We start from the raw sequence: 140,377 nt of genomic DNA, 5'->3' as shown, positions 1-140,377 counted from the left end.
AGCCTTCTGGAAATGGAGATGTCATAGTCCAGCAGTTTATTGAATCCTGATTGTTTTCTCCTTTAAAATCCCCAGACAGTTTGTTGATACAACCAGCCATCCATACCAGCGACCCTAGTGATTTATTATGGAAAGACTTGTTGGGTGGACCTACTTTTTACCATCATGGCAGTGGCAGTGGCTAAAGGAAGGAAGGCTGGATATTTAAGTTACTGCCCCTTCTCTGTTTACGACTCCTGAGAAGACACATTAAATGCACAAAAAGTTCTACTCTGCTTTGAACTCTGGCCAAGAACTCAAGCCTGCTGACCGGAGCAAGACCTCACGTGAGTCTGGGGGATACAGGGACAGAAGGGTACAGTATAGTGACAACAAAAGGGCTGAAAATCTAAAATTACTGTCAAGCAACAAAGAATAATGGGATCAGCATGACACCGAAAGGGAAAATAAGTTGAGACAATCGGGAAATACACAGGGGTGGTATAGAGTAACCAGTTTTTCCTGAGTTGTCTGTTCCACTCAGAGAAAGGCGAGGATGACTGATTGAGGCCACAGCTGTTCCCGGATAATAATACATTTTTCTTAAGCTTGATGGCACTTCCCTTTAAATGAGAGACACATCCTGTTTTCAACGACTGAAGGTGAGGAAGTGCAACAACTCATGACGGAAAACACGTCGACGACGTACAAATGAAACTGAAAGGCGTTTGATTAGGATTCCCACTTTGTGTTTTTTATATGCTTGAATTCTCTATCAGAGGTGTTTGAGATCTGTATCCAGTTCTGTTTCTTGACGTTGCTGCCACGCTGCTCTAATACAGGCTGTCATTCCATTATACGTAACAATCACCAGCAGCAAATGATGTTGAGCGAGTTTCATTAGATTGCTCTTCAAATAGATCAGATGCAATGTAGTGTTTCATATGGGAGCAACTCTCCACTGTTCACCTGCTGATTACTACGAGGCTGGTATTTGATTGGCAGCACACTAAAGTGAGAGGCCAGTATGTTTGCCAGTTGCCTTGTTTAGTTAACAGAGTAAATGATGAATGAGCTGAGTTCATTAGCTGATAGATTAAAAAGGAGCGATGTTATGATGAGACAGCGAATGGTCTTCAGAGATAAAGACACAATAAACACCGTGTTGTGCTCCTCATCACCTATGGACTCAATAAATGTCATGTAGACTTTAAAACCTCCGCACACAATGCGGGTTTATTAGTGCCTGCTGCTGCAAGGCGTTCTAGTGAGAACCGAGAGCATCTATTATTATTCGACGCGTTTATTTCTGTTTTCTCTTCCGCCAAAAGTTTGCCGCATAACTCCTCCCACAGTTTTCTAAGCAAAATGTCATAGTATAGTATATCATCCAAAATATGACAAAAAAGTCATAGTTTAGTATGTCGTCCAAAATGTGACAAAAATGTCATAGTTTAGTATGTCGTCCAAAATGTGACAAAAATTTCATAGTTTAGTATGTCGTCCAAAATGTGACAAAAATGTCATAGTTTAGTATGTCGTCCAAAATGTGACAAAAATGTCCTAGAAAAATGTCATAGTTTATAGTATGTCGTCCAAAATGTGACAAAAATGTCAAAGTTAAGTATGTCGTCCAAAATGTGACAAAAATGTCATAGTTTAGTATGTCGTCCAAAATGTGACAAAAATGTCATAGTTAAGTATGTCGTCCAAAATGTGACAAAAATGTCCTAGAAAAATGTCATAGTTTATAGTATGTCGTCCAAAATGTGACAAAAATGTCATAGTTAAGTATGTCGTCCAAAATGTGACAAAAATGTCATAGTTTAGTATGTCGTCCAAAATTTGACAAAAATGTCATAGTTTAGTGTGTCATCCAAAATTAGTTCTTCACTATGCTACTGTTGAAAGAATGTGTTGGGTTCAATCCCGGGTCTGAGATGTTTCTGTGAGGACCACATACTAAACTATGACTTTTTTGTCACATTTCAGACGACATACTAACGTATGACTTTTTGTCACATTTTGGATGACATACGTTAGTACATACTAACCTATGACTTTTTTGTCAAAATTTGGACACATACTAACCTATGATATTTTTGTCATATTTGGACGACATACTAAAGTATGACTTTTTTGTCAAAATTTGGACGACATACTAACCTATGACATATTTGTCATATTTGGACGACATACTAAAGTATGACTTTTTTTTCCAAATTTTGAACGACATACTATACTATGACTTTTTTTTCATATTTTGGACGACATACTAACCTATGACTTTTTTGTCACATTTTGGACGACATACTCTAGTATGACATTTTTGTAGAATTTTGGACAACATACTATAGCATGACTTTTTTTTCCAAATTTTGAACGACATACTCTAGTATGACCTTTTAGTCAAAATTTGGACTACATGCTTACTTATGATTTTTTGTCAAATTTGGACGACATACTAACCTATGACTTTTTTGTCAAGATTTGGACAACATACTCACCTATGACTTTTTTTTGTCATATTTTGGACGACATACTATACTATGACTTTTTTGACTAATTTTGGACGACATACTATACTATGACTTTTTTGTCACATTTGAGAAGACATACTAAAGTATGACTTTTTTGTCAAAATATGGACGACATACTAACCTATGACATTTTGTGTCAAATTTTGGACGACATACTATACTATGACTTTTTTGACTAATTTTGGACGACATACTATACTATGACTTTTTTGTCACATTTCAGAAGACATTCAATAGTATGACTTTTTTGTCAAAATTTGGACGACATACTATACTATGACTTTTTTGTCACATTTCGGACGACATACTATAGCATGCCATTTTTGTCAAATTTTGGACGACATACTATAGCATGACTTTTTTTTCCAAATTTTGAACGACATACTATACTATGACCTTTTTGTCATATTTTGGACGACATACTATAGCATGACTTTTTTTTCCAAATTTTGAACGACATACTATACTATGACCTTTTTGTCATATTTTGGACGACATACTAACCTATGACTTTTTTGACAAATTTTGGACGACATATTAACCTATGACTTTTTTGTCAAAATTTGGACGACATACTATAGTATGACTTTTTTGACTAATTTTGGACGACATACTATACTATGACTTTTTTGTCACATTTCAGAAGACATACTAAAGTATGACTTTTTTGTCAAAATATGGACGACATACTAACCTATGACATTTTGTGTCAGATTTTGGACGACATACTATACTATGACTTTTTTGACTAATTTTGGACGACATACTATACTATGACTTTTTTGTCACATTTCAGAAGACATTCAATAGTATGACTTTTTTGTCAAAATTTGGACGACATACTATACTAAGACTTTTTTGTCACATTTCGGACGACATACTATAGCATGCCATTTTTGTCAAATTTTGGACGACAAACTATAGCATGACTTTTTTTTTCCAAATTTTGAACGACATACTATACTATGACCTTTTTGTCATATTTTGGACGACATACTAACCTATGACTTTTTTGACAAATTTTGGACGACATATTAACCTATGACTTTTTTGTCAAAATTTGGACGACATACTATAGTATGACTTTTTTGACAGATTTTTAACGACATAATTTCGTATGGCACTTTTGACTGATTTTGGACGACATACTATACTATGACATTTTTGACCGATTTTGGACGACATACTATATAGTATGACTTTTTTGACCGATTTTGGACGACATACTAACCTATGACTTTTTTGTCAAAATTTGGACGACATACTATAGTATGACTTTTTTGACCGATTTACAACGACATAATTTCGTATGACTTTTTTGACCGACTTTGGACGACATACTATAGTATGATGTTTTAGTGTTATTTAAGACAAAATCCAAGAGAGCCAGTTAACAAGGTTGGTGTACTGGTCAAATTCTGGCCTTTGACACAACAGACCAGGGTTCAAGCCCTGTTCGGAACATATACCCTCTGCGGCATTGGTATGTATTGTTGTAATTTTTGACAATATACCATACTATTACTTTTTTGACCGATTTTGGACGACATACTATAGTATGACTTTTTTGACCGATTTTGGACGACATACTATACTATGACTTTTTTGACCGATTTTGGACGACATACTATAGTATGACTTTTTTGATTGATTTTGGACGACATACTATAGCATGACTTTTTTGACCGATTTTGCACGACATACTATACTATGGTGTTTTTGACTGATTTTGGACGACATACTATACTATGACTTTTTTGACCGATTTTGGACGACATACTATAACTATGACTTTTTTGACCGATTTTGGACGACATACTATACTATGGTGTTTTTGACTGATTTTGGACGACATACTAAACTATGACTTTTTTGACCGATTTTGGACGACATACTATAGTATGACTTTTTTGACGGATTTTTGACGACATAATATAGTATGACTTTTTTGACCGATTTTGGACGACATTCTATACTATGGCGTTTTTGACTGATTTTAGACAACATACTATACTACGACTTTTTTGACCAATTTTGGACGACATACTATACTATGACATTTTTGACCGATTTTGGACGACATACTATATAGTATGACTTTTTTGACCGATTTTGGACGACATACTAACCTATGACTTTTTTGTCAAAATTTGGACGACATACTATAGTATGACTTTTTTGACCGATTTACAACGACATAATTTCGTATGACTTTTTTGACCGACTTTGGACGACATACTATAGTATGATGTTTTAGTGTTATTTAAGACAAAATCCAAGAGAGCCAGTTAACAAGGTTGGTGTACTGGTCAAATTCTGGCCTTTGACACAACAGACCAGGGTTCAAGCCCTGTTCGGAACATATACCCTCTGCGGCATTGGTATGTATTGTTGTAATTTTTGACAATATACCATACTATTACTTTTTTGACCGATTTTGGACGACATACTATAGTATGACTTTTTTGACCGATTTTGGACGACATACTATACTATGACTTTTTTGACCGATTTTGGACGACATACTATAGTATGACTTTTTTGATTGATTTTGGACGACATACTATAGCATGACTTTTTTGACCGATTTTGCACGACATACTATACTATGGTGTTTTTGACTGATTTTGGACGACATACTATACTATGACTTTTTTGACCGATTTTGGACGACATACTATAACTATGACTTTTTTGACCGATTTTGGACGACATACTATACTATGGTGTTTTTGACTGATTTTGGACGACATACTAAACTATGACTTTTTTGACCGATTTTGGACGACATACTATAGTATGACTTTTTTGACGGATTTTTGACGACATAATATAGTATGACTTTTTTGACCGATTTTGGACGACATTCTATACTATGGCGTTTTTGACTGATTTTAGACAACATACTATACTACGACTTTTTTGACCAATTTTGGACGACATACTATACTATGACTTTTTTGACCGATTTTGGACGACATACTATAGTATGATGTTTTAGTGTGATTTAGGACAAAATCCAAGAGAGCCAGTTAACAAGGTTGGTGTACTGATAAAATTCTGGCCTTTGACACAACAGACCAGGGTTTAAGCCCTGTTTGGAACAAGTATCCTCTGCAGCATTGGGATGTATTGTTGTAATTTTTGACAATATACCATACTATGACTTTTTTGACCAATTTTGGACGACATACTTCACTATGACTTTTTTGATTGATTTTGGACGACATAGTATAGTATGACTTTTTTGACCGATTTTGGACGACATACTAAAGTATGACTTTTTTGTCACATTTCGGACGACATACTAAAGTATGACTTTTTTGTCACATTTCGGACGACATACTATAGCATGACTTTTTTGTCAAATTTTAGACGACATACTAAAGTATGACTTATTTGTCAAAATTTGGAAGACATACTAACCTATGACTTTTTTTGTCATATTTTGGACGACATACTAACCTATGACTTTTTTGACCAATTTTGGACGACATACTATACTATGGTGTTTTTGACTGATTTTGGACGACATACTAACCTATGACTTTTTTGTCATATTTTGGACGACATACTAACCTATGACTTTTTTTGTCATATTTTGGACGACATACTAACCTATGACATTTTTTGTCAGATTTTGTACGACATGCTATAGTATTATTTTATTTTTTTTTAAATTTGGAAGACATTCTATAGTATGACTTTTCTGTCAAAATTTGGACGACATACTAACCTATGACATTTTTGTCATATTTTGGACGACATACTATAGTATGACTTTTTTGTCAAAATTTGGAAGACATACTAACCTATGACATTTTTGTCATATTTGGACGACATACTATAGTATGACTCTTTTGTCATATTTTGGACGACATACTAACCTATGACTTTTTTTCTCATATTTTGGACGACATACTAACATATGACATTTTTTGTCAGATTTTGTACGACATGCTATAGTATTATTTTATTTTTTTTTAAATTTGGAAGACATTCTATAGTATGACTTTTTTGTCAAAATTTGGACGACATACTAACCTATGACTTTTTTTCTCATATTTTGGACGACATACTAACATATGACATTTTTTGTCAGATTTTGTACGACATGCTTTAGTATTATTTTATTTTTTTTTAAATTTGGAAGACATTCTATAGTATGACTTTTTTGTCAAAATTTGGACGACATACTAACCTATGACTTTTTTGTCACATTTCAGAAGACATACTAAAGTATGACTTTTTTGTCAAAATATGGACGACATACTAACCTATGACATTTTGTGTCAGATTTTGGACGACATACTATACTATGACTTTTTTGACTAATTTTGGACGACATACTATACTATGACTTTTTTGTCACATTTCAGAAGACATTCTATAGTATGACTTTTTTGTCAAAATTTGGACGACATACTATACTATGACTTTTTTGTCACATTTCGGACGACATACTATAGCATGCCATTTTTGTCAAATTTTGGACGACATACTATAGCATGACTTTTTTTTCCAAATTTTGAACGACATACTATACTATGACCTTTTTGTCATATTTTGGACGACATACTAACCTATGACTTTTTTGACAAATTTTGGACGACATACTATAGTATGACTTTTTTGTCAAAATTTGGACGACATATTAACCTATGACTTTTTTGTCAAAATTTGGACGACATACTATAGTATGACTTTTTTGACCGATTTTTAACGACATAATTTCGTATGGCGCTTTTGACTGATTTTGGACGACATACTATACTATGACATTTTTGACCGATTTTGGACGACATACTATATAGTATGACTTTTTTGACCGATTTTGGACGACATACTAACCTATGACTTTTTTGTCAAAATTTGGACGACATACTATAGTATGACTTTTTTGACCGATTTACAACGACATAATTTCGTATGACTTTTTTGACCGACTTTGGACGACATACTATAGTATGATGTTTTAGTGTTATTTAAGACAAAATCCAAGAGAGCCAGTTAACAAGGTTGGTGTACTGGTCAAATTCTGGCCTTTGACACAACAGACCAGGGTTCAAGCCCTGTTCGGAACATATAACCTCTGCGGCATTGGTATGTATTGTTGTAATTTTTGACAATATACCATACTATTACTTTTTTGACCGATTTTGGACGACATACTATAGTATGACTTTTTTGACCGATTTTGGACGACATACTATACTATGACTTTTTTGACCGATTTTGGACGACATACTATAGTATGACTTTTTCGATTGATTTTGGACGACATACTATAGCATGACTTTTTTGACTGATTTTGGACGACATACTATAACTATGACTTTTTTGACCGATTTTGGACGACATACTATACTATGGTGTTTTTGACTGATTTTGGACGACATACTAAACTATGACTTTTTTGATTGATTTTGGACGACATACTATAGCATAACTTTTTTGACCGATTTTGGACGACATACTATACTATGGTGTTTTTGACAGATTTTGGACGACATACTAAACTATGACTTTTTTGACAGATTTTGGACGACATACTATACTATGACTTTTTTGACCGATTTTGGACGACATATCATAGTATGACTTTTTTGACCGATTTTGGACGACATACTATAGTATGACATTTTTGTCATATTTTGGACGACATACTATAGTATGACTTTTTTGACGGATTTTTGACGACATAATATAGTATGACTTTTTTGACCGATTTTGGACGACATTCTATACTATGGCGTTTTTGACTGATTTTAGACAACATACTATACTACGACTTTTTTGACCAATTTTGGACGACATACTATACTATGACTTTTTTGACCGATTTTGGACGACATACTATAGTATGATGTTTTAGTGTTATTTAAGACAAAATCCAAGAGAGCCTGTTAACAAGGTTGGTGTACTGGTCAAATTCTGGCCTTTGACACAACAGACCAGGGTTCAAGCCCTGTTCGGAACATATACCCTCTGCGGCATTGGTATGTATTGTTGTAATTTTTGACAACATACCATACTATTACTTTTTTGACCGATTTTGGACGACATACTATAGTATGACTTTTTTGACCGATTTTGGACGACATACTATAGTATGACTTTTTTGACCGATTTTGCACGACATACTATACTATGGTGTTTTTGACTGATTTTGGACGACATACTATACTATGACTTTTTTGACTGATTTTGGATGACATACTATAACTATGACTTTTTTGACCGATTTTGGACGACATACTATACTATGGTGTTTTTGACTGATTTTGGACGACATACTAAACTATGACTTTTTTGACCAATTTTGGACGACATACTATACTATGACTTTTTTGACCGATTTTGGACGACATATCATAGTATGACTTTTTTGACCGATTTTGAACGACATACTATAGTATGACATTTTTGTCATATTTTGGACGACATACTATAGTATGACATTTTTGTCATATTTTGGACGACATACTATAGTATGACTTTTTTGACGGATTTTTGACGACATAATATAGTATGACTTTTTTGACCGATTTTGGACGACATTCTATACTATGGCGTTTTTGACTAATTTAGGCAACATACTATACTACGACTTTTTTGACCAATTTTGGACGACATACTATACTATGACTTTTTTGACCGATTTTGGACGACATACTATAGTATGATGTTTTAGTGTGATTTAGGACAAAATCCAAGAGAGCCAGTTAACAAGGTTGGTGTACTGATAAAATTCTGGCCTTTGACACAACAGACCAGGGTTCAAGCCCTGTTTGGAACAAGTATTCTCTGCAGCATTGGGATGTATTGTTGTAATTTTTGACAATATACCATACTATGACTTTTTTGACCAATTTTGGACGACATACTTCACTATGACTTTTTTGATTGATTTTGGACGACATAGTATAGTATGACTTTTTTGACCGATTTACAACGACATAATTTCGTATGACTTTTTTGACCGACTTTGGACGACATACTATAGTATGATGTTTTAGTGTTATTTAAGACAAAATCCAAGAGAGCCAGTTAACAAGGTTGGTGTACTGGTCAAATTCTGTATGACTTTTTTGTCAAAATTTGGACGACATACTATACTATGACTTTTTTGTCACATTTCGGACGACATACTATAGCATGCCATTTTTGTCAAATTTTGGACGACATACTATAGCATGACTTTTTTTTCCAAATTTTGAACGACATACTATACTATGACCTTTTTGTCATATTTTGGACGACATACTAACCTATGACTTTTTTGACAAATTTTGGACGACATACTATAGTATGACTTTTTTGTCAAAATTTGGACGACATATTAACCTATGACTTTTTTGTCAAAATTTGGACGACATACTATAGTATGACTTTTTTGACCGATTTTTAACGACATAATTTCGTATGGCGCTTTTGACTGATTTTGGACGACATACTATACTATGACATTTTTGACCGATTTTGGACGACATACTATATAGTATGACTTTTTTGACAGATTTTGGACGACATACTAACCTATGACTTTTTTGTCAAAATTTGGACGACATACTATAGTATGACTTTTTTGACCGATTTACAACGACATAATTTCGTATGACTTTTTTGACCGACTTTGGACGACATACTATAGTATGATGTTTTAGTGTTATTTAAGACAAAATCCAAGAGAGCCAGTTAACAAGGTTGGTGTACTGGTCAAATTCTGGCCTTTGACACAACAGACCAGGGTTCAAGCCCTGTTCGGAACATATAACCTCTGCGGCATTGGTATGTATTGTTGTAATTTTTGACAATATACCATACTATTACTTTTTTGACCGATTTTGGACGACATACTATAGTATGACTTTTTTGACCGATTTTGGACGACATACTATACTATGACTTTTTTGACCGATTTTGGACGACATACTATAGTATGACTTTTTCGATTGATTTTGGACGACATACTATAGCATGACTTTTTTGACTGATTTTGGACGACATACTATAACTATGACTTTTTTGACCGATTTTGGACGACATACTATACTATGGTGTTTTTGACTGATTTTGGACGACATACTAAACTATGACTTTTTTGATTGATTTTGGACGACATACTATAGCATAACTTTTTTGACCGATTTTGGACGACATACTATACTATGGTGTTTTTGACAGATTTTGGACGACATACTAAACTATGACTTTTTTGACAGATTTTGGACGACATACTATACTATGACTTTTTTGACCGATTTTGGACGACATATCATAGTATGACTTTTTTGACCGATTTTGGACGACATACTATAGTATGACATTTTTGTCATATTTTGGACGACATACTATAGTATGACTTTTTTGACGGATTTTTGACGACATAATATAGTATGACTTTTTTGACCGATTTTGGACGACATTCTATACTATGGCGTTTTTGACTGATTTTAGACAACATACTATACTACGACTTTTTTGACCAATTTTGGACGACATACTATACTATGACTTTTTTGACCGATTTTGGACGACATACTATAGTATGATGTTTTAGTGTTATTTAAGACAAAATCCAAGAGAGCCTGTTAACAAGGTTGGTGTACTGGTCAAATTCTGGCCTTTGACACAACAGACCAGGGTTCAAGCCCTGTTCGGAACATATACCCTCTGCGGCATTGGTATGTATTGTTGTAATTTTTGACAACATACCATACTATTACTTTTTTGACCGATTTTGGACGACATACTATAGTATGACTTTTTTGACCGATTTTGGACGACATACTATAGTATGACTTTTTTGACCGATTTTGCACGACATACTATACTATGGTGTTTTTGACTGATTTTGGACGACATACTATACTATGACTTTTTTGACTGATTTTGGATGACATACTATAACTATGACTTTTTTGACCGATTTTGGACGACATACTATACTATGGTGTTTTTGACTGATTTTGGACGACATACTAAACTATGACTTTTTTGACCAATTTTGGACGACATACTATACTATGACTTTTTTGACCGATTTTGGACGACATATCATAGTATGACTTTTTTGACCGATTTTGAACGACATACTATAGTATGACATTTTTGTCATATTTTGGACGACATACTATAGTATGACATTTTTGTCATATTTTGGACGACATACTATAGTATGACTTTTTTGACGGATTTTTGACGACATAATATAGTATGACTTTTTTGACCGATTTTGGACGACATTCTATACTATGGCGTTTTTGACTAATTTAGGCAACATACTATACTACGACTTTTTTGACCAATTTTGGACGACATACTATACTATGACTTTTTTGACCGATTTTGGACGACATACTATAGTATGATGTTTTAGTGTGATTTAGGACAAAATCCAAGAGAGCCAGTTAACAAGGTTGGTGTACTGATAAAATTCTGGCCTTTGACACAACAGACCAGGGTTCAAGCCCTGTTTGGAACAAGTATTCTCTGCAGCATTGGGATGTATTGTTGTAATTTTTGACAATATACCATACTATGACTTTTTTGACCAATTTTGGACGACATACTTCACTATGACTTTTTTGATTGATTTTGGACGACATAGTATAGTATGACTTTTTTGACCGATTTACAACGACATAATTTCGTATGACTTTTTTGACCGACTTTGGACGACATACTATAGTATGATGTTTTAGTGTTATTTAAGACAAAATCCAAGAGAGCCAGTTAACAAGGTTGGTGTACTGGTCAAATTCTGGCCTTTGACACAACAGACCAGGGTTCAAGCCCTGTTCGGAACATATAACCTCTGCGGCATTGGTATGTATTGTTGTAATTTTTGACAATATACCATACTATTACTTTTTTGACCGATTTTGGACGACATACTATAGTATGACTTTTTTGACCGATTTTGGACGACATACTATACTATGACTTTTTTGACCGATTTTGGACGACATACTATAGTATGACTTTTTTGATTGATTTTGGACGACATACTATAGCATGACTTTTTTGACTGATTTTGGACGACATACTATAACTATGACTTTTTTGACCGATTTTGGACGACATACTATACTATGGTGTTTTTGACTGATTTTGGACGACATACTAAACTATGACTTTTTTGACCGATTTTGGACGACATACTATACTATGACTTTTTTGACCGATTTTGGACGACATATCATAGTATGACTTTTTTGACCGATTTTGAACGACATACTATAGTATGACATTTTTGTCATATTTTGGACGACATACTATAGTATGACTTTTTTGACGGATTTTTGACGACATAATATAGTATGACTTTTTTGACCGATTTTGGACGACATTCTATACTATGGCGTTTTTGACTGATTTTAGACAACATACTATACTACGACTTTTTTGACCAATTTTGGACGACATACTATACTATGACTTTTTTGACCAATTTTGGACGACATACTATAGTATGATGTTTTAGTGTGATTTAGGACAAAATCCAAGAGAGCCAGTTAACAAGGTTGGTGTACTGGTTAAATTCTGGCCTTTGACACAACAGACCAGGGTTTAAGCCCACATATACCCTCTGCTGCATTGGTATGTATTGTTGTAATTTTTGACAATATACCATACTATTACTTTTTTGACCGATCTTGGACGACATACTATAGTATGACTTTTTTGACCGATTTTGGACGACATACTATACTATGACTTTTTTGACCGATTTTGGACGACATACTATAGTATGACTTTTTTGATTGATTTTGGACGACATACTATAGCATAACTTTTTTGACCGATTTTGGACGACATACTATACTATGGTGTTTTTGACAGATTTTGGACGACATACTAAACTATGACTTTTTTGACAGATTTTGGACGACATACTATACTATGACTTTTTTGACCGATTTTGGACGACATATCATAGTATGACTTTTTTGACCGATTTTGGACGACATACTATAGTATGACATTTTTGTCATATTTTGGACGACATACTATAGTATGACTTTTTTGACGGATTTTTGACGACATAATATAGTATGACTTTTTTGACCGATTTTGGACGACATTCTATACTATGGCGTTTTTGACTGATTTTAGACAACATACTATACTACGACTTTTTTGACCAATTTTGGACGACATACTATACTATGACTTTTTTGACCGATTTTGGACGACATACTATAGTATGATGTTTTAGTGTTATTTAAGACAAAATCCAAGAGAGCCTGTTAACAAGGTTGGTGTACTGGTCAAATTCTGGCCTTTGACACAACAGACCAGGGTTCATGCCCTGTTCGGAACATATACCCTCTGCGGCATTGGTATGTATTGTTGTAATTTTTGACAACATACCATACTATTACTTTTTTGACCGATTTTGGACGACATACTATAGTATGACTTTTTTGACCGATTTTGGACGACATACTATAGTATGACTTTTTTGACCGATTTTGCACGACATACTATACTATGGTGTTTTTGACTGATTTTGGACGACATACTATACTATGACTTTTTTGACTGATTTTGGACGACATACTATAACTATGACTTTTTTGACCGATTTTGGACGACATACTATACTATGGTGTTTTTGACTGATTTTGGACGACATACTAAACTATGACTTTTTTGACCAATTTTGGACGACATACTATACTTTGACTTTTTTGACCGATTTTGGACGACATATCATAGTATGACTTTTTTGACCGATTTTGAACGACATACTATAGTATGACATTTTTGTCATATTTTGGACGACATACTATAGTATGATTTTTTTGACGGATTTTTGACGACATAATATAGTATGACTTTTTTGACCGATTTTGGACGACATTCTATACTATGGCGTTTTTGACTGATTTTAGACAACATACTATACTACGACTTTTTTGACCAATTTTGGACGACATACTATACTATGACTTTTTTGACCGATTTTGGACGACACACTATAGTATGATGTTTTAGTGTGATTTAGGACAAAATCCAAGAGAGCCAGTTAACAAGGTTGGTGTACTGGTCAAATTCTGGCCTTTGACACAACAGACCAGGGTTTAAGCCCTGTTCGGAACATATACCCTCTGCGGCATTGGTATGTATTGTTGTAATTTTTGACAATATACCATACTATTACTTTTTTGACCGATCTTGGACGACATACTATAGTATGACTTTTTTGACCGATTTTGGACGACATACTATACTATGACTTTTTTGACCGATTTTGGACGACATACTATAGTATGACTTTTTTGATTGATTTTGGACGACATACTATAGCTTGACTTTTTTGACCGATTTTGCACGACATACTATACTATGGTGTTTTTGACTGATTTTGGACGACATACTATACTATGACTTTTTTGACCGATTTTGGACGACAAACTATAACTATGACTTTTTTGACCGATTTTGGACGACATACTATACTATGGTGTTTTTGACTGATTTTGGACGACATACTAAACTATGACTTTTTTGACCGATTTTGGACGACATACTATACTATGACTTTTTTGACCGATTTTGGACGACATATCATAGTATGACTTTTTTGACCGATTTTGGACGACATACTATAGTATGACATTTTTGTCATATTTTGGACGACATACTATAGTATGACTTTTTTGACGGATTTTTGACGACATAATATAGTATGACTTTTTTGACCGATTTTGGACGACATTCTATACTATGGCGTTTTTGACTAATTTAGGCAACATACTATACTACGACTTTTTTGACCAATTTTGGACGACATACTATACTATGACTTTTTTGACCGATTTTGGACGACATACTATAGTATGATGTTTTAGTGTGATTTAGGACAAAATCCAAGAGAGCCAGTTAACAAGGTTGGTGTACTGATAAAATTCTGGCCTTTGACACAACAGACCAGGGTTCAAGCCCTGTTTGGAACAAGTATTCTCTGCAGCATTGGGATCTATTGTTGTAATTTTTGACAATATACCATACTATGACTTTTTTGACCAATTTTGGACGACATACTTCACTATGACTTTTTTGATTGATTTTGGACGACATAGTATAGTATGACTTTTTTGACCGATTTTGGACGACATACTAACCTATGACTTATTTGTCAAAATTTGGACGACATACTATACTATGACTTTTTTGTCACATTTCGGACGACATACTATAGCATGACTTTTTTGTCAAATTTTAGACGACATACTAAAGTATGACTTATTTTTGTACGACATGCTATAGTATTATTTTATTTTTTTTAAATTTGGAAGACATTCTATAGTATGACTTTTTTGTCAAAATTTGGACGACATACTAACCTATGACATTTTTGTCATATTTTGGACGACATACTATAGTATGACTTTTTTGTCAAAATTTGGAAGACATACTATAGTATGACTTTTTTGTCATATTTTGGACAACATACTATAGTATGACTTTTTTGTCATATTTTGGACGACATACTAACCTATGACTTTTTTTCTCATATTTTGGACGACATACTAACATATGACATTTTTTGTCAGATTTTGTACGACATGCTATAGTATTATTTTATTTTTTTTTAAATTTGGAAGACATTCTATAGTATGACTTTTTTGTCAAAATTTGGACGACATACTAACCTATGACTTTTTTTCTCATATTTTGGACGACATACTAACATATGACATTTTTTGTCAGATTTTGTACGACATGCTATAGTATTATTTTATTTTTTTTTAAATTTGGAAGACATTCTATAGTATGACTTTTTTGTCAAAATTTGGACGACATACTAACCTATGACATTTTTGTCATATTTTGGACGACATACTATAGTATGACTTTTTTGTCAAAATTTGGACGACATACTAACCTATGACATTTTTGTTATATTTGGACGACATACTATAGTATGACTTTTTTGACGGATTTTTGACGACATAATATAGTATGACTTTTTTTACCGATTTTGGACGACATTCTATACTATGGCGTTTTTGACTGATTTTAGACAACATACTACACCACGACTTTTTTGACCAATTTTGGACGACATACTATACTATGACTTTTTTGACCGATTTTGGACGACATACTATAGTATGATGTTTTAGTGTGATTTAGGACAAAATCCAAGAGAGCCAGTTAACAAGGTTGGTGTACTGATAAAATTCTGGCCTTTGACACAACAGACCAGGGTTCAAGCCCTGTTTGGAACAAGTATCCTCTGCAGCATTGGGATGTATTGTTGTAATTTTTGACAATATACCATACTATGACTTTTTTGACCAATTTTGGACGACATACTTCACTATGACTTTTTTGATTGATTTTGGACGACATAGTATAGTATGACTTTTTTGACCGATTTTGGACGACATACTAACCTATGACTTATTTGTCAAAATTTGGACGACATACTATACTATGACTTTTTTGTCACATTTCGGACGACATACTATAGCATGACTTTTTTGTCAAATTTTGGACGACATACTAAAGTATGACTTATTTGTCAAATTTTGGACGACATACTAAAGTATGACTTTTTTGTCACATTTCGGACGACATACTATAGCATGACTTTTTTGTCAAATTTTAGACGACATACTAAAGTATGACTTATTTGTCAAAATTTGGACGACATACTATACTATGACTTTTTTGTCATATTTTGGACGACATACTAACCTATGACTTTTTTGTCATATTTTGGACGACATACTAACCTATGACTTTTTTTGTCATATTTTGGACGACATACTAACCTATGACATTTTTTGTCAGATTTTGTACGACATGCTATAGTATTATTTTATTTTTTTTAAATTTGGAAGACATTCTATAGTATGACTTTTTTGTCAAAATTTGGACGACATACTAACCTATGACATTTTTGTCATATTTTGGACGACATACTATAGTATGACTTTTTTGTCAAAATTTGGAAGACATACTAACCTATGACATTTTTGTCATATTTGGACGACATACTATAGTATGACTTTTTTGTCATATTTTCGACGACATACTAACCTATGACTTTTTTTCTCATATTTTGGACGACATACTAACATATGACATTTTTTGTCAGATTTTGTACGACATGCTATAGTGTTATTTTATTTTTTTTTAAATTTGGAAGACATTCTATAGTATGACTTTTTTGTCAAAATTTGGACGACATACTAACCTATGACATTTTTGTCATATTTTGGACGACATACTATAGTATGACTTTTTTGTCAAAATTTGGACGACATACTAACCTATGACATTTTTGTCATATTTTGGACGACATACTATAGTATGACTTTTTTGTCAAAATTTGGACGACATACTAACCTATGACATTTTTGTCATATTTGGACGACATACTATAGTATGACTTTTTTTTCCAAATTTTGAACGACATACCGTAGTATGACCTTTTTGACCGATTTTGGACGACATATCATAGTATGACTTTTTTGACCGATTTTGGACGACATACTATAGTATGACTTTTTTGTCAAAATTTGGACGACATACTAACCTATGACATTTTTGTCATATTTGGACGACATACTATAGTATGACTTTTTTTTCCAAATTTTGAACGACATACTATAGTATGACCTTTTTGACCGATTTTGGACGACATATCATAGTATGACTTTTTTGACCGATTTTGGACGACATACTATAGGATGACTTTTTTGATTGATTTTGGACGACATACTATAGTATGACATTTTTTGACTGATTTTGGACGACATACTATACTATGACTTTTTGACCGATTTTGGACGACATAGTAGAGTATGACTTTTTTGACTGATTTTGCACGACATACTATAGTATGACTTTTTTGACCCATTTTGGACAACATACTTTAGTATGACTTTTTTGACCAATTTTGGATGACATACTATACTATGACATTTTTGTCATATTTTGGACGACATAATATACTATGGTGTTTTTGACAGATTTTGGACGACATACTATACTATGACTTTTTTGTCACATTTCGGACGACATACTATAGCATGACTTTTTTGTCAAATTTTGGACGACATACTATACTATGGCGTTTTTGACTGATTTTGGACGACATAATTTCGAATTACTTTTTTTACATTACATACTTAACTTTGACATTTTTGTCACAATTTGGATGACATACTAAACTATGACATTTCTGTGACTTTTTGGACAACATACTAAACTATGACATTTTTGTTAAATTTTGGACGACATATAAACTATGACATTTTTGTCACATTTTGGACAACATACTAAACTATGACATTTTTGTGACTTTTTGGACGACATACTTAACTATGACATTTTGGTTAAATTTTGGATGACAAACTAAACTATGACATTTTGGTCAAATTTTGGATGACATATTAAACTATTATATTTTTGTCACATTTTAGACGACATGCTAAACTCTGACATTTTTGTCAAATTTTGGACGACATACTAAACTATTTATCAAAACATCTGGTTTCATCGAGAATGGCGGGCTATTACTTTTCTAAGCATTTTGAGCAACCATTGCGACAAAAATTGCAAAAAACTGCGAATAATTTCCACATACACATGAATGGGAGACGATCGACGAAATGATCACAACCCAGCCCAGTTTGGATCCTCACAGCTTAAAAGTCATTCTCTTTTAAAGGGTGATTCCACCAAAATACCACTTTGTCTAAATACTTCAAGTTTTAAAGGTTCAATCCACCCAAATGTTACTCCTTTACCAGAACAAGTCCTGCACCCGACGACATCGGCAGCAAGAACAGCAGGCACACTCGAAATTTTGCCGCAGAATTTTTTAGTTTTAAACTAGTCAGCGAGCTAATTAAGATGTAATTGAGTGTAGCAGAAAGGAGACACTTGTTTTTATCAGACAATGAGTAAATGAAGCAGAGATATGGCCTTCGCTGTTAGTCTATCATGGCTGAGATGAATGCAGCATGCAGAGCACGCAGTTGTCCTGTCATCTGCCTGATGTGAGACAGAAGCAACGGCTCTCCCTTGAGAGCGCTCCCCAAATGGTCCAGGCTAACAGCGCTCTACCAAGGAATTAGCTTGCTCAGCCACCATACACACTCACACACACACACACACACACTGAATTGTCACACTGGCTGAATGTTACATAACTGAGGTCAGTGCCTAGGCCGGGATCAAGGACACACATCACTGATTTGTTATTCTTGCTGAACTCACAAAAGACAGCGTGAGGTGTCTGAACCCATAAAAAAGACGGGGCTTGCCTGGTGCACTGTGAAATGATATCTCTCATATGACCTTTTTCCAAAGCCGTGAGATATTCATGTAGGCGGTAAATAATGTAAAACCATTTCTCTGATATTGTGACACGAGAGGACAGTAAAAACTGATACGATCAGTGGCAATGACTCTAACAGTGTTATATACAGTAGCTCCAGAGCAGTGTGGTTCTAGGAATGGCAATGTCGTTGAAGGGTTAGACGCTAGTTGGTCCAATACATTCACGAGTTATCTTTACTACTGACAGAGATTCACGATGATGTGATGTGACACGCACAGTGAAGACATTTCAGCAATGGGAATCACGGTCTTTGCTTTACAATGAGTATATCTCATGAGGTGCCTTCGCTATATTAACCACTAAATGCAAGTGCCACATACAGCTGATGCAGATTAGCTGATTAGACTGTTCACGGGTAAACACACAGTGACAGCAAATATTCAGCTAAATTAGGAGATTATTGATTATGAGTCACAAGTCTTTTTTTTTTACTCCCCCCCTCTTTAATATCCTCTCCTTCAGTGTGGTTGTTTTTGTGCTGCTGTGCTATATCTTGACTTCATTCATACTGCTGTATTTCATTATTGCCATTACAACGACAGCCCTAATAAATGTATTTAGATTTTTCCTACTTTCAGTCCTTCATTTGGCACTAATTTTCAACTACTTTCTGATCATTCAGACAGAAATAGAAACTGGAACTCATCTTCTCATCCATACCAGTTCTATGCAGCATGCCAGATTGGCTTCAGCTCAGGCAGAAGGCAGCAATCCCACAGCAATTTTTTTTCCCAGAAATTGCTTTCTCTAGTTGTTGTTATTTTTTTATTTTACTAACTTCTAATGACTGACAATATTGTCCTGCTATGTTTGACTGATGTATACATAACTTGAGGTACTGCTTGGTGCTGCTTTCTTTTTTCCAGCGGAAACTTTTAAATGCCTGATTTGGATTTTTGTGGTTACTCTCACGTAAACTTGAGCATCCACGTATGCAGACATTTCCTGTTTTGCTCTCTGATTCCACAGACATTGTACAGAGGCAGGAAACCAGTGAAATGCCTTCACAAGGATTTCATTCCCAAAGAATGTGACTCACCCTGTCTTCCAGAACTTCAAATGAGCTATTACATCAGTGCTGAATGGGGATTTCTTGACGCCATCTCACCCTTCCTCATTCAACTAATAGAGGAAATGAACTCGAATTCGTCACTGAAACAAGCAAAAAGCACAAAACATACCAAAGAGCCGAAATGTAACTCAATTCTTGGGTTATGGAGAATAGCTGTATTTTAAATGATGTGCAATTTAAGTGATGGCTATAAATTGGACATTTGTGAGACCAGGGAGTAAAACAAGCCATGAGAAGATGTGGATTTGCAAATGAAAGTGACAGTGAAACACAGTTTGAGCAAATGCCATGAGCTACCTGTAGGCAGGGAAACTGTGTTCTTTATTGAAATGTTACAAGTTAGTATGCTGTCAGTCATACAAGGAGTGTCAGTGTATCTTCACTGCTGTGCAAATGTGTTCAGTGGAATGGATAGAAACAAATGAGGACAACATTTAAGATTTACGAGTAGGCTTTTGCCTGATGCTTTTTTTTTTCTCCAAATCCCCTTAGCTGACATGTTTATATCATAGCTCATAATATGTATCTAATCAGGGTGTGTGATAATGCTGTTGTTTTCTGTTTGTATTTTGCATTAACATCAGGAGGAAACAGACAGATTCAACATGGGAGCAAATCACAGTTTAAGATCTGTTCAGTTGATAACAAAAATAGGAGAGTTTGCTGCGCAGTGCTAACATTTACTTAACTTTGGCTTAACTTCAAAAGATATATCTCTAGTATATCACAGAAAAAAAAAATGGTGCACATATTTTTCTCTTTTGGAGAATGCTCAGATACTGACTTTAGACTCGTAGGGTATTTGATCTGAAAGATCTGTGAAAAGCCTGGTAGTCTGGATTAGCACCACAGATCAAAACTGTGCCACTGAAAGTCAATTTAATGTGATCTAAGTGATAAGATACTTCCGGGAAGTCCCCAAAGAACCCTCTGTAGTCTGCAGCAGGCTGGCAAGTTCAAACACCAAAGGACTCCTGACGCAACCTTCCCCCTGCCACCAGTAACACACATCTGACAAAGGCATTAGTGGACTGCCACCTGATGGTTAACGCCAGCTGATGCAACTCACAGTTAGCACAAGGCCTGGCCTCAGCTGGTGAGGGACGACTTTGTAGAATAGCTCTGAATCTGCAAGATAATGCTGTGAATGATGAGAGCAGTCAGAGCAGTATCAGCCCCCCCCCCCCCCCCCCCCCCCCTCCCCCACCCAACCCTGACCAACTAGTAGGAAAAATTAGCCTTCAAGTAGCATCTCATTGTAACTGGGTTTTCTGGACAGGAACAGGATAGATATTCAGTGCAGGCTTAAAATGTGCTTGTTGCCTGCTGTTGTTACTTCACTCTCACACATTGAGAGTGCACAGGCTTTAGTCTCAGCAGCCTCATTGGTATCTCAAGGCCATCCATCTTACAGAGGGAAGATCATTATGCAGTCAACAGGCAGCTTTAGGCCAGGGGCAGGTGGGACTGTTTGTATTAGATGAACCATAGGCTGCTACTGTTCTTTACTAGACCTCCATAAAAACAAAACCAGCCCTTTTTTACTGCCGGCCAGTACATTAAAGCTTCAGCTTGTTCTATTCTTGGAATGCTTCTACAATTTGTTGCGTCCAAAGCTGCATTTCAAGGATCATGCTGGCGTTATTTTATCATCAAAGTCCATTAAACACCAAAAGCAGCCTTGGATTTATCCTGCTAACAAGTGTCTGTGCAGCCTCAGCCTGGAGCTTATGTCCCCGTGCCACAGAGCTTGTCGTCGTCATCTAATAACCATTAAAAACAGATAAAACAGCCCTGCTATTAATTGCTAATTTCAAGTTATTCTGACACAACTCTTCAGCAGCCTTTTTCTCGCTTTATGTGAGGCAGACATCACTGGGCATGCGGTGGTCTGCGGCTCCCTGCTCAGCTTGTTTTAAGAGCTATGAGGAGAGAGTCACTCTGCCCGTGTTTATTGTAATTAAAGAATATGTCACCCAGTCTGGCACTTTTCTAAGTGTCTTTAATAGTTTTTGGATGGGGATGTGTTCAGCAGCACACGGGCATATGCTGTGAATGGCTGTGGTTCCACAGACAACAGTTGTTAGCAGGATTGTTTGGTTTTGGCCTTATTCTTGGATTTGTTCATCATGATTATAATAGAAAAAAATAGACACACTATTCCAGCATCATCCCATGTTGGCAAAGCTGTGAGGAACAGCGCTCAAATAGAGAACCTATACAGAGATGCTCTCTAAGATAGTATGATGACACATACATAAAACAGTATTATCAGTACCAAACTTCTTGGTCTTGGCGCCCACTGGAAATGGATGCTGTGTTCTATATTCATGAGAACCACAAAAAGATACACAAAGAATAGATATTTATTTTGATTACTCCACTTTGTGTGATTATAAATACATTCTATGGACATGAACATATCTGTACAGTGACACTGAGATAACAGAGATTTATCATGTTGTATTTGGGCTCAAACACAATTGGTTTAAGTGATTTCAGTTCAGACCTCTGGTGGAGAATGTGTTATATTACCGTGGTTTGATGACACCAAAAAAGCTCCAGTTTGGAAAACTTTGTCTAATGCTCTGTTGGTACAAAAGAAAATCATCAGGAGTGCATTTTTCACATGGAAATAATAGTTTATTGATGTTCTGACAAAATGCAAAATGATTTCCCTTTGGAGAAAAACAGGCTATTTAAATTTAGTACAAGAGTTTTGGTTCAGTGACTGGTTCCACTCTGTCTCCCAATAAGTAATGTTCATTAGCTTCTTAGTCTGCAGAGAAACTCAGCAATTTGAGAAAATTAGACCTTTAATGATTGGAAATGAGCGAGTTGTGCAGATTATGGCACTTACAAAGTAGAAGAAGGAGATAACGATCAAGTTGTGTCTGTGTGAAACAGAGGTAGAGTTGCTCAGGCTGAATTTTGCGGGGGGGAAGGGGGGGAATAAGAAGGGGAAAGAGACGAATGTTACACAGGAAGAGAAAGAGGGATGAGGGTGAGAAAGAGAGTGAGAGGAAATGTAGGTAACAACATGCTCACTGCGGTAGAAATAAAATTCTCACTACACACACCTGCAGCACTCTCCCAGCGGGCGGTACTGTGTAATTTGGCACATCCATTTCCTAGGCTGAGTTTGTCTTCAGTGCTGTCGAGGCAGTCACAAGCCCCATCGGGGTATTCCAGCCAATTCTTCAATGATGTCACTTTCAAAACATACTCACTGAACTGCAAACAAATCTCGACTGAGCGAAAGTGTCTCACTCATAACTGTCCCATTTTTTGACTGGTGGTTATTCTTCCCTGCAGAAGTTTGAACACATTTTTTAAGACTTCAGGTGTCTGAGTGTGGAATTCTTTTTTTTTTTTTCTGATTATAGAAGATAGTCTGACCCTGTTTTCTCTCAGTGCACCACACCACTGCAGTTTCAATGGTCTATCCCTGTGGTCCGACACATAATTAAGTGGCTCTTCACAGGGTCGTGTATCCCAAACCTGGTCCCAGAGGCCACCAGGTCTACCCCTGCCAATACTCAGTGACATCTGCTCTGCTTTAACAGCATATGGGGAAATTACATGGCAAAAAATAGGTTGCCCTCCCATGACATTTCTTCCCTTTGATAGTTCACTCTCAACTCCACCACTCAATTTTTAGCCCTGTGCCACAGTGTGTGTGTGTGTGTGTGTGTGTATCGCAGCCAATGGAAACTAACCTCCAACCACTGCAGACGAATGAGACAAGGGACCAGTTGACTTTGATTATTTGATAATTTGGTCTAAAGGGACATTTGACCAGAACTCTTCAAGGTACATCAGGTGAACTCATTGCAAGAAAAAAACAACAACAACAAGTTGGCTATGAATCATAGCATTCAGTGGCAAACCAGCCATGCTCATAGTATTTATGAATCATTTCTGTGCATCTAATGCCTTAGAATTTATATTCAAAAATTATTATAGCAAACTGTTGCTTATTTACACATCACATTTCAAAATTAATTGAGCTCAGTTGCCAAAAACAGCTGCCTACTGGAGACTGGAGGTAACTTTATTAACTCTGTAGGGAACATTGCATTGTTTCTCAAATGAAAACATCATAGAAATTAAAAAATACTGTATATATATTTATGTTTCATCTTCTATGGAGGCATTGGGGACTTCTGCCCAGTAGTGCAGCCAACCAATAAAAGAGGTGATCCATGTGATATTTCTTCACTTTTGGGAGCTGTTACCCATGTAGAGTCAGTGGTTCCCTGTTACATACACATAGTCATTTGATCCATTTTTAATTTGAAAATAAATACTCCAAGACAGAGAGCAACGAGGACATGTTTTATCTTGATTATTATTTTTTTTTAAATGTCAAAATCCCATTTACTTTGACTGTATCAGGGTTGTTGCAGAAATCTCTTTTTGCTTTTTCAAAACCAAAACTTTCTGCTTGATTAGATTCAACAATATCCAGTAATTCACAAATTCGTTCGGATGAGTGTTGGAGTATGTTTTTCAGACTTTGGGAAACATAAACCAAAAAAAGAACGGTTCGCGTTCACTTTGCAGTCGAGTGTGAAAAATAGCTCATTAAAATACTACTCTCTTTCTGATGTCTGCTCATTGTCTGCCTGAAAACAAGGTTCTGCTGATATTAGTGACTCCTACATGAGCACAGTCACCGAGACATTATTAAAGGTTTTCTCTGTGTATGTGAAAGCTCTGGGTGGAAGTCAACTGTGTGTTTCTTTAGCGGCTGCGGCTCAGTCAAATGCTGATGAGCAAATACAGCATGACTCATATATAGTCTCCGAGCTATAGCATTTCCCTCAAATAACCCCATGGTTTTTGTCTGTCACTGGCAGGTTCAGTGATGAGCTGACCAGATTGTGGTTTTCACTCTGCTGTGTGTCAAATCATTAAATAGCGGGGGAAGGTGTAATGGGATGCTTCACAGAGATGGTGAGGTCTATGTGCATGAAGTGTCTAAGAATTTGCAACAGCGAGGATCACTGGACAGGTCACTTTACTGTGCTTCACTGTAACACCAGAGACTGCTATTCCAGGATGCTTCATGAAATAGTCAGTTCTTCTCAAAGCATCAATAACTCCAGCTTCTCCCAGAGAATAACACATAACAGGATGCAATGTGAGTACATCAAGGCAATCTTTCCACAATATCCCTTTTGCTGTGCCACTACTTTGCATGAATTACAGTAAGATCTGGTGTTATGCATGATGGGCCCCCAGCTGTTAGCCTGTTTTTCTCAAAGGTTTCAGCAAGAGAAATGAAGAGAGTCAGGAGGAGGAGGAGGAGAGAGAGAGAGAGAGAGGGAAGGTAAAGAGGAAGTCCTGGGGGGGAGGCTTGCACTTGCTGCAAGAATGTATCTGCGTAAAATCACTCAAATTGAAATAAAAAAAAATAAAAAAAACACACAAAAGGGAGTAAAATATCTTTGATAAAAAAAGAAAACAAAGTTTAGTGAAACTTTATATTTCATGTTTTTTTTTTTACAGATTTAATTTGGCACATGGCACAATCAGCATGTATGCATCTGGTATACATAAATAAATATTAAATATTTTATACATAAATATACATATAGAGCTCTTATAAAGACACCTAGAGCTGTCTAGGCTTGGGATGTTTCAAACAACAACAATTGGTTGAAAATATTTCTGTTGGTGCTTTTTTAATCTGAACAGTGTTTTTAATTGATTTGTAGGTGGGAGCAGTGTCTCCACAGAAGCCCTATACATATATGTATGTATGCCCATATTTATATATATATATAATTCAAAGAAATACAAGTGTGCACTGATGTAGGTTTATTCAGTGCAAACAGGCCCCTGTCTGCATCCGAAGAGGAACTCTTACAAAGTCAATGGAATCATGTCAGTTAGTTCAGTTGAATCTTTAGCTATTTTTTTTTTCTCTTACACATAAAATAATAGATTTATTCTGAAATCTTTAAGCAAAATTAGACATATATAACTTTGAAAATAACAAAAGAGCTATTTCGCAAAGACAGACACCCAGAGACGCAGCAGAAACACTACTGGTGATGAACCAAAATCAACATGAGAAAGTACCCTCCCACCCCCTCCCTCCCCAAAACCACATTATACAACTGACAAAAAAGAAAAGAAAAGGACACACACGCACATACACACACACACGCACACACATTGCTCTTGCATTCGCAAGTTACGACAATGTGTCTCGTTCTTGATCTCCGCCTGTAAACCTCACTTGCACGCAGGGAATGAGAAATCATTTTCACATGCACACAGACACACAGGTGCTCTAAGCAGCATGTGTATGTGCACACTTCGTGGAGATAATATCGGAATATCAGATAGCTTAACAGATAAGTTGGCTGTAAAAGATGCACTTTTTCTTAACAAAACAATCACAGTTAACATATTTATCTTTGCCTTCTCTCAGCAAGTGCTATCCCACACAAATCATTTCTATACGAGCTTAAAAAAAAGAATAAAAAGCACATTTTTGTGGCTGTTGCTGTGTTGGTATGCAACAGAAAGAAAGAAAAAAAGAAAAAGAGTTGCCCATAACAAGTTTAAAATCTCTACATCTGCATATCCTCAAGGTTCCCATCCTGGATTTAGTCTCTCATCTTTTGCGTCTCATCTGCTTGTAATGCAGTCCACTTGGAATAGTCTGAGGGAATAGAAATAATGACAAAACAGAACGAGCTTTGTAAGGCATTGAAACGTAAAACAAAAAAGAAGCAATTAAAAACATTTTGCAAATACTGACTTAGAGGCCATTGTTCTAGATGTGTCTCCCGCAGGAGGAAGGGGTGGAAAATAAAAAGCACTTTTCTTTATAACTGTAATGAATTCAAGAAAAAAAACAGTGTTGATATATCCACAGTCTGCTTAAAAAGGCTTTTAAAATGATTATTTTAGAAAAAAACACTGCAGAAAACCCCCTTCCCCCTTTCAGGAGAAGGGAAGCAGTTTGATTTTGGCAGCTCTGCACAACTTGACATCCACAGAGAGCTCTCAGCAACTCTCCTCATTGTAAAAGTCTAGTTAAATCTCTTCACATTTTAATCTGACTCCTGCCCTTCCCCTCCCCCTCCCTGTGATATTTATAAAACACAATCTTCTCCTCCATTTGTTCATCTGCCTGCTCGTCCTCCTCCACCTTCACATCCCCCTTCCCGCCTGCACCAGCTGCCCATGGCCTCCTAAAGCTATACACGGGTGGTTGAGTGGGAGTGCGGCAGGCCGGTGGAGTTGAAGCCGGTTGTGAAGGTGTTGTAGGGGTGCAGGTTGGGCATTCCCACCAGGGAATTGGGGATCATGGTGATCGTGTTGGGGGTCATGAGGGGGATGTCGTCAGGAGAGCGCCGCAGAGTAAGTGTGTAGTCGGGCAGCGAGGCCAAGCGAAGTGCCCCCTCGTTGCTATTCCCTGCCTCACACTCATGGTGCGTCTGGTTCATCTGCAGCGACATGATCTCCTCCTCGGGCGCGTGGTGGCCAATGTCATTGGAGGTGGTCTGGCGCTGTGGGCTGGGCTGCCCAAGGCCGGAGTCTTGCCGCCGTTTGTCCTTGCGGTAGTAGAGGGCTGCGAAGGCCAGCACGTTGAGGAACAGCAGTGAAGCTCCAACAGCGATGGTGACACTGAGCTCTGTGGAATAATCCCGTGGATTCTCCACCACCAGTGGGCCTGTCGAGTCTTCGTCCTCGCTGTTGTAGGCCGGGGACATAGGAGGCCGCTTGGTGTTGAATGGCCAGGAGGTTTTCCCGTTGGGCCTCTTGGTGGAGAGGGTGTTCTGCGTGGTCTCTGGCGGGGGCACTTTGGTTGTGGTGGACGTGTAGTGAAACATATCATGGAGGTTGTACAGGTGGGGCACTAGATGTTTCCAGAAAGCCACTTTGGTGGCACGGTAGTGGTCACGCACACGTGGCTTTAGGCCGATATGCAGGTACAGCTGGTCCTGGGGGTTGTACTTGGACCAGGCCACCTCTTCAAAGCGGTTGGCCTTGGTGTGAATGAACTTGGTGTCTTGGGGAACCGGTTTGTTGGGATCCCTGTAAAGAAGATAGACGTGATAGTGTTAAAATAGATTTTGAGAGTTTATTTAATTATTCATACTCTGGCATTCATATGGGGGAAAGAAAGCAAATACAAATACTAAAAAGACAAGACAGTCACAGTCACGGTTTATATTATGGTCTGAAAGGGGTTCTGCTGACACTAGAGAATTATTTGATCGTGCTTTGTGAAACCCACAACAGCAAATGCACAAACACTCAACACGCTGCAGTTAATAATTGATCCATGTGTGGTTTGTATCTCACTTCGTGTTGCTGCATCAAATGATGCTGATTTCCCTTGTTTAATTATTTCCTCAGCAATAAACATACTTACATCTCTATTTCTACTACACACGCTCACCAAGGCATGATCCAGTCTCTCTGTCCACTCAGGCTTCTGTGGGCATATTAACCCTGTCTGTCAAACACCCCCACCCCACCCCACCTGCTCTCCTTTTGCCCCAGATGTAGTCCTCTCATTCAGTTTTGATGCAGCCCACCCACAAAAAGACAGGGCAAAGGCTTTTAAAATATACACATATGAATAAGTCAGCAGGCTTTAGGGCTCACGTCAGGAGGCATCTTGTTGTGGATAATCCAACGCCGGTGGAGCCCTTCTGATAATTGCTCAGGGAAAGCAGCACAGTGGGCATTGGCAGCCAGTATACTGATGTAAAATTGACTATATTAATCAAGGCGGTAAGAGAGAACTACAGATCAGACTATGTGTGTTTGGGTAAAAGGATATTTTGTGTGTACAGGACTGAAAGAGAGAGAGAGGTGTGTGAGGTTGAGGGAGTAGTGAACGTTGACCTGGATGCAGTACCTCTCTTAATCCCTAGAGTTCACTGTTCCACTTTTCTGTTTTTGACACATGGCTTCAACGCCGGATGGCCACCCTTTTCAATTACAGAGAAGATATTGATTTATTGAATGAATTAACATATAGCAATCTCCCACAAACACACAACTCCTTGTAGTCTTATTGTGTACAATCTTCGGGAGTGGGAGTTGTGCAGCTCGTGGTATTGCTTTTAGTTCAGATGAAATGGTTTTCTGTGGAAGAACCTGAAGAACAGACTTGCTGTAGGCTTGAAAACAGTAATTGATGTTGGAGCTGAGATATTAAAGTTCTGTTACTGCAAGAAAGCAGGGATCTGCACGACATTTCTCTAAATGTCACGAAATATCCCTTTGCGGGTCTGACTCCAATGGCGGTGGCCAGCAAAGTCAAAATTTTGTTGGGGATTTTGGGATGAGGACATGTGGACATTGGGCTGAAAAAAACTCCAAACATGGCCAATAGAATTAAAAAGCCATGCCAGGAGAATTCACAATCCTCTCCCCTGTTAGTTTCTCTGCTGTCAATTTTTCTTTTTCAGGTCAGTGCTTCTGGGAGAGGTAAGGGGGGGGGGGGTAGGAGTGAGAGAAAGAGAGAGAGTGAGAGAGAGGTGAAGCAAATTGAGATGGCTGCAGCTGAATCCCTGAACCTGGGCTGGTGTCAGCAGAGCAGCCCGTAAATAACCCTTTTTATTAGGCCCGTAATGATCCCCAATGTGTATTGACAGCAAGACTATGATGACTTTGTAGCTGAATATCAGTAATTAAGTTTCAAAGGAGTGGGTGGTGGAGGTAAGGTCATATTGATCTCCCTGTGTGCAACATGCCAGAGAACAGGACGTCAATGAAGCAGCTTGAGACATGGTTGTCTGCAGTCTCCGTGCTTCATGAATTCCCAAAGCAGTCTGTTGCATGCTGCCCCCCCCCCCCCCCCCCCCCCATTGACAACAATGAGCAAGCTATAGAGACATCTGAGTTTATGGGAAATCCAGGCATTTACGTGACAATACAAATGCTCTCTATTCAGGAGGGTCAATTGGCTGAATAGTGGTAGCAAAAGTATTGAAAGGGTACATTAAATACATCTGACAAACAATCGAGTGTTTGCAGGAAGCAAAGGAGTTGTGGTGCAGAGGAGTTAGGAAAGCTCGTTGGTGGCTGGCTGGTTCAGTGCAAGTGAAGATGAATAATTTAGGGAACACAAAGAAATCAATGTGGCATCTTTAGTTAATTTGATTTGCCGCATTAGAGAACAACTGGCTGCCTTATCTAATTACATACACATATGCTTGGGTAATTGTTGCAAAGTCAATAGTAAACAGGGAACATTCCTTTGAACAATTTCTACCACTGCTGCTCAACTTTGGGCTGCACGCTGGCTTTGAAGTCCTGCCCTGAGCTGAAGAGTCACAGAGCGATCTGAGCTCACGTTCTGCTCCTCAGTGTGGTGAAGGCTACTAGGTTACTCCGCTCTATTTATACTGAGGCTCTCACTGGGTGCTGTGTAAAGAAATAGTCAGATCCACTTTATAATGTGCTATGCTGCTGTGTTTACCGCATGGCAAAATAGTACTCTAGTCTTCTGCATGGTTTTCTGCAGGTGGCAATCTCTCCCCGTTCAACAGACATTGTTGTTCACTGAGTAACACCTATGTACAATGTTATCTAATAGAATAGAATGGTAATGAATACTGCCAGAGAAACATGGATGATACACACAGAAACACTTAAGACTGACATTCACCTACTTATTATTTTAAGCAGTTAAGCAGCAATGGAGTGCATGCTAATTTCTCCATTTAGGATACAGAGTCAGAGAATTGCTATGACAGAATTGGGTTCCCCATTGCTCACCTCACCTATGACATTTACCGCTAGAATACTACAATATCGTGATGTTATCATAGCCACACCTTACTCCACACTGAACATGGACATACATCACGTCATCTTCAGCAAACATCCGAACATACATGGATGGATAATGGTGGTGAAACAGCTGCAGAAAGACACATAGTCAGTGATGATAGGGTGTTAAATAACCAGAAACCCTGACCCAAGTTGCACACTACACCATATAAAACCTCTCTTGTTAAAAAAAAAAGAAAAAACATGTCGAATGTACTCTATAGAACTAATGTGCAGGTTGAATTAAGAACTAAAACTGTGTACACTGAGAACAATGTGTGTGCAGACAGATTTGGTGTTGGCTGTGCGCTCTTAATAGTTTGAATGTGAAACAATTAAATGGTAATTAAGTTTGCAGAGACTAGTCACAGCTGAATACCTTAAATACACAAATAAAACAAAACAGAATTAGAAAGGGAGGCTTGACAAAGCTGACAACATATTATCAAACACCTGCTCCAAATACCTTTAGAAGTCACCTTAAAGTAAACAACTTTCATTGTTACAAAAAAGTGGAAAAAAACACTGAAAAAATGATTGTTTTTCCCGTTCGTTTGATGCGACTAAATAGCCTCAAGTCAAAAATGACACATTGTGCCCATCGTGTCATTTCACATTTAAATCTCTGATCAGTCTTGTGGCAAAGCTTGAGTGGTGCGTCACTGTCCAAAGACTTCCCATGCTCGCAGTGTGTGCACAAACACCTTGTTGTGACTCGCATGAATAGTGCTGGCATAATGTTGTGTTTGCGGTTCTGTCCCTCTGCGTTCGCTGATCGCTTTCCTCCTGTCCTGTCAGCCCTCCCACTTAATCTGGATGGTCACTGGAGCTGTAGCTGGACTCCCAGGCAGAGGAGAGGGATTATTACACCCATAAAAGCAGGCGTTTTAATGGCCTTTCAGATTTCCTCTGATGTGTTCATATGGCTGTGGTACTATAAACCACAGCCTTCATCTCCTCCTCTGTCCCTCATGATGACCCGCTGACCCCTGCTAACCTTGGCCTGTCATGTGTGTTTAAGTGCTCCGGCGTGTGTGTACTTGTGATTGATTGGGAGTGGGTGTGTGTGTGTGTTTGTATTTATGATGCATCATGGTGTAATGACCTCTGGGGCCGCACAAGTGCAGCACTCGAACGCAAGTCATGTCACATTTCACAAAGTCATACATGCCATGATGATAATGAGCCTCTTCAGACTGAAAAAACCCCCCCGTTCTTTTCTGCTCTTCTGTAAGATGCTGCACCTCTTGAAGACGCGCACGTTTCTCAGCTCTACCAACACATGTGGCAGAACAGGGTCTAAGCTCATTACTTATTCCAAGCCCTATCTGCAAGCACTGATGTAAAAGGTAGATAAGAGGGAGAATGATTATCATTTTCTTTCTTTTTTCATTTCCCATGTACCTCCCTCCTCTTTTCACCCTGATGTAATTTGAAGCGCTTGAATGATCATAGACGTAGCCATCACCAAATCTGAAAAGACACGTTTAGATGCCCTTAGGCAGAGGACCAGAATCTATTTTCCCTACACTCAGGGTCTCGGACTCCTCTGAGTGTAGTTTCTCAACATAGAACAAGGGATGTGTATTAATTCAGTGATCCACTGATGCTCATTTCGCTAAGCTGCAAAAATATGTAAAGTTGAAACCATTTTTAGCTTTATTGCTGCTGTTGTGTAACAAATTCCTCCCCTGCAGTTGTTTATCTACTTACAAGGTAACACAAAGTAAGCGGCTAATTGTGATTTTCACTCCAACAGACGGTTCCAAACAGCTTTTCCTTGCAGTCAGTGTAAATTTTTAATAAAGACACTCCATCTAATTCTGTTTGTACGTTTTAGCCTTGCATGGCGCAGAGGGCAACTTCTGCACTGAGCGGGCAAATTGTCAGACTTTGCTCTTTTACCCTTCATATGGCTGCATGCTGGGGCAGAGGGCTGAGTGATACGTGGTTCATATTTAATGGCAGCCTTTAGTTCAGCAGGCTAAATGATGCAGGCCAAGGCGCTGTGACTTTGGGGCGTGCAGAAGTGTTGGAGGACACAGCTCTAAGACCACTCCTTATTATGGACACTATTGATTTGTTTGATTAGATGAGTGGCAGCAAACAAACACCTCCCCCCCTCTTCCATCATCCTTCCTACCTCTCTTTTCTCCCACTTCCATCCAAGTAACAGCTTTCTGACACTTCTAACTCGCTATAGTTGATTACTTAACATTCATTTTATTTCATATTTATCTGATTTAATATGACAACTACTCACATACGGTTGAACACATGCAGATCCACTTCCTCTTCACCTCCTCCCCCTGCTGACTGCTCATTATATTCAGTCCACAAAACCGATCAATGGCATCCAGGCCCCTTAACAAGCCACACCACTTCCTTACCTTCTCTAATGCAAATCAGGATATTGGCTACAAATCTCGGATCAAGTGAGTACCTATTTAATGGAGTAGGTCGGTGGCTGTTTGGGGCTGTGCTGTTCCACCATGCCAAGCATTCAGGGACTCCTGGTACAGCGTGAGATGGTCCTAACTAAGGGTGGTAAAAGGAAGGAAGGAGGATAATGAGGAGAAAGGACGAGAAGGAGGATCACGGAAAAAGTAATGAAACACCCAACAGCTGCCTTAAAAGAAAAGGCTGGAGTAGTGTGTGAATGAGGTCAGATGGGAAACGCAATTGATTTGAATTAGTCTGATTGCTTGTTTGATTGACAAGCTGAAAGACCTAAGCAATAATTAACAAAGAAGATTTAATATCAAAGAACAGGCTATTCAATGTCGTTACTTCTATGTACATGTATTTAATTGGCACCTGTTGTCTCTTAGAACAACAAGTCATTAGATTAGAAAAAAGGGTGGTGCTTACAGTGCATAAGGTGAATAGACTAATGAGTGAGTGACGGAGGAGCAGTGTAGGAGAATGGGGGAAGGAACTCAGCACATGGCAGTGTTCTCCTTTTTTCATAAACTCAGCGAGGGTTCAAACACATCGGGGGGGGGGGGGGGCACAAGAAGTGAGAAGATGGCCCAACACATTTAATATACTAATGGTAGATAATGATTGATCTTTTCTGAGCCTTTCATCTTTCTGTCCTTTCTGCAGTGCTCTGCCAGTGTTGTTGTGCATAGCAATGCTGTTGTGCGCGTGTTCGTGTGCGAGAATGTCTGTGAGCGGCAGAATTTGGACAAAACATTTGGTCAAACCAGGCAGAAGAAGCAAATATGGCAATAAAGTGAAGGCCAGTTTTGTCTTTCAATAGCAAAACAAATGCTGCAGCCAAAAAAATAACTGAGCCGGGTAAATCCCTGGCTTCTGAAACATTCCTAACTCCGACGAAAGAACAGCCTCATAGTGTAAACATGCACACACACACACACACACACACACACAAGCACACTAAGAAGATTTGACAGCATGCACTCACTGTATGTTGTTATGCTCCACTGACACTGATGGAAGGGGGGGAAAAAAAGAACATGGGCAGGGATTTGCCCTGTAAAGTTGACACATGAGAGCCAGGGACAGGAAGAGCTTTTGGGTGGGATGCCGCTGAGAGACACACTGTTGACATGGGGACCAAGTGTCTCGACATTCTGTGACACATGTCTCTACAGCGATTTAAAGATGCCCCCATCTTTAAAGTGCAATCTGGGTCAGTTCAATATGAACATCTGGAAGCGGAGAGAGAGCTGCTTTGTAGATATAGGAAAGATGGCTGTTGGAACGGCCACGAAGGCAAAGGGAATTCAGTTGGGTCTTAATTAAAAGTGTGTCCTCCAGAGTCAGCCTGGCTTGGGCGGTGTTGGAGGAAGAGAGATCTGAATCCCCTCGTGCAATCTGAATGAGGAAGCTGAACTTTAGAATCCAACTCCCCTGGACAGTTTGCGGTAGATTCGTTTACATGAATTAAAACTACCAGTTCTCTGAGTTTTCCATTATCCTGGGATCTAATCCCAGGCTCCAAACCATCTGAGTGCCTAATTGTGGTCCGTCTGTAATCCCCTTGTCTGGAAATTTGCCAAGCCGACACACTATGGTGAGGTACCACGGCGGACACAAAGATCCAGTTTACTGCTTCTCAGCACTGCTTGAAATTGTGATAATCAGCTATCGTTGACTGTATAAACTTCTGGTTGCAAAACAACCTTGTGCTTTGAAGCCCTGAGATTTGTGCCATGTCAGTTTTTGCAACACCATATTCACAGAAAACACCTCTTGTCTCCTTGGTGTTCAATTCAGGACGAGCTATACAACTTGCTTTTTCTTTTTTTTTTAAATTGTATTACGTAATATATTTATTTTGTAGTTTGCTTTTTGATTTGTTTGACCTGTTTCTGCTGTGTATTTGTTGTGCCTGTGCAGCACTTGGTCAACTCAGGTTGTTTTAAATATGCTATAAATAAAGTTGCCATTGGCATTGACAGGTGTCCTCTGGAATATGCTAGCTGTCAATCACACTGGTATCCACTTGAATACATATTGTGTGTGTTTGTCATCTAGTTTCCTCTAATAATTTACAATGTGTGCTATTGAAGACGACCTGAAACTAGTGATTGGGACCATGAAATCCTCAGGGAAATGTTTACTGACACAAGTCAAGTGAGAAGTAGGCTCATTTCCCCACAGACCTCTATTTTTTCCTCCATGCAACCAGCAGATTTGCCCCCTGGTGGCTAACTGCTACGTCCAGGGCTTCTATGTCCTTACACAGTCTATGCAAGTGATGTGTAAATATACACAATTAACACAGGGTCAGCAGTACAGTGCAACATGTCGTTTGAACTGTTGTGCACTGTGTTGACTCCGATTGGTTGCAGTTGAGAGGAAAGCCCGTCATTGTCCATCAGAAATCATTTCACAAAATCGAAGTTCAGTGTAATTCTGTTACCTGCAGGGCTCAAATCTTTCTCATTAAAATTAAATACATTCTTCCATCGTAAAACAACGGATAATATTCATGGGAGGACAAGTAAAAAAAAAAAATCCATCTGTATCTACAAACTGCAGCTTTGTGTACATTGACACAACATGGCCGCCAGGCAGGGAAAACAGCTGTTTAGTCCAAGCATCACTAATGGACTCCAATGCTTTTCCTTGAGGAGCCAAAACAGCTGATGTCAAAGCCAGACGGCTGGATGTAAATGCCACCTGATTGGACAGCAGATGATATAGAGACAGATAAAAAAGAGAACAAGATTTCAGATTGTATCCAAGTCAGGATGGGATCAATACCTCTCTGGTAACAGGGGTTATCAAATTACATTTCAGTTGTTGCAAATGGTTACTAGTCATCATACAAATTGGCTAGACTTTGTGACGGGTGGTGGTGGGGGGTTGTTGAGCATAGTGGGGACCAGGAGTCACCCAAGGCAAGAGTGATTGACTGGGTTCAGGCTGAGGGATCAATACTGCTGGGGGCAAGACTTTGATATGCCTCCCTGATAAGTCTCTGTGTCCTTTGGGCCTGGGTTTAATAGCGCCAAACACACACATACGTGCACGCACACACACGCACACAAGTATACAGAAAAGCAGAAAGATATGCACACATGCTCAGTCCAGAGAGAGTCAGCCAAGCACAAATAGCACAACACACATTCATTTAATCTTCCCCGGATTCAATATGTCCCAGGTTTTCGGACTGAGACCACGGAAGTCCAGGCAAAAACATCTCTGAAGAAAAAATAAATGCCTCCGTTGAAAAATTTATTTTCTGGTCCACTCAATTTGTTGTAAGGATTCCTATTCCCTGCAGCTTCTTTTTTGTAGCACTGAAGCACTTTTATTGAACAGAGATAGGACATGTCTGTGCTGCGATTAATGGCTCAGTAAGTTTGTAATTGTTTGATCACTTGTTTTCACTAATGTGAAAGTACTGTTATTTAACTCTAACGAAGACTAACAATGGATACGTGAGATTATTGAGTTGCTAGACCCATACGACAAACAACTGAATGTGAGCTGACTTTGAATCAGTTATACCAGTTTCTGAACGGTCAGAGCAAAATGATTGAGAAGATTCTGCAATGCCAGTCAACGCTAGTTATGAGTATTTCAAAGTTAAACACAGAAAGCATAAACAACACAATAAAGACATCCTAACAACACTATGCAGCTACTGTAACTGCAGCCAGTCAACTGTCAAATGCTTGTTTTCATCTGATGTTATACAGCAACTATAATACTGGTTATTATTATTATATAATCACTTATACAATTCAATATTTATAATTCATACTAAGAAAAGGGATATTGGTAAGAGTACCAGTAATACTGATGTGCTTGACTTAAATAGAGAGGCCAGTGTCATACCTATTTACATTGTCATCATTAAAAAAAAAACATCTTCAGAGGCACTTGGCTTCTCATCTTCTTTGCACAAATTGTTTAAGATTAAATTAGGTGCACTTGTCTTTTTATGCTTAATATGCACACAAACAAATAAACTGTGAGTTCAACAGGTTCCAGTTATAATAAAGAAATTCTGACGATTCATTTGTAATTGGTGTAACGAACGAAAAAATGAGACACAGTGATTTCACTCACCCGGTCTTGGCAAAGTTGGTCCAGTAGGTCATTACCACGGCACTGAGCATGACATCGTTCTTAGAAAAGTTACAGGGAAAAAGGTCGGTGGGACCAATCATAGGAATTCCAAAAACGTATGGCACTTCATCCCCGTGGGCGGCATCGGACCAGGCAGGCTTCATCAGGCTCTGGCAGTGGTGATAGAAGGCGTAGAAGTAGGTGGGAGAGCCATAGCGAGCGTGGAGATCGGCCGTCACCACTGATGGCTCGACCCACTGGTGATCGGTGAACAGCGCCACCAGCGTTTTGCGTCTGGTTTCTGGATTGTCTCTATCCGCCCAGTCTGTGTACATGAACTTAATGGTCTCCCTCAGCGTGTCCTTACCCTCGGGGTACCCGTACAGACTGTCCACAAAGTCTGAGACGGAGAAGTCAAAGTCATTTCCGGACACGCCATCCTCTGAATCCACCACGTTCTCCACAAACCGCAGCCCTTCGCCCTGGTTCACCCCCAGCATGATGTCATAGTTGAGGAACTCGCCCTGCTCCATCAGGATCTCGGGGTCATCAGGAATAACATCGCCGTCGATCACGGGTCCAAAGGCCACGTGGTACCTCGCAGGTTGTATGTCCTGCTCCACCAGCTCCCTGGAGCTCTTCTTCCTCAGACAGTCCACCATGTCTAAGGTGTCCAGGACATTACAGCCCACCTTCTCTGCCAGGAGACGAGTATACTTGACTGGCTGGTAGTTCACGGCCCAGCTTGAGAGTGCTGACCCGCTCTGAATGATGGCTCTGTGGAACAGACCTGCGCAACGACAAGAGGAGACAGGATAATGATTGGAGTGTCGCTACATTGTGGAAGATAATTCAGTTACATGTTCAACTACATGATGGTTAATTTTGTCACTGCCATGATCAAGAGCGTGCTGTCAGCTCCAACAGCTGATAAGAATAACAAAGGAAAGACAAAGAAAGTCCTTGTTGCCACGGGTAAAATTAATAGAATCATGGCTGTGGTAATGAATGTGCAGATGGCCTGGTCTCACAGCTCACAGACAGAGAAGGGATTCAGTGTTCTGTCTGTCATTTTCTCTGCTTCCATCCGTCTCTATATGCTTAGTCTGTACGTTTGTCTGGAGCAGATGCTGCCAATGTGCCTCTGCAGGCTTTGTTGCAAATAGTGGATGCATCAAAACTGGCAAACCAGACCGTACCATACCGAGCAGGAATTCATTTGCCCTGTATGAGATGCACTGTGCTCTTCAATGTATGAACCTTATGCCCAAGCCCACCTCCTGTTAATGTACTTTTCAATGTAGCTGTAATTGGATGAGCCGGAAACACTGCAATTATAGACACAAATGCTCCTTTTCTGCAGTCATTAAACACACACCCAGAGAGGCAGAGAGAGAGAGAGTGTACCTCTGCATCAGTTATGCCCTGTGTCAGTTAAAAGTCTTTTTTTTCCTACCTGAAAGATCACTAAATTTTACAGGAGTTTGTGGGTGGATTCCTATAAATAAATATAGACCCTTTCTACCTTTGTTTGCAGGGGTGAAGCTGCACATATTCACCCTGCAACACAATGCAACACAGAGCCACACAACACAAAGACCAACCTGCACTACGTCAAAACCATCTGGGTCTATGTGTGTGTGTGTGTGTGGGTAGGTGACTGGAGTTCAGACACTGAGGCAAACACATCTACAAGTCTGATGGGGTTCTCTCACAAATTGAATTACATTTCCGCTACAGAGAAATATGAAATAAATCCAAAATCACCACAAGGAACAGATCCCAAACAACAAACATCGTTTCCTCAGAAATAATCAAATTGCGTCCTCTTTTGAAACATTTCTCCAATACCGGCGAGTGAACTGAAGGTGACATGGCAACTTCTCTGTCTCGGGTAAATCTTCTTCACATCCTCGCCAATACAAAATCTCACTTTCTCGGTGGCGACTGACTGACAGCAACACTCATCTGTCTAATAAATATATGTGTTGAATTCACAAGTCTGGGAGAAAATCCGAGGCAAAGCTCCCACCACTTGACCACGCTGCTTTATTGCACGAGGCATGATCACTGCTGGAGTCGAGTGATTCCACTGAACTAGTGATATTGTAAACCACAGCGGATTAAGTGCTCCTGAAATGACACACATAAAAAAAAAACAAAAAAACGCCACACAAAGCCCAGGAAAGAAAAGCCCACAGTCTTAGTTTCAGATATTTCAGCATCAGTGTGGTTGGCTGTGTTGAAGTCTTGTGTGTTTATGAGGTAAACAGCAGAGTTAAGTGCCAGATATATCACTTTGGTTGTCTTAATCAGAGGCGGCGGGGGGCTTATTTCTTCTTGGCAAAGATGAAGTGTTTATTTACAGCGCTATTTACATTTATTTGTTCACAAGTAGTAAGTAGAATTAATGTGTCTGGGCGAACTGTGAAGTGTTTCTGTGGTGAGTGTGTTTACAAGTAGAAACCACAGTTGGTATGTTTGAACAATCATATTTGGCCCAGACAGAAACTATTTCAATAATGTAAAAAAACAACAACTCCAAAACAAGTTCTTCTCAGTGCAAACACATGTTCAGTGTTTATTTTATATGATTCTACATTGTGTGTCTTATTTGTGTAGATGTCCTTGTCATGATGCTGCCCTTCAAGCTGTCCTGTGGTCGTGCGTCTCTGCAGGATGACGGCCAGCGTCGTGTCCCAGTGAGTGAGCGGAAGCAGATGTCGAGGGTTTCACCCACTTGAAAGCATTAGAGGAACAGCAGCGAGATGAAAGATGGCCACTCTGACGCAGAAAAGGGCTGGGGCTTAATCCTACCATCCCTCCCTTCTCCTCCTCCTCTTCCTTCCTCTTCCCTCCCCTCCCCTCCCCTCCCTCCCCTTCCTCTCACACTCTTTAGTGGTATTGCCTCTCTTCACATCTCAACTCAGATTGCACTGTGCAGACAGTCAGTCATGGTGCAGGAAGTCTGTCCTGAATCCCAATGCCGTGGCAGCCACTGCCACTTTCTAAATGTCTTTGATCAGAAGTTGCTGTAGGGAAACGTTTGCCAGCAGAGCAGTTACTGTGATTGCCAATGCCATTTGACAGACATATGTATATCAAATCCGTTTGTTGTAATTGAGGAGAGCAGATTGAATGCAACTCGGCTTGGTCCCATGTCTGTCTGTCTGTCTGTCTGTCTGTCTGGTCAGACCCCAGAGATGGCCACCTGCTGAGGAGCCATAGCCAGGTTGACGCTACTTGATTTATACCCGGCTTTGGTTGATGAGCGGTGGGAAGAGTGATTGAGGCTTCACCATTGTTTTTCTAGAACCGTATCAATCCAGCGCACACGAGCTGTCAGTGGACCAATAAATATGTATTAGTGCTACGTTTGATGAGCCCCGCTGAGGTAGGACGCTCACTAGGGAAGGTCAGAGAGAGAGGAGAAAAGCACAGGCTCTATCACCCACTGAGGGAATCCACTAATTATCCACACTGGGAGGTGTATATGCGTGTCTGTGGGTGCGTGTGTATTTGAGTGGACTTTGATTGATAAGCCGCGGTCATGATGAATAGACCGACAGACGACAGGCATCACCGTGATGGCGGTTAACCATTTGTGACATTGTTTTGTCTCCAGCACGCACTCTGTGACATAGATGCGGTTACTCACTCAATATCCTGACAAAATTAAAGAGACGGAGCACGGTCATGTTTGCCTCACGTTTAACTTTAAAAGCAACAGATAGCCCTATCATTATCACCCTGTGTTTGACATGCATGAACCCGACACCAAAACTGTGAGCAGATCCATCAAACCCTAGCATAGCTGGCAGATTGAGGTCATGCTGAATTATGACTGGAGCGCTGAGGTAATCACTCATTGGGTCCCCGCTAAAATACTGTCGCGCCGCTCGGCAGCCGCCTCTGCGCTACCGTTTTCTGACCTCGACCGCGCTGCCCCCTCACTAGACACCTGTTAAATGGGCATGTGGTTCAGGCCCTGGATTGGAGGAGTGGCCTGTGGAGATCATTTACCACTGATGGAGGGGGAAAGAAGGTTGACCTTGAGCCTATAATGACCAGCGGATAGGGTAGAGAGCCACATTTCACATGCACGCACTAAAACATGAGTTTGGGCCATCTCCTGACAACCGCAATTTGGATTAAATGCTGATATTAATGAGCCAATGCTGCATTACTGAAGAGAGAGAGTGAGAGAAAGAGAGAGAGAGAGAGTGAGAGAGAGAGTGAGAGAGAGAGACAGAGCGAGAGAGAGAGAGTAACATGACATGGCTAAGCTGTGGATCACTGCTGATGTGTTATGTGGCAAATATGGGCATGTTTGAGTGTCGGGCTTGTGTTAATAGTTGATGCCAGTAAGCGCCATAAATGACTGTACTTTGTACTCTGGAACATCTGGACAAAATCACTGAAGCATCAGCAGTGATTTTTTATCAGTATGGCCCTGAGATACATGTGAGTGTAAAATGCATCCCGACAACTTAACAATGTCATGAAACCAAAAAAAAAACAACAACAAAAAGTTAACAAAGATGGCATTAATGGGAGAGCTATCAGATGACCTTGAAACTTGGCTGAATCTCATTTTATAGGCCACTAATTAATTTTTCTAACAATATTTCACATGACTTTCAGAGATAAAATATGTAAGGAAGCAAAATCTTATCTAAATTCCTCTCATATCCATTAAAGACATCACAAGGGACAAGTTACGTGGCCACAGGGACATGTCTTTTTTTTTTCCTCAGCTATAACTCCTTCTAGATCTTGTACTTGCATTTTCTTCACCCTCAATCTTTCCTCTGGTCTGTTTTTCTGCCTCTCTTGCTATCACACTCTCCCCGTCACTTTTTCTGAGAGACCATGCTGAGTCCCTCCCTGCTGATGATTAGACATAAGCCTGCATTCAGCGGGGCCTGAATCCTCTGAGCCATCTTACCTCCACCATCTCGTCAGTGTAAGCAAATCTCCACAGACCCGCAGACTATACTGAGCCCCTCTGTTGCAAACATGTCTCTCCGACTCAGTCCTCAATACATTTTGCGCTGCTTCGTGCAGCATTTCACTCCGACTCTTATCTTCCTTCTCTGTCAGTGCTGGTTTTATCATCTACTTTCCCAAATCCAAATCTGTTTTTCTAAACGCTCAATATATATGAAGAAGGTTATTCCCTTCTGGAGTATTTAAAGCCAGCTGAATGAGGAATACTGTTTGTATAGCGTTCGCCTAATTGTTCAACCTTGGCCACATGCAGTCACATAACATGGTTAAAGTTGCTGTCTCCATGGTTACAGCCTACAGTACCACAGGCTGCTTCCACTTAAACACAAGTGCCTCTGGTCTGATCATGCATTAGTCCATGGATAATTTCACACGCGCAGCCCCGGAACAACACCGTCATTATTTTTTTTCCGTTCGCTCAAATACTGAACTTCAAAAATGACCAATGTAGACAAAATAAGTGAAAGGACAAGATGTACATTTCTGCCACAGTAGTGGTCTCACTGAATACACTGGTTCTCCCACATGCTACACAGTGATTTCCTGTAAGCCAAAGCTCTAAATCTTTCTGGGAGTAAAGCTGCACATATTCATGTAAGTGTGTGTGTGTGTGTGTGTATGAGCAAGATAACATTAGACCAATTATAGGTACTTGTTTGCTTAAACATTAAAAAATAACACATATGCCTTAAACACACAGAAAGGGACTTACATTTCGAATTCTATTCTTGTAACTTGGCTTTACGTGTTTGTTCTATTCAAATTAACTTTGAACTGATTTCATATAAGACGATCCAACAGGATAGCTGCCAAAAGAAAAGCAACAGTTTGTTTTACATGGATCCAAACACACACCAGTGCATAGTTTCTTAATTCCTTCATGAATTTGTCTTCCATCCTGGGAGGTTTTGCAGCATTATTTGAGTGGAGAGTGGGGGGGGCTTTGAAACAGAAGGACTGCCCTCCTTGTGTGTTAGTAACATCCATATCGAGGTAGAGTCTGAGTGGCCTGTGTTTGTCAGTGTGAAATGTGTTTCATGCCAGCCCTATATAATGTTGTTTGAAGCTGTTGGTCTTCTGTTTCAGACTAAAGAATATCCACATGCCTGCAGGCTGTGGCTTAGGCCAGATAAAGAGTCGGATCCATTAGAACGGTTGGAAGGAAGAAAGAGGGCAGAAAAAAAAAGGAGCAGAAAAAAAAGAGAAAATTGTATAGGATGGAATAGGAGAGACAAGAATAGGGTGGAGGGAAGAACGAGGTATGAGTGAAGAGGAAGAGGAGGACAGGCAGGAGAGGAGAGGAGAGGAGAGGAGAGGAGGATAAAAATGACCCCATTGACAGGCTTTTCCACGGTTGTGGGATTGATGTGTTCCTGAGCCCAGTGAGTGTGATATCTCCTTCTAATCACAACGTGGCATCCACTGGTCAATACCACACACTCCAGGCCTCATCATCACACGCATGTTGGCCTCCCTCTGTCCACATGCACAACACAGCGGGGCCACTGCTCAGTCTTGAAGTCATCAGACTGACTGCTAATCACAGGCAATAAACGCCACAGCACTTGTGGAGTAATTCTCAAAATTAAATTCAGCCTGGGATCCAGCGTGGGTGGGGTTTACAACATCGGGACTTTTCAGATTAGCGACTGTTGTCAGCAGATTAAACCGAAATTTCCAATGCTTCTCTCGGATTGTCTTAAGTTTTTTGGTGTTTCTGTGTTGCATTGTGCAACACTGCAAATTGGATCTGGCACTCAGAGCTGGATGAAGCTGCTATTTATTTGTGTGAGCTTTGTGATCCAGTTATACACAGAAGCACAAGTGTATTTTAAATGCATCCACTCGCTGACTAAAAACCATCTTGTGACACTTAAAAAGGTGAGGGCAGCTTTTAAGTACGTTGCTGTAGCCAGTTAAGTGTTGGGACGAGTGTGTGATGCATGAAACAACCAAAGGGTGAGAGTGGGGTCTCTTTTCTGCAGCTGACATTTGTCGAGTGAGCTCGTCATGCTTTATGTTGTCTAGAATAATTCTATAAAAGAAATACGAACCATTCGCCATCAGTATCGACACTGTTCGTATCAGTATCACTGTCAGGCATAAATAATGAAGAATAACCATCATCTTAAATGACCTGAAGTCACATGACCCAAAACAAATAGAAAATGTTAGCATCCATATGTTAATGGTGTGTCATCAGTGCAGAGCAGAATTAAGAGGGGGGTCATTTATTTTTACATAAGTTGATATAAAAAAAACATCTAAATAAAGCAAAGCTGTCTGTGACTAATATGACAGGTGGACAATGGGGACAACAGCCACTGTGATATTAAACTTGAGGATATAAGAGCCTACAGTAGGTGATGATACTGGACAGTGATTTGAATAAAAACCCCAAGGCAGTGAGATGAGTGACAAGAATTGTCCTAACAACTTCTGAAATGTATAAACTGCTGTGACAGTTTGTCTTTTATTTGCTACATTGTGATTGTTTTTCTTTTCTTTGCTTTTATCAAAGCTGTTGAAAACTGAACCAGGAAAATTCACACCGGGTCATAGAATGCTAATACCTGAGCCCCTCCCACCAGAAAATTACAGTTACTTCAAGTGAGACAAGCGACCTGAGGTAATCTTTCCATCTCACTATAATACACACATTATATTGCGTACCGTGTTATTGTTTGACTCTATGCTTTGTGTCCGATACAATACATCCTTGAATTTCTACCACTCTTGATATCATTTTGATTCAGTCTTTTCTACATATATATTTTTTTTCTTATACTAAGCTGTTAATATGATGATTTGAGCCATTTAAAAAAAAAAAAAAAGGATAATACTCCAACTGTGTGGTGCACATTTGCATCCCTCACTCACATACTGGTCACATGACGATGGTGGCCCACATCTCTTTTCACCACTGCTTATGCGTGAGTATTTTCATCATATTTTCAGTGGGCAGCATCTATTTTCTCCTTTTTCCGATATCAAGTCCAGTGAGTATTGTATTGAATTATCCAGACAGCAAAAGTCAAGCTCTCTGTTCATGACTTGTCCCATGCACAGACTAAAAAACACACTTGCAAGTTTTGCTTCTACCTGAGGAATAATTCACCAAACTAAAAGGCGAGTGCATGCGGCACATTCTCACCAATTGCTTGCCTGTGCCACTTAAGAACAAATGTGTTCATACAAAAATAATACTGTAGTATTCTTGATTTACATTTATGATAAGAAAATGCCATTTACTACACTTATTATTCATTCAACTGTGTCCTGTGTTTTTCTGGAATGTTAACTGTGCATTCTCATGACTACACATGCATGTGCACTCCCATGCAGAATCGATTTCTGTGCTTCTCTCCACCCCCTGCAGCTTCTCCACCAAACCAAGAGAAACCAAGAGAGCCTGCACACTGATTTTTTTTTTTTCTTTTTTCATTTGCACTCATGCATGTGTCACTAATGCTGCAGCGTCTGAAAGGCAGAGAATGCTATCTCTGTGTCCTTCTACTGCTGTAGCTCTCTTTGTGTTGTGCCATTCGAGGTAGAATTCACTCAATCCACACTGCTGCAGTGCTTAGATCGGCCTGATAGCTGTGCACGCACAATAACAACACACACTGTCAGCGAGCCTTGACTAGGCGTCAGTGTGGAAATGGGAAGAATAATGAGTTATTACGAGGTTATCGGTGTGCATCTCCATGTCATGACTGTGTAAGCAGCTCTGCTAATCTCATTAGATGAGACAAGTTGTTTAAGACGTTTTCTGACTTCCCCCTCGCTTTTCCTACTGTGTCCACAAATACATTTTAAATCAGTGCGCTATGAGGAAATCACTTAGGATTTTGGCCGCCACAGAAACTGGTTTTCATGGGAGAACTGTGGAGGTGGCTGCTGTGTGGTGACAGTGATAAAACCTCTGACTCCTGCCGTTTCTAAATATAAGCATCATGCTTTACAACCCATCTGCACGGTATAGCAGCCCAAAAAGCTCATTTTTTGTATGTACAACAAACACTGACAGGCAAGACAAAGAGTGCATTGACTTCAACAAAGCAAAACTCCAAAAGTGCAAGTCAGATGTAAAATATGTCTAGTATACGGGGGGCTCGAATCTATAAGTGACACACTAATATGACAATTCGGCCATGTGATGTGAAAAGATGGCAAACCTTTCTCCTTGGCGACATCTTGCGCAGTGACAGCCAGATGGGATGGCTGAATTCAATTTTTTGGACAAGGAAAGCCACAGAGAGGGCACAGTTGCATTTGTGACTGACAAATTATCGTAAGGGGTGTACACCCCCCGAGGGGAATCAGGGGGATAGAGAGAAAGAAAGCGAGAGGGAGCGAGCGAGAGGGCGAGCGTCTGAGTGGCTAAGTCTTGCAGAAACAAATTAGCTGTGAGCTGTAGGGGTATAGGAGGTGAAACTGAGATGGATACGCACATCCTGGCTAAAAGCAGGCGGTGGGTGGAAGCTTACTGCTTACCCTAGCCCTTTTCACAGTCTTCCAGTGCAGCCAAATCACTAGCTTACAAGTCTTTGAGTCTGGTGCAGAAAAGGATATGTCCCCGATTACATTGACTCACACACAAAGGAAAACGAGGTGTGTGGCGTTCACTCGTGCGTCGGGCGTAAAAATGTTGGCTTAGCTGCACATATGCATTCTCTAAACTTTGACATGTTCTCGAGGGAATTCCAGTTCTACTCTGGCAAACATGGAAAATACCTATAGGCAATGTGTGATGTACAGTACACACACACTAATGATTCAGGAAGCTCATTAGGAACTACACATAGAAGGCAGCAACCTTTTTTTCTCTGACCGAGAACATCAACAACTCCTTTAATCTAAACCACTATTAATGAAGCAGAACTAGAGGACATGTTTAAAAAAAAAAAATAAATAAAAAAAACAACCTCTCATTGATGCAATGTACTTTTCTGCATGTGCCCCACTTGAAATTACAGAGGTCTTCCTATTAGAAAGACTCTCTCTATTACCGGAACCTTTTAGGGTCAGTAGTCAGACCAGCACTAGCGGCAGCAGCAGCAGCATCCAAGCTGATTAAGTATTCTACCAGGCAAGAACGTGCCAGGCTGGGCACGGGCTCCAACAGCGTAAACATATTTTTCTCGTTATGTCTGTGCCGCTCTGCATGTTCCTCTCTCCCAGTGTCTGACACCACTGTTCCCTGCTCCGTCCATTGTGCCAGTAGCCCCGCAGCCAGGAGCCACACAAGCTCAGCCTAATTCGAGGCGGCACACCATGCAAACAGTAGACCAAAATAGGACGGATACGTGTCGGCCTCGCCTTCGGCCTCATTCTTCGGCACAAAAAAAAACTCAGAGCGCTGCAAATTTGATCCCAGCACTCGAATGTGGGTTTACTCACTCTGAGGAAGACTGCTGTGTTTGGTACGTGCCTGAGCGTGCCTCTATATGTTCTCTTCCCCGCTAAAATTAAGTGAGTATACCTGGGATTTGTGAACCTGGATGAACCTGCTAAAAAAAAAAAGCACTAATATGGCGTTATTTTTTTGTGCCACATTGTTTAAAATGAAGTTCCGCGTGTGAGCAGACAGTGTTGCGTGAGGACACATCTGTAGAGGAGATGACGTGAGTTCACACATGCTCAGAAATAATGCTAATAATCTGCCCTGTGGTGTCGCACCAGAAAGGATGCATCACTGCCAAAAATGAAGAGGACAAAGAATAAATGACCATGTTCATTGGGGTCTCGTGTGTCCACTGGTGTTTATAAAAATATAACAAAAGCTGATAAAAACCCGTGTGCATTGCAGAGTCGTCTGACCTGGGAGTGAATGCTGACCAAGCAGATTCTCAGTGGTCAAAAACCCATATAACCATGGGTTGTAAAACGTTTATTTTGGCCTGTGGAAATGGGGTACAGGTTAACCTCTTTTTGTACGTGTGATGAAAGACGCACATTGGAGAGATAGCAGCAGCAGTGTTGCAAAAACCCATCCCTGGAGAGCACTATGTCTGCTGTCCCTGCCTCATGTTTCATACAGTAAACTCCGATCGAGTCAATTACAGCGGCACACTCTTTACCCACTATGGCCACTTACTGTAAGTGGACAGTGAGACAATTGGGTTATAACATGTCCTGCCTTACAAAAGGCCTGGACAAGTTTCATTGGCAGCAGCAGCAGCAACAGCAGCAGCTGGATATATTCCCTAACAAATCAAGTCAACTGGAAATCCCAACAATTAAGAGCTATTTATGCTGCCGATCCGAACTCAGCATCCGGCGACTGAGCATCGATCTGCTGCAAAACTAATCTGAATCAATCCATTCTAAAGTTTTTATTTTGATTAGGAAATACGCCGAGTTGCTGAGACGTTGACTTCGGTTATGGAGATTAAAAACGTGGCGACCGAGGAGTTCATTAATCTGAGATTCTTCACTTGTGCTTCCTCTAAACAAAAGCGTGCTGACTGCACATTTATCTGCGCTACAAACTAGAAAATATATCTTAGGAATTCAAACAGACAGACATATGGATGAACTAAGCTGCAGACATCTATTCTCATTGTGTCACAGTCAAAGAAGGGGGGGGGGGGGGGGGGGGGATAAAGGGGAGTCATGGGAGGATAAGGGGGTAAAGAAAAAGACTTAAAATTCCTCAGTGGGTGCTATTGTCCCAGGAGAGTATTCAAGGCAGGCAAAGAATCTCTGCATAGGAAAACAGCACTCGGCACGCTAACTGTGACTTTGCATTCATTGCGAGGAAGACACAAGTATCTCAATGCGCAGGGTGACTCATGCAACCATTTCATCTCCAATATGTGCTGTTTTTGAGCACAGTACAAAAGACTCCGAAATGATATCAGAGGGTGCGATTTGGCTGAATCAAATCAGATACTTCACGTCCATCAGGGAAATTGAACCATTTTCTCCCTGATGTAGATTTGTCAGATGTATTCAATAACAATTTCATTTCTTTTGAACTTTAAATAATGAGGAAAAACAAAAGATAACTGTGATTTTTATTTTCTCTTAAAAGGCATTCCGCAGTTTTATTGTTATGAGAATTTGTGATTGTTTGTTTGTGTGAAACAGTCACAGGCTTAAATTCCACTGTTTTCTGTGCCGGTCTACCTCTCGGAACAGTTTGCTCAAAGCATTTTCATTTAAGTGCATTTTGCGCCGCTCTGCCACCCGTCTATAGGGTCATATTGGCTTATGATGCTCTGCAACTGTGAGTAAATATAAGCCCGTGTATTAGATTTGGGGCCCGAGATAAAATCTAATTTCTGTGAGCTCAGTGAGAGAGATTGCTTGCTGATACACATCCACAAATCCAAGGCCACATCTGGCAGGACATATCAAATATACATGAACCTCAGAAGATCATGATAAGGCTGCACTGCCAAGTCCACATCACATTTTTGTTCTCCGTAAGGTGTTTGGTATCAACACTCGCACTTACTTTGATATTTACTCCATTTGTGGAGACAAACACGACATGACATTGATCTTTTGCCAACGCCTTGGTTACCGTCCAACCTCATGACGATACTGAGCACCAAGGAGTGAATATTGTAATGAAGGCAATAAAGCATGGAGATGACTTGGCTGATATTGAGAAGTGACAGCTAATTTCAGTCATTGGTGTAGCCAGCTGATAACAGATTGATAGTGTCACAAACTGTAGCGGACAAGTAATTAATATTTATTGCGCCGTCTCCATTTGTAACAACAATGCATCATATTGAATTTCAGATGAAAAAAAAACTAAGTGACAGAAAACATCTCAATGCCTGGCACCGTGTCAATCTCATTTCAGCCTGGCCGGCCTCATGACAAGGACTGTATGCATTCCCGTTCCACGGTAGCACTCGGGCAAGTTTTTAACTTTTGTCAGGACAGAATGTGGTGTATTTTTACCTCTGCTCCTTCCTGTCAAGCTTTGAAAAGGCCAAATGGATAGTGGAGGACAGTTTCTTCACCAACTCAATACCCCAAATTGTGTTGGCTGATTTCACTGGAGTGGTGGAGCAGGGAGTAAAACTTGGAGTGACAGGCCGAGGTCTGGGCACAAGGGCAGAGAGGTGTGAACTGATCTGTGGTAAGGAACAGCACATTCCTGCCCCGGCAGCTTATTCATCTGTGAGTCTGTGCATATGTATTCATGTACGTACATTTAAGTGTATGTGTGCGTGAGAGAGTTCGTGCACACCATGAATTCTGTTTACGTTTGCATGCTATCCTGTGCGTGCACACACGCCTGCGCCCTCGTGAAGTTCTTGTGCAGCTTGTGAAGATTGTGTTACTGCCTCACTGAGGGTAATAAGGCATTCAATAGTTGCCTTTATCGCCTCAGCAGCCACACTTAAGATTATCAGTGTTTTACATTTAAACCAGGCTGTAGGCAGTGGAGGAAGGAAAATACCAAAGTAAAGAAATAATATTACAGTCATGTGACAGAAATGCACAGTTTCCCGCTCTCACTCTCTCTCTGTGTGTGTGTGTGTCATGTTTTTCTCTTCCTATTCATGCTAAGACGCAATCTATTCACTCTCATGTCTCCACCGATATTTTCTTGTGTCTCTTGCCACCAGCGCAAATGCAGATGTAGCCATATGAAAGCCACAAACACATGAAAGAGTATGTGGACGTACATGTACACAAGGCCTCTGCGTGTATATGTGCATGTGCACGTGTGTGGCGCTGAGCTGAGGTGAGCTGAGACTGCGAGAGCAGGCCAACCTTTAATGACAGTCGATCCCATGGGTCCAGACCTGGTAATGCCAAAGCCGGGCTGTGTGTTCTGAATGTGCATGCCAGTATTTGTGCATGCACATACATGTTTCCGCAATAAGGTTGTGGATTTGACTCCCGTGCGTCGTGAGCCACTGAGCGCGCTTGTCGATCAGTTAGGCTGCATGCGGGCGCGCTCCACTCTCTCAATGTCAAGCTTACACATATTCTGCAGCAACTAATGTCACAACGCTTGACACGTATCTCACCCACAGACATTCTCTTCCCAGCACACATTCAGAGTGACATCAAGTAAGCCTGCTCTCAACACTATAGACTGAACCGCATGTAGTTGTCAGCTTCTGTCACCACATGAAGAAATGAAAAACAGGTGTCAACTCATTTATTTACATTCTCCTTTTAATGTACTTGACAAACGTATATGAGGCAAAATGAGGGCAATGGGTTTATACAAGGTGTTCCAATCATCTTTTTTTCAAATAATATTTTGACATGGTACAATTAGTGAGTCCATTTAGCTGCGTCACTTTCAGAGCCCTGGTATTGCATGCTGGGTCACTGCCACGTGTCATAGCTCACTGTGACATTAAGAGCAGAGCCATTGTTAATGTTATAAGTATAAACCTGCAATTTAAATGTCTACTGTGAAAAAGCCTAGTGAAGGGTCTATATTTTCTCATTTTGAAGTTGTATTTCTGCCCTAATGAAAATTTATGGCGCCACGTGTATATGCTGTGCTCACTCAACACATTGGAACTTGTAGATTCATTTTATATCAAAACAAAGTTGAATTACCTTACTTTTTTTTTTAAACAAATAAGCCTTTTAAATTAATATATATTATGAAACATAAATATAATCAAACATTCAAAGTCTTTATCACTAGCTCTGTGCCTCACACTGATGTAGGGAAAAAAATCTGGATAAAGCAGCTGAGTGTGATTGCATATTGCAGTAATATCCTGACGAATACCGGGTGCATAACATGCAACGCTGAATTAAAGGTGCTATTAGGCTATAAGTATCAAACCTCATTCTTGTCTTTACGAAGAGCAGCCAAATTGCAGGGTCTCCATTAACGGAGTAATGAGGACTCTTTAGAAGCCCGTGAATGAACACATCAGTTTAGGAACCTTGAATCAAGATTGTTTTGTCAAACCATTAAGCTCTAACATTTTTTGCAGCGCTTCATTGTCATGCTGCAATTGAGTGGACTTTATGTTTCATATAAATGGGGGAAAATAAGAATGGACAGAACGCACCATAATACAATGCAAATGTAGAGTTATACTAATAACAATTGAGATATACTGTATATTAGTAATAAAGTCAGAAATGAAATATGTGCAATTCATTAAATAAATGACACATTCAGTTAACATAAGGATGGAAGGAGGAAGATTAAAGATGTGTAATTGCTACTTTTTATTCCGATATCTTTAAATATTCTTTGAAGAACAACCTTTTGTTTCCATTCATTGTGGTTATCTCACATTTGACAACGTGCTCTCACAGGTGAGAATAGTTTGTATTCTGTGTACACGTTTCCCTGATACATCTGCACATGACAGCAGAGCCTACGGTTGCTGTCATTTACTGTAAATAGCTCGGAGCATATCAGTCCTAGCGCACATTGATTTCTGTCAATCTCTCCCCATGTCGTCGCACACTTTGTTTGCCTGTGTCGCTGCACGCGGAATGTTTGCAACTGGTCTTTGTTCATTCAATGAAGTACTTCCATGGAAACGTGCGTGTTTTCCTGTCTGAATTTTAATCACACATAGGCCAGCAATGGGTTTTTGGCATTGACAAGGATGCTGTGCTTTTGGCACTGATCTGTAGCTGTTCCCATGAACACCATCAGATATTCAACGTGCCATGTTGTTAGTCTCCATCCTGCTCGCCAGCTTCATCGTTTTGGGGTTCCGGACAAATTACAGCGGTACAATCAACAGTGTTTGAATAATGTAACACCATACTGCTGGAGAAAAAAACAACACATACACACACAAAAAAAAACTATGCCGTTCCTCTGTGATTCTGTATCTCAAGTAAGGAGCATGTTTTGGTATTACAGATGTGGTCTCCAAGGAGAACTCAGGTACATATACACCCCTGTGTTCTCTCCCAGGAGGTCAGGGTCAAAGGATAGCATGAGCTGGATTGGTATTTGATCCATAGAGGGAAGGTTTATTCCATACTGCTCCTTAATAGAGACCAGAGGGAGAGAAGGAGAAGCTGAGGCTGGTGGTACTGTAGCACAGAGGCGCTGTTTCCCATCCAGTTTCCCTCCCCTCTCCTAATGAGCTTTCTATTAGCAGCTAGGGGACGGATTTAGGCAGTTAGGCATACGGAGAAGGTTGGCTAACAATGCAAGTGGTTAGCTAAACAGCTGTTCTCTCTCTGCTGCCACCTCCCATTCCCGGCTAATGAAGCCCTCACCGATGAGCAGGAGTCCCGGGACATGGTGGAAAAAAGCCACAGAAACCCAGACAGGAAATCTCAGTCACTCAGAAGCCTCATAAAAAAAAGTCTGTGCAGAGGATAGCTTTACCGATAGGACAAACAAGGCTCCAATTAGATAGTGGCTCTGAGGGGAACCCTAAGAATAGCACATTGCGCCAGTGAAGACATATTTATGAGCTTTGTGTGCTGCTCTGTGTTTGGAGAGTAAACACTCCTTTGCATTGTTTTTCCAGCTGGAAAATGGCAGAAGCTCCGGTGCCTTTCGTAATGAATAATAAACAAATCACTGTGATGATTTTTGTGAAATGTGGCGTCGCTACATTTCATTATGCGCTGCAGTGTGAGTAGTGTTCACAGTGGTGGTGGCATCAATCAAGATTAGAGACGTGCCATATGGCTTTGTCAACATCTGAAATAGTGTGGAGGGTGCATGCTCTTCAAACAGCCTTTACTTAAACAGGAAGGAATGCTGCAGGAGTGATGCCTATTTTTCATTATCTAAAATCATGATTGTATTATGTTTGATATTTGATTTGGTTAAATGTTTTGACAGCTTTTGACAGTAAAATCTCAGGTCACCACCTCATTATACCCTTCGAGGCTGCCTCCTGTTTTAAATAAACTGCATTGCGGTTCAAGTGTCGAGGCGCGCAGCGTCTACACTTAAATATATATGTTTTGCAGCAATTAGCCAGGTGTGCTTAGGTGTGGAAATAGCGCTTCTTCACACAGCTACATTTGTCTCTGTGGTGAAGAGTGAAGTGTTCATAATGAACTGCTCGGGAAAGAACCTTCCCTTTAGTGTTTGCTTTTATCTGCATTTGTTAGCTCATAGATAACGTGGGTGTCGCACAGGGAGTTTGGTTTTGAAATCCTACTGTACATTGCTCTTCTTCCTCAGCAAACACCCCGCCAGTAGTTTCTACAGCTGCTTCACAATAAAAGCCTTCCAGCTGTTCAGGGAGCAAAATCATTTTTTTTTTTTCAATAATAATTAAAATGACTTTCACTTACAAAAATTGTACAAACTTTTATTTTCTAGGCTGCCATTTTATTGTAGATATGTAAAGGTCTGTATTCACAGCCCTCTAAGAATAGCTCTTTCTTTCTTTGAATATCAGCACAAAACATACCATTTACATATTAAAATCATCCTTCAGATCATGAAACCCACAATATTCCTACAAACAAAGCGAATATGTCATCAATGTGTCAAGTTTGGATTCTGCAGTTGCCACGGTAAACTTTTCAAATTCCACACATGAGGGCTTTAAGGTGCCCCAGGAGGGTTTTTCTCAGTTAAGCGCCTTCACGGAGTGTTGAATTGTATCTCAAAGGCCAGCCACTGTGGACTAATCTTGTAATATTGATAATGTTGTACAAGCTGAGTCTATCTGGGGCATTTCTTGGAAGACAAATTATTTTTGAATTATCTATCTGACTCGGAAAACCAGACTCCAACGGCGACAGTGTTTAAAATCCAACACTCCCATGTCACTTTGCTGGTTCGGAGAAAGATGCAAATCACTGACTGACTGTACATGTAATTGGAGGATGATTTGTACCTGCTAGTTTGTCGTGGGCATACAAACACATACTGTTTAGACTCAATTAACCATGCAGCAGTGACGTGCGGTGAGGTTCATGACTGGGGAGGCACTAAATCCTTTGGAGTCCGATGTTTGAATCCAAAATAGAAGCTAATATTTCAATGTTTACCTTAATTGAAACATTTAGTTGTTTAAAAGCTTTTAATTATGCTTTAATCAATTCCAAACTGTTCAACAATACGATAGCAAAAGAAAGAAGAATATTTATTAATATAAGGTCAAATTGAAAATCATGTATGATCTTCATATGTATATATATAATAAGTCCGCGCTGTTTTAAAAAACGCCCCCTCTTTATAGAAGAAGAGCATGCAGCGACGTGCACCTGTTACCCACGTACTTTCTGCCTCACCCTGTGCATGTTCACTGAACATTTATGGCCGATCAGAAAGACTGAATAGGTCACTATTCTATACTATAATACATAACACTATAATAGGTCAGTATTTTAGTTGTTATGATGTCCCCTGACCGCACGTCACTGCCGTGCAGTGCCGTGCATTTGTACCCAAATGTTTAAATGCACTTATTGTAAGTCGCTTTGGATAAAAGCGTCTGCTAAATGACATGTAATGTAATGTAATGTAATGTAATGTGCACATAGCTATTTAAAATGTTGTCAGCAGCAACAGCCTCTCTGTCCTGACATGATCCAAAACGAACACTAAAGCTCGATGTAAAGTTCACTACCCATGGGACAAGGATTTGGTTTGGAATTTGTTTAAAAACACTTTGGTAATATTGTTCTCCAACAGTGGCTTTTTTCGATTTTGTGAGTCCCTCTCTTTTACACTGAAAAGGATCTATAGGTTATGTTAGCTCTCTAAGCTAAAAATCTATTACAGCCTTGCAGGCCCAAGAGCTAAAGATTTAGTCTTTTTGTCAGGCTGCACAATGTTAGCCCTTTACCATGGAGGATACTGCTTGTCAGCATGTTTGCTGAAGTTCCTCTCAATGGGGATTTCACTTGTGCTCAGACTATGCAAATTTCATAGCTAAGGCTAATGCATTCGCACTGCCCGGAATTGACTGTCTTGTGAGGTAGGCGACAACACACACACACACACACACACACACACATTTCCATGATTTTCAAGCACATATTACAGTGATATACTACTGGCCTATTATCTTACCCTGAACTTAAACCTGCCCTATACAATTATTCTAACCTAAAACATGTATTCACTTTAAAATGTAAAGGTTATATGTGAACAATATGTAAAACAGTGACCTTTAGCTTTTAAAATGACTGCAACCCCAATTCAAATCATCGCATAAGCATGGCTGCCAGATTTTCCAGAATATGGAAATATGAGGCACAAACCCATACACATACATAACTGCCCCATCATCTGCCCACATTCAACCTATTTGGTTCATTTTCACAAAAGTAACAGACACTAAAAACATTCTATAATTTAAATAATCCACTGACAAAGTGTATGAGAGCGAGGGACGGAGAGTGTCAGCTGAAATTCCCAGTTTTGCTTCCCTGTCTGGTGGAAAAAGTGTCTGTCACACTTGGTAACTTTACGATGCATACAGCTATAGCAGCTCTACTGAACGGTTACACAAGGCGCATTATTGGGTGGGTGGCAGTTTGTGGCACAACAGATCATTGTTATCAGTGAAGCCAGTGTTCCATTTTAACAAGAAATGCTATGTCTCCTACATATAGCACTTTAAATAATTGGAATGCCGGACAACAAAGCACACATGTAGACTTTGAAATATAAAATTCTACAGCACATTATGTCAGCGATAATGATAGCAATGCCATACGTGAAAACCATTCCCTGCATCACATTGTCGCTCTCGCCCAGCAAATCACGCTAATGTAGTCCAACAGTACAATAATTCAACTAATGTTTTTCCGATCCAACACTTTTTATCACATACGGAAGAAAAAAAAACAAACAAACTTCCTTCCAAATCATTCTGTCTACAAGCAGAGGCTGTGGCAAGCAGACTGTATGTAAATGGAATGATATATTTCTGGATGTCTATTACGATGCAGTAAAAGCATGGTTGTTGTTTTTTTTTTCTTCTCGCCTGTGCAGATAAAGTGGTTTTGCCAGAATTAAACGAGCACAAAGTCATACATTTCCCCTTTCAAAAATAACTTAGGAGTTTGGAAATCAGCACCCGTAACCGGCTGAAACACCTGGTAATGTTCCCCGTCCAACTGCAGATGTACATAAATCACATGTAATGCGAACCCATGAAATTGATGAGAAGTGTGTGACGCTGCTATCAAGCAAGCCGTGGCTTCGTAAGCAGCTCCGCTGTATTTGTGGTAAACAGGTGCACTCACACTGAAGGGCTGGTCTCACTGTAGCTGCAGAGGTGATCTGTCATTCACCAACATGCAAGCGCAGTGTGCTCATAGGTCACCGCTGGAGGTTAAAGTTCAGCTAATTATACTGCGGTCGTTCATCTGGCAGACAAACACTGACAACAACAACCTACTTAACATCGCACCAAACGAATCAAAATTGAACAAAATCAAACACTTGTGTGCAGACACTTGTTCCATCGTAGCTTAGGGAAAGGGAACACAACTGTGCAGCAAAGAAAACAAAAAAGGGACAGCAGACACACGGATATAATGAAATGTAAAAACAGTGGTTAACTGACACTAGTGAGCAGTAGCAGAAATTGGGCCAATATGTGTGGAACAAGAGGGAATAAAGGGAGGGTGGGAGGGAAAGTGAGAGATAGAGAAGGTGTGAGAGGAGGAGGAAGGTCAGTAGAGATGTGGAGATGGGCAGAGGAGGAGGAGGTGGAGAGATGAGCCCCCAGTGCTCAGCTGTCAGTGCTTCCTCTGCAGGTGGGGCAGGAGGAGTGCCAAGTCCCTCTCTCCCACTCACACAGACACCCATGCATCGCTCTATAATGGATGCTTTACACTGGTGCCAGAGAGAGAAAGAGTGAAACAGAGAGAGAGAGACATGGTGAGAAGACGAAAGCGAGGCATGGGGGAGGGTGGTGTAGTGGAAAAAAAGAAAGAAACTGCTATGAGGAACAGGGAAAAGGAGCTGAAGAAAATGCCTCAGAGATTAAGGCGGTGGAAACAAGACAGACAGACAGACAGAAATTTCCAGTCATTACACCAATCAAGAGAGGAAGCCGACAAGACAGTCTGGGAACAATATGATGCAGCAAGTGGTTTAACTGATCTAAAGCCTAACTCGATCAAACAAGGCAGGGTCACAGACAGGAGCTGCAGCCACTGCTCCCCTTCCACCTCGGCTGACTGTCACTGTCCACAAGTATGCCCTTGACAGTGATTTATCAAGAATGATTCATAGATGGCATCCACCTGAACAAATGACTTTCCAGCTTCTTCACGGGGGGACTGCAGGTCATCAACAGATGACATATTCTGTAGTCACCTTGTTCATCAGCTTCGATTAGATTCCAAAAGCAATCTCAGCGATGCATCACCACATGTGTCGCGTCGCATTGTCTTGAAGAATATCGCTGGAATAGACTGCGCGTGCCACGTGGCGCTCAAGCTGCCACAGCTCATTGGTACAGTTGTAGATATGAGTTAAGGTTAGGTATATATGGTATATGCAATACTCTATTATATCTCGGCTGATGGGGGCACGGATTTACTAAAGTACTCAATTACCCCCTTGCTTCTTTCTCTGACCTGCTGCTCAGCTCTTTAAGACCTTTAAGTCTATGCTTTATAGGCTCAACTACCTGCTGCAAGCACAGACAGACGGATGGCTGGACTACTCGAATGAACTGCCTCCACTGTTTTTGGGCCATTTGTCAATTCTTCATTCCTCTGCCCTCGCCTGGCTAGGGATAGGTAAAGCTGCCTCCGTCTGATGGACAGCCCAGCTGGATATTGTTTTCTGGAGTGTTACCTCAAACTAGTTATTTGACCTCAGTGGAGTCATCTTTAGCCTAAAAACACCTCTTCCACCTCAAATGACTCCATAGAGCCCGTTTTCTTTTCTTCTTCTGCTTGACACTCTTTCTCTTGTCAGTGGTGAGAGAAAAATAAAACCGACTTGCTGCCAGAAATAGGGCATTACCAATTCTTTTCAAGTTTGAAGAGTATTATTAGTAGTAGGAGGAATTTTATTTCTAGTTAATCCACTATCTTTGTTTTGTAAAAAAGACCCAAAACATTTTTCTTCTCTGCTACACAGAGCCAAACACACTGCCATTCAAAGGATGATGGGAAAATGCCTCATAGGCCATTAGTTCAATTCAGTTGACTTTGATGCACTGATGGCCACAGTATAGAAGACAACAGACCTGAACAGTCAGCGTAAATAAATACAAGCATTCTTTCTCCACAGAGATGGCGTCCCCCGGTTTAATTATCGCTCTTGTCAATCGAGGTGTAAGAATACTGCATCCGACAAGGCGCGTCCCCATTCTCTCGTCTCGCAGAGGTCTCTTTCACACCCTGAGATGCACAGACACCTTTCAGCAAAACAGCCAAATCAAACCTCGAGACAGAAGCACTCTGTTGCCCCAAACACCCTTTACAGTGTCGAGTTGCTGAATGCCTTTGACACTTCAGAAATTGGATCTATTCAACTTCGACAATTGTCCCTGTTTTTTCTCAAGCACAAGGTATTTGCACAACAATGGCAGTACGAATAAAGGACGTGGTTATGTAGCTATCTTTCCTGGCGACTCCCATTCCCATTCCAGCACTTGCAATGTGCCTTTATTTAATGCTAAAACTTGAGGCGATGGATGGCTGATCTACGGGACGCCGAGCCGAGCCAGAAATGAAGATGACACCGAGTGTGGATTGATTGCACCTTCAGATCTGTATGATGAGAGCTCAGCAGAGGGACATAGGGAGTAGGGGGTGTGCAGGCTGTTCCACAAGGAAAACCTCCCCTGGGTCTAATTTCAGAGAGGAAACCCACACGTGTTATTTTTCAAAGGTCACAGCCAGATGTAATATTACAGCTAAAGCAGTGATGTAGTGCAACACTCACACACTCTTCATCTACGTCTACGGCCTGTTGGCCTCCTCCTCCTCCACTCTCAAGAACAGGGTAATGTGGAGCAGTGTTAGTATTAGCTCTGGATTGTGTATCAATATTTCAAGACGGTAACACATCCTCACAATATCCAGCTGTAGCACTACAACCGAGCTTGTGCTTTTGCCTCAAAGGACAACCACGAGCCAGCGTGCACATGGTAAGTGATTGTCAGAGCAGAGGTTAGCTGCTCATGGCAAACGCAGGCTTTAAAATCCCACACCGGGATCACTGTATCAGCAAGATTGACAGTGGCAGATTGATTCGAGGTCCAGTAAATGTTGTTGTCAGTCTCATTTTCTTCCTTTGCAGGCCCACATGTTAAATACATGCCAGAAACAGCACAGTAATCATTTGCAGAGGAATCACTAGAGAACCGAGACTATAGATTATACATTCCTCCTCCTGTAGGTGAACTCAAGCAGGTGGAGATGAAATATAGCAGTTATAAATATAAAGTATATATAAGTATGTGTGTTACATATAAGTACTTGCAAAACAATTATTACTGTAATCACCCTTTTGGAGGACGTCCAGTTAAAAGTAAGTCTGCTTCGAAAAAACTACTTTAGTGATTTATTGACCCAAATAGTTTCCAGTTAATTTAGCAAACGTGACTGTAGGCGAATTGTTTTGACGCGTGCGCACCACGCATGAAACCTGTTGCCCACAGAATTATGCTGTGACTTGGCTTCGTGTGAAACAATGCACATAATGATGATGTATTTGTACATACATAAAGCAAATGAAATAGCATTTACTTGAGGGGAGACATAATAACAATGGGCTCATTAAATTTTGTTTGACTTTTACCGAGCTCCATCACACACGGCTGTGTCTGGTGTAAAGTGGTGTAATGAACAAGCTTCTATATTGATATTATGAAATGCAAATCCACATATTATTAATTCATTATTACATTACAAATTATTGTTGTCGTTGCTACTTAATATCATAATTTAATTGTGACAAACTGATTTGATTCCTCACCACAAAAAAGTTAGACGGGATTATTTGTCAGCGATCAATTATTTGATAAACAGCAAATGTATCCACTGGACAAACATTTTATTCGCTACCTCTATTATTCAACCCACTAATCCTCTAATAAGTCTCATCTCATCGTCTTCCACTTATCCGAGTCCGGGTCGTGGGGGCAGCAGTCTCAGAAGAGAAGCCCAGACACTGCTCTCCCCGGCCACTTCAACCAGCTCCTCTGGAAAGATCCCAAGGCGTTTTTTTTTTTTAAGCCAACTAAGATATGTAATGTCTCTAATAAGTGCAGAATAAAATTTCTATGGAATAATGTACAGTAAAGTCATATATTAGTGCCGCATTCAATAAAATGTGTGTGTGTGTGTGTGTGTGTAAAACTGAGGGTGAAGTGTTTCTTTGCCATCCCATTTTGCCTTGAGATGATTTAAGGACTTGATTTACAAACACATCATCTGCGAATCCTCTGATACTATATCATGAAGGACATGGCAGTTTGTGTCTCTGTGTAATCGCTAAACCATGCTCACTATTCACGAAGTCAACAGCAAGATGTTCACCTTGAACGGCAATCATTGATAAAGGTAATATTTCAGATTTACTCAGAAAAAAACAAATAAAGAAAAAGCCTGTCATGCCATTTTATTAAAGAAATATTCAGATCTCTTTCTGCACTTCCAATTATGCTTTTTCACTCATATATATATATACTCTATGAATTTATAAACCCACCTGTCACACTGCCCTGTTAATGCTTGTGGTTCATGTGGTTTCAGTGTTAACTCTGTGGTGTCTTGCATTAGAAAGCCTTGGTGCTCGTTGCACCACTGTAATAAAACCCAAGCATTTAACATGCACATTTATGGTCCTCAATAACCCAGAAGTCTTAATAAAAATGAAAGCTGACATTGGCTTGAAGGCTCCTCCACACTGGCTGTCTTTAATGTCCAAGACGTTCCATTAAATGGGGAGCACTTCCTCCGAAGCGGAGCTTTTATCCTGATTGCTTACAGGAAGAGGGGGGGAAAAAAGAAGCAAAATGACCTTCAGCGCCTCTAGAACTAGCCCTTCCCTCGTGTGTGCCTTGTTGATAGTCACTGCTGCGTGCGCAGACGTGGACATCTGGGAAACGCACACTGAAGCAGACACACTCGTGTAGATACAGCCTCTTTCCTTTAGGTTGTACGGGGTGAAACACATGCTGACTTACACAAGTATTAAGAGATCTATGTAAAAAACAACAACAAAAAAAAAAAAAACATTTGAGTCATTGGCCACTTGGTATTCCGTTCACATGCAAAGAAGCCATCTCGCTTTCAAATCATAATGATCATTAGGCGATAGGGAAAAAGGCAAATCTGCATGTTCGATGAATGCCCGTGAGACAGATAGATAATACATGGGACTTGCAAATGTCCTTGCTTCTGAAATTCTTCAGCTGATTTCTGTTTGAAGCGGGAGAAAAGGAAGATGGGGGACAGATATTTCCCTCTGCAGGAACACAACTGTTGAGCTATATTTAATAAGCTGGTCAAAAACACTCCTGCTGAGAGACTGTGCTTTTAATGACCATTCTCCCTCCAAAGTTTCAGATGTGCAGCTAGATTGCTTGCCACAGAGAAGACAAGGCAGCCATCTTATTAACAGCAACACAACACACACACACACACACACATACGGCAGACTAGGGGGCAGAAACCCAGAGAGGCAGAAGGGTAGAGACACTCTGGCACATGGAGAGAAAGCGTGTGTCCCTTGCATGCTTTTACTGTGTGTGAAGGCAGGAAGACAGATGGGTGCAGTGAGGGGGAGATAAGATGAAGGAGGCAGGGCAGGGACCAGTGTCTAAAAAATCCAACCCTCAAGAGAGGACATCCAAGCCAGCATCCACACACACACACACACACACAGCAGAAAGAGTAGGTTCAGTGATGGATGTACCCTATGACTGAAGCCCCTGCACGCCCACACGGAGGTGCCACTAAGGCCAGTCCAGAGGAGCCGGCAATCAAAGAGAGAGAGGCTGGAGGGCTGGAATGATATAGGATCCAGCTTATTAAATAGGCTTCAGGAGGAGCATGGAGCATCTGAAGTAAGTTGTCGTCCTGCCACCAACAGGCACCAAAGAAGTCTCCGTTAGAGGGAAAGTCTATGCACTATAGGCAGTGATGACAGACTGTGTACAGTAAGAGTGGGAATACTGTCATTAAGTACACCGACACACTGGGGAGCTCCAGAACAGTGTGTCATTGCTGATTTACTTCCCCCTTTTTTACCTGGGCCTTGTTTTCCTGCATCTGAGCAGCAGGTGAAGGGAAATATTTGTGTGCAGGCATATGTGTGTGTGTGTGTGCAGGTGTGACTGTGTGTGTGTGCGTGCGTGCATCTACAAATATGTTGCAATAGCATCATTCAGTGTGACGCTGCCATTCTAAGTGCCTGTGTGTTTCTATTTCTATTTGCTAGCGAGACTAAAAAGTCAAATCAGGAGGTGTGGGTGGTGCCATCCATACAGTGAGCGGTTGACAATTTTGTTTTTGACGTAAACTAGAAAACTTCACATAAGGCGCTTTTTCCTGAGCTGCAGCAGTCTGCTAACAGAGTTAGAAAACAATTACACAAATCCATGACTAGAGGCCACCTGAAACCAGGTGTGCTCGTACCACAGTGTGTAATTCATTTGATTATAGATTTTTTACTTTCATTTTCACAGCTTTGCGGATGCAGACACTGATTCCTTTCTTGTGTACTCTGTCGTCTTGGCAACAAGAACGTCTAGGCTTCAGTTTGACAGTTATGGTACAGGAGAGGAGGGGCAAGGTACAGCGGAGGCTGAGAAAGCAGGTGCAAAATAACATTTCTCGCCTCAGATTTCCGGTCTCATCCTGCAGCCCACTCCAGTTCTAAACTTTACACAATTACAACAATCTGTGCTCTGAGAGAAACTGTGAAATCTGATTGCCATTGGTAACATTCACAGCAAGAATCCTGGCCTGATAGAAGGTTTCTCGTTTCAATTTCCTATGATCCCTCAAGTTTTACTGGCTCTTTTTTTCATCCCATCAGTGGGGCATACATTTTTATTCAGGGAAAAAAAACAACAAAAAAAAACAGACCCAGTAATATCCAATTTACTGGAAGGCAGAGGAGATGGTTTCACTGGCAGTATAATAACATGCTACATGGAGCGTAGCATTATGGAGTATGAATAAAAAGCATTTATGGTAAAAATTCAATCGAAAAGCAGTCATCATTCATCGGAGGAAATCAAGGCAATTAGTAACACTTTAATGCAAATTGGAGAACGCAAAACAAATCACAAATCCCTGGCACTGTGAGGGAGCCCAAAGAAAAGCAGCTCAAATGACCTCTTTCAAAATTCTGACTCTGCCGTAAGTAAGTAAGTAAGTGTTAACGTGTGGGGCTCGTGCGGCTGTACTTTATAGTTTCAGACCAACTCTCTCTCTAACAGAACTAATGTAGTTCACTTCCATATAATGTACAGTAAATACCCTGTGTTGAATTGTGAACAGAGCATCTCTGGCTGGTTAACAACAACGTGTTCACAGGCGGACGACGTGACCCAATGTAAAGATTTCTCATTTAGAATGTTAGCACAAAATAAACGATGTGAAACTTGAACATTGCTTTCCAACAACACTTCAACGGTAACCTGATGCGGACACACAACGCTGCTATCCATTATATTCAAGAAAACAGCCATCTTTTAAACATAGGGAGAGTGATAATTGCAGGTTAATAAGGACAGTGTGGGGTTTATGTGGCTCTGCAGGGTGCAGCTGGGGGTTTATATGCTTAGCTGGAGCTCAGAGAAAAGGTTCAATCACATGGGCAAATACGCTTCCTGCAAGAACTTGCATGTAAGCTCCATTTTAATAGAATGATGCATTAGAGGGGCATAAGGATGAGGCATGTTTACCACATGTCCAGGTTAAGCACGCATGCTGCATTTAGTACTAAAGACATGGCCAGTGTGGGCAGTAAATCATCATGAAGTAGCATTAAGGCAGCGAGCAGATAAAAAAAACACTGAATACAAAGAGAGCGGTGGGTGTGTGTATGTCATGCACCCTGAATATGTCTGCCACTAGATAGTCTCTGTGGTACACTCTGTCCTCCTTTATCTTGCTTACAAAGACACATTCAAACCTCCATGTTTGTTTCACTCACACGTTACACGAACAAACCAGAAAAGTCTCACATGTGGTTTTAAATGTGCCGTGTCGCTCCGGTTTCCCGAGCGAAGTGAACATCACGGTCCTTTAAATGCAAACACCTGCCTCTTCACATTCACCGGGCTGCACAGTAAAGCAGAATGCATTACTGAATAACTTGTGGCCTGCATCGCCACGTTTCTAATATCAAGCTGCCTACACACCAGCAGGCATGAGTTCTACAGCTGTATCACCCATCCCCCGTCCCTGCTGTGCTGTACTGTACCTTCAGAGTGATGGGAGAGGGTGAGCAGGCTGACACAGGACGCTCCAATCCCAGAGCCAAACACAGTGATGCGGTTGGAGTCTCCACCGAAGAAGCCGATGTTCTCACTAATCCACCTCAAAGCCTGGATCTGGTCCAGGAGCCCGTAGTTCCCTTTAGCGGCCTGGTCACCAGTACTGAGGAAGCCTACAAAACAAACAAACAAAAAGGATTGGGAGAGTTAACAAAGGAAGGGAAGACTAAACTGGTCAAAATCACTGGATCGGACAGATACAAAATGGAAAGTCCAATACAATAAAAATCAGCAGAGGCATGTTGTGGGCTGTTTTTTTCTTCTTTATGGCAAAAGGAACGTCACGATCGGAGAATTACATCTTTTAAATAGCTTGAAATGGCACAAGGGTGTTGTTAACAGCTTCACAGTTTAAAAGGTGTAAAATGACTCGGACTGATGATATACTCGAGTACGCAAAAAAAGTTGTATCGTGCCATCCCTATTTTCTCAAAGCAAAAGAGACAAGGAGGAAGGAAGACCTTGCACATGTGTGTACACAGCTATGAACTGTCCATACACACCTGCAACTGACCCTGATTTCAGTTTGTTGAACCCTCGTGGCAGGTGACAGCAGCGGTGAGATCATGACTAATTCAATGACACGCCTGTTGGTAATAGAGGAGTGTGCATGGCCACATATCATCTACACGTTATGGGAAATCAATAGCATGTCTCCCTGGGTGTACACCTATCACCAGATATATCGAGTAGTCGTGATTAAAACCTTACAAATCTATGAAAAATTCATAGACGGAGTGAGAGAGAGAGAGAAAAAACACCATAATACAATTTACAGTCACATTGATGCTGTAAACACCTCCGAATGGACTGCCACCTCATTATATTTCCCATCAGAGTTACCATCTCCCTCTCATACCCTGTGGTGGTGCACACACTTTCTGGAAGTTCACAACAGGCACTATCCAGGCACATTTTCCTCCGTGACTGTGTAATCTGCTATATGATGCCTGAGTCGGACAGTGAACCTCTTGTGGGTACATCAGAGCTCGTGTTAACACACCACCCTCTCCTCAGCTGCTCTCCAGGGCCTAAGCTCTGCTGAATGATGGGTAATCGAGAGTCGCATGAGAAGATCAAAGGCAAGCACCCCCCCCCCCCCCCCCCGAAGTCCCCACAGTGGACTCGCTGTCCATCAAACCCACGGACATGCATGCGCGGTGACAGCGAAGGGAAGACGCGTGGAACCCGAGACCCTTCTCTCTTTAGCGGCAATATTGGCAAACAGTTCACAAACAATAAATGTGCTGGGGGTGAGTGTTCACAAGCCTCCAGTGATGGTCCTTCAGTATTGTTTGTAACATCTATTTCATGGTCTATGCCTCCATATAATGATAAGCTCTGTGTTTAAGACCTAAGGGGGGAAAGGGAATAGCTTTGATATCAGCAATCAAAAAAAAAAGAGATCAAATTTGTGTGTGTTTGTGTGTTTTTTTGTTGTTTTTTCCCACTAAGGTCAGCCCATCAAAAACACTTCAACACAAATAGGCAAATAGGAAAACTGATGCTCCAGGCTCATTAGCTGTTTATGGTATGTTTGTACAAAACAGGATGCCAATGCCTGTTTCTTTCTTTCTCTGTGTATCAGAGGCTATAGAGGGCACAGCCTCCTGCCTCACCCACAGCAGCTCACCCTCCTCACCCCAACACGCCTGTTGGCAACAACAAAGTGGGTGGGGAGAGGAAAACTCCAGGCCCGATCGACGATAGGGGAGAGGTGGTGGCACAGGAAGCAAAGCAGGAGACAAATGGATCAACAGATGGTCTCCTTCAGTCGCATCCCTGCGGATGACAGAGTGGCAGCGCACATGCAGAGAGAGAGACAGAGAGAGAGACAGAGAGAGAGCGAGAGAGAGATAGAGATGAAGACAGACAACAGTGGAGGGGAAGAGAAGAGGACTCGATCCAATGGAGGAGCTTTTCCTTTTCTTTTCCTCCTGCGGCTACTCCTCATATTCTTTCATAACTAAAGGACAACAGCTTTTACAACCCTCAGCCGGCTGCTGTGGAGGGGGAGAGAGGAGACGTGACTCTCCCAGAATAACCCTCATTTGTGAAATGGTTCACACTTCACCAATTGTGTGTCAGATGGGTTACAAAATGTCAGGAGACTGGCATGTAAAAGGGATTCTGTGCAAGTGTTAGCCAAATTGAAAAGATATAATAAACATTATCCATTTGGCACTGTAATATGAGGCAATGCTAAATGACAAAATGTAAATCATTAGAGTTGGATCTCCAGCTGGCAGAAAGAAGCACAGCTCAGTCGTCTGAGTGTGCTGTGACTTTTTGTTTAGCTGTGTTGATTCTTTAGCATCTAGAAACGAAAATGGTCATTAAAATGGAGATGTGGACGACAGTATCTGCAGGCACATTTTAAAAATACATCTAATATGGCTGCTGGTTATGTTTTAATTGGAAAGGTGAACAAAATTATTTTCTTTGGAAAGCAATTAAGATAGCAAAATTGTTTTTATACACAGCTATTCTAATTTATTCTCTATATTCATGGCAGTCCATTGTTTTTCCTGCACGGACCCAAAGTGTGTTTTTCATTTCATGCGTCTTTCTTTATGTCCACTTATACATAACCTGCAGTCTTATAGTCTGCTTATTTCTTGACCTACAGAAACATACGTGTTAAACAATGACAGTTTGTGAACTCATTTGGCTTCATCTGTGGTTTGAATAACCAAAATTTCTCCTAATCTCACCAGGGGGATTGGGTTATAGATTTCCAGCTCTAGCAGATGATCCCCTTCTGATGGGCACTGTGTGGGCTTTGGCTGCCCATGAACTGTGATGTGCTGGTGACAGTTCACAGCACACACCTACACAGGACCTTGGGATTTTGGGCTGCAGCACTGTGTGCTTCTAAACTACTTGGTCAAGCTTGTTATGCGCGAGACCGCATTGCTCCGCCGGACATTCAGCCGATGCAGAGTAGCTGTGAGTTAGAATAAGATTTCAATTACAAACGCTCATCACATATAACCCTCATCTTCGAAAGATGCTCGAATTCAAATCAGTATGCAAATTCTCTTTGAAAAAAGATATGACCAATCGACTTTGGCATACGCACTGTGCACAATTACAGTTTCCATTTGGAATTTAATTTAACAAACATAAAATAATAATTAAATAGTAAACGGCTGAAGTTGATCTGGTACTTTGAAATTAAAATGCATACAAATGAATTCTGAAGTGATTTGATTTTCTCTGTGACATTACTCATCTTGTCTGTTGTTCGTTCTGTAACAAACGACAGATTATGCGCGGGATATTTTTCAGTTCAGTAAATGACGTGAGGCACAAGCTTCATTTTATGTCCACAGGTGGAATCTAATTTTGTTTAGAGAGAAATCAAGAAAGAAAACTTTCCGTCTTTTTTTTATATGACTGATCTTTATTTGTGTTAGGGACCAATGATCATGTACACACTAAATCCAAAATATATTTAATGAGATTGTAAAAGCATCACTTGTTAAAGGCCACGTCCACAAACGGCAGAAACTAAAGATTAACATCTAACCTGCCTTCACATGTCAGATGCATTAGAGAGTGGAATTGAGCGTTTCTTATCCCCTGCAAACCAGCTGTATGAGCTAATATGTTAGTATGTGTCCTGACTGATTACAGGATGTGTCTGCTCTTCCTCGACAGTGATGCACTGCATGTCTGCCACACAAAGAGCCGTTGTTTTCCATAACATAGACAGAGATTCAGTAGTGGTTTCACTTGGAATGACCGTTGGTTTGGTTGTGGCTTGGTAAGGTCACACCTGTCACCTTGCATTGACCTTTCCAGACAACATACTGTGTGAATGCAGCACAGCACCGCTGCCCCGTCACTATAACAAGATCTGGTCAATGTATTGTATACAGCATGTGGACAGTGTCCACTCTTTGCAGAGTTGGAGCTTTAGCAGTGCATGAAGAGCGGAGTCTGACGTTTAGAAACTAGAAGACGATGGCTCAAATCTCATTTTCACAAAGTCGGTCACATAGATGAATCGCCTGAATATCAGCAGAATGGAGTTTTGTTCTAATCGAAGAGGACAGCACAGAGCAAGGCGCCACCTAATGCATTTTGTGGATTCAGATTTGTGGATCGTTAATTGTCAATATAGGCACACGCCACTATCTCAGTCTAAAGCGAGCGTGTCTGTTTCCTCCTAAGCTGCGGCAGTGATTTCCTTTAGAAATGTCCCTCAGCATTGATATTACTCTATTGATTATGATTTAAATATCTGTTTCCCATATGGTTACCTATAACTCATACTGTAGCGGAAAGAGGTGATGATAATGATCGCTCTGACCCTAGACATCTCTCTAAGCCTGGTCTCCCAGATAATGGAATGCGTGTAAAGTAATGGCAGAGGGTGAGAGGGAGGCGAGGAAGGGTGAGGGTGAGGGCAAAAGCTTGTTATTGAGCTGAAGAGAGGGCTTTCACATGGGCAGATGGAGGGAATGGATAGGGAGGTGTGGAGGAAATGAGAAGGAAGAGGAAGAGGAGGAGATGGAAATAACATTGATGACGTAACAGAGGGAAAGTTTTTGGGTTTTCTGGTGAATTCATTCTCCCTTTTACTTCATCTTGTATCTTTTTCCCCCTCTCATCCTCTCCCTCTTTGGGGCTGCTGGTTAACAAGGCTGTCTGTGTCTTAACTCTCCTTCAGTGCTCCCCTCCCCGTCTCCCTCTTGCCCTCTCCCTCTATCTTTTCTTCCCCCCCTCTCTTCTCTGGGGAAATAAAGGCTCACACAGTCACAGCCTTGACAGCCTCCCCTAAGAGTCCCTCCCTACAAAAGAGATCCAACTTCCCCCCCAGCCAGGCCCAGGCTGAATGGGAGCCTCTGGGGTGTGGATGAGAAGCAGGGAAGGAAAGGGGGCCACCCTCCACACAGCCACATAAAGGCCCTGTGTGTCAGGCTCATGATGAGCAGGGGACATACCCAGTGGTCTGTCCTCCACAAGGAATTTTTCCTTTAAAATTTTTCTTTTTTTCTTTCTTTTTTTGGGTGGGGGTGAATACTTCAGTGGAGTTACACGACTAAAACAAAGGGCTGGGTGAAGATATGGGTGCAGGGTGGGGACGTGGACCTGAATAAAGGTGACTGCCACTTGGATCATTGTTAACCTAAGCAGAAGGGCGAGAGACTAAGAGAAGCAGCGAGAGAAAGAGAGGAAGAAAGGGAGACAGAGAAAGAGAGGAGGCACAAGAAAGCCTCTTTATAGCGGCCAGAACATTGCAGGCCTTTCACCCAACGCCGCATGCTTGTTTCCGGTGGCAGAGAAAATAAAGACTTGAGGGGTGAAAAACTTTTTGACCATTACGCCAACAAATGGTTAGCTCTGTAAGAAAGAAGACGGTATACTTGTAGAATCAAACTAGAGATGGTGAAAGGAAATTAAAGCAAGGAACCTTTAATTCCTGATTATAAATCAATATGTAAAGGAGGCTACAGTCACGATGTTGCAGGGGCATGACTGATGGCACTGCAGGTGAGTTCAATCTGAATGACAACATGCTCACTTAACTGCCGCTCTTTGCTGAAAATGTGAACAGACTGATGACTAACAGAAGCCCTTAATGCTTTGGCTTGAGTATTAGTCTCAGACACTCTGCATCTGTCATGACACAGACAGATGCAGAGTGTGCAGCACGAACTGGCACTGCTGCTGTATTGTGCGCTGAAAGGTGGATGCACTGAAAGGCGGGCGGGTGCACGATGATGAAGATAGTGCATCGCGCATACTGGGCTGCATGGTTACAGACCGAGCCGCTCAAATGGAAAATGTGGTTTGCACTGAAAATATACACCGAAGTGTCAAGATGGAAAATGGGCGTCACACAAAGAACAAACTCATCAGATAGTCCCTAAAACCCGGTTCTCTAACAGACTGACAAAGGTCTTCTTACAGCACACTGGGATGAAAAAAAAACATGGGTTGTCCTGCATGTGCATTTGAAGCTGCTTAATCTGATTGTATGATGTGTCTGGGTGGTCAGGTAATACTATTCAAGGGCTCCAGGTGAACAGCAGCTCTGGCAGTAACTACAAATGAGCAGTTTGCATATGCATGACCCCTGGCATCTAAACACCACTCAATCAATCACACAGCGACCACAGCAGCAGCGGTCAGCTTTCATTTTTGTTGCTCCCCTTTTTGCATCTCTGTGTTCTCTCCCTGCCATGTTGTCTGTATCGCTGTGCTCTCACACTCTTCCTCGGTTCTCCACGCATACGCTCTCCATTTTTTCCCCCTGCTATATCACTTTCTCTCTTCTGTGTATCTCGCAAAAATCTTTCTTTCGGTGAACGGCACAGACTCTGGATTCTCAAAGACAATAAAATGCTTTTACATTAAGAGGCGCTTTGCATCTCGCAGCTGCTGCGGAGGCACGTCTGCACACTCCCACAGAGGGAGAGGAAGAGCCACAACAACGAGGTTAAGCAGCACTTTGGTTCCACTCGGAGGAACATAGAGAAGAGACTTCATGAACAATAATTTGCTTTTACTTGACTTTTCTGCTGTATGTGCACTAAAAAAAAAAGGAAGTATTCGTACAACAGGTCTAACATCCTGTGTGTGAAGGAAGCAACACTGCGTGCAGGGTGATCTAATGTTAGCTGCACACGTTATTTAAAGCATGGAGTCGTGGTGATATCATTTGGTGAGAAGGTTGAGCACCGCCCAGTGCAGGGAGGACAGAGCAGTGTGCACTAATGTACTGTGATACCGCGAAAGAGATCAGAGCTCAGCTTATCAAAGCACATCAGTGGAGCAGAGGGAGAGAGAAAGGTCATCATTTAGAGGATCTCAAAAGCCCAACTCCTCTTTTCCTCGGGTTGGAGTAGCTCTGATAGCAGGGCGTAATGAGTTTAGCTTTGGATGAACCTTTGTAAAGAGAACAGGAGAAATAAACCCAGGAAGATCATTCTGCAGCCTTTATTCCTGATATTGTGCATGCTGTCTTCTTATATTTGTTTATTGGTAAACACCTGCCAACTTTAGCTGTAACTCAGAGGCAAATTAAATAAACATCTGTTTTCATGGGGTTTAGTGCTGCGATGTGTACTGTATGAGTGACGCTTTATTTGTCTTCAGAAGGGTATAATATTTCTGGCTACAAAATGTTGTGCCGCTGCCAGTGGAGTGGAGTTCTGATTTGGAAACAGCTCCAAAATTTACAAGAAACCAGGATTTGCTGGGAAACATGATTTTTGATCCTGCTCAACACATTGAAGGAAGAGTTTGAAGAGTCTGCATCGCTCGTTATACATTATGTGCCTTTCCGGTGTTTCACAATAAGAAACACTGATAAAGTAGCCACAACATTAACACTGGTTTATTTAGAATAAATGCCATGTTGCTGCTTTACAATGAATACCAGTGTTAGCAGCCCTTATCTCTGAAAACACTTGTTTGCGAAAGGCTTGCTTTTTTTTTTTCCCTTTTCTTGAAAAACAATCAAAGTAAGTAATTCTGTAAGAGTGACCTCAGTTTAATTATACATATTTATCTATTCTGTATAGTAAGGTATTCAGTGTCACATGGGCAGCAGACAAGTTTAGGAAGTCAGAAAGTTCTGACAAGATGACTTTGTGTCCGTTTCAGTGTCAATTGTAGACATACAGGATATCGCTATCCTTATTGTTTAAGCCTCTCAAGGGCAGGGCAGGGCAGTAATATAGCAAATTGTAGAAGCTGCTTAAAAAAAATATTTAATGATGAACATTTTGTTGTAAAACGCAGAATTATAATGGGCCTTCCTTTGTCATAATGCCCCAGACTATGCTAATGCTAGTGGGTACATCTCCACTGAAATAACAACAAACAAATGACAAATAACAACAAATGACAAACCTTTAAAAAAAAACAAAAAAAAAAACAAAATACCTTACAAGTTATTACAGAAGAAGGCAGATTAATTAAGGCTACCCAATTATAGATATAAAAAATATATATTTTTGGTTGCTTTAACAACTTAAAAAACAGGAGGTGAAAAAATGAACCAAGGGGAATCACTTTGTGATCTACCAAAGAGCAAGGGCATTTATGTTTGGAACAATTAGGAAGTTTATATGCAACCTGTTTGGCTCTGGGCTCAGGCCATGGGTGTATGAAAGACTAAGTGGCAGCGCCGTGGCACAGAGTGAGCGTGCGCACGGACACTGTGTGAAGAGGAGAGCTTCCAGCTTTGTTTGTTTGTGGGTGTGCGTGTGCAAAGCGGCGAGTGCTGAGCAAAGGGGGTGGGGGGCGGGGGGGCGGGGAGGCGGAGGGGGGGTCCGTATGCAGTGCAGTGAGGGAGGTATGGATATTAATCACCAGGACGAGCACGGTTTCTGTGGCGCCGGGTGGAGATGGATGGGGTGTGAGTGCAGTGATGTCACCCTGACAAATGGACCGGCCATGTTGGCTGAGACTTGCACATCGCCTCTCATTTCAATTAGTTCCTCACACAACAACCCACCTCACCCACAATCTGCAGGTTACACCGTAACAAACACACACACTTTGGCCACAAACACACCCCCTCCCCCCTCCCCCCTCCCGTGACCCAACCCGTGGCACGGCCCTCTAACAAGATGCAGTGATCTGTAAGAATACAGTGCAGCTCCTTTAATTAATCTAACTCAATTATGACAGCACTTTTGCTCTTGGTCCCAGCAGCCAGTCACTCATTACCATTCATATTATCAGCCAAGTGCACTGACTAGGTCTACGGCCAGACAGCACGCTAGCCACTGAGAACTGGCAAAGAGTCAGTGGGTGTGTTTACGAAGTAAACACTGGGCACTGGCAGTGTATTTTCCCACAATATCAATTTAATGAAATGCTGGAACAATGGCACCAGGAGCAGTTGTATAGGCCAGTGGTAATGGCATGCATTTGCTCTCCGATGGAGGAAAACGTAGAAGAGCTGGATCAGCCATTTTGACAAAGTGAGTTCAGGTATTAAAGGTCCTCAATAGTTGTTTATAGCCTTGTTCACAAAAGCTATACACAGCTAACTAATGGTGCCAGGGCTGATTTTAAAGGGTCAGTCACCCATAAAAGAAGTATTAAATCTGCTTTCAAAGGTCTGCTGCTGCTTATCAGAGGCAATAAGTATTATTTGAAACTCCCTCTTATCCTCAGTGAACTTTGACAGTGGATGACTTCACTATACAATGCACTTTCCCCCAAGCTATTCCTTCTAAAGTACCTCTCAATCACCACCTTACACCTCCTGCACCTTCTTACGATCCACTTGCTCCCCTTTTCCTCACCATCTGACCTCTGCCTCTCTCTGCTCTGATCGTCACGGTCTTCCCACCAGGAGGATGGTGCAAGACGTCCACTTTGATGTGGGCTAGGGCGGCCTGGGCCACGTGACGCTGAACTAGGCTGCGTACCGAACAGTGAAGTGCTAAGTTGGGGATTTTATCAGCGTCTCTTGGGGCTCCTGCTCCAGTTCCAGCTTAACATCAGTGGTGGGTATCTCTTCATCTGCCTGTCAACAAATCAGGAGGTTAATACCAACCCTATAGAAAGCAGTGAGGAAAGGGATGGGACTTCAATGTGCCCCACATTTAATTAGACCCCGCCATATCTACATTTAGCACAATAGCGCTACATGCATGTAAGAGGTTCCTTAAATGGGCTTCATATTTATGAAGCCCATTTAAGAGCTATACGACTCATAATTGTAGCTGTTGTTTGAGCTACAATTATGTACTGTAGGAAATGGCGATGCATCAACAACGACACAGCTTGTGATGCATCTCAATTTCCTCCAGTATTACATACAATATTGAAAAAACAATTTCATGTAAGTGGTGTAGAAGGTATGTTTAAAATAAATAAATAATATACACACATGTACATATATATGTATATATATATTAATCAAGAGCATATTCATACATTATACTGTATATCCAAAGCAGGATATTGTGTCTCTGAAGTGTCACGTACTAAATGGAAAGCAGGAACTTCCACAAAGATGCAAATCTGCGGTTGTGTGGTTTGTTAACAGTGCTACCCGACACCAATCGATCGTGAATATTGGCAAATGGATTCCTTTCTGGTTCAAGGAAACTGAAGCCACTGGTTTTTCTACAGATGCCGAATTTATTATATTCCACCTTGTGAGGGTACTTGGTTTGCTTGGCTTCACATATTCCTTTGTTGATGAAACATGGCTGTTCTCTCACTTCAAGAACAGTGGGAAATGAAAAATGGATGAAAAGCTTTTGAAATAGTGTGTATGATTACCATAACACTTCTACAATAGTGGGAGTGTGCCCGTCGTGTATTGTTGCATGTAACACAAAGGGCATGTACTATACAAAAGACACTTGTAGCCAAGCCCTATCTATACGGATAACAATATTTGCTTTTATTTTCTCAAATGCAATTAATATTGAAGTCCTGCCTACACTCAGGGTCCCTACATTCACAACATCTGAAGTGTTCCTTTTTTCATTTCACTTTGCTGTTTGTCCTTTTAATCTTGCAGGGCTAAATAACTAGGTTCCAGCAACAACAAAAAGGTTAGATCTCACTTTCTGTTTCATCTTAGTCTCTTGCGATCGCCAGGGACGTCTACACCTCTTGCCGATGGGGGATTGTGCCAGGTCTGTGTTTGTTTGGCTCTTTCTCCCTTCTCTTCATTGCACTAAAATCTGCCTGACACTTCAGCAGCATGGCTCAGGCCCCACAGGAGCGAACGTCAGATAAAATGTCACCATGGCTTTCTTCCATGTGCCCTATAGTCTGTCCAGACACGCTGCACACCTGAGAGCCTGAAGGCCAAAGCACAGGGTTCAGGAGGGTGAAAGAGGTGGCGTAGAGACTGAAAAGCATCCAGACTTATCAATGTTGCTGCCCGTGCCTTCGCTGGCTGCATTTATCATCATAGACAAAATCCGCTTTGATGGATGATTAGATTAGACATTTTAACCTTAGAGCTGTATGATTAAAATACAAATAAATCATTTATGGTTCATCACCAGAACTAATTAAGCACCTTTCCTTGTTACAGGGGAATTAAGTATTGACGATGGGATGAGAGTCTGCCATCGCCACCACCGTGTAACGTAATAGCCTCTGAGACTCAAACTCTTGACATCCAAAGTCAAATCTGATCCCTTGTTTTATATACAGCAGCAGCGGCAGCGGCAGCGGCAGCAGCAGCAGCAGCAGCAGCGGCACCAGACCCAGCTTCAGATGACTTTCCCTAATGAGGGTCAAGTGAAAAAGCAAACTGGTTCTCTCACAGCCGAGCACTGGGGCGATTGCCACCATCAGCTCCTTTTAGCTCAGCTCTCTCTGGTTCACGTTTCAGAGAGCACAAACACACTCGTTCCAAAAGGAGCTCATCCTCGCTCCTCCACCCAGCCTGACTCCGCTCACCCCCCCCTCTCACAATACATTAATAATAGGGGGAGCAGCTCTTGCAGGTAATTTGATTAAATACGACGTGCCTGCTTTAAAGAGTGTGCTGACCGAGCAAATATATGACGGGAGGTTGTCGGAAGAAATTGTCACCGTACTCGAACATGACCCTGGCCTCGGCAGCTCGGCTGTCCCCTCTCCATCAGCTGAACGTCACCACATCCTCTATTTACAAAGGACATCTCTGAGTGTTATTAGATGAAAAATGTTATATGCTCCAGATTAGCGAGTTTGTCATTCACCTCATTGTGATGCAAGCCCCAGCACAGCCTCCTCCCTTTCCCCGAGTTTCTTTTGCTTTATTTCATAGCAGACTCTGGTTCATACAGTTGAAGTGTGGCTGCTAGCAGCACAAGCCTACAGGCTTATCTGGGCCACATGCTCATATTTTCAAAACAAGTATACTGTAAACAACAACATAAGCTCAGACATTTGTTTAACACCAAACTGAATGAGTGTAACCAATTCCTACCAAATGTGCCAAGGGAATCCTATTAGCATAAAAATAATAAATCCTTTCTCTTTTGTTAACATGCTTATTCTATAATTATAATTTAAAAAAAAAATGACTGAATTTGTGTGATAACTTATTTCATATCATGTAAAGTTTATATTCTCCTTTTCCCCTGGTGAACTCCTTAATCTCTTTCTGTATTTATTCCCCCACTGTCTTCCTCCTCTGCCCTCAGGCTCGGGAGGGCTGACTAGACTTGGGAGGGATGTATTGCACTAAGATGTATGAATGAAATGACAATGTCATCACAGTCAGAGGGAAAAACGTTCATTACACAGATTGCTTTGTGGTGGATTCGGACAGTTGAGGCCAATGTCACTTCTCTCTCTCTCTCTCTTTATTCTCTCGGTCTGGCCGACGCGCTTTGTTGTTAACTTTGTATCCTTCAGATTCAGGTTACCTAGAGGTTAAAAGGCTGGATAACTGACTCAACAACAACGCCGATAATGGGAGGGAAACAGACGTGTTCTAATGGAAGGAAGGATTCCGAATCTTATTAGCAGGGCATCTTGTTTCAGTCAATGCTGCAGTCACCCCTCTTGACAGCATCAGCTGCGCACAGTTGGCATGTACAGAAAATAAATAAACTCATTTGTGTTTATTGAATCACACCCCCGCCCCCCGCCCCAAACCGCCACCCAACATGTAATATTTCACTTGAGAGTCCAGCCATACCACAGCCAGTTCCTTCACTGGCAGTGGAATGGATAACGGTCTATAATGTCTGTCAGCTCTCTCTGTGGTGCTATCGAGGCATATGCTGATGACAATACTTTCCTCTTGTCTTTGACAGGTTAACTACGCTACAATAGCTCCCACATTCGGAAACAGGTGGTTAATGCTCTGCCTGTCTCTCATCTAGGATAACGGGACCAGGCATTAGGCTGTGGCTCATTGTCAGTATAGCACTCTTACTTGCTACCTTTAACAGCCTGTGCAATATTGACAGATGTGTACCATACTGTGCTCCAGAGAGGAACCTGAGCGCTCTCAGCCCGAGAATCCATGATCCTGTCCTATGGATTGGCACGGAGGAAAGCCTTGAGTGGCAGGCTCCTGCTCTAATTAAACCAGCAGAAGCATTAGTCCCGCTTGTGAGCAGTTTTCATAATTACCTGCAATTCATTCATTATTTAACTTAACGAGGTAGCTCAATGGCCAAACATACAGTGGGTTGGAGGCCTAATTTGAGGAAATGCCATACAGGCAGTTGATACCTGAGGTTTTCGCTTGAGTCACCTGCAGAGCTTGTGTAGGATCAACTATAATGCCTGAATAATAGGTCTTATCAAATTTTGAACGTGTCTGTCGGTGTGGTGATGTAGGCAAATAAGAAAAAAAATGACTTTCCTTTGGCAGTTCCCATTAAGTTCAAATGAAATGTAAGTATGACCTTTCTAAGCTCCTTAATTCAGCTAAATTGGCACCAGAGGAGGCTAATTTAGCCTTTTACAACATGGGGGTAAATGGGCATTAGAGCAGTGGTGCCACCAGCAAATGTTACTGGACCCTGACTTGTTTGCACATAAAAAATATGTTTGCTTTCTGTCTGAAAAAAGATGGGACTTTGCTTAAAAGCCTTATGGTTTTCTTTTCTCCCTGCAAACTATTTACCGTGAATAATGCATTTAACTACTAACCACCAATTTTCACCACAGACATATTGTTAGTAAATGTAAATAGGGTTTAGATTAAAATGCAAATGAAGTGTGCAGTATGCAGAGCATAGAGTCAGCATTTTATAATCCTGCATGAAGAATGTTAACTTAAAGCAGGCCCATGCATTTAGATGCCAGAACTATGATAGCAAATCATGTCCAGCTGTACTCACACCTCAGCCTGCTTGAGCTGGGGGAGATAATTACACACAATTCATATCTAAAGTGATGGGGGTTCATGATCAAGTAAGACTGGTGTGATACAACCGCGCAAAATTATTGAGTCAGAAGATAATCTGTTATGATGCAGCCCTTACACCACTTATGGTAATTCATATTGTTCTGCATTCTCACTCATACATAACAGATGGGTGCACGGATCACAAACACACTTTAAGTCATCTCAGCAATGCCCTTTCATATTTCACAGTAAAAAGGTGAAATGCTCTCCATGTGTCGTTAATGTCAGTTTAGAATCATTTCAGGTCAAAGGATCGAACACTTCCTGTTTGAGTCAGGAACAGAAGCAGCAAGCATACTAAAAAAAAAAACAAATAATAAATAAAACTTACAGGGTCTGGCACTTTCAGCAGTTCAACTATTATGATCTGTGTCATTGAGTTTCTGCCACTCAGGAATCCATATCCTTTTTAATCCCTGTCAAGAAATGTTAACTTGATTACTGTGATATTAAGCAACAGATACGCTGCCTCAGAAAGCGGTGTGTTGCCTGTGGGCACTGGGCTCACTGCGGTGTTAACAGGGAAAATGAATTAAATTACACACATGTTCCTCTGTAGCAGTCTGCAGATCCTGTTTTTTTTTTTTTTTTTTGATTTCATCAAATATTTATGGAACACTGACATCTATTTTTGTGGATGTATGACTTACACGGTGTAGTACGATGGCTATGTTTATATTAGACTTAGCTCACTTGTAGCTGGGTTACCGCTCACACACACTGGTATTGTCACTGCTGTGTTTGTGGCACAGCTTGCTGTTGACTTAAGGACTACTGTGTTTGGGAGAGCAAGATAAGAATATGCAGTATAAAGCAAAGGCCTGGGAATCTATGGTGCTGTAGCAAGTGTTAAACTGTTTAAACAAAGCAGCATGCATGGTGCTTTGTTTGGAGCATGGCGATATCACAACACAAGTCATATAAAAGCCAGAGTAAAAACACTTTCTCCGTCTCCACTCGCATAGAATAGTTTAACCAGACTTGTAACTGTGCTCCAGTGACCCAGAAACACATATTTCTAATTGTTCTAGATGGCCTCTGGGGCCCTCTTCACAAAGCTATGACCTCTTTACGATCAGATCCAACAGAGCCCCGATGATCACAAACCCAAAGGAGAGCTGGAGTGAATATGATCCCCTCAGGCATGGGAGTGGTCCCCCGAGCAAACGACTCCAAATGCCACCTCCATGTTTGTCTGTGGGTCATGTTTTAATGCGGTTTCACAGTCACTCTGCTTTGTCAAACGGACACACCCACCCGAACGTCGGACACCCTCGAACAGGTCAATTTGCTCTCCCTTTCCTCTAGAAAGTGCAGTGAAAGCAGAGGTGAGATGGACTGCATATGCTTTTTCTACCTTCCTCAACAATCTAATAACATCAGACTGCGGTGAAGCGGCGAGGTCGGCCACTGCCCAAGGTCACTCTCTGCCAGGTCCACGGCTGAGGTGGTGTGTGTTCATAGGGGAATAGCAAGCAAACAGCCAGTTAGATTTGAGTTGACCCGAGATCCACCCCTTTAATGCAGTGTAATACATATATAATTGAGAATGATAAGGACTGTGCCATTTAAAGTGTTCCAAGCATAGTGTTGATAATTAGTGACTCAGGGGAACAGACAGCACTTTTTTCACAATACAACCAGGAGCTGTTAAGGCTTGTGCTGAGATCCATGCCACTGCTGACAAAAGCCACGTAAACTGATAAAGAATTATGTACTCATCAAATATGATTGGTTAAAGTGTATAATTTGAAGACAGAGCCACGACATCTTTCACAGTGCAGCTTGGGCTTCTGAAATAATATTGATACTTCTGAAAATATTATCCAATAGAGTTCTCTATCTGTTTTCTGGGGGACATGTCAGGGGCTAATTGTTAAAAATTGAGTTATTGAGCCGTATGCCCTTCTCCAGGCCCTGAAGGACTAGCACCAATACAAATAGCTTCCAAACACTATTGGAATTCAAGTAGAGTGGGCCAGACTTTACCCCAGCCATAATATTGTTCTAATAATTGGAGCTCACAGGCCATCAAATATCATGCCAGTTTGCTCAATTGAATCAGACAAGATAAGAGAGAGGGAGGAGGAACGTGCATTTGCAATTTTTTCCATAACATGCAGCACTCTGTAATGAAAATTTTGCAGGATGAAAACATTTTGTAATTTGTCCTCAGGCTAACTTTTGTGTAATATGGTATGCGGGAGCGTTGTGGCTTGGACAGCACTACAAACAAGTACACATGCAGGCATTATGCACAACCAGTCTCTTGGCTCCATGTACAAAGTTGATATTTCACCTCCCCTCCAAATGGGAATGCCGCAGTGATAGGTGCACCAAAACACCGTAAGTGGATGTGTAATGTAATCAGGTAATTTGATAGGATTCATTTTGATAGTGTCCTGCTTAAATTGAATATTTGACGGTGCAGATGTGGGGTGTCAACTGCCTGTCTGCCACACTCTGCAGTCAGCGCCGCAGCACTGAAATGATGAGAGCTATATCACTGTCCATCAGAAAAGGCAGTGGATTACTTTTTTTGTGGGAGACTGCTGACTTAGCATGGAGCAGAATAAGGCTGTGCAAAGGCAAGTGGCAGCGCCAGATGATAATAAAAATAGCTGTGATAAAGGTGTAATGGATGTGGCATTGGGATTAAAAAAAAAAGAAAAAAGAATATCATACGGAGGCGCGCCGTTGACTTGGTCTGATTGTGCACAGACAATCTGCACTTACGGAAAAACATTCCGCTGACTCCCTTTGCATTCATTGCGCTTATCACCTGTGAACAGGATGGAGGCAGTGATGTGTCCCATCAGACAATTGCCATTCAAAAGTGTTTGAACATGTTTCAGGGCACTTCAAGTTGCACACCAAGTGTAATTAGAAAAGCTGCTGATTAATGCTGCTGTGGATCCAGATGAGTCCAGAAAGAGTATCTACAGTTGCCTCAGTCCCAGACTGTGCTTCTTGTCAAACTGACAAGCTCTAAACATCAGTCAAAAAGTAGAACAAATGTAATTTTTACGAAAGACACTGTGACTGCGGTAAAGGGATAGAACAAATCAATACAATAAAATGTGTAGTTGATGGTTCAGCTTGTTTTTACTTCTTTCCGAGCCGGGTTTAATCTAGCACTCAAGCTAGAGCATGAGGGTAAAGTGTATATGTTTTCTGTTGGTGTTTCTGAAAGAAGGCTGTAAGTGGGATGGAAATTCACCGTTTGTGCATTTAATGTTCTTTAGAAAAACACTGTATTGGTTTCTCTCAGCGACAGCTAAGAGCTGTAATTGCTGAGATTAGACGCACTAACTAGCCCAGCATTCCTCCTCCATGCTCCCATGGTATATAATATACCCAAAGGGAAACGTGAATAATAAAGACTTCAAATGACAGGCACACAGCAGGGTTAATGATAAAGGTCAACTTGCCAGCATGCAGCCAGTGAGTGGAAAGGGCAAGAGGCATAGGTTCACAACTCACATGGGCTCCTTGCCAATATACAGGAGCAGGACCCACAGTTTTCAAGAAAACCAAATGAGAGCCGCTTCTCTGCAGTGACTGTTCCCAGAGCGGCTGCCATGTGCCACGCATTTCACTAATGCTTTTATTAGCCTGCTACATCCTGTTAGTGATGAGAGAAACTAATACAGTTTGATATGGGGAAGCACAGCGGGGCTCATATTGTGTAAACAAACAGGAACAGATGAGACCGCAGAATATGAGGAGCGCAGTCTTGTGAGGTTGTGGATTTTTGGTGTTTGGCTCACACTGCAGTGTTCAAGTGCAGCAACTGTGCTAGTGGAAAAAAAACAAAAACAAAAAAAACGCTGGGTAAAGAGACAGAGACAGTGCTCCAGAGGCCAAGCATCGGTTTGACAGGCAGCTCCACAGAGAATGTCAGCCAACACCTGAAGCCACGCAAGTCTGACAAGGCACTCAGGATTTATCAACACATTGCACTGCTATTATTCATGAGGAAAGTGGCATTCAACAGCGGCACCTGATGCTCACATCAGTCCTGCATGATATTTACAAGAATCCCTTGAACTTCTTTTGCCAATGAAGAACGAAGCTTCTTTCTGTTCTACAGCGTAATCTCAATTAAGCCCTGCTGTTGATTAGGTACCTTGTGCACAGCTTTTGAAAATCAGTGGGGAATGAACATGATAAAAGAAAAAAAGCTAAATCCAACAGAATGAAAGTCTGACATAATGTTTTTTTTAAAATTCCTCTCTTTCCCTTTCCATTAAGTTGAAAAAATGCAATGAGTAATTCATGCATTTTATTTTAAACTGACTTCAAATGTCAATATATTTCATTTCATCTCACACACTTTTGTTTAAGGTGATGCTGTTATTTACAAAACTGCTCTTTGTATCTGTAGTGAAGAATGGTTTAATACAGAAGACCTTAGAGCGTGAATTCAGAAAACATCTTCATCAAACTGACAGCACAGGCTGCCAATACACGCAACACAACCAAATAAAGAATGTTGCAAGTACATGGAAAAAAGTGTTTCCAGAGGACACAAAAAATGGATTTCTTGTCTATATGTTTCTTGATGTGTTTGGTTGTTTGTGTTGAGGGTATTTGGCTGTGTTGCTCCTGTGTTTGATCACATTAATTTGAATTTATTTTGCCTATTTATATGTATTGTGCGGTCTGTTCTGGGATCTCACAGCTCTCATAGTGGACGCCCACATTTAATCATCAACATAATGAAAAAGAAAACTGACAAAAGCTATAAACAAAGAACTTAGTACAGCTTACATGCACCATTTACATTAAAGACACAGAGGCAGAAATACTAAACACAGAAAATATCCCTTAGTTTGCCCTGATTCTCTTTGCATGTTGTAATGACACGATGTGGTTTGTTTACAGGATGTAAATATGTCATTTCCACATACATTGCTAGATATCCAGATTCTACACAACTCCCTTTCCTCTGTATAATGCACTGTTTTACTGATGTAATTTCATTTTGCCTCTTCAGGCTGCTGTTGATACATAACTCCATTTTGCTGTCATTGCTGTCAATCCTCAGCTTTCCACGAATGAGACATTTTGAAATCTTGTCATGAAGCAACAAATGCAATGCGAGGAGATTCAGGTGCGTGGATAAGCGCCGGAATTACAACGATCTAACTCAAGGACTTTCTACAGTGCTGTTTTTAGTTTCTCTTTTATTAAAGAAATGACACTTTTAAAAATTAAATAATTAAACTTATTTCAAAATGCACGACTTACAAGCATATCATAAGCAGTCATAATTTCCTAATTAATATAGGGTTCCTATAGTGCAGCTGCTGCTCCAGTTAGTAAAAACAGTTTATGTCATGATCGCTGTCCATGGTGCTGATTCTCCCTACAGGAGCACCTTATTGCTTCTGATCCTTGTTGCTGAATCTTGAAGAGTCTGCTCCAGAGCTTCCTCTACTCTGGAAATTTCTGCCTATATATATATATGTGGGTGTGTGTGTATATATATATATATATATATATATACAGTTCAACTAGTTGTCAGCTCATCATTAAATGTTGTAATATTTTCTCATCTATTTAAATATTTCTAACCCTTAACTTGGAGAGTACACCTGGCAGTTCAGGATTCAGTCTCTATCCACTCCTACATTACCTGAAATGCCTACAAAAGTTACATCAGCAAAAGCTAGTCAGGCAATGGTAGTGCCCACAGGATTCCATGTTCGCTGGTTTAAAAAGTCTTTCCAGTGTGTTCTTATTCTCTACATGTACCTCCAGAGGATCTCCTTTATGGAGTTGAAAATAATAGACTGGCAAAGGAGATGGAGGAAAATCCCACTTGGATTGATTTTATACAAATCAAGGCGTGTAAATAGCTGAGTGACGGCGATGGCTCTTTTTGCGATACACAAGGATATTTTGCAATCCTGCAGCAGATAATTGATTGTGAAAATGGTCCATGACATATTTGATAGACATATCCGGTGTTATGGCTTATTCAAAACTACACATGATCTTGTAAAACTGGCTCACAGAAAGCCGGTGCTTGCTCTGTGTACAATATAACCTGCTATGGATATATTGCCATGGAATTGTTTACTATTTCCCTTCTGTGGGTACTTTGTTTTAATTGACTACATTACACTGGAAATCTGGCACTGCACTCTGCTAAATTAACAGCACCTTTATCATCTTCCTCAAAGTTCCAAGTAGTCACGATCCTTCCTGTATGGGCTAAAGCTCTCACTACTGTCCTTTTGTCCTTCTAATAATAATAGCACACTCCCACTCCAGAGGTGTGATTAAAAGCTTTGTGACCAGACCTTGTTCACATTGTTGTCTCTTGTAACCTCCCTCCCTGTGATTGGTGCGTTTCCACCCACTGTGCCAGTGCATCACAGACTATTACCCTACATGGTAAACCCCCCCCCATTTCAAACTGCCCACAATAATCCATTATTCCAAAATGTCCACCCACTTTTGGTTAGCAATCGCCTTCACTACCACTTCAAGTGCCACTCTTTACCAACCGCTCTTTACCAACCACGCCCTCAAGGTTGTCACTAATGCAACCTTATTATCCTCCCGATTCCTCTCATCCTTCTTTCACCTTGTCAGATTCATAATCCAGCTCCTCACCCTCTTAAAACTCCCGACTCTCGCCTCCGTCAGTCATTCTGCAGCAGCACTTTGTGGTGGCAGCTGTGGAGTTCCTTGCACCCATGTGAGGACTCCTGACCTTGATGGTTGGCTTGGCCACTGCTATGATTAATGCCTCCACAAGACAAGAAGCAAGTTCCTGACCAATATATATCTCCTTACTCATTAATGTCTTAAAACACACCTGATGATGGACACATTTAAGCCTGACCCTTCCTACACTTGGTACTGCTGGAGAAAAAAAGTAATGAAAAAAAAAAAAAAAAAAAGAAAGGAGGGACTTTTAGATTTACACAGGGTTTTTTTTTCCCCCCTTTGGTGCGGCATGATCAAACACGTCACACTGGGCTCATCTGGAAGGTGTACACGCTGGCTTCCGTTCGATAAGGCTGTTACCTGTATGTATTTTGCCCTGAGGAAGAAGAAGCATCTGTGTGTGTGTGTGTGTGTGTTTCTTCTTGGTTGTGAAGTTAAAAATCCCTCAAGGACAAACGCGCGAAGAAGAAAAGCTATGCTGCCATTAGAAACCCCACACTCCCTCCTCGAGCAGAGAATAAAGCAAAACAAAGCATTCAAGCAATGAATCACAACAGATAGATCTTTCAGGGTCCCATAAACAAGAATACCAATACAATACAGACTGACGTTTTAGGTCTTCGAAATACAAATATTCACCTTCGGGTACACAATATATCTTGCCCATGCCATCTTCTGACAGAATGATATTTGTTCTAAGACTTCATTCTTGGATATGCACTGTTTTCTTTTAATTGATTTTTGGTCTCCATGTCAATATCTCATTGGAGAAACAAAACAGTAATTTGCAGCTCCCATTAGTCATACTGTGTTGTATTTTCTTGTGGCGTTCTGTGCCCAGTGTACTCCTAACGCATTTGCATGTATTACTGTTCCAGCTTGAGCGTCTTACTTTTACCGTTATCTAGAACTTTTCAGATGTGCAGAAACCTTTGTGCTCCATTTATGCCTCGGGCAGGGAAAAGACAATATACTGATTTGAACAGCTACACGTTCCACGGTCATGATGTCACAGTATGTCGTTGATATGTTATGCAATGACATATTAAAGGTTGAAGGGACTTTTAAATCATGCCCTTGAGAAACCATGGTCATTTTGCAATTGTGAGGCAATAAACCAGTCCACACATGACTAAGTATAGGAGGTCGCAGAGAAGCCCCTGCTGGTGTGGCTATATTTTGGGATTTAGTGGTGCGGCTATTAAAAGGGCATCTGGCTCTGAAAGCAAAGGCGAAGGGCAGCCAGGGATTCACACGAACCTCGGCAACATCTATTTGTGCACATTATTAGGCTCTGCCATAAAAACTAAAGGTGAAAGAACAGCTTAATCACTGCATTGGCAAGACCTGCCACTGCACATGCACGGCATTATCAATTGCCTGATGAATATGTTATTTAAGTTGTACACTCACAAATGCACTCAGTTTAAGGGGCACTTGAAAATATGAAAAAAAATAATAATTGGCAGCCAGTGACGTACCTGGAAATTGCAGCTCTAGCCCTAAATCAATGTAAGCTTGGATTGTGTAGAAATATCCCTTGTTTTCAGGGCCACGCCATGTCAGTGTGAGCTGCTTGGTAAATATTTGTCTTTTGTCTTTGAGGTGTCAAATCGGTCAAACTTGTGGTTTTGTGAGCCACTATATTAAATAGAAATAATGTTGATGATGCAAATGAAAAGGACGTCCTCCTCCATCACTAACAGTAAAGGTCAAACATCTTGCAATAAAGTATCTCAGGGACAAACACTGACACAGAGATGACATTTTCCTTCAGTGAACCACTGTTCCATCTGTGCACTCCATATTGCCATCTTTGGTTGAAGTGCTCCATTCTCTAGAGGACCCCTTGACCAGATGAAAGCAATTGTTGGGTTAGGTCTTTGATGTCTTTGAAATGCATATTTACTGTTTTGGCTAAAGTACTGCAATCATCTAAACATGTTTTCATCTCAGGGCAGTGCTACAGCACAGCTTGTATCTGCATACTGAGAAGAACTACTGTACCTCAGAAATGGACGTCTTTAATGCCGCAGTTTTCTGAAATGTCATGCTTATAAAATACAATGAGCTTTGTTCCTGTTTGCAGTTGCAGAAAGATGAAAACGGAGGACAAGTCATTAACAATACATCAGCAATCTGAGTTCAAGTCACAACAGGGAGGGTAGATGGAGACATGCTGTTCTTTCGCTGTAGTACATCTTACTACAACACTGTTATGATGAGTCCGAGCAGGTGCTTGGCTTCAATAACTGTAACTCAGAATCTTGAACGTATGTCGTCCTATATCACAGCTGACTGAATCTTCACTCAAACGATAAAAGACACTTTTTAAAATTCAGGTGCCCACATGGTTTCTTTTACCAGATGTCCAATGGGACAAATAAATCCACGCATACATTTGCTGTGAGCTGCACACGATCAGACACTTAAAACTGATTCCCGAACAAAAGTCTCTTTGTCACCGATGAACTGATAATAATTGATTGCTGCATTTCCTCTGACTGCTTCACATTGGAGCCAGCCCTCTTTGCAAATGAAAACATTCTCTCTTTCATAAGCAGAAATTTGAATGACAGACCCTGCCTCAATGTAACAGATAATTATACTTCAAGAACTGACATACACTGAACGGCTAACGCTGAAAAAGAGGAAGCTAAATCACAGTATAGAGTATAATTAGAGTATAATTTAATGTAAACGATCTTTAGGATTATAGCTTTTACTATAAGCCTATTAAGCTTTGCAATGTGAGTGTATGAATATTGTTTCGTATTCCAGCTGGTATTTATTTTCAAACAAAATACTGCGTGACGGAAATGCTGGAAGGCAACCCTGCCTAAGGTTCCAGATTTTGGACATTCCCATCAGCGTGTGAAAACACAATTAGTCTTGATTGGTTCCCCTCCCTTATCAACAGACTCAGTTCTCTCAATCACGGCGGTCTCCTGCATGTTGAAATGACACATTCACTGATATGAGCTGGAGATTGCGCCGCGTGCCAATCAAAACCCAGTGTCAGGCACCGACTGAGAACTTCATTTTCAAAGCTAATGATAAAATATGAGAAATGATTATCATAAACACAAGAACCTTTTCCTGAAACAACATAATTAGACGCAATCATAAAGGAGTCAATAACATGCAGGCTTTAAATAAGTGAGCAGTGCTGCTGCGTAGATATCATCATATTTTTGGCCCCGCTTGTGATGTTTGTTCATCGGTGCGATAGTCAGCATTATCCCCCTTTCTGTATTAATCAACTCTATTTATTAAGAGTTTTAAGCTATAAAGGACACATCCTCTTGGGACAGTGAAATGCTGACTTCTAAAAAAACAACAGGCCAGGGCTCAGCCGTGTCTTAAAGAGCCGGACATTTGTCGCTGTGTGTCTGGCGAGAGCGGCTTAAGAGTTAATTTCCTGGCAGTGATTTGTGAGATAGCGGCATCAACAAGCTGCTGCAGACTGAACCATCAAAACCACCAATCCCTCACTCCCTGACATTAATAGGATGAATAAATGTTTTTGTTCACTGCTTAATTTGGATCAATTTATCCAAATGGCACCAAAAACAAGTAAATATCCATCCCAGGCCCCCTTGTGATAATAAAAGACAGCGAGAACTCACTATGCCTTTGCTTTTTTCTTCCACTGACTGCTTGCGATTTCTCAGTTCGGCACCAGACTCGTATATCAAAAGACAACTGAAATGACTGACTCTAGAAACCCTTAGTGAGTGAGACTTGTGTTATAGGAAAGGGTTTATTTTAAGTCAACTCACTCTCTCCACACAGAAGGTTGTCATATCAAATTTTATTCCATAGTAACTCAGAGAGTGATTTTTCCGATTCCAGACGTCCGTTGTGATAAATGAAATGCACTCGGTTATACAACATCCTGCACATGAACTCGTAAAAAATGTGACGTTCACACACACACACCATTTAATAATAGTGAGGAAGGGATATAATAAAACCACGGAGGATCAAAGATGAACTCAACAGCAAGGAACCTGTTTACACCCCGTCTCTGCGTGTTAGCATTCAAGAAGGATGTGTTTGAGGCTTTTCTACTCAGATGTTGAGAAGCTGTAAATTACAGTATTACAGCGCAGAAGGACATTCTTTCTGTTCTGTTTTTACCAGTGACCAAACTACTTCAGTTATATGGTCAGGACGTGCTTTTTCCACGACTCGATTGTATCACAATTGCATTCTTCCTTTCCCATTCATGCCAAAATTAAAAGATATATTTCAGCACAGCGGTAGAAATACAATTTTTGTACGCAGCCTCTCAAAACAGGATTCACCGAGGACCTTCAATGTGGGCCGGTCTTTTCAAAACTCTGGATCGCAGATAACGCTGATGAACTGAAAGTAAAAAGTAAACTGGCAAATGTGACTTTTAGCTTCTGCTTATCGAGCCATCATCCAAACTTCTAATAGACACACCATGATTCTGGTGGGGCTGCGCAAAATCTCAGATTTCTTCACACCAAAATCAATTCATTTTAATCGATTTGTTTTCTTTTTATCTTCTTAAAAAACAAACTACAGATGACGAAGACATGATGCAAAACTAATTTTGCCTTTATTTTCCCTTGTGGGATGAAGTGCACCAAAACACAAGCCTTGAAACACGTATACAAACGAGACCATAAGTCTGTTGTGGTGGAGTAAAATGACACCGAACCACTTCCAAATGACCCGATGACACTGTGCCTCTCTTGGGGACAAGCTCTTCCCCCGTTATACAGTAGCTGCCTTGCTTTCCTTCTTGCTACCATGCTGTGTGTATCTAAGGAGAATCGGTGGGAGGGGTCAGCCCACTGTGGACCACCGGAGCTCGTCGAGAGCGTCTGCAGTGGCAGTCAAAGAGGAAATTCGATTCCCATGAAAAACAAATCGCGCTAAACAACAAGTTCAAATGAATCCATAGAATCTATTTATCGCCCAGCCCTAGATTCTCTTTGATAAAAAACTCACAATACATCACGATACCATTTTTTTCCCCCCCCACCTCTAAAAGCCACCAGTCTTCTTGTGTGTTCATAGACTGACTCCATCATGTTGAGATCATGGGGGTTAAACAACGGCTGCACGTTTGGGTTCGTTGTAAGGGCACAGAATTAATGTGGGAGGTTCTTGATGGTATTGTATGATGGATAAGAATCTAAACCCCTGAGGTACAAGTGTAAATGGAGCCAATGCTTTTATAGCACATGATGACAGCCTATAGTATTACTACTTAACCAACAACCAGCAGAATACAGCAGCTGGGTCAGGGGGTCATGAGCATGCTGGGTGCTGCTCCGCTCTCGGTGGAGCTCAGCAGTTATATTCTGCAGTGGGGGGAAAAACAACTAAACAAACTTGCGTGAAAGATGATATTTTGCTCAGCAATAGTGTTCACACGCAGCAAAAATACCCTCCACTCCCCAAATCCCTGGCTGAATTACCCACCGTCACCATCTTTGGTTGAGTAGAAGGACATAACGGAGAAAGGCAGAGTCACTTACGGCACACACGAATCAATGCTGAATCACCCACACTGCTGCTGCAGCGCTGCTTTGTCGTACGCTATACAGTAGGTTGGGGTTACTTTGATTGGATCTAAAACTATTCTTTTGAGGGGCCTGAATAACTTCAGTAGACTGAGGTGACAGACCCACTAGAAATGGCTTTGATCACAAAGATATGGCAGATAAACATCGCAGGTCACAAATAAAACCTGGCAGAGGTGAAAACTCCCAACAGCTACATTCTGAACTTGACCATTCTGCTTTTTAGAGCCGTTGAGAAGCTGAGAAGAGGGTCTCACCTTGGCTTTTGGCAAGAGAAGCAGCCTTTGTTAATTTTTAATGCATTTGGAAAGTCGTAATTAAGTCCCCTCCCAATGGACTGGGAAATTGACATGCTCTGGAGAGTCAGTGAGTAATTATATTTGTAAAGAGCAGTGATACAAGACACTCCCCCCTGACTGGGACTCATTACACATCATTAGATAGGCACAGCAACTAAGTACACGCACACGCTGACCCCACACACACACACACACACACATTCACATGGACAGATGAGTCACATACTTTGAGACGCACACACATCAACCACATTGTCTCTGTCCCACACGATCAAACAGATCAATGAGCAGAACTCCAAACACTGTTTCTCTTTGGTAAACACACTCTGCTCCACAGGTCCCTGACCCGAGCAGACTGTGATGAGTCCTGACAGGACAGTCTGGACAGAGCGAGACTCCATTTGCCACGTTGTGTCTGGTGATAATCACACCGCGGTGGGTCGATACGCGATCAAAGATCACACGTGAGAGGACTTCACATTAAATCCAGATTTGAAAGTTTCCAAAATGGGGCCTTGTGAAGTCTTGTGGTCCACCCTTTGAAGCTATAATTACCATCACAGGTCTAAGAGATGCAGGGAGATGATAGAACAGCACTTGAAACTTGGTACAGGAGAGGCTGCAACTTGACACATCATAGTCTCTGGACAGAAGTCATTCATATTCCTTTCATATTGCACCGTAACAGCGTTTTTCCTCTCCGCGTGTATTCTGCAGCTGCTGGGACCAAACTATACAAACTCACTGAAATATAGATTCAATCCACTGTGTCTTTTGGTAAAAGGCAAAAATCTATACCTCATAACTCAAAGAGCATCATCTTTCTATCATTTATAAAAGGCAATCAGGCTCCCAAATACATGCTAATGTAATGAAAATGAAATAAATGCAACCAACATAAAAATAAAGCGTTCATCACTGACGTTTACTGAGGCGTGGTGCGGACTCATTTGTTGAAATTTGTTGTTAATTTCTTTTCTATCTCCACATTAAAATGCTTTCATTACAGATTGGTTAGAGAGGGCTGTTACTGCCTAACAGGTTAGGAGTATTGTTGCTGTGAAATGAGCTAAACACTCAGATTGTTGTGTGTGTTTCAAATGTGTTTATTGCATTATTCATGCCACACTCAGATTGCCCAGGGAGGGTGGGAGAGCTATATTAGTGTCAGAAAGTGGAGTTTGAGTTGCCTCGTCTGCTTTTACTTTAAACTCATTATCTTGTCTAATTCTCTCCCCTCCATTATTCCCTCATCCCGTTAAGCAGCCTAATTAAAAGCGCTTTCATTTTTTCATTATATTTATTTATTTACTCCCGTATATCAAGAAGAAACTGGTTCACTCTGCATATATAATCTGAATTAAATATTTTTTTATTATTATTATTATTATGTAAACTCTCGGCTTACTGTCAGACGGTGTGGTTTTGGCTATACAGTGTCAAAAACAAACAATAAATCGACTCCCCTTAACGCTGATAAGGCTAGAATACATGTAATTAAAAGGATTCTGCACGGCACAGTTGCAACTCACACTGAAAATCTGCCGACTGCGAAGTGTTAATTGGCCCATCATGGTCCAATTTCTCTCTGGCCGTGGTTTTATTTGGTTTATGCGAGCGTATCTGTAATAACAGTTTAAAGCCATACCATGGGGATGTTATCAGACCATGTTACAGTGATGGACATCATCACTCAACTACATGCACGACTTCTCCTCTGCTCATTTCTCAGAATGGCTGCTGGGGTGAGCTGCATTTCTGTAAATGTGCGTGCCTGTCTTTTGAGTGTGATCCGCCGTGTGCCGCGCGTCTTCCTGTCTGTGAATGCAGGTGTGAGAGTGCACGTGCGCACACGGTGTTTGAGGGCGTGTGCATGAATGCCGAATGACATTTAGCAAAATGTGGCAGCGAGAGAAGAAACATCTGACTCATAATTGAAGTGCCATGAAAGAAATATGATCATGAATCTGTATTAGGCTTACGTGCTCAGCTTTAAAGCAGCTGCAGGAGCGCTATACGCTGCATGCCCAAGCCAGCACTCTGACTACCTTACCCCCCCGGAGGCTGATTACAATGCTTAAAATGATACTCCACAAAAATGACAGAGGACAGCACAGCACGATCAAGACAAGCAATCCTGATGATAAAATCGATAGGCTGTGTAGCGCTCTCATCTCCATGGGGATGAATGTAGTGGTACCACTGTGATTTCACCACACTAGTCATTTTAGTGTCCATGGGATAAAGTAGCACCACTCCTCCATCACCTCCTGCTCTCCACGAGTGGAGCTCCATCAGCGGCAACTTGAGGCAAACGGCTCTTTTAGGAATAAGGCTGCTGATGAGCTCTGTTTTGCTGACTATCGCCAGTCAACAACAGACCAACCACAGATTGTTACAGCTCGCTGAGCCCAAACCTCTCTGTCTTTCGACCGCTGGAAATGAAGCGATGTTTTGTGGCACCTCATCACAAGTTCTATATGTTGGGAACGACGTTTATTGCTCGGTGCAATTGACCACAATGAGCCACACTGATACACTCTCGGTGACATGTTCCTTCAATATTATTGTCTGTGGATGCTGCATTTAATGTCATATACAATAGTTTGCAAAAGTCTCAAAAGGCCACCGTTATATAATATAATAACACATACAAATGTGACAAACATACAGTTTTAAAATATTTTTTTTTTTAACAACAGCACGACCATGGCTCTTTTAAACCCGGAGAGTAACCTCAATAATATTATTCGTCAAATCTTTTTCTCTCTCTTTTTCATGTCGACAAACATCCACCATGAAAAACATCTATTCAGGACAATGTTGAGCATTACATACACATGTTGTACGAGTTCAAACTCACCGACAGCCTGCTAAAGACCAACCTTTAGTCATATCGTTCCAACCCAAATGCCAGCGTTCACAGAATACGACGGACATAAAATCGACAGAGCCGCCGGTGCCCCGAGAGTCAGTTTGCCGACTTTATGACATTGTCCTAATTGCTGCTGCAACTCAAAGCGCTACGTTTTACAATTATTGCAGGATCACAGTGGCTGATTTTCAGGCTCAATTTAATCACAGCTGAAATACTCAGAAATGATAAGAGTACCATTCACTTCTCTTTAAATATTAAACCATAGTAAGAGACGGTTTTAAAACGAGCTTTAAAAAAAAAAGATTGTAAATCCTTTTAAACTGTGTGTTCCTAACCTCATTCCTAACATTTGCAGTAGGCAGTACGTCTTTTGCGGGAGCAATAGCCTCCAGGCTAATGCCACTGGCAAGATAGTCTGAACGCAGACTTACAGACAGTTTTAGATCTTGTTATGGGATTTGTTGACGGTAAGAAATATGTAGAACAATCCAAACAGCCTCTTGTATGTTAACAGCTGCCAGCAGTGTAAACAATATGCTAACAAAATAGGAATGTCATTTTCTATTCAAAGTGTTTGTAGTCGCTACGCAGCCACTGTAAATGTAAAAGGAAATGTGTGAGGAGGGAAATCAGCTGTGCCAGAGAGATGGATGGAAAAGGTACAAAGCTCGGGTAGTGTGCTAACAAACTCCATTTTGTGTTGCTGCAGCTGTTTCCATGGAGCTCACTCTCCTTCTCTCTTCCTCTGCCTCTCCAGACACACTCTCGCTCTCTCACTCACTCACACACACACACACACACACGTGTCTCAAAGAGGATTCAGCTGTGTGAGTCAATCTGCAACCAACCGCAACTCGAGAGAACACCTCACACTCTCTAACAGACTCTTCTCCTCTCCTCCATCTCTGCAGCTTCAACCCATCTCATCAATTTTTTCTTTTCTCCCCCCCAAGCTCATTACAATAATTTCTTAATTTATTCTAAATCCCAGTCACAACAACAAACCTACATTCAGCAAACTCAATGACTGTGTTTTCGATACAAGCGTCACATCAACAAGAAACACGGGGACCAGATTGTGCATTCACGGCGCTGTGTTTTCACGGGCGCCTCATTTGGAGTGCATGTGGCAATCAGCGGCGCTCATTACACCTAGCTGCCCTACAAACATGGCCCAGAAAAACGTCCTTGAAGCAGGAATTGCAGAGGAGGGAAAAAAAAAGAAGAAGAAGAAGAAAAGCTTACCGAGGACTCCGACGCGGTAGTTGAGAGTGATAACAATGACATTTCCATAGCTGGCCAGGACGCTCCCATCGATCATGTTGCCCGTCCCCTCCATGTAGGACCCTCCATGGATGTAGACCATCACGGGCTTGGCACCAGTATCTCGTATGTCTGCAAGAGCGGCCATCATTAACACATTCACATAGTCGTCCACCCACGCAGATCAAGGATCAGCTCAGATTCAGACAGAGCGGACAGATCACATGATGGCCACAAACAAACAAGCTGAGAGTCACTTCCCAGATACCAGCTATGAGGACACAGACAGTCGGCTGGTCTGCAATGATTATTTTCTATCTTCCAGCTGCAACAAATTAATTTGCACTCATCATGTTGAGTTCAACTTCATTACAATAATTGGCCATCTCAGCTGAAAATGGTCTTGTCATTTACCTGGAATGAACCAAGCCATTAGGGTTGGATTTTTGTTGCATTTGGTTTTGTGCAGCCTTCCAGGAGGCAGACCCACTTCCCAATATAGACACTTAGGAAGCCATTAGGGAGAATAAAGAGAGAGGTAGTCTGACACATCTCCTAAACAGGGAGAGGCTAATCTGGCTCGACAGTGACAGGGAAAACGCACTGGCTAATTACACAATGCTACCATGTGCCTTCTTTTCACGCAGGCCTATCTCTGTGCAACAATTTATTTGCACAGCCTTGCTCGACATTGCGGGCAGTTAAATGTGTGCTTCAGGATTGCAAAAATGCTTATTTTATTTCAGAACTTGGGCTTGATACCCAGCTGGAATGACACTTCAGCCAGATAAAGCACATCCACGGGTAGAGGGAAGAAAAAAGCCTCTGTCTGAGAAATAGACTGAATTACTGACTGGCTAGCAGGGAGACAAGACAAGAAACTCGCTCTCATTTTCACTCCTGCTACCCCCGTGTTATGTGTAGCGTCTTGCCTTTCCCTCCCTTATTTTGTATCACTTTTGTCTCTCTCCTGCCTTCCCTCAATCTCTCTTGAATTCCCTGGAACACCCAAAGCCCTGCGAATGGTGAAAATATGAGCGGGAGGGAGGGCCAAGAGTAAGAAATACAGAGAGGGACAAAGACACAAGGACAGGCCAGAATGAAGGAGGGAGGCAAGGAAATGGGAAGAAAGAAAGAAAGAAAGAAAAAAGAAAGAAAAAAGAAAGAAAGAAAGTCAAATTTGAAAGGGTGGTATTGTATTATGAGTCAAAATTCAAAATCCTGAAGAACAGCTAATCGCAGACCACATCCTGCACAGCACCAATCTGCAGGCACTGCTCATCGCTATGCATCCCATCACATTAGCACCCAGGACAACTACTTAAATGCATTTTGTATAGACACGGTTCCCGTGTAACCTCATAGCAGAACTCAAGCCTTGAGTCACAGCTTCTTTTTTTCTTTATTCCCTTGGTTATTCATGGCCCTGTTACGTTTAAAAGCAAAGCAATAACTTGTACATGATGCAGTCTTATTTATGGCTTTCTTTATCTCGCTGGTATCTGAGAAGGCTACACAGTGAAATGTAATTTATAGCTGACACTTCTCTATGCACACACTTATCTAAACACGAGGAGGAGGGAATGCATGGGTTGAGAAAGCATGGAAGGTACAGTCAGGAAGGGAAAGGGAGATTTTTTTTTTTTTTGGGGGGGGGGGGGGGGGGGTAAAGGGGAAGAAAAAAAACATCAAAATGATATTCCTCACAAGCTACTCAAACAAATGGGCCACAGATACAAAGAGAATGACAAAGAGTCAGAAAGAACAGGGGGCAGAAATAAGAAAAAGAGATTAGTCATGTCAGTGTTATCAGTCACCTCTTTTGTTGATTCACATCATGTCTCCATGACAACAGTTAAATCCCTCTGAGAGAGTGTTACACGACCACTTGTTCTAATCTATTGATTGACTTGATCTGATGTGGGAGGATTCACACAGATGTGATATGCAGTTGTCACTGACACTGACTGGAGTCACAGGAAAATATGCATGCATCAGATCCTAATTACACCCTAATAATAATAATAATCTCTGGATACATCCACATGTGGGCTGCGGAGTGGCATGACTTGGAGGTAACGAGTTGATTAGCTCTACTCAACCAATCAGAGGCTTAGTATCAGTAGCTGTGGACGGACTAATGTGGTAAAGCAGGTGACGTGCGTGTCTAACTCAGAAATCCCCCACTTCTCCGCGGCATACATTTTGTCACATCAACACACATGTTCACAGCATCAAAATGCAGCACAGAGCTCCGCGCTAGGAAGGAAACAGAGACATGTTTATTATCAACGCAAGTACAAGTCATTTAACTACACCAGGAACAGAACTACATGCACTGTAAGTGGAAACAAAGAAAAAACAAAATAGATTCATGTTTTTTTTGGGGGAAATCAACAAAAAAAATGCATGACAGAAATGTAGATGAAGGTGGCTGTGCGATGAAGAGTGAACCGAAACGGAAGCATCATTTATGCACGGAAGCGCATCGCTTTCTCAGATATTTCTCTCACCCACAGAAGTGAGAACATGCAGCATCTACTATACAGTGACTACACACTCACACAGCACATACAAACACAAAACAATTGTACTTACACTAAAGCAAATACATTGAAAATTGCCCTTTTATTTAATCAACAGTTCGACTATTTTTAGTTCACCACACTTCACTCCAGGTAAGTACATGGACGGCTGAGGACACTCACACCTCAACATATCGCAGGGTGTGAATTTTAGCAGCACCTGAGGGACACAACCTTTCCGGTGCATCACAGTGGCTCTGGACTGATTGGAGTGTCAGTGGGAGGCATAACTCAGGCCTAAGCTGAGTCTCTATGTGTTGCTGCTGCGAGTGAAGCCCCCCAGGAGGGTGAAAAGCACTCATTCTCTGCTCCTCTTTCTTATTTCCCCCTCTTCCCCGCTGTACCTCCACCTTTTGGACCTGTGCCTCTCACTCCTCTGAAAACAGTCAGTCATATAGCTGACGTTAAGCGTCCCCAGAATCGCCCTTGACGCTTCAGAGTGGGACAGGACAAAGGCGAGTGGAGACGAGTGTCGGTGGTATTCACTGTGTCAACACTCGGTGAAACACGGTGACTGTCGGTGGCTGTGCGTGAGGTCTGAGGTGGAGGGGGACGGGTGGCAGTGTCGCGATGTGGCGGGACGTGACATGCCCCCTACTGTAGCACCTCTCGTCAGGGAAAGCTTCTCACTTCATCCATTACTGGCCACATTCATGTAAAGCACAGAGTTTATCTGGGGAGCTCTTCACAAAACAAGCAGCGAAATTACGCTCAATTACACAGCGGCTTGTTCCACTGCAGAAGTCAGTGACAGTATCCTGAAATGCTGAATATCTGCGTTACAAGACGCTGAATGTGTGTGTCTATAGGTCTTTGGGGGGGGGGGGGGGGGGGGGGTCTCCAAGGTTAAAGTACTTCTGGACTCATGTGCAAATCGGAGCATATATGAAAGCAGGTGTGGGCTGCGACTGTACATCTTGACATTGCGCTGGTAAATGTAATAGGCAGAATGACCTTTGTGTGAAGGTGACTTCTTGCTTCCTATGGTGGTGTGTTTGTGTGTTAAATATAATGCCGGCAGACAGAGAGCAGTGTGTGTGTGTATCGTCGGAGGGCAAAAGAGAAGAAAAGAGGGGCTGGTACAGACGCTGGATGAGTCTAATACAAGGGAAGACACAGTGAGAAGCCTAAAAACTATTAGCCAAATCCCCCTTCTGCTGTTCTGAACCTGGCTGAGAGGAGGAAGCTGTAGAGCGCTGTCATCCTTAAGACTCAACAATAGCTGTTTTTCCCCCTGACTGAAAGAGGACTAGCCCTAAATTCCTTCAGAGAGGCCTGTTATCCTTGTTTCAAGCCACAAAAACTGTCAATACCCTATAAAAAAAACACAAAGACGGGTTTAGGGCAGCAGACACTAAACACAGCCAAGTGCACAAAGCAAAAGCCGGTCAAAGGAGCATCTCCGCTCTATTTCAGTCTTTGTTTTCCGAGGCAGCATTTTTATGTTTTTGTCTCGTTAATAATTTTGAGCCTCTCAAGAAAGATTAAAAACAAAGGAAATCAAAGAAGGAGACGAGATGATAGAGGAGTTGTCTCTGAAATGGCTCAAATGATGCCATTGTAGATCAGACATTAGCAGCAATCCTCATCTTTGACAGAAGCTGCACAGCAATATTCCACATATCCTGACGTAAATGGGCTTCAAGGGGTATGAATCCTCATCCCTGCCACATCAGAGAGAATGGAATAGTGGTAGAGATGAGAATGTGGTGCGTGAATTTCCCCTGCGCCTTGATTAACCACTCTCCAGGCTGCCTGAGCAGAGCTGAGGGCTTTACTGAAAAGGGATCCAGTGGGGCCCTCTGCAATGGAATTAATGGTAATACCCGGGCAGGTGGAGCTCAGCTCTACTCCCTGGCACAGCATCGACGGAGAGCTTCTCTGGGTCTGTCTGTGTGTGTGTGTGCGCGTGCGCGTGTGTGTTATCTTCGACAGAGCAAGTCTCGGAGCTTGGAAGCGAGCGTTGTTTGCTGTGTGCTTGACTGATTTAATGGATGTACTGGTGTTCATGTCTGAGTGTGTGTGCGCACGCTCATGCTGGGCGGAAGCATTCCTCCTGATTAGAGATAGAGTCTGAAAGTGCCAAATGACAGACATCTATTTTTCATCAGCGGAAGAGGGCTGAGGCAGTGGTGGTGCAACACACCCTGGAGGTGGAGTGGGAAACGCTGCCTGCCTCTGCCTAACACTGGGCACAGTGGCTCAGCACACAGCCATGTTCCACCTCTTGAGATTTCCCTCCTCCAGCCTCACCACCTCTAGCTACTTCTAGCCCACTTTTATCTAACAACAGCAGGTAGGTGATTGAAAGCGTGCGCTGGCTTTGACAGTGCCATAACATCCTCTGTAAAATCAAGTCCTGATTGTGGGCCACTGTAAATCCCAGCAACTTGGTGCTGCAGGGACAGCTGGACAAAATTTGAATGCACTTTACGCGCGCCAGTGGGGTTGACCGTAGCTCAGACGGACAGGTGGGGCACAGAGGGAAAGACGGCAAGACTCGAGAAGAGACGGACAATGAAAAGACAAAGAGGCAGAGTCTTGAGGAGAGCCAGCAAACAGATGGAGATGTGTTGTATTAAAGGCTCATCATATTCTCATTACATATTTCATTTTGCTTATCGAGTCGTTTCAGTTAAATATATTTTGTTGTTTCGCACCTTTGTATTACAAATGTACTGTGTACTATTTACTATGCCATTACATTTATTACTCATATTTCTTTGGAAACGTGAGAAATGATTTATTGTCCCAACGCATTTGGAAAAATAAATTTAAGAGCGTGTCACGTTGGTTAAAACAGGGTGGGAGGCAGCTCAAATATTATGGAGGAGGAAAAATAGGGAATTAGCCCAGGACAGACAGACTGCCAACTGAGACAGCATGGTAATGCTGCGATGAACAGACTGAGAGATGGAGGGGGTGGAAGAGAGAAACAAGACAGCAACTCTCTGAACTGAATGAGAATATGTGGCTAAGAGGAGCTTAAGAGTGCCACTCAGAGTCCGGATTTTGCTCAACCTATAACCTAAATACAAACGTTTGACTTTAACTGGCAAAGCCTTCAATACATGTGCCATAGACAAGGAGATTCCTTACATAATAGTGCAGCCACTCATCAGAGCAACATAGTAGTAGAGTGGACAGTTCACTGGAACTTCGTGGTTTGTGAAGTGTACTCAGCCAACCTTGAGTGAGGTAAGTCTTGTTTTTACAGAAGTAGGAGTTCCCTTTGGGGAGAACTACAGAAAAAACAGGGTTTTTTACTTGTCAGGCCATTAAGAGTTCATAACAGACCGTCACCAGAACAATGACAGTCTACTGGATCATGTTTAGCCATTGATGGCCAACTCTGTCACACACGCATTAGTTCCAGTGCGGTGGCAGAGATTCCGCTGGGACTGTATTGTGCTTCTACGGCGATGCTCTGTAAATAGCATTAGTTGCGCTCAGTGAGGAATAGACTTGTCACATTTTCAATGAAGCTAGTCTTGCACAACAGCTTGGAGACCAAGCCGCCGCGTACGCATGCAAACACTTGCCAGACAAAGGAATTGGCACTTGTCGGTAATTCTGAACCGACTTAGGGCAACATTCGCAGACACGTTTCCTTACAAGAAGACAAGGATGCACGTGTGTACGTACATGTACTGTCACGCCAAAGACCGAAGGCAATTTGGCTTCCGTTGGAAAAGCTCGCCCATGGTTCGGATGAGGGGACACCTGTGTTTCAAAGAGGTGCCAAAAGCGACACTTCCTGTTCTGCAATCAAAGCCAGCATAAGTCGCCTTGTCGAGATACAAGACCACTGGCAAAAAAAAAAAAAGAGCTTCTCTAAAAACCCGAAAAACATCTGGAATAAAACCTGGCCAGCCGGAAAATGCTGGGTTTAAAGCCAAACACAGGACCTGCTGCAAAGCTGGCATTCAGTATGCCAACATTCAAGATGCATAAATGTGAGGTTATGGCAATTAAGTGTGACGTTTTGGGTTTCCTGCCAAACAGAGGACCCATGTGCCCTCAACATTTGCTAATGTCCCAAACTGTTTTGGTCCGAACATACGGTTAAATCTTGTTCACCGAATGCAATCATAATAAGCCGAAATCCCATTTGTCAACATGGAGGAAACACATGGAGGATATTGTGATGGCTTTACACTATGACACCCAAGATCATTGTTGCATCACCTGGCCTATAGTGGCGAAGGAAGACAAGGTGCAGGGTGATATCAGGGGTTTAATTTAGATTCAGACACTAAAGCTGTTTCTGTTGCAGCGGAAGAAACCTTCTCTCATTCTAATCTCAGCAGAGATCCACTCTGAGCCGGGAATATCCCAAGATAAATATGGAAAGTGAACAATGCGATTGCTGAGCAGCAACTTCCCATTTTCTACACCTCTCGCCTCTAATCCTCTCCAAAAGCACTCCTGAACTGCCGCTCCTCATCTAAATCTGCTGGCAGACCCGGCAGAACGCTCCGATATTACACTGCTGCTTTACTGTCGTTCTGTCATTATCACCACCGATACATCTGCTGGCCACACCTGATGAAGAGGCTCTCACGACTGCGCTGCCCTTGTAATAGCAGTTGCTTAAGTCACAGTGTGAGATATTAAAATGACCCGGCCCGGACTTGGTTATCTAGACAGCTCCCAGATCCCACATGGCTCCTAATCCAAACACCTTACTCATCACTTGAAATGTCAGACCTCACATTCACTCACATGCACTCCACGTTTGATGAAGACAACACTATCCAACACATGTGGCATGGATGCTTGATGAATGCATTTGCAAAATGCAAAAAAAAAAAAAAAAAACAACAAAAAAAAACCATAATCAAGTAAAAGTATAAATGATCTAAAAAGGTGACATGTTTAGGAAAAAAAAATAAATCATGCACCATCTTTGTTCACCATGGAAAGTACCTTCATCTTCATCACCGTCGTTATCCGATAAATCCTCGCCCTGTTTTTTTGCATGGGCCCCTGTTATTGAAGCAGGGAGAGACATAGAGAGGCACAGGGACATTCAAAATAACATGTTTGGTAACACAGACATGGGAAATAAGGCAATTCAGTGTAAAGCAGTATTTTTTTTTTTTTTTTAAACCACACAGGAATAAAAACAATAATTTAAGTACATTGAAAAATCACATTAACACAGATCATTTGAGAAATAAAATCATCATTAAAAAGAGTCAACCATGAATAGACACCTTTGGAGATTTAAACACAGCTTCATTGTTCTAACAGCATATCTGGAGCAGAGTCATACACCACTGGCATTTTCAGAAAAATAAACTTTTGATTTTTCAAATTGGTCCCGCATGTTTTCGGAAAACAATAGCTTAAAGGATTGCTGCAGAAAAGGAGCAGTTATGACACTGATTGCTTTTGATTGTATTTTTGAAATGACTCAGTGGACAAGGTTATAGTGTGCCTAAACAACACTTTAGAGACTTCCTTATCTTTCTGGAATATGCATGCTATCCTAACACTTATTTCTTACTTGCAACCATAAAAAAGGGGGAATAAAAGGATATTAACAGAAAGTGTGGTTACTGCCAAGCTAAAGTATATAAAGATCAGAATGCAGCAACTATTGAAAGAGCAGGTTTTTTTTTATCAAATTACAAGCATGTACAGAACTGCAGCGTCCCAAGAGGCGGGGATTTGAATATAACACAAGACTGCATGAATCATGTATACGCAGTGATGTGTGCAGTTACTTTAGATTATATCTTTTCCATAAACACTATGCAATGTGCTGTTGTCCTTGTGGAACATGATAATATGAAAATCCAGACCCACCTTCATGTAGAAATATAGCGTACAAGCCCTACAGCGCATACTAGTTGTATTCTAAACTGGTTAGTGTGACATTTTGTTACTCGCAGCAGGGCCTAAGGACTTCAACGATGCTCAGTCATTTTGTCTGTCCATCACTCATCTGTGGTCTATCGTCTTCTGATGAGAGTTTGGAGAAAACTGTTATTTTTATTTTGGATAACTCCATTATTCTGGTTTCAGATGTCAGAATTTCCTTTTCAGCAATACTTGATGCAGTTACAGTCACTACTGTTTCTGGCGACCTTATACTTAAGTGCAAATCGCTCGTATCAAAGTTTAATGGGCTGACTGTCAGGAAGTTTACTGAACCATGATTACAAGAGAAGATGTGTAGCATTTCCCGCAGCGTTTCATTGCAGAGGGAAGCTGCACGCTGGCTTGAAACAAACACCACCTCTTTTTTTTTTTTTCATGAAATAAAGCATAAATTATTTAGGGGGAAAGAGCAGAATTACCATTTCACACAAGACAAGCCACACACACTTCTTGAGTGTGGCTGTTGTCATTGTCATCTGCATGCCAAACTAAGACATTAAGTAACATTAAGGGGCCGTCCACACGGAAACAGGTTTCAGTAACTGACGTCAGCCTAAAAGGACGCTACATATCACTATCAAATTAGACTTTCTGGATCTGTAGCATCCAGTATCCATATATTATAACCTCCTATGTCTTGTAGAACAATGACTGAACGTCTTGGCAGGTGACCATCACCACTGCCCACCGCTACCAAGAAGAAAACAAACTAAGCTGCATATAAAACTAACTGTAGCATTTCTTCTGTCAGTTCGGTGGAGTCAGAGAGAAAGACACAAATGACTTTATGATATATATGCAATCTCTCCATCACCATAACTATGATCAACCTCACCATTAAATGCATATATTTCAGTCGCTCGGTTGGTAATAGGAAAAACAAATTAAAAATTCAGCTGTGGAAAATTATGCAGAAATTGTTTTTGTAATTCTGGAACGTTATCAGAGCCACATGATCTTTCTTTTTCTGAAAGTGGTCTGGTTTTGTCCTAATGATGATTCATTTAAATGACAAAGCTTAACTTTTTATGCTAATATCATTCTGAAAATATAGTTTTATTACAGTTTAGAAGGCCTAGCACTCAATAGCCCCCCCCCCCCCCCCCCCTTATGCAGACTTTCACCAAAGATTGTATCTTTGGCCCTCACTTCTATGTTAATTAGAAAACATAAACGTGATGAAAGGGCATCGTTTGACCGTATGTGTAGCAACCCGTTTATGGTTTGTCAGAGATTATGATTATTCTAGCGGGGGCTGTGCTGTTGACATGCTAAAACAATGAGGTTATTGAGTGAAAACGCTTCAGACAGGCATAGATTGGATGGCAGGTGTCGACAGGGAAGCTCTGTCACTTTGAATTGTGTTGTCTCTGAGCCTGGGTGTCAAACGCTGGATCCATAATGGGAACGGCAAACACGCGACATCTGCAGTGACTCAGCAAGCAAGCCTATATTTGACCTTGGATCTTGAAATTGATGCTGCAGTGAAAGAGTGTGACATTAAAATAACTGCAAATGAATTGATGAGTTTTCTCCGCGCATAGCCAGCCTCCAGGAGATGACATTTGTGTCCCTTCAAAAACAGGCAGCACCTAGAATAACAGCTATTCATGTTCCTTGACAAGCAAAATAGAAACTTGTCGCATGTATCAAAGCAGGTTCAAAGAAAAACACGATTGATGGGTCTTTTTTCACTAATATTACTGTTTGCAATTTTATCATACTGAAATTGTTGAACGATTCAGTATGAAATTACAAACTAAATAAAGTCTAGTAGTAGTAGGAGTTTATGAATAAACCCAAGCCTGTACACACACTATATGTATGCACACACACATGTATACAAATAGTAGTCTTAGACTCTGGGGACTTCTTGACTGTATCCACAATTCACTCAATACATCATTGAAGGGCTGAATGTTAACTGCTTTCCTTTGCTAGAAAAAGGTTTACTGACAATAGATAGGCCTTGGAGTTAAATATCAGAAAGGTCAGAATGTGGAAAGGGACTTAGTGAAATGTGAAATGTTGCAGCCTTGACAATTTGGAGCAGTTATATTCAGCCACTAATCCTCAGGTGGCCATTTTTCTATTTCAAAGTGTCTGGATCTGTCTCTCCTCCTGTCTTTCGACTCTGCATGTCTTTCTCTCTGTCTGCCTACATCTCACCCAATCTGTCTCCTATTGTAGAGGTTAAGGAACAGCTTGGGAGGGACACATAAGAGAGAATGATGGAGAATGCAGCTAAAAGGTTAAGGAGGCTGTAATCCTGCAGTAAAGGACAGCCAAAACCCACACTGTGCTTCAGCTGTTCCCAAAATAAATAAAAAAACAAATAAAAGGCAGCCAAATAGTCTCTCAGGCTGTCTACCGCTCAATAATGGAAAGTGACATGTTTACCAAAGACCGTGGGCATCAAACTGGGGTCTTTCACCTCTCCTTCTACTGCCTAATGAACTATTTATTCTCTGTATTAACTGAAAAAAGCTTAGAAAGCAATCAGGACTAACCAGGGTTTAAGCATCTTAAATATGTCAGTTATTTAAATAACTGATGTAGCACAGGTGACTGCGCGTCATTGCTGGACTAATTCAAAGCTTTTGAAAAGCAGAACAATGTGAATATGCAGCCTTGAGGACAACTATTTCAAACCCCACTCAACGCTTTCAAATTGTTAACAGAACAAAACTTGAAATACTTTATGCTTTAAAAACCTAAACTGACAATGCTTTCCTGTATCCCACGGGTGTTTTTAATCTACCCGTAAAGCTGTGAAGCAACGTTGCAGGTCCCCATTTTATTTGACTTCTGCAAACAGAGGGGACAGGGACGCACATTATTCAGATTCTACATTTGGTGGCACTGGGGTGACACAAGAGTTACGGAAAATTGTACATCATGAAGACAAAGACTACAGGTACAGGCCAATGTAACTTCTTTTAAGTTGGCTTTATTATGCTGCAACATTCTCCATTCACTTCTCACTTCTTGACAGTCGCCATGATACTTGTGTGTATCTGACAGGCTTTCAGACAGCATGGAGCATCCTGCTGAAATGTTTGACTATTGTTTTATGTTTTTTGACTGCAAAAAAAAAGTCAAGTTGGTGTGAGATGGTTGTGTGGCGGCGTTTGAGTGGCTTTATTGTATATTGGCTCACATGTGCGGATGATATAGTTTACAGGCCATACAGTACGACCTGCATGAGGCTGCAAGTTCCCCACCCCTGGTATAAACTAACAAGAGATACTAGAGGCAACACATTTTTGTTTTCCCTGTCAAATTGGCTTGTGGACTCCCCAGGCTATGGCCTCTTTTCCTTTTCACTTTGGTATGAACAAAGAGCAGAACAGAGATACTGAGCCTTGGATTGACTGTGGATGTTGGACAACACAGCAGAAGCAGGAGAGTTCTGAATGGGAACTTCCTGCTTAGGTCAGGTCTTGCATCTCAAATGAATATGCTGCTGGCTGCAGCCTTCGCTCACTGGGGTCACCATTGACCCACATAGATGATCATAGAAGATGATAGAAGTCATTTTCTGTCAAACAAAGGCAGACATCTGCTCTGTTTTCAAACCACACAGGCCAATATTTGCTCTTGTCTTCTTGGAAAGTTTTGCACAGTCTGTTTGGTGTACAGATTTCCTCAGCAGCACTCAGGGAGTAGCCCCTCCTTCCCCGAGGCAGGGTTGAGCTGGCCAACCAACAGGATTATCATGGTGTGTTACTGTCTGCCAGAACCCAGACACAGTCTAACCAGGACTGGGGCTCTTTCACAATTTTCACAGCTCTAGCATCAGGAGGTCATCTGGTAAAAGGAAAAGATGACCATTTCTGCTGGAGTTGTTAATCTTCAGGTTTGGCAACTGATCAGACTGTTTTCGCTACTGGCACTAAGATGCACAACACATGGCAGTTTGCTGCCTGTGAGGGCTGCGTAGGAACGACAGTCGAGCGATCCAAATCAGGCCAAAATGTACAACTGATTTCACTGCACTTATCTCAAATAGACTCATGATGAGGGACGGATTTAGAAGTGAGGAAGGTCGAAACTCAGAAAGTTTCTCTAGCGGTATGTCACACCGAAAGCAGCATGCTGAGCCAGAAGTGAAGCGAGAACATTTTTGTGTTATTCTTGTGTCTGTATTTTTTTTTTTCTTTTTTTTTTTTCAAATGGTCTCTGTAGATAAAACTTATACGGCCACCAGACACGAACGTGACATCAGTCAAAGAATCTCAATGTTGACTGGTTTTTGCGTCACTGTATGAGGCAAAGTTTTCGTCAAAGTTGAAAACTTTCAACTTGAGTTAATGTTGCTAATGATGCAAAAACCTGATGCGCTATTTGCACCGTCTGGCCCGGCCAGTGCTAAAGGCACATTTGCTCATGTCTGTGCATTATATGTAAACTCACCACTGGATTTTCAAAGGATCTCATCAAAAACACATGTATATTTTAAAGACATCTTTTCAAGTTTGTTAATCAATTTGAAAGTAAAACATTCTTGAAGTTAAAAAGTGACTTCATCAGGACCTGTGCTCGCAAAGTTGACCAATCTTGAGCCAATCTAGCACTCTGAGACAGTGAAACAGTGTTTAGCTGTCTCATTACCACTTTTCATTCGATTTACTGGGACTAAGAGCAGCGAAAAAAATGACTCAGTGTTACATTTAAGGCTCCAACCTCCCCAACCTGCCACTGCTCTGTACCATGTGTGCATGTGTGGGCTACAACGCCAACTCTGACAGAGCAATGGGATACAGTGCTGAACCCTGCACATTAGATTACCTCCACATGGCCTCGGCCACAGACTGTTAAGACATCTTGCACATGCAGCGCTGCACTAGTCTTCCACAGGAAGCAAAACCAATCACCAAATGTTATTTCTGTCAATGTAAATGACAATTTTGCTACTAAAGGGGGGACAAAATCCAGATTTGGCACTGTCAAAATGATCTGCATCACAACAATTGCTAGCAACTAGGGATGGCCAAAAAAAAAATCGAAAAAAAATTGGGTTCATGTCACTCATCCATGTCTGCCACAGTCAGCAGCAAAGCAGAGAGAGGGATGAGTGGGTTCTCTACTGTTCACAATAAAGTCTGCCCTGTTTTACTGTAGCACCAATTGCTTATGCACAATGGTTCAAAGCCAAGAGGCAGGAGCGATAACAGCAATAAGCATATCATGAAAAATGGTCCAAATGAAAAACACAACAGCTGATGTGTTGCTGTGTCAGACAAGGACGTCCAAGTCAATAAAAGCTGCAATTCTCGCCAAGCTGGAGCCAAATATGAAAGCGAATCGGTGATCTGCCCCTTCCTCGACCCTTGGTACCACAGAGGATGCGAGAGTGATGATACTGCTTTGGCTGAGATGATGGAGTTAGATGCTGAGTCAGTGAGGCTAGATTGGAGGGGCAAGCAGTAAGATGTGGAGAAAGTTTCACAGAATCAAAATTTGGATACCGCCCAATCCTACTAGAAACCAGCCATACCAATCAAACTACAAAAAGGAGCCTCTACTATAATTTTGTCTTGCATGGATACTACTGGTTCATTATTTGTGAGAAAGTATATCAAATGCTTTCTCTATATAATGCCTCGTAGGGTGACAATAGCCCAGTGTCTATATGGACATTAATACTTTTGAACCTAACTACCACTCAGTCATCTACATTTAATTGTGTTACACTGTACACATACTTATATACTGAATGTGTGCCAAATAAAACACTTAAATCCAAAAAAGATTATGAGTCATGTTTCCCATTAATGGCGCTTTTCTTGTCGTTCAGCTTTACAAATGTAACACAGGTGCGTCACACTAGGTGAGAGGGCCACTTACTCTGCTCCTAACACAACTGCAAACTGTTGCTTGGCAACAGTCAAGACCATTTCATGTAGAGTCAAATACCATTTTTAATTAATCAGTCTTTCCTCCAGAGGAACCAAATTCATTGAGATAGAGATTTTAAAAGTGCTGGTGGATGTACTGAATATGCACAGCATGTATGACTTTACCTTATTTTACAGTGACAGAAAACATAAAACCCCTTTGATTTATAGGTGTATGGAACATATCTAACTATGGTAAGGACACTATTTCAAATATTTAATGAGGGAACTGATGAACTGTTCCTCAATTAACTGCAATTGTCACACCTTTCTTGGTAGAAACATTTAAAACAAACCATTGTATACTTCAAAAATTGCTTCCAACATGAAGGCTAAATAAAAAATTCATTTACACTGCTAATTCAACACGAGCCAAGACTAATAGGATCAGCCTTAAAAGAAAAGTACAACAGAAAATAGTTTCCCCTGAGAAAATTTACAACCTTCATGTTTATACCAACAAAGGGACTGTGCAAAAATCACCTCTTCGCACAATAATCTGTCACAAAACCAACATACAAAACGTATCATAGCGTTTTCCCATTTCCAAACATTGGCAAGATAATTGAAAAATTGAAAAAGTGGAGGGGGAATATTAAGGAGATATTTCTGTATATATTCCGCAACTGGGACTAATTCAGAAGCAGAAGTGCCTGGAGGGCCAGTCTGTCTCTCTCAAAATTGGTTTACCAAAACAGAACGTACGAGTGCACAGAGTGGGGCCAGTGGCAGCCTCCGTGGAAATCTACAGCAGAGGTCTTGCAGCTAAAACTGAATCTTTACTGTGATGTGAGATAGGCTCTCGATCACAGTCTTAGGGCTACTCAGCGCCTTTATGGCAGGCTAAGGAAATTAGCCCTCTGCTGTTAACAGCAGTTAGATTTTAGTTGCCGCTTATGAAACCGGACTGCGTTTCTCCATTACAGTGTGTTTCAGCGTTGGTCACCTGGAAACATAAAATATGTCATGGCAATAAATGACCCCAGCTAAACCATTATTTGAACAATTAAGAATAATTAAAATCAGAGAAAGGTGGCCCTCGACGTTTTTGTGTAAATTTAATCAGCGGCTAAGCCTCCGACAAGTTCAGGTGTCAGGTTTGACAAATAATTCCAATAAGCTGTGGTGTCTCAAGTGCAGTCGTTTCTGAAACAGGACTTAAGTTCATACCACGTCAAATTTTATCTTCCAGTATTTCAAATAGCACTCGTGCCTCTGCCTTAATCAACAGTTGGGTGTGAATTCAAAATCATGCATTTAAATATGCACAAGTCATACAATGATGAAAAAGAAAAACATTGCATCCGTAGACATTGCGATAAACTGCTTACAAAGTTTATTATTTATTGAGGGACCTACATTTTCACTCCTTGACACTCGCTCGGCTAATCGGGATACGGCACACGCCCACACACACACACACACACACATGCAACACAGCACAACCATTCACTCATCTCCCACACTTATGTCAAGGTTGATCTGAGTCACAAGTCCCACGTTCATCCCAATTAGCACTTTGATTGGTAGTTGATAGATGGTGATATTGGCAGCTTTGCAAGGATGCACCCATCTCTCTCCTCTCTCTTTCACTCTTTCAATTCCTCTTTCGTCCCGTGTCGGCTTTATTCTTTTCTTTTTCTTTTTTTTTTACATACCTCCTTTTCTACACATTTTCTTGTTGGGTTTCCTGGCACATTCCTTGGATATTCTTTTGACTGTAAAATGAATGGAAAAACTACAAAATAACAGAGAGCTCTGGAAAAGATCGCATGTGACATGCAACAACTCAGACTGACTCAGACCCCACTGTTCACCCCGCTCTTTCCCTCCTTCCCCCCACCCTCCCAGTAATCAACAACAAGAACAACAGAGGACCTGTAAGTAACTGGGTGTTGCTGCAGAAATATTCCAAAATGCTGGAATGAATTTGCTGCATTCTGGGACACAGGAAGCCCATATTAACATGCACTTCTATTTAAGACCCATTACAGTCAAACCAAAGGCAGAGAGGCAACTGTAGCAAGACGTTGCAGTTCACAGTCAAATTTGCAGAGTGAAAATGTTATTTGTTGTTGCCCGCTTGGATTCTTGGAGCATTTTAAACCCATTTCCCTGTGTGGGTCTCCTTGAGTGAAAAAATAATCGGGGCCAGTTAAGAGTCAATATCTATAAAGCTACCATATTTTAGTGTAGTTAGTTTAGTTTGCCTTTTTGCACAAAACCTGCTCATGTATTCAGCTTTGTGCAAGTAAAGGGTCTTACATAGGTCAGGCTGATGCCACAGGCCTCTCGTGTACCAGACAGAATATTTCACCAACCCTGAAGTAGATCATTCTCTCATGAAGCAGGCTACTAATCTATAATGGCTACTTTCCCCAGAACAGTCAAGACAGTGAGGATAGGAAGGTGCACCAAATGCTTCCAATCTGTGTCTTAAATGATTAGATTGTTTTTCTTTTATATTCAGTCATATTAATAAGTCATTTTTTTGTCATCAAAAGAGGAACCTCTAACAGTGGCATGGAAGGGGAGAGTTGATGAAAAGACTAAATGAAAGATCAAGTCAAGATGGCGGGTGGAAAATGATGGACACGGACACAGCATGCGCCAGACAAAATGTCATGCTCCGCGCAAAATACAGAGGTGACACAAAATTGTTGAGCAAAGACAGAGAGAGAAAAAGAGAGAGAGAGAGAAAGAGGAGAGGTTTGGTTTTCTTCCTAGATACTCGACACACTCACCATCCTCTGTTGGAACATAGATGTTTAAATACAGACAATCCTCATGTTGATCCTGTATATACGTGGTAACTATATCCAGGTTGAAGGTGAACCATATTGGCATCATGATCTCTGGCACGGCATTGTGAATATTTTGAGGGCAGACGGGAGCAAAGTGGGTGGCGTTCTTGATCCCTGACCAGGAAGAAGGAGGCTCGGGAGGCATAAAACGTTTTTCTCCCACTGGGGAGGCAGCGTATGGAACCCCCAGATACTGATCCACCGGCCCCAGGATCTCACTTAGCAGAGGCACCCTCACCCCTCGTAGTTTCCCATACTGTGTGTTCACAGTAGGGTGGTAGTTCTGTCCTCTCACGGCCGCAAAGGACCAACAAAAACTTAACACCCACAAGGACACGCTGAAACCGGCGCAACTGTGGGAACTGCTCCAGGTCTGTGAGGGGAGACAACTTCTCCTTAGAGACCACATGGTCCTTGTGAGGGAGTGCAAATGTAAGTGACCAACATACAAGCTGGGGCAGCACCTCAGCAAACACACTCAGCCCTGCAGACCAGCCACCTGAAGGACAGTCATCAGCTGCAAAACGGGAGCCTGCCGGCTTACGGACGCGGAGAACCAGCCAGTTATGCAGTTCCTCTCTCCTGCAGGCTTCTCAGTCGCCGTCCTCCTTTCGCTCGTCAGATCTTCTAGCCTGTGCTGCAACAGAAGAAGGCAGAAAAAAAATGAATGAGCCTCTGAGCGGCACACCAGTTCACTCCCATTTTTTTTAGTCAGTCATTTTTATTGACTTGGTGAGTCCTTTTCTGACATGAATTAAAACAACTCGCATAAACATGACAGCGCTCTTAGTGCTATCATTAATTCACATAATCAAGAATATGCCTTTGACTTGGATATTAGAATTAACTGTAGAGCAACTTGTCAAGATGTGCCCTATAATGCTAATAGGACAACTGAAATGTAAAAGGCATCAACTGTCAGTAGATAATTACTCTCTACTTCAAATGCCAATGTTTAATTAATAGCAAATGAATCATAACACAAGATCATTATCATACGATCAGTTTAAAATGTCCCATATGTTGTGAGTTACTAGTGTTTTTTGACATTTTGATGCCCATAATAAGAAATGTTTGTGATATATCTCGTCTGTCAGTCTTCTCTCTGCACTTGAGCAGCAATTGGGAATTTCCTGTCAGTCAGTTCATATAGCGAGTCAGTCTCTGGAAGTTTTCTGGCTGACACACAGCCTAACCTACCACAGGTAATGGATTCTAGCCTTCTACTATAGCACGGAAAAACCTACTGGGGAAATTCATTAAAAAAAAAAAAAATGACTTTAGCCCCTGGTCCCTGATATCCCTCCAACCAATGAAGGTTGTACATTGGTATTTGGGGTTTTGAATTAATCGAACTTACCAGAGCTAAATGACTTGTAACATGTTGTTTTGTTAATATAAAAACACAAATAAAAATCAATGGACAGTGAGTCTGGGTGGTTTCCACTGGGGTATGGATTACATATCAATCACCTGCACGCGCTTTATAGAAACTTGCCTTTCTTTACAAGATAGGACTGATTAATGTCATGCATCATTTGGTAGAAATAGGAACCACTGCAGAGATATGATGAATGGAGAATGTAAACTACACCTCCAATGTGTTTGCTCTTGGAGATTACTTCTGTGTAGCCACAAACAGCATGGGTGCCTCCAGTGACAGCACTGTAAATGCTAAACAGCAGTCCTGAGGTGAACCTGAAGTGCCAGTGAATACCTTCCCACACTGCCTGATCAATTTTCAATTTCTGTGGCTTAGGGTCCCCCTCAGCTTTGTGTGCCTACTGCAGAGTTTGCTCTAATAACAATGAAGAAGAAAAGCCAGCATTTAGACAAGGATATTACTATCCAAAATGGCTCAGTAAATGATTTATAATGTGTGAGCAGCAGTTGGACGGCCACTAGCCACTGAGAAAAAAAAAGAAATCCTGATTTTCCAGTATGTGCTTTAATTACTAGGCAGCTATTCCCATCTGCTACATCTGTGGATCTGAGCCTCTTGGTGGGACGTGCAAGTGTATTCAAAAGCCCTCACGTTATTTCATATACACCTACATGTTGTAAATAGTGAAGATGAGCCTATCTTAGCCAATGCATGTGGAAATGGGAACATGTGTGGTGGACACTTCTGCTCAGGAACTCAAAGCAGCACACCGAGTACCTGCTAAATGATAATACATGAAAAGCCAACCATATCTAATCTGAGGACTAAAAGGCATGCACTGCTGAGGGCCAGGAGCTGGCAAAGGCTTCAAAATGCTCCAAAAGTCACACTCACAATGTACTTTCTTTGCTCATTGGGCTGTTTGTTTGAGCTGCTGCTAAGCTGTACTCTTGTTTATCCTCTCTGGGGCTATCCAATATTTTGTCCATCCTATTAACCCCTTTTACTTTATCAGTAACTGAATATTATGGTCATCAAAAACTGTCCCCTACTGGTGAATGTGCCATTCAAACCTAATGAAAGGCACCCGATTGCCCACACCCCCTTCAAAAACCAACTTGAATTCATATTGATTGCATTTATGATCCATCATGAGTTGTGTCCGTGAAGTGTTGTGCATATTGATCCCCTGAACAGAGAAAGACGAGGCCGATGAACCTTTACATGTTTAAAACATTTCTTATTTTTAGCTGCAAGTGCCATGTTTTGTGCACACGGCAGCAGAATCATTGCGATAACACACACATTCTAGTTGAAATAAAATACGCTGGGTCAAACTTTTTAATCAGGACATAGCAAGGACAGAGGACAGTGTGATGGAGTGTGTGTGTGTGTGTGTGTGTGTTTAGAGGACACGCAGCTCAGAGGACTTCATCAGTCTCCCCTCCAACACCATCTCAGAAGTCCTCTGCTTTGATCTCCCTACCTGCTGAAGCGCTGCCAAGGGACAACACAGAGAGAGAGAGAGAAAGATTGCAGGAGTTCTCCCTCATCATACCAGAAATATTGATCGTCTTATCACTGTGGCCTTGCAACCCATAATAAATATGACAATTCTCCACACCCTGATTAATAGGATATGTTACAGTCTGAAGGTCCAATCCCTTTCATTATTCAAAAATGCCCTGGTGGTACAACATGTTAGCTTTGCCCATTCACATCCCATATTTAGAAGAAAACACACACACACACACACACACAGGCGTTCTCCCTGTATGTTTTGGTCCGAGCCCACAGCCATGCATGCTTGCAAGACCCTTTGTTCTCCAACAGCTTCGAGATCTCTGCATCACAGTAAAAGTCTGAGCGCAGAGCCAAATCTACTCCTACGGCCTGGCATCCCTTAGAGAGAGAGAGAGAGAGAGAGACGCTGAATGGACTCTGATAAAAAAAAAAAAAGAAAGAAAAAGGAACCAATAAAAGTTCCGAGTAGATGGAGCTTCTGACTCTCCTCACGATGTTATTATAGTAGCTAGTCTGCAACAAAGGCATTCACAGAGCTGCATTAGTCCTCTCAAACATCTACCTTCAAATGAAGCGAGCTGCCCTGACCTGAGAGAGTGTAATCACTGATTACAAAGGCTTGCAGCGCCGTTACATTATAACCAAGGCTGAATGTGCCATTATAAAAATAATAAGAGAAGGGCAACAAGACGGGAACCCAAAGACAGAACCTATGTTCTCAGGTGGTTACCTCGACTGAACTCATTAAAACGTGAGTGGCAATGGAACAAAACTTCATTTAGTGTCTTCACCTTCCATTTGTACTGTTAAAAAAACTCCATTTTGCTTGACTTCTGTTTGCTTCTGCCTTTGTGTCAATAATGTGGAAAACATATCTGTAAATTGTTTCCCTACATGTGTAAATTTCAAATGAACAAACACAGGGAAATCAATAATGGATGTACACGCATACAGCATGTTTGCTCTCACAGGCACGCTCCTTGTATAAGCTCCCGGGCTTGATGAACAACAACATGCCATATTAAATCAAGGAGATTGACATGTTTCAGAAACAACATTCAGAGAATGTCAAAACCAAACGGCGGCTTCATGAAGCTCCCGCTGGGAACCGGTGCCACTGTAACAGTGAGGAATGAGGGACTGCGCTTCATTTAATTTGCCTTTTTCCGTCAGCCTCAGAGCCTTTGCAGTCATTATTACTTAGAAGATTTGGTATTAAATCAAGGACAAAGACGCAGCACATTCTGACTGCTAATCACCATGGAGATGCTGACATATTTTTTACAGGGACCAAAAAAAAAAAAAGGGTGATGTTGAGAAATGACGGCGCAGCTGCTGTGGCTGCTTGCTAAGCTGTGTCTCCGCCCCTTTCTGGCTGCTAGATGAAGGCTTCCATGAGTATCATTACCAGTTCAACAGCCAAGGAAACACGGTGAGGGAAGCACAGCAGGCCAACTGAAGACGGATTCCAGGTTAGCACAAAAGAGGAGTTCTAGGACTGCACAGCAAATAAATAATGGCCATTCTGCGAAGTGCTGACGATGCTTGAAACAACAGTTTGCTCTTTGTGACTAAAATGATAGGGACAGAGTTGATCTAGGAGTCCTAAAGCTGCAGGTTGAGGCTGTGGGCTCATTCCTACATCTATATTGCCTCTTGTTCTCCTCTCTTGGTGTGCCACATACACTCTGGGCAGTACAGTTGTAACCTATGCGCAATAATATGTGAGGGGTATGGCGATATTAATCATAGCTAAATGCCTAAATTAGATGGAGAAGTACTGAAGAGCCTCCATATCATTCAAAATGATAAATAAAGAAAATTCCCCACCAGTTCATCATCCAAACTCCTATTGATCCACTGCCGAGTCCCACTTGACATCCTGCTGAAAAAAAAAACATTAAGTATCTAATGACTGGAGCTGCCCACTGGGATTTTTTTGAGGGTTAAGGATTCTTTGTGTCCGTCTCTAATCTAGCCATATGTAAACACATTAAGATTTTACAAATGGCATGCTCATTATCCAAACTCCCACAGATGTCGTTTGCAGAGTGGGATCTGTTCTGCTGACAGAGTGTTTTGTGTGAAATTTCTATCACCATGGCAAAAAGGCTGCTAAAAGAGCACACGGCGATGAGGGGCATCTGTCTTCAAAAACCTGTTGACCACAAACAATGGTGTGGGGACGTTCCATCGTGTCTATTATCAAACCACACATTTCTCAGTGGATTTCTTCATTGTTACATTACTTGAGTTCTCAGTCGCGTACTGAGGCACATACTTATCTCTCAATGTGAGGGCCAACAACAAGCGGACAAATTGGTCCGGATTTGAATATTTCAATGCACTTGGTTTAATACAATCTGGTCAGATTTGTTTTTATTTATCTCAAGATGATCACAACACATGAAGTTTGTAGATAATTAACCATGTATCATGTGTTTTAAACTTTAAACAGAATAATAAGAATCATTTTGTGATTTACATAATGATATGTTGTGTACTATTTTCAGTAACAATAAATCTATCTTCTTAATGAATCCATTTGTTTTTTATTCATCCAGAAAATGTAGAAAGTTATGTAAAACATCAGTCAGTGTTTGTTGCAGCCCTAGTAAATAGATGGTGGCACTCTGACTTAAGTATTTATCTATTTTGATGTCACGGCCACATAAATATCGACCGCGAGAACATTTTCATCAGATGTGTTACCACATGAGTGTCATTTATTAGTCGAATCAGATCTTTGAAATATTTGGTATCGCTCTGATTGATTCCTTTTTAGCTGTTGGTCAAAACCATTCTACTTATATGAAATGGCAACACATTTGATTGGACGTAGTGAGGCACATGGGAAACATGATTGAATTCTAGAACGGATACACTCAAGCCAACCAAGGAGGATTCAGTAAATATTTCAGGCTGCTCCTCTCATCTCCTTCACTGCAATGACAGCACGTATTACATGTCAGCACTAACACCAATTTCTGGATGGATTTGAAGTCTTCAGGGATGCATTGAATAAAAATCCGGCAACTGCAGGAAACCGGAGTGGCACTTGCATGGCGTGGCTGTTATAAAGCAAATTAAAGTTTATGACAACCACTTTATATGTGAACTGCTGCTCATTGCTGCACAAAAGCAGCTGTGGCTAAAAAAAAAGAAGAAAATCCCATCAAGAGACATTTCTGTAATTTTTGGAGCGTTATTCAAGGGGCTTAAGGTGGATCAATGTGGGGTTTTCTACGATTCCACCATTGTTAGATATATATTTAGATGATTTTCTTCTTTTCCCCCCAGTCTGATAAAATATAATTGTTTGATGATAACACATAAACCAAATTGATTGTTGATTGTTAGAAAATAATAATAAAACACAGTGATGTTGATGATCTTTCCTAGACACATCCTTTCTTTAGCATATTTCCTTTTACCTTCCGAATAAATGAATTGTAAGTAGTGTATATTTGTTTTTTGTGTTTCAGAGTTGGCAACACAACGGTGCCTTCCTGTATGAATCTTTAGGAGTAATTCAAAAATGTTCAGCGACATGTCTTCAGTCGAGATAACATGATACTACTGAAGATGACAATGACCTGAATGACTGAGAACCTTCAGACAACTTCCTGTACGGAGTTTGCCGTCATGGAAACAATTTTTCTTACGCAGCAAGACCAACACTTCACAAACACAGAAAGATGAACCAGGGGTTTGGTATGAGTTAATTGAGGTCTGCCCGGTAATTACTACAGAGATTTGATCTTTCACAATCAGGGTCTCGAGTTCGCTGGCACTTCATTATAAAATCCTAGATGCTTCTGTACTAGTCTGGACTAAAGAGACTATACACAGTAGTTGTCCTTGGCCTGAATAACCATTTGCGGAGCCAGCAATAAAATGAAGCAACTAAGAGGAACCTACACGGAAGAGCAATTATTTTAAAAAGAGTGCCTCCAGACCTGAAAATGGCTCACCTGATAAAAATGATTTATTTGCAATATACATCTGAAATTAAGGTTACGTGATGCAGTAATGTCTACAATTCGGTGAAGATGTCCCTGCTCGGAGCAGAAAAATGTTCTTGCTTTACACCAGCTCCATTATAGAAACGACATATCCCCATATGTACCGTACATTACCGAGCAACACCTTTGAAGAGCTAATCATCCCGATCTTCAAAAACGCACAGGAGCCTTTCCCTGAGTGCCTCTTTCATCCACTGCATTTTCTGGAGACAAGTAAAAACAAATTCTGATCAAATTTCCACAAGAATGTGAAATTCCTTTCATTTTTTTTTTTGTTATAATACAATGACAGCTGTTGGGGCTATACAGTGACAATGTAGAACCTTTGTGCATGTCTATGTAGACTGTATGTGTGGGCATGTACAATGTATGCTTTCAGTCTGTGAGAATCCAAGTCCTCCGATGGACTAATGAGCTAAATACAGTAGCAGGTCTAATTTAAGGTAAGGTAAGGTAGGCTCCAGTTCTTACTGAAAACCTGAACGATCAGCTTTATTATTAAGTGTGAAAAGGACTCCACTGAAGCAAACATAAACTAAACAGAAACATGACCCATGTTTATATATATATATATATATATATATATATATATATATATATATATATACTTCTCAAAATTGGAAGTATAATATATAATACTGTGAATTGTTAGCTTCAGAGTCCAAAATTGTGATTAATGTCCAACTGAGCAGAAATGGATTTTGAGAAAATAGCGCGTTATTGGAAGCGGTACTGCACATTATTCTGATGTGTCTTTTCAAAGACCTCGGCTACTTGGCTTCCACACAGAGTGTTCACAAATGTGAAAAGCACAGTGGTAGAATGACGCCATTGACATGCAAATGCCTGGTAGTTGCAGAGAAGTGAGAAGTGCCAACATCTATTGTTGTGTGACAAGAAGGATTTCTAAATACATAGCGGAAAGCTGAAATGTACACGAGTGTGCTTGACACAGCAAAACCCCCTGCATCTATTTTCCTTTTTTACAACAACAACAACAAAAAAAAAAAGGTATTAAACGATGGTAGTGGATTCACGAGCATCATGGTGGGGGTCTAGTTACAGCAGGAGCACAGGGTTATTGTAGCCTAATGACAGCAAATTAAATGAGGCCTGTCGACTGTATGTGATCCCTGGAGTTTTATGGGAGAATAATTAAGTTTAGAACTGACCCATCAGTGGTGTGCTTTTAACTAAAGGTCAACAGTGAACAGCAATGTGAGCCCCACTTGATTACTATGTATATCACAGCATCAAAAAAGATGCTACTGCACTAATGAGGGGCTGACCTTCAACTTCAGCGTAAACAAGGACCAAACAAACACATGCTGCGCCACATGGCCTATTAATAAAAGGTGTTTAAAAGATTAATAGCACCGTAATATGCAGGAGCACTACATGACATACAGTATGATGTTTCAGCAAAGGCCTGGTTTGCTGGTGAATAGATTCTAAGCAAATATTCAGATTCCTGAGCATTAGGAGATCCAGAATACAGCTGCAACAACAAAATATCATTTCCATTGACTAGTAAATAAGCTTCAAATGAAATATGACAGCTGGAAATGTAAATGTGCTTTTGAGGATTTAAACCTTATTATATGACATAACAGGGTGATTTGGAGCGACAGCCAGGTGGATTTAGAAGAGATATAGAGGGATTAGTGAAGTGATATCAATCACCACAGTTGAACCATCCCCTTATCTAGCACCATCACAGTCTCTGGCCGCTCTCCCCATTGATCCAGTGCAGGATAAGGGGCTGCAGCTGTAGCTGACGGCGAGGATTTCCCTCAAGGATTCCCGAAGATTCAGAAAATAACTTATTTAATTTCGAATGTTGAGGATAAAGTCGGGTTTATCCTTAAACACTTAAAAGACCTGATGAAAAATTCAATCAGCAGCCCCGTGTCCAGTTATTTGAGCCCTAGATAAACCTGCTGCTTGTGTGACTGAGTAAACGAGAGCCAGATAAACATTTCCTGCAGAAAATTTGCCAGTATTTCCTCCAGTGCATCTCTTAGTTATGTATAAAGGAGCTCTTTTACTCTGCTCACTGCATGTTCATTGATATTCTAGATATTGGTCAGGGAAGAGAGCCCAGCTGATTATGAGCTCGGAAAGACATTTTAAATGACGGCGCCCTTTCTTGAACCAAGTTAGAAAACAACAGCGGCAGTCAACTATCGTCTCGTTACCAACACTCATCTGCACTGGTGTGTGTGTGTGTGTGTGTGTGTGTGTGCAGGTGGAGCAAAGACATGCCTCAATATCACACATGGCAGGAACACTGTCCACTGACATCAATCCTTTCAGCTCTCCCTGGCAGATATGTCCACTCTCCATTCACTATTTCTAATCCTGTCTGAAAGCCTGTCTTGAATGTCAGGCTTCTCCCTAAATTGGCTCGTGTTCTTTGTGATTGATTAAAGTACTGTAACCCAGCTTTATCAGACCGGCCTGAGTTTCTGCCAGATCTATTAGGTAATGCATCCTTTGTTATTGCGCCGGTTGGCTCCCCACCCCTGTGTTTGGGAAATGCACAGAACCATTTGCTGCGATACAGAACACTCAGTCATTCCCGGTACCATGTTAACACAGCAGCATTCAGCTGTTTCACCACTACTTTTTTTTTTATAAAGTGGTGTTTTTTATACGAAAACTATCTGCATCCAGACGAGCGTTTTAGCTCCGTTTCAAAATGAATCTGCGTCCACACCAATCCACCTAAAAACATCGGCCATCAGGTGTAACGGACATAAACAGGACATGGTTCTCTCCTCTAACAACAATGGTGAAAAGTAGAAAAAGGATTTTTTTTTTTTAATTTAAAATTCGACTGACAAAGAGAATGTAAGTGTTAACAGAACTCTTTGTTCAAAGCTGATAGTTGAGTTGCGGCTTTACCAAAAAAGCCACCCCAGAGTTGTCAAATGGAAACAGAGCCAGCAGTGTGTTTTTAAACTTCTCCATTGTTGGGGCTCTAAAATGACATTTGCCGATGAGAATGTGCGATTCATTTTCAAATGAGAATTTAGTATAGCATGGATGCAGCCTTGAGCTCACAACAATTTGAAATAAATGTGGCATCCAAATGCAATACAAAATGATTCAATGAAAAGTGGTTCAATTTAGCAACAAGGCCCAAAACCATGTGCACAGAAATATACACTTTTATTATTAATCTCCATTTATTTCCTTCAGATTCTTTTGACTGATGTCATAGTGGTGCCAGAAACGCGTCTGTGTCCCCTGACATTGAGTTAACAATATGGCTATAATTCATGCATTCTAATGCCGTAATATCCCCCATGCCATTGCACACAGAGGAGAGGTTACCCTGCTATTACTGCTGACGCCTAAGTCCTAGACATTGCACTTAGAGTGTCTCCTGCAGGACATTACTCAAACACACAGGCACTACCAAAGTCCATGAGACAAGAGTAGGCCACGACAGTAGACCAAAAACACACATCTTCAGACACTGCAGCTTTCCATGAGTATTCAAGGTCATACAGTACGGCGCCACACACACACACACATACACAGGGTCACCACAACTGAATCATATGCAATATATATATACTATCTATAAACTGCAGCACTGGATTTAATATAATGAAAAAAGAGAGAAAAAATAAAAACCACAGAACAGACACTCTGCATATGGAACTCTGGGTATGAATAAAAATCCCATTTGTGTACTTTAAACAGAGCAGAAAAGCACTTAAATGACTGCACACTTAGAAGTAGGCCATGTCCAACCAATGCAGGCAAATTTAGCCTCGGGTTGTCTGCACTTCCTCAAAGACTGCACACAACGCACACTATGAGCTACTGTATCTCTCCTCCTATTCTCTGCCTTCTTTGCACCAAAGAGAAAGCCCAGAGCGACGGCAGCACACTCTGTCGATACCGTTTGAGTGTATGCACGCAACATTGTGCCAACTGTGATCATGTATGTTCCCATGCACACAGTTAAGCATTTCCAAAATCTCCTTCTATGTTTTTGCGTCGGTGAAATGGCAAACATTCTCCCTCCTCCATGTTTCCCTGCCAACCTGAGGGGGAAAAAAAAGGGGGTTTACTCCGACATCTGGATGTTCGCTAGCTTGAGTGAATAGTCATATCGGATCAAATCCTGCGACATCAAATGCAACTTGAGGGCACATTATTTATTCATTTAATTGCCGACATCCAAACCATGCCCTAAACGGTGACACTTTGAAAAGTATTCCTCTGTGTCTGAACTGTGCCAATACAAGTGCAACTAGCAGGGGCTCGCAGAGGGGAAGAGAGCTTTATGTTCCTTTTACCAGGCATGAATGTAGACGAGATGGAACAATGGGGGCATTGTTGTTTTCTAGCTTTCTACCCAAGTGCCTTGGGTGCCTCTATTCCTACGGACCACAATCTTCCCAATTTAAAATACATAAAAGGCGAAGCCCTCAGAGACCAAATGGTATATCATCTATTAGTAAGAAGAAAATAATATTTAAAGAAAAAAATAATTCATCACATCTCAAAATTGGAAGAGGCATCTAGAAGATGTGGACTTTACTGTTGATGCACTGCACTAGTAATTAAAGTATACCCTAACAAATCCCCTTGGAAATGACTTTAGACAAAAGTTTAGCGACAGAAGCAGCACATGGAGAACAGACGTTACCTACTGCAGCTTTACGTGCTGATTGTCAAGCCCTTCATGCCATAAAGAGAGCATAAGCTGGGGAGACCTTCACCCACCATCACCCTCTCATTTCTGTATTCTGATCAGTATGGAAATGAACCATGTGTCATTGCCAACGATGCCATTTCATAAACAAACCTGACTCATTCAACAACCTGCACACAGGAAGAAACACAACACCTCCACTCTCGGGAACTGATTTAATGAAACATAAATTCAGAGGGGGAGACATAAATTCAGCGCTCCTAAAAAAAGAACGCGTGAACTCGCTTCACCTTTTTGTGTTTTTACTTCACCATTTGACTTGTTGGTCTGTGAATATACTCGTCATCGTTTAAATGTTTGGAAAACCTGCCGGACCACACTCTATATTCATCAAAATAGGGATTGAAAAACCTTATAATGGGAGATATTTGGTGTGCAGATCTAAAAGTTTTTTTGCATCACGTATTACAAACATTTACCCCTGTGGTTAAAAGAACCATACAAAAAATCTCGAATAAGGCATTAAAATTAAGGGATAAAATCATATGATTTTACATACATATGACGACCAAACTACAGTTTGTTTACAAGAGTTTTTCAAGCATTTTTTTTTTAATAGAAGATTAATTTTTACAACTGTAATATATATGGGCTTCTATAAAGTGGCAGTTGTTTCACCCTAGGGACAACCTAAAGCGAGCCTTGATGGCAAGGCTTGAACTCAACCTCCAGAGGGTTAGCAACTTAGTATGCAGACATACCCGGCCAAGGAAATCTATACGCGATGGATACAAAGGTTTTCATGTGGAAGAGGAGATCCGCCTCTGTGCAGGATTAAGTGCTTTGGATCTAATGATGAGAGACGACCCGTTTTTTATTTGTTTTCAAACAAGCAGTTTGCTCTTGATAGAATAGCAGCCGTGGTCTCTCTCTGGAGGGTACAACTTGCTCATCAAAGACCTGGCTTTGTCAAACAATCCATACACTCTTAATGCCACATTGCATGAGACGCTTGCTAGACAAGACGGGAAATAAAATCAATGGGCAATTTATCCCACGTTACCGTATGATTATGGCAGATCATGTTTAATATCGTAGACCCGAGTCATTCAGGGACAGCTGGTGTTTTGGGAGGTCACCCCCTCCAGCTCGGTATTCCATGGTGGAATTCTTCCTCTTCCTATCTTGGCTGAAAGAAGATTTGGTAGCAGTGTATGCCCGGAGCTGTAAATCTGGGTTAGGGGTTGTGTGGGATGCTCAGATAAATGGGTAGGGCTTTGTTTTACTGCAACACTGCTTGTCTTAACTTTCTGTGTCTACCAGGGATTTTGAAAATTTGCTACTGTCCTTGGGCCTCTCTCTGCAACAGCAGCTCTGAGTCGGGTTTGAGTCAGCCCTGCTGCCCGGAGATTACATAAATATCCTCTATGAGCCTTTCCCTACTATAACCAAGCTTTAGTGTTTGGGTTGTTTTTTATCTTCAGCAGTGTTTTTGTTTTGGTGTGGGCGGAGTGCAAGTCACAGATTAAAAGGGAAACGGGGGATACTCATTTAACCCAAGTCCTTTCACACTGCGCTCTACAATTAAAAGTCTAAACATTTCCTCAATAGACGATATTCCGCTTTCAATCCCTCCGCTCAAGAACTTTGCTAATGGATTTTGACTTGAAGGACCTTAATATTTGAAGCAGCTGTTTTTCATTTGTGAGCAGCAAAGCATTAATATGAAGGAAAAGTAGGCCACAGAGGCACAAAAGTACATTTAACCCCGAGGACATATGTCACATTTCTGATGTCTTTTGTGATAAGGTTTCCTTATTCGCGCTTCCTCACGGCGTCTTTCAAAAACCAAAGTGGGAAAGAAAGGCAAAGATATGGCTTATTAGGTCGGGCCTGGGCTCCTTTTCTACGCTCTGATCAAGGATCTGCTGGAGAAATCACATGGGTATCATTAGAATCAAGCCCAAGGAGTCTTCGAGTGCAGTGTGTGTGTGTGTGTATGCCGGCTAATGACTTATTCAACAGCCAACGTGTCGTCTAATAGTTAAACAGCCCCGCTGCAATATACTGTATTTTACACTTCTGATGCCCTTTGAACAACAAAACAGACCATACTTGTTTTTATTTATTTATTAAATTATTTAGTTTAGATGTTGACTTTGGTTATTGCCTAGCGACCTGTCTAGAGTGCCCCCTGCCTTTCGACTTATGTCAGCTGGGACTGGCACCAGCGACCCTCGTGTGGAGGATAAAGCGGTAGAAGACGGATGGATGGACGGACTTGGGTGATAGCTCGGTCATACAATAAGAGGCTCAATAAATGTGTATTCAGTATTCTGTACGGTGACTTGTTATTCTTCTGCTCTTCTGCAGCAATAGCAAATAACTCAATTTGACATCCCATTAGTTAACATATTACTGGGTGCCAGGCTCCCAAAAAGCCTCAACAATAAAAGCTTATTGTCGCTGTTTGTTTTTGGAGTTCCGCGGAAATTCAAATGCACGGGACGTGTGCGAGTCAGGTTAAAGGATTAAAAGAGGATGTAATTGAACGGGAATACGAGATGAGCATACGTTTTGGGGGTTGTCAGAAAGCATTGAATCATTTAGTAATGTATTATCATGGCATGGAGATCTGCCTCATTCAAATCGCTTCAAATGCAACAGGGAGTGCAAAAAAAAAAAAATACAGTAATTCAATGGCAGTTATATTGTTGTTTGATAGGAAAGCTGTGTGTTGTCCACAGCATGAATTCAACAAACCTGGCAGAATTTTTTGGTTTGACTGGCTTTCACGAGCCCAGAGCTCACTTGTCAAAAGACTTATCTGGGCTTACCTTTCGCCAACCTAGCCATTTTCCTCTTGTTTCATTACAATCTCACTTCTTCCTTCTGTCCTTCCTCTTATCCTCCCTGATCCCTTCTCAATTCCGGCTACTCTCGCAGAGAACCATTTCTATAACCATTTCTATCTAACGGTATCATTTCACTCTTCACTCTTCAGCTTCAGGACTGAACTGCCCACTACTATTATGTCATTCAACACTTGCTCTTCAACGTGGTCTAAATTCACTGAGTGCGCAGGCCAAAATGACCCATAACAGCAGCTCTGGAGTCTCTCATTTCAAATACCTCGCCTGTTGTTGACACTGAAGAGACTAACTACGGAGAAAAGACATTCGAATGCAATTCAAACATCACCTTTAGCCCAACGGAAATACATTATAGTGATCATCATAGATTAAATGCCTTCCCACAGACTCCAACAAATAATAGCATGCGATTATGGATTTTGTGCACATATTTGGGCAGTTTAGCCAAAACCTCAAATCTGTGCTACTTAAAAGATCAGAAAAACGCCTCGAGCGTCCACGTTGTCTTATGTATTCGCCCACATCACCAAACTCCTCAGGAAAACCAAACAAACTTCCTCTAGCCTTCAAAACCAAAAACAGACAAGGATGCGATCTTCTCCCTATGTGCTCACCTTTGTTCACTAAGTCTCTCGTCGTAGTGACCCACAGCCACGACTTCATCAGAGCTTCTATCTTGGGAGTATATGCCACAGGGCTATTTCTGTAATGACCCAGATTTTCCAGGTGAGTCTGGATCTGTATCAGTGTATTGAGCTGCAGCAAGCAAGTCAATGAGAACCTATTGGGTCGAATAAACTATTTATCAGGGCGGGCGACGGCGACTTTCAACTTGAAGGTTGTGGTTTGATTCCCAGCTCCGCTAGTCTACATGCCAATATGTCCCTGGGCAAGACACTTAACCCCACGTTGCGCCTGACGGCAGCGTGTGAACAGGTCTGAAAGATTGAGTGACAGAAAATGCGATGCACATCGATGCGCCGTGTGAAAGAGTGAGTGAACGGCAAAACTGTAGTGTCATCAAGACACTATAAAAAAAAATAAAAAAAGAAATTATTTACCATTTATCTACAGCTTGCTATGTACAGTCACACACAATTTGAAATAATCAATACGCTAAATGTTCTATTGCTCCAACATCCAGGCAAAGTCTGTCTCCTGGCTTTAAAACACAATCAATACCAGGGAAAACTCCCCAGTCTAATTTCCTTTCTTGGTAATTTTGTCAGATTAATATCAAGTAAATTTCCTGTAGCCTGCTCTTCCACGGTGTGATGGCATGATAATAACATTATTGGAGGAGAGCAGTAATTGTGGTGGATAGCTCCTTTTGGGAAGAATACAGGCACAGATGGGTTCTGAGCTTGATGGAGGAATTTCTCCGTCCCCAAAGGCTATCGTGAAACTTTGGCAAGAGATATAAATAGATTGCAGCCAGCAGCAGGTCTATAATTAAGCACAAAAAAAAACCTCAATCCCAAATCAGGTGCTATCTTATCAAGGTTTGAGTGTCATTACAGCACATTAGAAAAGCGTCCTGACTGCAAAGCGTGGTCGAGTCATTAAGATAATCAGCACAGTTTTGGTTGCATATACAGTGAGGACACATCCCCACTAATTATTTTATAATATTACAATTTGGAGGTTTTAATGAACTGAGGAGGACTTTGGATTTAACAGTTACGGATACGCATACACACATAGGTTTAAAATTAAAGGGTGTAAAAATATCCCGACACAGTATTTTAAGAAATTAATTTCCAGCAACTGTACTGTTAAGAAGTGTCATGAATTAAGAAAAAAGCAAAGCAAGAAAATCACATTATTTGCAGCTTTACATTTGTGATAAATGGAATGAAATAAAGGCAAGGCTAGATAGGCAAGCTTTGAACTTACACCTCTGCCTAAGGTCCTCTCTGTATACACATTTTTACAGTCAACACTATGATGTTTACCTAAACAAAACACATTTTAAAGGTCTATGACTTTCATCTTGTCTCAAATAGAAGGAAAGATGAAGCAGCATCAGCCACAACATAGGCACTGAATTGCCTATTTAATAATAATAAAGAATAATATTGTATTTTTAAAAAAAAGCTATTTTAAGGATCCTCAAATATGCTTTGCAGTCAAAATCACATTACACATTAAACACATATCACAATACACAACATTATCAACATTATGCAATGCAAGTTATTAAAAGCGATTCGAAGGTGGTTCAGTCGGGGGGCCAGCTATTTACAAGGGTCTGTATTTAATAAATAAGAAAAACAAACATTTGTTTATACCAGGGTATTAGATTTGTGTTTTCAAACAAACACGAACACCTGCAGGCAAGCACAGAGAGAAAATAAGGAGACAAAGAGAATATTCCACGCAACCACATAAAAGATGGACAGCAACTGTTCACAGATCTGCCTGTGCTGTCTCGGTATTCAACATGCAACCGATGGTTGTGGTGAGTTTCTCTGCGTGTGTGTGCGTGTGTGCGCGTGTCTGTGTGTGTGTGTGTGCGCGCGCAAAGAAGAAGAGGAAGGATCATTACTAATCTCTCGCATTACTGCAGTCATTTCCACTCTCTTCATCACCAGTAGCATGTGCTCAGTACGATTTAAAATATTTAAATCTGTAATCTGTCAGCATTATGAGGTTAACACACACACACACACACACCCACAAGACTGGTGTCCTATCTGTCGCCATGCTCTCCACACCACATGCTCCCACATTCATCACGATAACCTGAAATGTACTACTGGAGCTCTGGCTGGAGAACGCTTTGTGGTCAGCATCTGTAATTTCCCAACACTGGCAGAGACACGCGGCTGAACCCGAGAGAAAAAAAACATGTGGGACTTGCATGTAGCTTGAAAAAAAAAAAAAAAAGAAATGGTTCTATGAAGAACAAGAAAGCTTCTAATTGTTTCCCCAGTGAGCGTGACCCAGTGACTCTCCCTTGTTCTTTTACTTTGGGTAAAACAGCATTCATTATTGACTCCGCGGCACAGACTCGCAGTCTCTGAGTGGGTCTAAGTTGTTTGTCAGTCGGGTGCAGAGCTGTGAGCTCGAGCTTCACCAATAAACCCTCTTTCACCTTTATCTTAGCAGCACCGCATTTTCCTATAACGCTGAATTAATAAGCAAAAAAAAAAAAAAATCAATCAACTGAATTGGATTAAAGCCTGAACAACAATGACCCATATATGACCGTTAGATTGATGGAAGACACTTCAACATTGCCAATTTAGTCAGCTCCATGTCATGTCTTCATACGACAGGCTTTCACTAAGCTCCTTAAGAGCCTGCCCCGGGGGATCTATGGGAGGCTGGAGGTACTGACTCAGGCCTTATCTCCACTAATTTACCACATGAATTAGATGGGTCCTTGCTTCTGTGTCCAGTCAGACTCACACAATACTCACTCCATATTAGGAAAATAAGGAGTCGATTTGTGATTTCATGGCTGAATTAGAAGCCGGGGGAATCAATGTGCCACACAACCACATCAACTTTACCTGCACACTAATGTTCATCCACGGGTTTTAACGAGTGTCGATTCCTTGTCACTTGTCTGTGTATTTCCTGGGTGGATTAATGGGGATAAAATGTAATTTGAAACATGCAAATTTAGGTGAATTGGGTTAACGCGGAATGACTATTTCTCTGTTCAATTCAGACTTTTCTTTAATTGTTTTTTTTTTTTTACCCAAATTTTAAATTTTAAATGAGCTGGCAAGATAGAGTGTGTGGGCTTCTGGAGGAAAATAGATACTGGACTTGGTCAAAGCTAATGACACCAGCACCGTATGTAAATCAGAGCCACGTTCCACAAAAGAAATCAATCAAATGTAAACAAACTAGCACGTTCCCGCTTGAGTCAATTGTTTCCTTTACGCCGGAGTTAAAAAGGTCATTCATTTATTTTGCATGTGTCACACAGCTGTTGAGTTTTATCCCCGGCATCCTATGCTTACGTAAGTCTAAAGCACAGCTTTGCATCGGGAGAGACGCTCTCTCTTCCCATCAAGACTTTATCCCACCACCACTTGCTGTTTTGCTACATGGGATGCATTTTTAAAAAAGGTCTCATTTTAAAAGGAAAAAAAACAATGAAAAACAGCTGTAGTGCTGTAGCCGCGTGCTTAGTTATATTCCTGATTTTTGTCCCCAGTCTGTACATTACTGAGGGTAAATAGTCTAATTAATAATTAAATAGACAACTTCTGGCAGAGAGTGAGTGGAGACATACTGTGTGACATCTGCTTTGTAGTTAGAATGGCGATGTCCAAAAAAAGCTTGTTTACTAAGCAGACATTGGTCTTTGGCAGGGAAACCTGCTTGTCAGGGGAGATGTTTTTGGGCCATGAACAATGTAGAAATCTCTAATAAATATGCTATGTGCTTGAGACTCGAGGCGTATCTTTGCGCCTCGGGCCAAACCCATTTTATTAATCAAACAACGGCATTCTCATCTTTTCGCAGATTTTAACAAATGCGTCTTCTTCATTATTAAGAGGAAATATGACACAAGTGAATCGAGGGAATAGTCGCTCGTCTTGAGTCACGCTCAGACAAACAGTCGGAGTATCTTTTGTCGGTTCCATCACAAAAGGTGCCGTTTGACGATGATGAAAGCACATCCTCGCGCAGCAAATATCAAGAAGACACGTTTATCCTCCTTCATTAATTACTGTGTGTGGAAGAATAGATTATGACAGTTGACACATAATGAGACTTGGGTTTGAAAGATTGGACTGTTTGTTGCCACATCAGCTGTCGGAGAGAGCAATTAAAAGACCTGAAGTGCTTAAAATGATTTTGTATTGTAATTGATAACAAGATCAAGACTGATTCTCTTTCCAGTTTGTAAACAACAGGTTTCATCATTTAGTTTTCTTGCTCATCAAAAAATCTCCACGAATGCCTGTTTTGAGACATTGCACGTTGTGCAAATGCTGCTACAAAATAGCCGTCTTTTTTCGAAGCGGTCGGATAGAAAGTAAGAGGACATGTTTTCAGAAGGTCAGAGGTATTCATTTGGGAAATGATTCAGTTGCAACTCCTGCTGCTTGAAGACAACAATACCAGATACAATGAAAAACATTAGGAGACATAAATAACCTTCCACAGCAACAGTGCAACACCTCTCCTCTGCCTATGGAGGACTCACTACACTCAAACTGGCCCGCGTGTCAGGATATATGAGAGGTAAAATGAGAGTGTACCGAGAGAGAAACTGAAGGCTAGAGAACAAGAGGCCTCTCCGGCCAGAAACCAACGAGTGGCTCATCCATGTTAAATCAGACCAAGATGTACTCAAGTGGATTCACGTAAGGTCAGGGAGAATCCTTGCCGACCTTTTCATCAGAAAGAGGGGGCTCATGAAGCTTTGCACAGCATAAACAACAGACTCAGTGCTGCACTTTGAAATGTGTGTGTTTAGGGGTGTGTGTGTGTGTGTGTGTGTGTTGTTAATGCCTGTCACCAATCGTGTGTTGGCCGAAACGGTTCCGTACGGTACGTATTTATTTGCGTTTCCATTAGGAATAGTACCAAAAGAACCCGCCCCAAACGCTCAATTCTTCAGTACCCTACCCTTGGGGTACCAGAGTAATGGTATGGTACAGGTGGAGCTAGACCCACGACAGTCAGCGGATTGGGTGATAGAAAAGCATCACTCCCTTCCATCACTCTTGTTGACTGTATCACAAACTGTACTGTATCAAACCAAACTGTACCATGATGGAAACGCGGCTTTATTGGCACATAACTTTGAGTCTACTCTGTCTTATAAATAAAACACAGACCGGTGACAAAATAAAAAAAAAATTAAACAAACATAAAGTATCTTTGTTATGCTTCATCAAATCACATTTTAGTTGTTCAAATCGGGTTGCAATCTTGTACCGGTGAAAGCCATTGTAAATGATTCACATCATTTCCATGCACACGCTCTCCGAGTGGGGGCGCTGTTGTCGTGTTTCCCCCCCCCCCATTGGCTGAAAGTTTCTCCTTTAAATTTGTCACTTGTCTGTAATTTAGGCCACCATAATTGTTACATGGCTCAGACACAAGCCAGTAAAACAATATGAGGAGAAAATGGGTCCTAAAACAGCAGGGAACTTGAAAAGTAGTACTTCGCTGGACTGGAATACAAACACACTGAAAGGCCTATACAGAGAATTCACAAGCAGCAGCAGCAGCAGCATGCATGCATGCATACATAATCATTCACATGATATTGAGAACACACCATACAATATAAATGAACCCACTTTGCCTGCAAATCACATCAAAATCCAGAGTCCTATCACAGTTTGAGTTTGAAATGTGCACGACAAAGAAAAAGTGTGAATATTATGTCTCTGTCATTAACAGCCATTTAGGCTCTTTCTCCAACAACAATGTGGAACACATGCCAAATAAAGGACTGGATAATTTCCTAAACGTTGATGCATTAGCGTCACATTGCCTTTTCATACAATCACCATGACAACTACATTTTTCCTTTTTTGAATTCCACTCTCACCCTCGTTTTTTTTTTTTTTTTTCTTTCTACCACTCACTTCAATGAGTCTACTGATCTCTATGCTTTCACTGTGTGTCCACGAGTGGCCTGGACTTCAATATTACAGTTAGGACTGAACAATGAATTGCTTTCAAATCAAATCTGCTCTTTGAAGAAAAAAAAAACACACATTACTAATAAAGTGTAAAGATTGCAATTTAATTAGTCCCCCTTTTTTTATTTTTCTAATTTATATATTGCAGTACACAAGAGTTAGAATCAATATATATCTTAAGGCTATCATCCTTTCTTTAGAGTGTACTATATTATATTAGTATATAGTATAATGTAGCAGTGCTCTGAATGTGTTAAATCAATAACGCAGTAAATATTTACCTAAATCTTGACTCAAAAGCTTTTATCTCAAATCAAATCGCAATTGCAATCGTATATTTTTGCTCAAAATCCCTCAAGCCCTATTTACAGTGAATTATGTACCGACTTTAGCACCAAAACTATTTTCATCCGACAGACATTTTTAGCACGTAGTTTACTTCTTTCCATAGGTTCCATTAGGAATAATTACAGCCTGAGGACGGAGGAGAAGTGATCGTGTTCACTGCTCTTCAAAGTTTAGCAGGGTCATGGAATAAATAGATCAATGCCATCAAGTGATCACAAGATAGATTACTACATTGTAAAAAAACAATTTGTGATGCAGATAGATAGATAGATAGATAGATAGATAATTACTCTGTGACTAGGAATGGTAAAAAAAAATCCTTCAATAACCAGGCAGAATCTCAGCTCATGCATATGCTATGAGGCGTTTGCATTGGACAAGTGATTGTTTATTCATCCATAACCTTCTGAATGAATCAATCCATGAGGGGGAAAAAGCCAAAGCAGTTGTAAAATGGGACTCCATGTCTGTGGCAGAGTGAACCTGCTCCTCAATTCAACAAACGAAAAATATAAAAAATAAATAAATAAATGTTGTATGTATTGCTTATAAAAAAACAAAAATAAACTGGTAGCAGATTCCAAGTAAATCAAAACAAATCAAGTTCAAAAGCTGGTGCGGATCTCATTTAGCTTAATTATTCAATTGATTTCCTTTAACTTCTGATTTCATGTGACCGTCAGAAAGTCACCGAGCCGATTCAGTGCAACGAGGGAGAGACAGCGAGGGACAGGGAGAGAGAGAGAGAGAGAGAGATTGCGCGTCACTGCTCCGTTACGCAAACGAAATGCCTTTTGCCCATGCCCAAAGTAACAAGTGCCGAGAACAATTATCACAAGCTTCTCCTGACTGCGCTGACGTTTGCAGTGCAGCTGTGTTGTAACCTGTCACATGTGCCGGAGTGGCCGAACCAAACACTATTCGAATAACCAACAGCAGCAGCAGCAGCAGCGGCGGCAAACCCCTGCTTTAATAAGACTTGCAAAAGACTCGCAAAACCCCGAAAATGCGTTTTGGAAGTAAAACGCTGCGTCTATATTGTAGCACCAAAAAAACACGTTTATCTTTCACCAAAAAATAGAAGTCGGAACTAGTCGTTCACCTCGATGTGACCATTTCTCTTGCAACCTCCTAAGTCACTCATCACGCATACAGCCGTGTGTTGTGTGTGTGTGTGTGTGTGTGTGTTTTTCTCTCCGTTTTTCATCAAGTATCATGGAATGACTCACCTGCCTTGTCGGGATGTAATTCCCCCATGCCGCGTTTCTTGGAATAAAAAGCCGGGTCAATGTCTCACTGTGTGCTGTGCTCTTTCAATTGCAGCGGAGTGCATTTACTCCAAATATCCGTGCACAGTCTGCGCACCGCTTATGTTTTTCGGGAGTGACCTTCCTGTGAAGCGACGGCACATGTCATGATCCTCCCTGCGCTGTCATCTCAGTGCATCTCTCCCCGTGTTGTTTTAATATTTTTATCTTCTTTTTATCTTGTTGTTGTTGTTGTTGTTGTTCCAGCAGGAAGCTCTCCTCCTCGTCCTGGCGCGGTTTGACGCTTCTGCCGTGACTTCGGGGCTCAACACTAGCTTCGCGGGAGCGCGCAGCGCGATCCCGGCTGCACATTCGGGAGCGCCGATTGGAGCTGGAGACGAGAGTTACTAGGTAACCAAGGGCACACGCATCACACATGAAAGGGAGGATTTATACCCCGCGACTATGCTGAGCCCTGTTCTCTGGCTTTTTCGACGGCTCGTCAAAATGGGCGTTTTTAATATGTCAATGATGCCACACTTTAAAACCACAATAAACGATATTTCATCTTTCCTTCAACGCATCATTCCTCTCTGGGCTGTGATCTCGTGTGGACATGTGTGTATGCCCAGGTATAACGTGATCAGAAATCCTACAAACGATTTTTACGAAGTTGACACAAGGTTAAGAGGAGAGAGGAGGCCTTTAACTAAGTGGGAGAAACCTGATGAATGAAAGAAGAGGCAGGGGGGAAAAGGTCGTTAAATTCTAAATAGGCTATTTAAAAGCTTATCAAGCTGCAGAGCAGTTTTTGCAGGAATTAAGTTTCAGCTTGGTCTTTCATTCCTCACTCTGTGAAGTGTGTTAAAGCTCCACAATTACGTTCCCTAAATATTCACACATTGTGAACAAAGACCTGTCAAGATATTAAAGGTTTACCTGTATAGTTTAAATAATAACAACAATGATAATAAGAATAAGAATAATAATACTGGTCAAACAATAACAGTACTACAGCACCTTTTGTATATTAAATGTATTTTAAAGTGCTTCGCAAACTTAATAAAAAATGCCCTAAAACATGATAAAGTGCATCAAAACATAAAATACATCATAATACAGGGGACATCAAAGTTTCTTATCAGCAACGTAAGGTAAATGGGCCAGAAATAATCGCTTTTATTACAATGGCATTTGCATCCAAATTACTGCTTTGCTACTGATAGTGTCCCTCCATAATACAAAGTAATAATAATAAATAGCACTTTTCTAAACAAGGTTACAAAAATGTCTTATGGCAAAATCGTAAAAGAAAATTATTTATTATTTACTTATTTACAGGCCTTTCTGTGTGGAGTTTGCATGTTCTCCCCATGTGTGCGTGGGTTTTCTGCGGGTTTTCCTCCCACAGTCCAAAAACATGCAGATTTGGGGAATAAGCAAATTGGACACTCTAAATTGACCATAGGTGTGAATGTGAGAGTGGATGGTTGTATGTGGCCCTGTGATGGACTGGCAACCTGTCCAGGGTGTACCCCACCTTTCACTCTATGTCAGCTGGGATTGGGATTGGCACCAGCAACCCCTGTGACCCTCATGTGGAGGATAAAGCAGTAGAAGAGAAATGGAAATAGACGTTCTTCCAGAGAGTGAGGGCCTGGACAGCTTGTCCAGTCTGGATTGAAGGAAGGTTAGTAGACCTTTGGATGAGGACAGTGAGACCAGGACATCCTTTAAAAGTCATTCAAATATTTATCAGAAGGTTTGTGCACTTGTGTGGGAGAGATCAGAACTGGTGAAGTGCTCCTTTAAGTTAAAAAATTGATTCAGAAAATTCATCTGAGATAAAAGGATTAGGTCTACATGTCAGCTGGAGAGCGATCAATAGGGGTTTCAAGCATTTGTTAAAGTCATTAAATGAGCACTTTTATATGTTTTACAGTCTCCAAACTCTTGGAATGTATTTGGTGTATTTTTTTTCTTTCGTTTTTACATAATCATCTTAATTTTAATTTTACAGAGTCAGTCAAACCTCCTCTGTCCGTCTAATTGGCTTGAATTTTACAAAATGACATATTCTGATTTGTCCACCTACACTTTTGCCATGTGTGGACAAACTCTTGAATGCATATAGAGGGAAAAGCATCAAGATGAAGCAGTCATACAGCAGGCATCTCATAACTGAACGGACAAATAATATAACATGTCCATATGTTCAATGCAAGCAGCTGTCAAAGTTAGTTTATCCCTCCATGAAACAGTTTTTAAAATCTAGGTTGAAAACCCATTGAGATCAATACTGTATCATCAGGGCTTCGTCGTTTTGTGTTTGTCATCCCTCTATGTCCTTGTGTCTGTTTTTTTTTTTCCTTTTTTGTGTGTGTGTCTCATATTTTATCTGTTTACTCCAGTTGTCAGCACCGTTTGTTTTTCAAGTCCTCTATATATGAAATTGACATAACCGTTGTTATGAATTTGCTCAGCAGTGTTTTGAAATACTTGCAGCATTAAAATGATTCTTTCAAATAGTCAGATAAAGTAGGCTTTTCCCCCCTAAAACTAAATTAATTCCGGGCCAGTGTGAGTGGAAATAATATCGCTGCTTTAAGGTTTAGACACATAATTTAATCTCCAGACCTGACCATATTGTGGAATATTAGCTTTTACTTGGAGGCAGGATTATTAAAAGTGCTTCTCCGTTGGCAAAAACCTGTGAAAGTATGATATCAGACTAGACACCATAAGACATTTATTTCTTCATTAGACTTTGCAAAGGTTTGCACTTGCATTTGAGTGACACATCTCTGTAGATTCAGTCGATGAACAATGCATATAAACAAGCACTAATTGGTAAAAATGATTTAATCTAGCTACGGAAGCGGTAGAGTAGACCTTAAAATCCATGCCTCACGCAGCATAGGTCTAAATAAAGTTAGGATCAGGGTAAACTTGTTTTCTGAGGAGCTGCGGGGGAGCTAGAGCAAATTCAAGCTGACATTGGGCAAAAGGCAGTGTACATCCTGGACAGGTCACCAGATTATCACAAGGCCAACATATAGAGCAACTAGTTCATGTTGTTGTTGTTGTTTTTGTTGTTGTTGTTGACATTTTGATTCTGAACAGAAGCTATAAGTTTGTTTCCATGCAGTTAGAAGCAAAATTTCAAAAAATTCGACATAGTGCAACTTGCATGATGTTGCATGAAGTCCAGTCTCACAATAT

General features: G+C 41.0%; 1 protein-coding gene across 2 annotated transcripts; it reads right to left on the bottom strand.

The window, feature by feature from the left end:
• Nucleotides 1-23,313: 23,313 nt before the first annotated feature.
• On the bottom strand, nt 23,314-137,503 carry nlgn3a (neuroligin 3a). 2 transcript variants are annotated; one of them, XM_058649545.1, is made up of 8 exons: nt 137,138-137,503; nt 114,394-115,090; nt 113,308-113,367; nt 104,790-104,849; nt 97,258-97,407; nt 66,657-66,842; nt 38,333-39,122; nt 23,314-29,026 (listed from the first exon to the last, which is right to left on the bottom strand). In XM_058649545.1, the coding sequence occupies exons 2-8, from the start codon at nt 114,860-114,862 to the stop codon at nt 28,186-28,188; spliced, it is 2,556 nt and encodes an 851-aa protein (XP_058505528.1). In that variant the 5' UTR covers nt 114,863-115,090; nt 137,138-137,503; the 3' UTR covers nt 23,314-28,185. The 2 variants fall into 2 exon arrangements, with proteins under 2 accessions (XP_058505528.1, XP_058505530.1); XM_058649547.1 differs by lacking the exons at nt 104,790-104,849; nt 113,308-113,367 and having other exon boundaries at nt 137,138-137,502.
• Nucleotides 137,504-140,377: the final 2,874 nt, after the last annotated feature.

This window comes from Solea solea, chromosome 14 (assembly GCF_958295425.1).
Source record: "Solea solea chromosome 14, fSolSol10.1, whole genome shotgun sequence".
In the NCBI taxonomy this organism is placed as follows: Eukaryota; Metazoa; Chordata; class Actinopteri; order Pleuronectiformes; family Soleidae; genus Solea; species Solea solea.
This window is presented reverse-complemented; position numbering and strand designations above follow the sequence as displayed.

Bases quoted from the DNA above. Each gene is read 5' to 3' on its own strand.
- nlgn3a (XM_058649545.1), bottom strand. From the start codon at position 114,862: ATGTGGTCTCTAAGGAGAAGTTGTCTCCCCTCACAGACCTGGAGCAGT. The intron at 113,368-114,393 runs GTGAGTGTGTCG...TTCATTTTACAG, and splicing joins CTATGTTCCAACAGAGGATG to TCAAAAGAATATCCAAGGAA. The intron at 104,850-113,307 runs GTATGTAAAAAA...CTTCAATAACAG, and splicing joins GAAAATGTGTAGAAAAGGAG to GGGCCCATGCAAAAAAACAG.